The sequence below is a fragment of the Chlorocebus sabaeus genome, chromosome 7 (assembly GCF_047675955.1).
Source record: "Chlorocebus sabaeus isolate Y175 chromosome 7, mChlSab1.0.hap1, whole genome shotgun sequence".
NCBI classification, from domain to species: domain Eukaryota; kingdom Metazoa; phylum Chordata; class Mammalia; order Primates; family Cercopithecidae; genus Chlorocebus; species Chlorocebus sabaeus.
Genome location: NC_132910.1, coordinates 20,718,461 through 20,837,777, shown reverse-complemented (window position 1 = coordinate 20,837,777; position 119,317 = coordinate 20,718,461). Strand labels below are relative to the sequence as shown.

General features: G+C 35.0%; 1 protein-coding gene and 1 pseudogene across 3 annotated transcripts; both read left to right on the top strand.

Annotated features, from left to right (window-relative positions):
- The first annotated feature begins 51,496 nt into the window (after positions 1 to 51,496).
- Positions 51,497 to 113,473, top strand: LOC103235724 (UDP-glucuronosyltransferase 2A2). 3 transcript variants are annotated; one of them, XM_007998760.3, is made up of 8 exons: positions 55,502 to 55,574; positions 58,483 to 59,251; positions 67,446 to 68,075; positions 102,237 to 102,385; positions 105,696 to 105,827; positions 106,830 to 106,917; positions 107,377 to 107,596; positions 112,016 to 113,473. In XM_007998760.3, the coding sequence occupies exons 2-8, from the start codon at positions 58,537 to 58,539 to the stop codon at positions 112,293 to 112,295; spliced, it is 2,214 nt and encodes a 737-aa protein (XP_007996951.1). In that variant the 5' UTR covers positions 55,502 to 55,574; positions 58,483 to 58,536; the 3' UTR covers positions 112,296 to 113,473. The 3 variants fall into 3 exon arrangements, with proteins under 3 accessions (XP_007996947.1, XP_007996951.1, XP_072873910.1); XM_007998756.3 differs by lacking the exons at positions 55,502 to 55,574; positions 67,446 to 68,075 and adding an exon at positions 51,497 to 51,557; XM_073017809.1 differs by lacking the exon at positions 67,446 to 68,075.
- LOC103235723 (acetyl-CoA acetyltransferase, cytosolic pseudogene) lies at positions 52,084 to 53,349 on the top strand (annotated as a pseudogene).
- Positions 113,474 to 119,317: the final 5,844 nt, after the last annotated feature.

Below are 119,317 nucleotides of genomic sequence, written 5' to 3'. Positions count from 1 at the left end.
TGCTACCAGGATGTGTAACTACCTTCACCATAATGTGCAAGTTCAGTGAGTTAAAGGCTATTATTTTTGTCCCATGATGAATAAATGTCTTTCCTCAAAGTGCTAATAAGTAACTCCAATGTATATAATAATTTTATCACAAAACCCTCACAAACTTGAACGTCAGTATGTGCTGCACTAAATTATGTACTTAATTATCTCACACATACGTGGCTTTCATGGCTCACTATGCTCTGGAAAGCATGGGTTAGCAAATTTATCAAAAAAGAAGATGAGAAATAGGGACCTAAAAGTAAAACACAAAGTAGAGCAAGGAAAAATAGCAAAGAGGATGTGGAATGTTATTTTTTTAGAAGTATAGGAAAATATAGGAAGAGCCATGGGAGAATGGTCATACCATGAATATAAAACGAGACCAGTCATTACAGCAATGTATTTTCTTTAGCCATGTTTGAGTACAAAATGGGTGGAATGTTGAATTTAGACTTGGGATTTTGCAAAACAAATATGCTGAGGGCTGACAGAGGCAGCAAAGCTGAGTGAATATACAAGAAAGGAATTAGAATAATCTATCATGAAATGTATACTGAATATAATTTCCCAAATAAGATAATTAAAAATCATAAATATAACAGTAATAACTACCATTGAATAATTTATAAGTTCCAAGTACTGAGCTGATCTTGTACCATTGTATTTATTCTTAAAACATTCCTTTTACCACATTTTCTTTATTCAGTCCACTAATGATGAGTATCTACTTTGATTCCATGTCTTTGCTCTTGTGAATAGTGCTGTGGTGTACATATGAATACATATGTCTTTTTGGTGGAATGATTCATTTTCCTTTGCGTATGTATACACCCAGTAATGAAATTACTATGTCAAATAATAGTTCTGCTCTAAGTTATTTTTAAAAAAACTTCAACACCACTTTCAACATTGTCTGAGCTAATTTACATTCCTACCAACAGTGTATAAGTGTTCCCTTTTCTCCACATCCTCACCAGCATCTGTTATTTTTCTGTCTTTTTAATAATAACCATTCTGACTGGTGTGAGATGATATCTTGTTGTTTTGATTGCATTTGTCTAATAATTAGTGATATTCAACCCTGGCAACATAGTGAGACTTGATCTGCACACACAATTTTTTTTTTTTTTTTTTTTTTTAATAGCCAGGTGTGGTGGCACATGCCTGTAGTCCCAGCTACTCAGGAAGTTGAGATGAGGGGTGCACTTGAGCTCCAGAGTTAAAAGGCTGCAGTGAGCAATGATAATGCCACTGCACTTCCGCCTGGGCACCAAAGCAAGACTGTCTCAAAAAATAAAAAATAAAAATAATTAGGAATATTGAGCATTTTTAAATATATTTGTTGGCTTCATGTATGTCTTCTTTTGAGAAGTGTCTTTACGTCTTTTTCCTATTTTTTTAGTGAGTTATTTGTTTTTTGCTCATTGCATTGTTTAAGTTCCTTTTGGATTCTGGATATTAGACCTTTATAAAATGCATAGTTTGCATTTTTTCCCCATTCTGTAGGTTGTCTGTGTACTCTGTTGATAATTTCTTTTACTGTGCATAAGCTCTTTAGTTTAATTCATCCTATTTGTAAATTTTGGGGGGGTTTTGCAATTGCTTTAACAATGTAGTTATAAATTTGTTGTCAAGGCTGATTTCCAGAATTGTATTTCCTAGATTTTCTTCTAAGATTTTTATAGTTTTAGTTCTTACCTTTAAGTCTTTAATTCATTGAGTTAATTTTTGTATATGGTGAAAGATTGGGGTCCAGTTTTAATATTCTATATATGGCTAGCCAGTTATTCCAGCACCACTTATTGAATAGGGGGTCCTTTCTTGATTGCTTCTTATTATTGAGTTTGTCAAAGACCAGATGGTTGTATGTGTGTGACATTACTTCTGGGCTCTCTATTATGTTCCATTGTTCTATGTGTCTGTTTCTGTACTAGCATAATGCTGTTTTGGTTACTATAGCCTTATATTGTATTTTGACATCACGTAGTGTGATTATCTTGAGATTTGTTCTTTTTGTCTATGATTCCTTTCACTATTCAGGCCCCTTTTTGGTTCCATGTGAATTTTAGAATAGTTTTCTCCAATTCTGTGAAAAATCACGTGGAAGTTTCATAAAAATAGCATGAAATCTGCGGTATACTTTAATCATATTGATCTTCCAATTCTTAAGCGTAAAATGTTTTTATTTATTTGTGTCATCTTTTATTTATTTCAGCAGTGGAGTTCTTCTTGAAGAGTTCTTTTCACCTCCTTCATTAAGTGTATTCCAACGTACCATTATAGCTCTATGGTATATATAAGGGAGCTAATTAACTAAAGTACTCTAAATTAGATAGTACCTTTAATTACTAAGTATAATATAGTCATACAACTTATGGAAAATAGAACTAGGGTGAAATCAAGAATGTGTAAAATTTAAACATAAGCAAATATAACAATTATGTGTTTGAAAGACAGATTTTATTAAAGGTGCAGGAAATGAGAAAGGTGAAGATGACCTGAGGTCAGCAGTGCAGGACCAGCCTGACCAACGTAGTGGAACCCCATCTCTACTAAAAATACAAAAATTAGCCAGGCACGGTGGTGGGTGCCTATAATCCCAAGTACTCAGGAGGTGAGGCAGGAGAATCACTTGAATCTGGGAGAGGGGTTGCAGTGAGCCCAGATTGTGCCATTGCACTCCAGCCTGGGTGACAGAGTGAGACTCCATCTCAAAAATTAATTAATTAATTGATTAATTGATTTAAAAATAAAATACAAAATGTGAAGATGGCCAGTTAGATGCAGCCAGGAAGAGTCACTCCCACAGAGATAACAAAATTTTGAGTAAACAAACATAATTTGAAAAGATCTTCATAGAGAAAATGCTGAAAGTAGATGAAGACACATTGCAAACACTTAAGCTAAAGAAGAAAGCTGGTAACCCCATGTGGGATACCCAAATGCTAGAGCCACTTTCCAGTCCTGAACGGCTTCTGGCAAATGAGTAAGAGAAGGAAATATGAAACTACTGGGATTTTAGCTACAGAGAACCCTACTTTCCCCGTTGACTTTTGAGCTGACAAAATGCTCCCTAACTCCAAAGGACAGAGCCACACCCTGATCGGAAACCCAGCGATGTGGCATGAAGTTTGGAAATGCGGAGCTGAGATATGTGGCCATGATTTGAGCAGAAAGTAGCCCACACTCTTAAAGCACTGAGCAATGTGAGATGCTTGTGTCTGTGGGCTGGAGTAGGAGTTTGGTGTGCTTCCATTAAAAGAGCCAGCCTGGAAAGGGTGAGTGAGTCCTGTGACCTGGAGCACCTAGTAAAAAGAAGTATGGGTGCAATGCCAGTAATTGGAGGGGGCTCTTGTTAAGGCCTAGGAGCAGACCTGGTTGAAAGGTCCACTTTTCTCGTCACTGCACCACAGCACATGGCTACTAATGCAGGGAAATCCAAAGGAGCCATGTGGCTAAGTAAGAACTTATCTACTGCCTCTTACTCTTAAGTACCACTTACTGAATCACAACCCAAAGAAGAACACCAAATATATTTTACTAATATACTCCCCTGTGAAACCAAGGGCAATAATTCAACTACAGATAAAGACCCTGTACTTAGCCTTGACACTCTGAAAACATCTAGAAATGAAGTCAACTGACTATACTCAACTTATATCACAGTTAAAGGGACACCAACCCTCCCAACTGAGAAGTGATCAGCACAAAAATTTTGGCAATTCAATAAGCTAGAAGGTTCCCTTTCTTCCAAATGAGTCCAATAGCTTCCTAGCAGGGGTTCTTAAATATACTGAAATGACAGATATATAATGGCAAGGAAGTTCAAAAGATTCAGGAGAAAGTTGAAATCTAATCCAGGCAATCCAGGAAATCCAATAAAATAATCCAAAAGTTAAAGGCAAAAAGGTCATTTTATGAAAGAACCAAACTAAACTTCTAGAGCTGAAAAATTCATAGTAATTTCATAATACATTAGAAAGTATTAACAGAAGAATAAACCAAGCTAAGAAAATAATCTCAGAACTCAAAGGTGAGTTATTTGAATCAACTTAGTCAGACAAAGATAAATTTAAAAGAGTTTTAAAAATCAACAAAACATTAGAGAAATATGGGATTACGTAAAGAGACCAAATCTGTAACTCATTGGCATTCTTGATAGAAAAAAAGAAACGTAGAAAATTTGTTTGAGAATATAGTCATTGAAAAGTTGCCTAATTTCACTAGAGATTGACATGCAAATTCAAAAAAATATATGGAAAACCCTGCCTAGATACTAAACAATACAACCATCCCTGCAACATATAGCCATCAGATGCACCAAGGTAAACACAAGAGTGTCATGCTACATACAAAATGAGCCTCATCAGGCTAGTAGCTGACTTCTCAGCAGAAATTGTACAAGCCATAAGACATTGGGGGCATATTTTCTGTGTCCTTAAATAAAAGAAATTCCAACCAACCAAGAATGTCATATCCCAGCAAACAAAGCTTCATAAGTAAAAGAGTAATAAAATCATTTTCAGACAACCAAATACTGAGGGAATTCGTATCAACTAGACCAACATTACAAGAGTTCCTTAAGGGAGTGCTAAACAGGGAATCAAGAGACCAATACCTGCTACCACAAAAACACACATAAGCAAGTAGCCCCCAGGCAGTATAAAGCAACTACACAATCAAGTCTATTAACAACCAGTTAACAATATGATGACAAAATCAAAATCTCATATATCAACACTAGCCCTGAATGTAAATGAGCTAATCACCCCGCCAAAAGGACTTGGGTGTCAAGCTGGATAAAAAGGTAAGACCCAACTATATGCTGTCTTCAAGAAATCCATCTCATATGTAACAACAGCCACAGGCTCAAACTGAAAATGTGGAGAAAGATCTACTATGCAAATGGGAAACAAAAAGAGTAGGAACCGCTATTCTTACGTCAAATAAAACAGAGTTTAAAACGATAACAATTTAGAAGGACAAAGATGAACATTACATAATGATAAAGAGTACAATCTAAGGAAATTAACTATCTGATATATATGCACTTAACATCAGAGCACACCTCTTCCTAAAATAAGTTTTATTAGCCTATGAAAACACTGAGATAAGCACACAATAACAGAGGGAGACTTCAACACATCACTGACAGCATTAGAGTGATCGTCAAGGTGGAAAACTAACAAAGACACTGAACTTAAACTCAATACTTAAATAATTGGAACTGACATTCTGCACCACAATCACAGAATATACATTCTTCTCATATGCACATAGAATATATTCTGAGGTTGACTACATGTTTAGTCATTTATATGGTTTGGCTGTGTCCCCACCCAAATCTCATCTTGACTTGTAGCTCACATAATTCCCATATGTCATGGAAGGGACATGGTGGGAGTTAATTAAATCATAGAGGCGAGACTTTCTCATGCTATTCTCATGAAAGGGAATAAGTATCATAATATCTGATAGTTTTGTAATGGGGGAGTTCCCCTGCACACACTGTCTTGCCTGCTGCCATGTAAGATGTGACTTTGCTCCTCATTTGCTATCTGCCATCATTGTGAGGCCTCCCCAGCCATGTGGAACTGTGAGTCCATTAAGCCTCTTTCTGGTATAAATTACCCAGTCTCAGGTATATCTTTATTAACAGCATGAAAATGGAATAATACAGTCATAAAGCAAGTCTCAACACATTTAATAACATAGAAATCATAGAAAGCATACTCTCGAACCACAGTGTGATAAAAATAATACTTAATCTTATATTAGCCTGTTATCAAACTGCTATAAAGAACTATCTGAGACTGAGTAATTTGTAAAGAAAAGAGGTTTAATTGACTCACAGTTCCACATGGCTGGCAAGGCCTCAGGAAACTTACAATCATGGCAGAAGGTGAAGGAAAAGTACCTTTTTTCTCACAGGGCAGACAGCGAGAGAGAGAGAGGGTCGGGGACTGAAAAACACTTTTAAACCATCAGATCTTGTGAAAATTCACTCACTATCAAAAGAACAGCATGTGGGAAACTACCCCCATGATCCAATCACCTCCCAGCAGGTCCTGCCCTCAACAGGTGGGGTGTATGATTTGGGTGGGGGCACAGAGCCAAACTATATCAAATATCAATAATAACTCTTACGACTAAACAAATACATATAAATTAAACAACGTGCTCCTGAATGGCTCATGGATGAACAGTAAAATTAAGAAAAAAATAAAACAATTCTTTGAAATTAATGAAAATAGAGACACAACTGCCCACAAATCTCTCGGTTTTAGCAAAATCAGTGTTAAGAAGAAAGTTTATAGTGTGAAACACCTTCATCCAGAAATTAGAAAGATCTCAAATAGGCTGGGCACAGTGGCTCATGCCTGTCATCCCAGTACTTTGGGAGGCCAAGGTGGGTGGATCATCTGAGGTCAGAAGTTCAAGACCAGCCTGATCAACAGGGTGAAACCTCATCTCTACTAAATACACAAAAATTAGCTAGCGTGGTGGTGGGAGCCTGTAATCCCACCTACTCAAGAGGCTGAGGCAGGAGAATCTCTTGAACCAAGGAGGCGGAGGTTGCAGTGAGCCAAGATCATGCCATTGCACTCCAGCCTGGGCAACGAGAGTGAAACTTCATCTAAAAAAAAAAAAAAAAAAAAAAAAAAAGAAACCAAAAAATACCAAAAAAACAAACGAACAAAAAACTCAAATAAGCAATCTAATTTCACATCTAAATGAATAGGAAAAAAGAAAAAAAAAAAAAAAGAACAAACCCCAAAGCTAGCAGGAGAAAAGAAAAGACAAAAGTTAGAGAATAATGGAACAAAATTGAGACATAAAAGTCTATACAAAGGATCAATGAAATCAAGTGTTGGCTATTTGAAAAAATTAACAAGATTAATAGACTACTGGCTAGATTAATAAATAAAAAAAGAGAATATCCAAATAAACACATTGAGAAATGACACAGACGACATAGCAACTGATCCTACAGAAATAGAAGAGATACTCAGAAAATACTATGTACAACTTTATGCATGCAAATTAGAAAATCTACAGGAAAACGATAATTTCCTGGAAGCATACAGTCTTCCAGGGTCGAATCGGGAAGAGATTGAAACCCTGAATAGATGAATATCAAGCTCTCAAACTGGATCTGTAATAATAATAATAAAAAAATCAACCATAAATACCTTGGACCAGATGAATTCACAGCTAAATTCTACCAGATATACAAAGAAAAACTGGTACCAATCCTAGTAAAACTATTCCAAAAATATTGAGGAAGAGTGACACTTCCCTAAATCACTCTATGGAGCCACCATCACTATGATACTAGAATCTTGCAGAAAGACAATGAGAAAAGAAAACGTCAGGCCAATATCCCTGATGAACACAGAAGAAACAATACTCAACAAAATACTATCAAACTGAATCCAGCAGCACATCCAAAAGTTACTTCACCATGATCAAGTAGACTTTATTCCTGGGATGCAAAGTTGGTTCAACATATGCAAATCAATAAATGTGATTCACCCCATAAGCAGAATTAAATGCATAAGCCACATGATCATCTCAATAGACACAGAAAAAGTCTTTGATAAAACCCAACATACCTTTAGTGTAAAAACTTCAACTAATAGGCATTGAAGGAACATATATCAAAATAATAAGAGCCATTTATAACAAACTCACAGCCAACTTCAACTGAATGGTAAAAGCTGCAATCATTCCCCTTGAGAACTGGAATAAGACAAGAATGGCCACTCTCATCACTCCTATTCAACATAGTGCTGAAAGTCATAGTCAGGAAAATCAACCAGAGAAAATAATAAAAGGCATCAAAATAGGAAAAGAATAAATCAAACTATCTCTCTTTGCTTTGTTATTATTCTATACCTATAAAACCCTAAAGACTCCATAAAGATGCTTAAAACTGATAAATGACTTTCGTAAAGATTCAGGATACAAAACCAATGTAGAAATGTCAGCAATTTATATATACCAATAACCTCCAGGCTGAGAACCAAATAAAGAACACAATATCATTTACAATAACCAAAGGAAAATGAAATACCTGTAAATACAGCTAATCAAAAAAGGGGAAAAATGTCTACAAGAAGAATTACAAAACACTGCTGACAGATATCAGATATGACAGAGATAAATGGAAAACATTCCCTGCTCATGAATTGAAAGAATGAATATCAAAATGGCCATACTGCTCAGTGCAATTTACAGATTCAATGATATTCTTGTAAAACTCCCAAAATCATTCTTCACAGAATTAGAAGAAAAAAACCTATTCTATACTATAAGACTACAGTAACCAAAACAGCATGATACTGGTACCAAAACAGAGAAATAGACCAATGTAACAGAACAGAGCCCTCAGAAATAATACCACACATCTACAACCATCTGATCTTTGACAAACCCAACAAAAACAAGAAATGGGGAAAGGATTCCCTATTTAATAAATGGTGCTGGGAAAACTGGCTAGCCATATGTTGAAAGCTGAAACTGAATCCCTTTCTTACAGCTTACACAAAAATTAATTCAAGATGGATTAAAGACTTAAATGTCAGACCTAAAACCATAAAAACCCTAGATGAAAACCTAGGCAGTACCATTCAGGACAGAGGCATGGGCAAGGACTTCATGTCTAAAACACCAAAAGCAATGACAACATAAGCTAAAATTGGCAAATGGGATATAATTAAACTAAAGAGCTTCTGCACAGCAAAGGAAACTACCATTAGAGTGAACAGGCAACCTACAGAACGGGAGAAAATTTTTGCAGTCTACTTATCTGACAATAGGCTCATATCCAGAATCTGCAAATAACTCAAACAAATTTACAAGAAAAAAACAAATAATGCCATCAAAAAGTGGGCAAAGGATATGAACAGACACTTCTCAAAAGAAGACATCTATGCAGCCAACAGACATATGAAAAAAATGCTCATCATCACTGACCATCAGAGAAATGCAAATCGAAACCACAGCGAGACACCATCTCACACCAGTTAGAATGGTGATCATTAAAAAGTCAGGAAACAACAGAAGCTGGAGAGGATGTGGAGAAATAGGAATGCTTTTACACTGTTGGTGGGAGTGTAAACTAATTCAACCATTGTGGAAGACAGTGTGGCGATCCCTCAAGGATCTAGAACTAGAAATACCATTTGACCCCGCCATCTCATTACTGGTTATATACCCAAAGACTGTAAATCACGCTGCTATAAAGACACATGAATACATATGTTTATTGAAGCACTATTCACAATAGCAAAGACTTGAAACCAAGCCAAATGTCCATCAATGATGGACTGGATTAAGAAAATGTGGCACATATACAGCATGGAATACTATGTGGCCATAAAAAAGGCTGAGTTAATGTCCTTTGTAGGGACATGGGTGATGCTGGAAACCCTCATTCTAAGCAAACTATTGCAAGGACAGAAAACCAAACATCGCATGTTCTCACTCATAGGTGGGAATTGAACAACGGGAACACTTGGACACAGGAAGGGGAACATCACACACCGAGGCCTGTCATGGGATGGGGGGAAGGGGGAGGGATAGCATTAGGAGATATACCTAATGTAAATGACGAGTTAATGGGTGCAACACATCAACATGGCACATGTATACGTATGTAACAAACCTGCACGGTATGCACATGTACCCTACAACTTAAAGTGTAAAGAAAAAGAGAGAGGAAAAGACACATTATGGAGCACCTATTGTGTGCCAGATAATGCATTGGCATTTTAATAAATATTATTTAATTCTCACAGCCAAAAAAAAAAAAAAAAGTCATATGGAACCAAAAAAAGAGTTTGAATAGCCAAGGTAATTCTAAGCCAAAGAGCTAAGCCAGAGGCACCATACTCCCCAAATTCAAAGTATATTATGGACTACAGTAATCAGAACAGAATGGTACAATTACAAGAACAGACACATAGACCAATTGAGTAGAAAAGAAAACTCACTATTGAAGACACACACCTGCAAACATCTGATTTTTGACAAAGGTGAACAGGGAAAGAACTCCCTATTCTATAAATGGTGCTGGTATGACTGATTAGCCACATGCAGCGGAATGAAACTGTACCCTTATATTTCACCCTATACAAAAACTAACTCAAGATGGATTAAATATTTAAAGGGAAGACAAGACTTCAAACTATAAAAAATATTTAAATGGAAGATTTCGAACTATAAAAATATTTGAAGAAAACTTAGGATAGAATTTCCTGTCAAGAGCCTAGGTAAAATATTTTTGAATAGGTCTCCAAAAGCAATTGCAACAAAAACAAAAATTGGCATGTGGGGCACAATTAAATTAAAGAACTGCACAGTAAGAGAAGCTATGAAGAGATTACACAGACAATGTATACCAAATATATACATTGCTGAATTGACAGACTTTTCAATGAAATGAATGGTGCTTGGAAAACTGGATATTTATATGCAGATAAATGAAACTAGACCTCCTATCTCTCACCATATATAAAAATTAAATAAAGAAGCATTAAATATTTAAATGTAATACCTCAACTGAAAATACTATAAGAAAACATTGAGGAAGCACTCTAGAATAGGGTTATGGACAAAGATTTCTTGAGTAAGACCTCAAAAATACAGATAACCAAAGCAAATCAAATAACATCAACCTAAAAAGATTCTGCACAGTGAAGTAAACAAAGTGAAGAGACAGCCTACCGAATTGGAGAAAATATTTGCCAAGTACCCATCTGACAAAGGATTGATACGCAGAATCTATAAGGAGCTCAAACAACTCAGTAGGAGAAAAAACCCCCAAAAAACAAAAAACAAATTATTGATTGTAAAAATGGGTAAAAGCTTCGGGAGGCCAAGACGGGCGGATCACGAGGTCAGGAGATTGAGACCATCCTGGCTAACACGATGAAACCCCATCTCTACTAAAAATACAAAAATTAGCCCGGCGCCGTGGCGGGCACCTGTAGTCCCATCTACACGGGAAGTTGAAGCAGGAGAATGGCTTGAACCCGGGAGGCAGAGCCTGTAGTGAGTGGAGATCGCGCCACTGCACTCCAGCCTGGGCGACAGAGCCAGACTCCCTCCGTTTCAAAAAAAAAAAAAAAAAAAAAAAGGCCAACAAGTATATGAAAAAATGCTCAACATCACTGATCAGACAAGTGCAAATAAAATCTATAATGAGATATCTTATCCCAGTTTAAACGGCTTTTACTCAAAAAAGTAAATAAATGCTGATGAGGATGTGGATAAAGGGGAACCCTTGTACACTGTTGGTGAAAAGGTAAATTAGTACAGCCATTATGGAAAACAGTGTGGAGGTTCCTCAAAAAACTAAAACTATAACTACCATATGATTTAGCAATTAATACTGCTGGGTATATAGCCAAATAAAGGAAATCAATATACTGAAGAAATATGTGCACATGCATGTTTAATGCAGGACTATTTACAATAGCCAAGATATGAAATCGACATCCATTTCTACCAATAGACAAATGAATAAGGAAATCTTGGTACATAATACACAATGAATTAATATTCAACCATAAAATTAATGAAATTCTGTCATTTGCAGCAACATGGATAGATCTGGAGTTTCCTCCAGTTATGTTAAATTAAATAAGCCATGCACAGAAATAAAAATATTGCATGTTTTCACTCTTATGTTGGAGTTAAAAACAAAAATTAACTCACGGATGTATAGAGTAGAAGGATGGTCACCAGAGGCTGGAAAGGGTGGTGAGAATGGAGGGGTTAAAGAGGGCATGGTTAATGGCTGCAAAAAATCAAGTTAGAGTGAATCATATTCAGTACTTGGTAGCACAATATAGTGACCATAGTAAACAGTAAGTTATTGTATATTTTAAAAGAACTAAAAGAGTGGAATTGAAATTTTCCCAACACAAAAAACGATAAATGCTTGAGGTGATGGGATTCCCAGTTATCCTTATTTGATCATTACACACTTTATACTTGCATCCAAAACAACATGTACCCCATAAATATGTGCAATTATTATGTATCCATAATAATTAAAATTAATCTTTTTATCTTCTAACTAGAATATGCAACAGTTCATTAAGGGAAATAATAAATGGAGAAGTGCAAGCTGTAAATTCTCTGTTTAGCTAGGATTGTAGCTTGTCATTACTACACAAATCTAAACTAATGAAATTTGAAGTTTCTTTGCCAAAGATTTTTATTTTTTTGGAAGAGTCTTTAAGTTTCATTGTCCCACTTGAAAGTACCTCCGGTGTATGTGGCACCTCTAATTAATGATAGTGAAGTAAGAAACATATGCATAAGCTTTTGCCCATACTTTTCTTACTACTGTTTTACAGTTAAAATGTAAGTGAATAAGAAATATGTAATTGGTGAAAATGGAATATAATTCCAGTTTCCAATTGCCAGGGATTTCTCAACTTCTCTGATTTTGATTTCTTCATCAGTAAAATAAAATTAGGATCAGAGAACTTTTGCTAGGGTTCAACATGAAACGCTGTGTAAAAGCACTTTAATATAAAATTTGCATCCTTTAGGGTATGCTGCCCTCATGTGGATAATGGTTGATAGTGCTGAATAAGTATGAAGAGTCCAAATTACTAGGAATTTAATAATTTTGTTGATGGTAAAATAATAGTTCTCTCTCTCTCTCTCTCTCTCTCTCTCTCTCTCTCTCTCTCTGTCTCTCTCTCTTCCCCCACCCCCAAAACCGAGATGAACACACACAATGTATTTATTGGGAAATTCTGTGGTTATTCTCCAAACACTAGTTTGTTTGGTATTTATCAAGAAAGACTTTTTCAGGTTAGAGCTAGTGCTATTTATAAGTTAAAGTTAAAACAAAGATATAAGTACATTAAAGGTTTAAGCTGATTTCATTAGCACCATATAGACTCCATTAACAGGTTTAAAATAATTTTAAACAGTAAAATGACATAATTTTTACTCAATACTGTATATTAAAACTTCTAAATCTACTTCCACTAAAATGTAGTTAATATCCAGGATTGTCTGATACAATTTTCAAGATCATTGAATTAAGATAGAATTAAGTTTCAAAATAATACTAGAAAATAGTACTGTCTCATCTCAAAATGTTCAATACCTAGTTTCCTGAGGAAGTAACAAAGTTAACATAACAATAACAACAAAATGATAAACGAGACATTGTAATCTTAGCGTTATTGTGTTTTAATATGCCGTTTGGAAATCACTCACATTTGAGTTTAAATGCGAGATAATTTTCCAGGTCGTAAGAATTGATTTGTTCAAAGTCATTCAATTAGGGGTCTATATAAATTCAAATGACAGAAAAAGTTGATTGCAGATTTTTAAATAGAGAGTTTGTATCTATGTTGTATAATCATCATAATTTTATGAGAAAATATCATTTCACAGAGAAATAAGCCTGGGGGAAAATGTGTGTGTGTGTGTGTGTGTTTGCGTGTCTGTGTTGTGTATGTAGGTAGAGAGGGGGAGCATGCATTGAATTTGATAGAACTGGTTATATTTCACTTGAAAATATTTTGGGACATCAAATTAAATAGGGTCAGATACTCCAGGAACTCAAATTCATCAATATAGTTGAGGAGTTATACTAAAGTTTGGCAAAAAGTGTTGTCACATGAGAACAGATTTAAAAAGCACAAAAATATCTAGGCAAATTCTAATACATTTCTAATTGTATTGATTTAAATGATCTTTTGCTATTCCTGCTGCCAAAAATTAATTTATTTTAGCCTATGGTAGTTGCATGAACATTTAAATACAGCACAGATAACTGAACACTTTCAAATGTTTCCATTTGCACCCCGCAAAAAGCAAGTATGTAAAGACTAAAACATATTGTCCATTAATTCCTGAAGCCCTTAATATAATAAAATCTTCATGCTTTTCAGATTCAATTTTGATTAAAATTTTTAAATATGTACTTCTAACTTTAATTGACTATTCAGCAACACTTGTAGAAAAGTCTTAAATGTGACCCAACACCCTTACTGACTAAAAAAACAGCAGTGAAATTTCTTTTCATTTTTCTTTTTCTTTTTTTTTTTTTTTTTTTTTTTGAGACGGAGTCTTGCTCTGTAGCCCGGGCTGGACTGCAGTGGCCGGATCTCAGCTCACTGCAAGCTCCGCCTCCCGGGTTTACGCCATTCTCCTGCCTCAGCCTCCGGAGTAGCTGGGACTACAGGCGCCCGCCACCTCGTCCGGCTAGTTTTTTGTATTTTTAATAGAGACGGGGTTTCACCGTGTTAGCCAGGATGGTCTCGATCTCCTGACCTCGTGATCCGCCCGTCTTGGCCTCCCAAAGTGCTGGGATTACAGGCTTGAGCCACCGCGCCCGGCCCATTTTTCTTTTTTTTTTTTCATTATACTTTAAGTTCTAGGGTACATGTGCATACCGTGCAGGTTTATTACATATGTATACATGTGCCATGTTGGTGCATTGCACCCACTAACTCGTCATTTACATTAGGTATGTCTCCTAATGCTATCCCTCCTCCCTCCCACAACCCCATGAAAGGCCCTGGTGTGTGATGTTCCCCACTCTGTGTCCAAGTGTTCTCATTGTTCAATTCCCACATATGGGTGAGAACATGAGGTGTTTGGTTTTCTGTCCTTGCAATAGTTTGCTCAGAATGATGGTTTCCAGCTTCGTCCATGTCCCTACAAAGGCCAGGAACTCAATCTTTTTTATGGCTGCATAGTATTCCATGGTATGTATGTGCCACATTTTCTTAATCCAGACTATCATTGATGGACATTCAGGTTAGTTCCAAGTCTTTGCTATTGTGAATAGTGCCACGGTAAACATACATGTTCGTGTGTGCTTCACGTGTTCATAGCAGCATGATTTATAATCCTTTGGGTATATACCCAGTAATGGGATGGCTGGGTCAAATGGTATTTCTAGTTCTAGATCATTGAGGAATCACCACACTGTCTTCCACAATGGTTGAACTAGTTTACAGTCCCACCAACAGTGTAAACGTGTTCCTATTTCTCCACATCCTCTCCAGCACCTGTTGTTTCCTGACTTTTTAATGATCGCCATTCTAACTGGTGTGAGACGGTATCTCGTTGTGGTTTTGATTTGCATTTCTCTGATGGTCAGTGATGATGAGCATTTTTTCATATGTGTGTTGGCTGCATAGATGTCTTCTTTTGAGAAGTGTCTGTTCATATCCTTTGCCCACTTTTTGATGGCATTTTTTTTTCCTTGTAAATTTGTTTGAGTCATTTGCAGATTCTGGATATGAGCCCATTGTCAGATGAGTAGATTGCAAAAATTTTCTCCCATTCTGTAGGTTGCCTGTTCACTCTAATGGTAGTTTCCTTTGCTGTGCAGAAGTTCTTTAGTTTAACTAGATTCCATTGGCCAATTTTGGTTTATGTTGTCATTTCTTTTGGTGTTTTAGACATGAAGTCCTTGCCCATGCCTATGTCCTGAGTGATACTGCCTAGGTTTTCGTCTAGGGTTTTTATGGTTTTAGGTCTGACATTTAAGTCTTTAATCCATCTTGAATTAATTTTTGTGTGAGCTGTAAGGAAGAGATCTAGTTTCAGCTTTCAACATATGGCTAGCCAATTTTCCCAGCACCATTTATTAAATAGGGAATCCTTTCCCCATTTCTTGTTTTTGTTGGATTTGTCAAAGATCAGATGGTTGTAGATGTGTGGAATTATTTCTGAGGACTCTGTTCTGTTCCATTGGTCTATTTCTCTGTTTTGGTACCAGTACTATGCTGTTTTGGTTACTGTAGCCTTGTAGTATCATGTGAATTCAGGTAGCATGATGCCTCCAGCTTTTTTTTTTTTTTTTTTTTTTTTTTTTTTGGCTTAGGGCTGTCTTGGCATTGCAGGCTCTTTTTTGGTTCCATACGAACTTTAAAGTAGTTTTTCCCAATTCTGTGAAGAACGTCATTGGTAGCTTGATGGGGATGACATAGAATCTATAAATTACCTTGGGCAGTATGGCCATTTTCACGATGTTGATTCTTCCTATCCATGAGCATGGAATGTTCTTCCATTTGTTTGTCCTCTTTTATTTTGCTGAGCAGTGGTTTGTAGTTCTCCTTGAAGAGGTCCTTCACATCCCTTGTAAGTTGGATTCCGAAGTGTTTTATTATCTTTGAAGCAATTGTGAATGGGAATTCACTCATGATTTGGTTCTCTGTTTGTCTGTTATTGGTGTATAGGAATGCTTGTGATTTTTGCACATTGATTTTGTATCCTGAGACTGCTGAAGTTGCTTATCAGCTTAAGGAGATATTGGGCTGAGATGATGGGGTTTTCTAAATATACAATCATGTCATCTGCAAACAGTGACAATTTGACTTCTTCTTTTCCTAAATGAATATCCTTTATTTCTTTCTCTTGCCTGATTGCCCTGGCCAGATCTTCCCCTCAAGACAAACAACCCCAAGACACATAGTTGTCAGATTCAACAAAGTTGATAGCAAGAAAAAAATGTTAAGGGCAGCCAGAGAGAAAGGTCGGGTTACCCACAAAGGAAAGCCCATCAGACAACAGCAGATCTCTCAGCAGAAACTCTGCAAGACAGAAGAAACTGGGGGCAATATTCAACATTCTTAAAGAAAATAATTTTCAACCCAGAATCTCATGTCCAACCAAATTAAGCTTCATAAGTGAAGGAGAAATAAAATCCTTTACAGACAAACAAATGCTGAGAGATTTTGTCACCACCAGGCCTGCGTTACAAGAGCTACTGAAGGAAGCACTAACCATGGAAAGGAACAACTGGTACCAGCCACTGAAAAACCATGCCAATTATAAAGACCATCGATGCTAGGAAGAAACTGCATCAACTAACAAGCAAAATAATCAGCTAACGCCATAATGACAGGATCAAATTCACACATAACAATATTAACCTTAAATGTAAATGGGCTAAATGCTCCTATTAAAAGATACAGACTGGTAAGTTGGATAAAGAGTCAAGATCCATCTGTGTGCTGTATTCAGGAGTCCTATCTCATGTGCAGAGATACACATGAGCTCAAAATAAAGGGATGGAGGAAGATCTACCAAGCAAATGGAAAACAAACAAACAAAAAAGTAGGGGTTGCCATCCTAGTCTCTGATAAAACAGACTTCAAATCAACAAAGATCAAAAGAGACAAAGAAGGCCATTACATAATGGTAAAGGGATCAATTCAACAACAAGAGCTAACTATCGTAAATATATATACACCCAATACAGGAGCACCCAAATTCATAAAGCAAGTCCTTAGAGACCTACAAAGAGACTTAGACTCCCATACAATAACAATGGGAGACTTAAACACCCCACTGTCAACATTAAACAGATCAATGAGATGGAAAGTTGACAAGGATATCCAGGAATTGAACTCAGCTCTGCACCAAGTCGACCTAATAGATATCTACAGAACTCGCCACCCCAAAACAACAGAATATACCTTCTTCTTGGCACCACATCACACTTACTCCAATATTGACCACATAGTTGGAAGTAAAGCACTCCTCAGCCAATGTAAAAGAACAGAAATTATAACAAACTGTCTCTCGGACCACAGTGCAATCAAATTAGAACTCAGGATTAAGAAACTCACTCAAAACTGCTCAGCCACATGGAAACTGAACAACCTGCTCCTGAATGACTACTGGGTACATAATGAAATGAAAGCAGAAATAAAGGTGTTCTTTGAAACCAGTGAGAACAAAGACACAACATACCAGAATCTCTGGGACACATTTAAAGCAGTGTGTAGAGGGAAATTTATAGCACTAAATGCCCACAAGAGAAAGCAGGAAAGATCTAAAATTGACACCCTAACATCACAATTAAAAGAACTAGACAAGCAAGATCAAACACATTCAAAAACTAGCAGAAAGCAAGAAATAACTAAGATCGGTGTAGAACTGAAGGAGATAGAGAAACAAAAATCCTTCAAAAAATCGGTCAATTCAGGTGCTGGTTTTTTGAAAAGATCCACACAATTGATAAACAGTTAGCAAGACTAAGAAAGAAGAAAAGAGAGAAGAATAAAATATACACAATAAAAATGATAAAGGGGATATCACCCCCGATCCCATAGAAATACAAACTACCATCAGAGAATAACATAAACACCTCTATGCAAATAAACTAGAAAATCTAGAAGAAATGGATAAATTCCTGGACATATGCACCCTCTCAAGACTAAACCAGGAAGAAGTTGAATCCCTGAATAAACCAATAATAAGCTCGGAAATTGAGGCAATAATTAATAGCCTACCAACCAAAAAGACTACAGGACCACACGAATTCACAGCCAAATTCTACCAGAGGTACAAAGAGGATCTGGTACTATTCCTTCTGAAACTATTCCAATCAATAGAAAAAGAGGGAATCCTCCCTAACTCATTTTATGAGGCCAGCATCATCCTAATGCAAAAGCCTGGCAGAGACACACACAAAAAAGAGATTTTAGACCAATTTCCCTGATGAACATTGATGCAAAAATCTTCAATAAAATACCGGCAAACCCAATCCAGCATCACATCAAAAGGCTTATCCACCACGATCGAGTTGTCTTCATCCCTGGGATGCAAGGCTGGTTCAACATATGCAAATCAATAAACGTAATCCATCACATAAACAGAACCAAAGACAAAAACCACACGATTATCTCAATAGATGCAGAAAAGGCCTTTGACAAAATTCAACTGCCCTTCATGCTAAAAACTCTCAATAAACTCGGTCTTGATGGGATGTATCTCAAAATAATAAGAGCTATTTATGACAAACCCACAGCCAATATCATACTGAATGGGCACACACTGGAAGCATTTCATTTGAAAACTGGCACAAGACAGGGATGCCCTCTCTCACCATTCCTATTCAACATAGTGTTGAGAGTGATATTTCTTAATCAGATGAAAAATAAGAAACAATAGCTATTAAACAAATGAACAAAAACAACAAAATAAAACAAGAACTCTAACTTCAGAAAATTGTCTACTTAATAATGAATGATTAGAATAATTTTTAAAAATCAGGATCGAGACAAAGATGTTCTTTAACATCTCTTCAATTTAATGTTTAATTTGATGTTTTCATTAATTCAATATACGTATTTCATATTGTTTTCTAAAACAAAGAAATTGCTGAATTATTTAAAACAGAAAGTTTATCAGAATTGCTATATATTAAAATAATATACAAAAGTAAATTGCAATCTTATACACACATAACAATCAGAAATGAAATTTTAAAATTACTGAGACACTACAAATAATACAATATACCTAGTAATAGCTGTAACATAAAAAGATTATAGTCATTCTCAAATAAATTATCTCAATGGTTAATTCTGTGTTTGTATGAACTTGATTTCCAAAATCTGTGATATAAATAATGGGCTTGATATGGTTTGGCTGTGACCCCACACAAATCTCATCTTGATTATCCCCACATGTTGTGGGAGGGACCAGGTGGAGGTAATAGGATCATGGGGGCAGTTTTTGCCATGCTGCTCTCCTGAGAGTGAATGAGTTTCATGAGATCTCATGGTTTTATAAACATCTGGCATTTCCCCTGCTTGCACTCATTCTCTCTCCTGTCCCCGCTTTGAAGAGTTGCCTTCCACCATGATCGTAAGTTTCTTGAGGCATCTCAAGCCATGTGGAAACTGAGAGTCAATTAAAACTCTTTCTTTATAAATTACCCAGCCTCAGATATTTTTTCACAGTAGCATGATAATGGACTAATACTGGACTCAAAATAGCTAAAATACATTTGAAGGACAAAGTCATAAATACTCACTTGAACAGATATTAAGGTAAATAATAAATAATAATACTTAAGTAATAATATAGTGTGATAACAACACAGTGATGGAAAACTAGTATATGAAGACAGGTAGAGACCTAATCATATATGTGTAGCTAATATGTCACTGCATTTCATACCACTGGGAAATGGGAAAAATTATAGATTGCTTAATTAATGACCTGAAACAATTGTTTAACCACATAGAAACAAAAAGAGAACTGCATTTTTTTGTTTGCCTAACAAAACCAATTACAAATTTCTTAAAGAAACAGATTTTAGAAAAAATAATTTTTATTATATATTATCTGTCAAATAGATATATAGTACTTATATAATAGATACTATTGATGTATACATAATATAATGTTTATTACATATTAATATTATATATATTATATATCATGTTAACAACTCCTAGTCTAGAAGTTTGAAGGTGAGAGGGGCATATATTGAATATTTTGTATGTTATAAACTTTAATTCTATGCATTGTCTCCATGCAAGAGGATGCCTAATTGTCTAACAAAGAGAAGGGTGTCTTCAACTGACCTATAGAGATCAGGGGAATATGGAGGTTCAAGATTCTCAAATACATCAATCCATCTGTCCCAAACCTATGTCTTGGCTTTGGTGTAGGATATTTGCTGGCTAGAAAAAATAATTGTTATGAATTCAGCATCCTTTGTAATTCTGATAAGCCAAAGATTAGGTCCTGGTTATGATTTTCAAGACAGTTTGCCCATTTGCTATGGGATATAAGGGTCTCTTTAAAAACTATACTATAAGTACTGTACTCTAAATACAGTATAGTGTATATAAGGCTACAGTAACCAAAATAACTGGCACAAAAACAGCCACATAGATTAATGGAACAGAATAGAGAGCCAAGCTCTCCCACAACCACCTGATCTTTGAGAAAGTCAACAAAAGCAAGCAATGGGGAAATAATTCCCTATTCAATACAGGGTGGTGGAATAACTGGCTAGCCACATGCAGAAGATTGAAACAGGACCCCTTGTTTCTACCACATACAAAAAACAACTCAAGATAGATTCAAGACTTAATTGTAAAAAACTAAAACCATAAACACCTTGGGAGATAACCTAGAAAATACCATTCTGGATGTAGGAGTTGGCAAAGATTTCATTATGAAGGTAAGAAAAACAATCGCAACAGAAACAAAAATTGACAAATCGGACTTAATTATACTAAAGAGCTTCTATACTGCAAAAGAAACTATCAACACAATAAACAGCCTACAGAATGGGAGAAAATACTTGCAAACTATGTGTCTGACAAAAGTCTAGTATCCAGAACCTATAAGGAGTTTAAACTAACAAGCAAAACAACCCCATTAAGAAGTGAATAAAGAACATTAGCAGACAGCTTTCGAAAGCAGACATACATGTGTCTAATAAGCATATGAAAAACTACTCAAAATCAATAATCGTTAAAGAAATGCAAATCAAAACCACAACAAGATACCATCTCACACCAGTCAGAATTGCTATTATTTAAAAGCCAAAAGATAAACAGATGATGTCCAGGTTGCAAAGAAAAGGGAATACTTATATACTGCTGGTGGGAATGTAAATTAGTTCAGCTATTGTGAAGCAGTTTGGTGATTTCTCAAAGAACTCAAAGCAGAATTACCATTCAATCCAGCAATCTCATTATTGGGTATACGCTCAAAGGCATATAAATTCTTTTACCTTAAAGACATAGGCACACGTGTTCATTACAGCACTATTCACAATAGCGGAGACATGGATTCAACCTAAATGCTTATCAGTGGTAGACTCAATGAAAAAAATGTGGTATATATACACAATTGAATACTATGCAGCAGAAAAACAAACAAACAAAACAAAAAAACAAGATCATGTCCTTTGTAGCAACATGGATGGAGCTGGAGGTCATTATCCTATGCAAAGTAACACCGGAACAGAAAACCAAATACATATTCTCACTTATAAGTGGCAGCTATAACATTGAGTACATATGGACATGAAGAAGGAAACAACAGACATTGGGGCCCTCCTGAGAGTGGAGGGAGGAAGGAGGATGAGGATAAAAAAACTACCTATTGAGTCCTATGCTTATTACCAGGTTGATGAAATTATCTGTACATCAAACACCCATGACACAGAATTTACCTGTGTAACAAACCTTCACATGTACCCCTGAACCTAAAACAAAAGTTTGAGAAAATAATTACTATAAAAAAAGAAAACCTGTCATGGATGCCTTCTACTTTATATTGTTTCCTGAGATATACATGGCTGAATTGATTCTGTTATTTTCTTTCTATCTTACTTTGTTGAAGGTAATAAACACAGTTAACAGCTACATAATCTTATAATCGTTATTGGTCCCATATTTCTTAAGTGTAGATTTTGCACAAGAATAGTCCATCCTCTTCCATCTGTTCCTCACCACAATTCACCAATAATGAAAATAGTAGTAATTGTGATTGTACTGCATGCCAAGTGATATCTACATCACTTCTATCAGTAATGTAGTTTTTATAGCTATATGGCCTACCATCGCTACAATATTACTCTCTGTTTTGAGTTCCCAAAGAAATAGGCTCTCAGGAAAAAATTTGAGTGCAAATTATTTCTGTAATAAGCATTGTCAGGTAATTCCACAAGGGCAGTGGATAGCATTAAATAAAGAAAGGACAAGATCCAATATAAAGGTATTACTAAGTCACTTACCACTGTGGGAAACTGCACACATGTAACAAAAATCAACATAATATTTAACAGAATATTGTGTATTCTGTTCAATATTTAAAAATATATAAAATAATATATGTTACTTAAAAATAAATACAAAAAATCATTACAAAGAACATGAGAATCAAAGAATTGAAGTCACAGTCATAAGGAGCAAACGAGCAGACAAGATATATAGAATTGTATCATAATATTTAATTTTTTTAGATGGCTATCAAATAGATTAGTATTTGTTTTACCTCACTTTGTGTGTGAAATTATGTATGACAATGTATAAAAATAGTTCAAATAAAACCTTTGAGATGAAGGTAAAAAATTGAGCTTAAAACTTTTTATAACAGATTTATTTGAAAGTAAATTAAACGAAAGTACATAAGCAAAAGCGTTTCAGAAAATAAAAACAACAAGAAAGATGAAGATTTTACAAAATTAATGCAGGCCAAAATGCCCAGAAAAAGCGCCTTAAAAAGGCATGCTGTATATTGTAAAATATAACAAGAACATTTAATTTTTGTGAATTATGTTTTCATGAAGAATATGAACTTTATTATTTCTTATTTACTTCCTATATGCTTATTTTGTCAATTAGTAAAAGAAGGTCATAATAATCTCCAAGTATAAATGGGACTCTGTCTATTTCTCCTTTAATTTTCATCAATTTGCTTTCTTTACTTTGATGCTCTTAGGTACATATATATTTCTGATTTTTATGTCTTCTTGATGAAATGACAACTTTAATCATCAAATCACCATTTTTCCCCAATAATTTTCCCAAAAATCTACTTTATTTGATGTTATTGTAGCCACCTCTGTTTTATTATACTTGTATTGCTATAAAATGTGTATTCTCATTTTATTTTTAAACTGTTTCTTTATAAAATGAGTTTCTTCTAGACATCATATAGATGTCTAGAAAAGCCAATCTGACAATGTTTACCTTTTAGTGAGAGTAGTGAGACCATTTATATTTATTGTGATTATTCATATGTTTGAAGAGAAATTTATTATTTTGCTATTTGTTTTATAAATTCATCTTATCTCTTTTTTGTTCTTTTTTTTTTCTTTTCTACCTTCATTTGAATTAGAAGAATATATTTTATAATTCTATTTGACCTTTTTTTTTTTTTTTTTTTTTTTTGAGACGGAGTCTTGCTCTGTCACCCAGGCTGGAGTGCAGTGGCCAGATCTCGGCTCACTGAAAGCTCCGCCTCCTGGGTTTACGCCATTCTCCTGCCTCAGCCTCCTGAGTAACTGGGACTACAGGCTCTCGCCACCTCGCCTGGCTAGGTTTTTTTTTTTTTTTTTTTTTTTTTAGTTGCGACGTTAGCCAGGATGGTCTCGATCTCCTGACCTCATGATCCACCCGTCTTGGCCTCCCAAAGTGCTGGGATTACACTATTTGACATTTTTATTGGCCTTTTAGATATTTGTTTTGTTCCTTTTTTTGTGGTTGTACGTTCAGTTTGCAATTAATGTCATCTTTTGCATAACAACTTTACAACAGTATACTTCCTGTACCTCCTCCCAGATTTTCTGCTATTATTGCCATATATTTTACATCTATGTGCTATAACTTCACAATACAATAAATAATAGTAGTTATTATTTTGTTTTTAAGCAGTCATTTAACCTTTAGTGATATTAAATAAAATTTTTAAATGTCTTTTATATTCACACACATATTTATAATTTTAACACTCTCCATTCACTTGTCTACATCCAAATATCCATTAGATATTATTTTTCTTCTGCCTTTAACTTTTTGTAAAGGAGTGGTCTTCTAGAGAAGGTTAATTTTCTTGTTTCTCATAGCTATAAAAAACTTTAGTCTTTATTTTTAAAATTATATTTGCTGTATATTTAATTGTCTGGGCATACATATATTTATTACAAGGATTGTATTTTTTTCAGGACTTTTTGGATTTAATTTTATTGTTTTCTATCTTGTATTACTTTTAATGAGAAGTCTGTTTCTATATTTTCTTCATTCATTAGGTGATACAGTTTTTAAAACTTTTCTACAATTTTTGAGGTTTTTTTCTTTATAACTGGAGTTCAATACATTTTTATGATGTGCTCGGGATGACTTTTTTTTTTTTTCTTTTTACCTGGTTAATTGAATTTCTGGGATGTATGCATATATAGAATTCACCAAATTTGAAAATAATTATTATTTCTTTCAAAATTGGTTTCTGTTGATGCTTCTTCTTTCAGGGAATCTAATTACATGCATGTTGGGATGCTTTGTTTATTTTGTAGGGGGAGTGAAGAATGGTTTTGTTCATTTTGAGTAGTTTATATTACACTATTTTAAAGTTTATTATATTTTTCTATAGTATGTCTCATCTGTTAATACTATCCAAAGTATTCTTAATTTTAGATATTGTGTATTTCATCGCTGGTAGTTTAATATAGGCTCATGTTTAGATCTTTTATTTTCTTCCTCACATGCTCACTTTTATGTTTTTCTGGCCATAGCTACTTTTTTTTAGGTCTAAACTATATTACTCATGTGAATTTAAAATTCACACACAGAAATACAGAGCAACTGCTAAGTGTGGTAAAGATATATCCTTTCAAAAGCTCCAGGCAAGAAAACTTGCAAAATCAATAAACAAATATTAAAACTAACTAAAGAATCTAACAGGTTGTCTGATAAAATATTGAGTTGTAAAACTCAATAGCATTCTCTAAACCAGACACAATTAGAAAATACAGCAAAACCTATCCTTGGAGGATTATCTTAAAGAAAGCTCAATAGCCATAAGCTGTTTATAATCGCTGTTTTCAAGTCTACTAATTCCATCATCTGTGACATTACTGTGACTTGGTCTATTAAGTAATATGCCATATTTTATACCATATATGTCACATATTTATGATTTGTTGAATATTTCAGAACTTTTCACTACGATTTTACCTTGGTTACTGTACTTTATTTATTTGTTTGTTTATTTATTTATTTATATTCTTTTAAATGTTTGGTAATTTTGATCTGGTAGAGGTAAATTTTTAAATGATCCATTAGAAGCTAGTTTTTAAGTTTATTAAATCAAATTCTAACATTTTATATCAGAGTAAATTTTACACCACCAATGAGGTAATGCACTTTAAGGAATGTGCTTTGATGTATGGAGACCTTTTCACCATGGCAGGAACCAATATGGATTAACTATTCCTGGACCACCTACTGTTTGTAGTGGTTTTATGCCCTATTATAGTAGTCTCCTCACCTGCATGTGCAGTTCAGTATTCTGACAAAGACAATGATTATTGAAGGGGCTTTGAGGATTGCTAATTTAAATTTTAAGTGGTTCTTTACTGAAGCAAAATAGTTCACATTTCTGAGGAAAAAAATGAACTTAATTGTTTAGTTAGTTTCTAGTGATTATGTTTACTTCAAGTCATTTTATTTTTCTTAACTTCATGGGACACCCTTCTCTCTTAAGCATCTGTCACTCTTTTTATCACCCTCAAGTGTCTTTTGTTTATGTTTTTTAACAATTCAAAAAATTAATTTATTACTTTTTTTGGAAAAAAATATTTTATTTCTAGAGAGCAATTGAACTATTTTATAACAAGTCTCTACTTTAGAAAATTATAGTGTTCTATCAGGTTATGTTGTGGATCAAACTGCATCACCCTATCATATCATTTTGTCATTCCTGGCTGAGACTATAATTACAGATAAATTTTTACTTAAAGTTTAATTATTTTTAATCTTAATCAAATGTTCTTATAGAGAGCAGATAAATCATTTTAAAATATATTTACATAGAATATAATTGTCACAGGTATCGAGACTAAATAAATTTTTAAAATTAGGAAAAAAATTAGTCTCTTTCTTAAAACGTTTGGCAAACTGAATCTCTCCCCTTTTTAATGAAAAATATTCTATGTTACTTTAACGTAACAAGAAGCCATGAAGCTAGAAGGAATAACTTTGCTTATTTTGCATCTTTTCTTAGAGAATAATACGTTGTCACACCTGTAATTATAGTCAGAGAAGACTCGGGCAATATTTATTACACAATAAATGTGGCATAATTTTAGCAGAAAAGTATGTCTCTAAATGTATTACATCAAATTTTATTGTCTTTTAATTAAGATCCTATTTCAATATTCTAGTGCCATGATTTTTATCTCCTTATTATCCATATTTTTTCTGCCAATATTTATTTTATACTTTTAGAGATGTTTTTCTTGAGTGTGTTTTCTTTGTGTAATTACCTTAAAATCTGTATCATGGAGACTAGAGTGGTTCTGTATTTGTATACTATTCTGAACATAAATATGATCCCTATTATATTTTTAGCAATTGTTAAATTATTCTAGCAAAATATCCATATATTAAACTGATTCAGGTATGGGTTACAGAGATCTTATAATATTGTCTTTTCAGCACCTTTGAGTGCTCCGTTTGTCTCACTCTGGTGAAACATGCATTGACTGCTTAGTATCATGCATCCCAACACATTACCTTACCCCCATATTTAAGTGTGTCATTTCCAGAGATATATACTTTAAACACAATAAAACAAGAATTTAAAAAATTTTACAGGAGGTGTAGTTGAGGAAATAGATATATCTTTATGGCACAAAAAGAAAAAAAATAAATGTTATTGTACTGACAAACATATAAGCTTGGGCTTAAGAACAGATAAAAACAAGAAATGGGGAAAAGATTCCGTATTTAATAAATGGTGCTGGGAAAGCTGGCTAGCCATATGTAGGAAGTTGAAACTGAATCCCTTCCTTACACCTTATACAAAAATTAATTCAAGATGGATTAAAGACTTAAATGTTAGACCTAAAACCATAAAAACCCTAGAAGAAAACCTAGGCAATACCATTCAGGACATAGGCAAGGGCAAGGACTTCATGACTAAAACACCAAAAGCAATGGCAACAAAAGTCAAAATAGACAAATGGGATCTAATTAAACTAAAGAGCTTCTGCATGGCAAAAGAAATTATCATCAGAGTGAACAGGCAACCTACAGAATGGAAGAAATTTTTTGCAGTCTACTCATCTGACAAAGGGCTAATATCCAGAATCTACAAAGAACTTAAACCAATTTACAAGAAAAACAAGCAAGCAAACAAACAAACAAAACATCAAAAAGAGGGCAAAGGATATAAACAGACACTTCTCAAAAGAAAACATTTAGGCAGCCAACAGACAAAGGAAAAAGGTGTTCGTCATCACTGGTCATCAGAGAAATGCAAATCAAAACCACAATGAGATAAGAGCTCACACCAGTTAGAAAAGCGATCATTGAAAAGTCAGGAAACAACAGATGCTGGAGAGGATGTGGAGAAATCGGAACACTTTTACACTGTTGGTGGGACTGTAAACTAGTTCAACTATTGTGGAAGACAGTGTGGTGATTCCTCCAGGATCTAAAACTAGAAATACCATTTGACCCAGCCATCTCATTACTGGATATATACTCAAAGGATTATAAATCATGCTACTATAAAGATGCATGTATATGTATGTTTATTGTGGCATTATTTACAATAATAAAGACTTGGAACCAACCCAAATGTCCATTAATCATAGACTGGATTAGGAAAATGTGACACATAGACACCATGGAATAGTATGCAGCCATAAAAAAGGATGAGTTCATGTCCTTTGCAGGGCCATAAATGCAGCTGGAAGCCATCATTCTGAGCAAACTATCACAAGGACAGAAAACCAAACACCGCATGTTCTCACTCATATGTGGGAATTTAACAATGAGAACACTTTGACACAGGGAGGGGAACATCACACACTGGGGCTTGTCAGGGGGTCGGGGCTGGGGTAGGGATAGCATTAGGAGAAATACCTAATGTAAATGACGAGCTGATGGGTGCAGCAAACCACCATGGCACATGTATACCTATGTAACAAACCTGCACATTGTGCACATGTACCCTAGAACTTAAAGTATAATTATAATAATGAAAAGAATAGTGTCTTAAGACAATAAAATTGCAAGAGGGGCTGCTCATAAAACTAAACTAAAATTTTTAAGAAATGAATTTTGCTAGCTAGGCATTAACCCTTTCTACTATTTGTGGTTGAGATTTTAGAAACAGTAATATACATAAAATGTTCATTTCTATAAACAGATTATTAGGTATTATTACCAATCATTGTAACTAAAGATCAAAAAACTAGGGTACTTAATGAAATGTTAAGGTTTTGAAGACCCATAGACTTTGTGATATAAAGGTAATGTTAATATTATCTTTGGTTATACATACTGAATTTTGGCATGAATAATATATGTGAAGAAACAATATAAAATTTTTACAAGATAAATGTGTGCTTTCAGAAAAGTAATTGAGTTTCTCTGTGTCATATTTTTTACTCACTTGATACTAAAAAAATGCAAAATCAAAGAAATGCTTTCAAAATCAACAGAATATGGAAGATAGGCTCTAACGATCTCTAAAATATACTTAAATGTTTTTGCAATTTTAAAATTTCTTTTGAGTACATGGTAGATGTGTATATTTATGGGATACATGGTATGCCTTTCATAAAGGCATGCAATGTGAAATAACCAAAATAGCCACCTTATGGAGAATGGGGTATCTGTCTCTTCAAGCATTTATCCTTTGAGTTACAACTCAATTACATCTTTTAAGTTATTTTATAATGTAAAATTATTACTCACTATAATCACCCTATTCTGCTATCAACCATAGTAGGTCTTATTTATTCTTTCTATTTATTTTGTACACATTAACCATCTCCACCTCCTTTCTCCCTCCAACCCCTCACTACCATTCTCAACCTCTGGAAACCATCCTTCTTCTGTATGTCTAAGAGTTGAGTTGTTTTGACTTTTAGATTCCACAGACAAGTGAGAACATGTGATGTTTGTCTCTCTGTGCCTGTCTTATTTCACTTAAAATAATAATCTGCAGTCCCACCAATGTTGTTGCAAATGACAGAATCTCATTTAGTTTTCTGAGGAACCTCCAAACTGTTCTCCATAGTGGTTGTGTTAATTTACATTCTCATCAACAGTTCCCTTTTCTCCACATCCTCAGCATCATTATTACTGTCTGTCTTTTGGATATAAGACATTTCAACTGGGGAGAGATGATAGCTCATTGTAGTTTTGATTTACATTTTTCTGATGAACAGTGATGTTGAGCACGTTTTCATATGCTTGTTTGCCATCTGTATTTCTTCTTTTGAGAAATGCTTACTTTGACTATTTTTTTAATGGGTTATTAGATTTTTTTCCCCTATAGAATAGTTCAAGCTCCTTATATACTCTAGTTACTAAACCCTTGTCAGATGGATAGTTTACAAATGTTTTCTCCACTTCTTTTGGGCTTTCTCTTTACTTTGTTAATTGCATTTTTTTTTTCCTGTGCAGAAACTTTTTAACTTGTGATCCCATTCGTCCATCTTTGCTTTGTTTGCCTATGCTTGTAAGGAATTGTTCAATAAATTTTTCTGTAGAAGGATGTCCTGGAGATTTTCCCAAATGTTTTCTTGCAGTAGTTTCATAGATTGAGGTCTTAGATATAAGTCTTTAATTCATTTTAATTTGATTTTGGTAGATGGTGAGAGATAGGAGCTAGTTTCATTCTTCTGGGTATGGATATCCAGTGTTCCCGTGCTATTTATTGAAGAGCCTGTCTTTTTTTTCGATGTATATTCTTGGCACCTTTCTCAAAAATGGGTTCCCTGTAGGTGTGTCATTTTTGTTTCTGGGTTCTCTATTCTGTTCTGTTTGTTGATGTGTCTATTTTTATGTGAGTATCATGCTGCTTTGGTTACTGTAGCTCTGTCATATAATTTGAAATCAGGTAATGTGATTCCTCCAGTTGTGTCCTTTTTCCTTATGATAGCTATGGATATTTCAGGTCTTTTGTGGTTCCATACACATTTTAGGATTTTTTTTTTCTATTTCTGTGAAGAATGTCATTGGTATTTTGATAGGGATTGCATTGAATCTGTAGATTGCTTTGGTTAATATGGACATTTTAACAATATTGATTCTTCCAACCAATGAACATGGGATATCTTTCCATTTATTTTGGTGTCCTTTTCAACTTATTTCACCAGTTTTTTATGGTTTACATTATAGAGACCTTTCACTTCTTGGTTAATTCCTAGCTATTTAATTTTATGTGTGGCTATTGCAAATGGTATTACTTTTTTATTTCTTTTTCATATTGTATGCTGTTGGAATGTAGAAATGCTGTTGATTTTTGTATGTTGATTTTATATGCTGCATAGTTACTAAATTTGTTTATCAATTCTAATAGTTTTTCAGTGGTGCCCTTAGGTTTTTCCAAATATATGATCATATCATCTGCAAACAAGGATAAGTTGACTTCTTCCTTTCCAATTTCCATATCCTTTATCTTTCTCTTGTTGGATTTCCCCAGTTAGGACTTCAAGTACTTTATTGAATAAGAGTGGTGGCAGTGGGCATCCTTGTCATGTTCCAGATCTTAGAAGAAAGGCTTTCAGTTATTCCCCATTTAGTATGATACTCGATATTGGTCTGTTGATATCGTTTGGATTCATGTCCACGCCCAAATTTCATGCCTAATTGTGATTCCCGGTGTTGCAGGAGAGGCCTGTTGGAAGCTGACTGGATTATGGGAGTGGATTTCCTCCTTTCTGTTCTTAGGATAGTGAGTGAGTTCGCACTAGATACAGTTGTTTAAAAGTGCGGAGTACCTCCCCTTTTGCTCTCTCTTCCTCTTGCTCTTGCCATGTGGAAACATGCCTCCTTCCTCTTCACCTTCTGCCATGATTGTAAGTTTCTTGAGGCTTACCCACTGGTGCTTCCTATACAGCCTGAAGAACTATGAGCCAAATAAACCTCCTTTCTTTATAAATTACCCAGTCTCAGGTAGTTCTAAATAGCAACGGAAGAATATACTAATATATTTGTCATATATGGCCTTTATTATGTTGAGGGTTGTTTCAAGACAGTGTTGGAAGAATGAGCTGAGCACTCAAACGAGGGGGATGGGAAAACTAAAACTTTATTACTGTGAGCAAATATCACAACAAAAACAGCCTTGTAACAAGAGAAGAAAAAAATGTAACCAAAGCTCAACAAAATGTAACCAGAAGCTAATCAGACTAGAGGAAGAGTCATCACTGGAGTCAGAAGGCAGATGCCTAACATCCTGGAGTCAAAGTTGTAAGCAAATGTCACAGCAAAAGCAGCCTTAAGAGGTATAAAAGAACTAACAAAAGCAGACAACATTTAACCACAGCTCACCAGACCACAGGAAGAGTCATCACCAGAGTAGGAAGGCAGACACCTGGGATCCTACATTTGGAATTGGTGCTGTTCCCCAGCACACAACAACAGCCTTCAAACCTCCTTCGTGTAAGCTCCTTTTATTAAGTCCAGTTGTTACTTTGGGCACCCTCTTTTATTTACTCGGGAGGGCCCTTCCCGAGCAAGCAACATTGAAACAATCATTATGGGAGCAATGTTCTGGGACGCTCTCCGGGACTTTATCGTTCTGGGAGCAGTGTTCCAGGACATGCTCTGGGATTTAACAGTCATTCCAGGAGCAGTGTCCCAGGACATGTTCCAGGACTTGAGGTAATTTCTGGGCTTTAGCAAAATCTTACACAAGGTGTTTACGTTTTCTTCTTTGATGCCCCTGTCTCTTATAGATGGAGGCATATTTTAAAATGGAGTTAGTGTGGCCACTTTTTTTCTCTTCCTAAAAGGGTGTTTATCATGAGAAGATATTGAATTTAGCGAATGCTTTTTCAGCATCAATTGAAATGTTCATATGATTTTTATCCTTTATTCTGTCAATAAGATGTGTCACATTGTTTGATTTGCATATGTTGAACCATCCTTGCATCTCAGGGGTAAATCCCATTTGGTTACAATAAATGATATTTCTAATGTGTTGTCAAATTCAGTTTACCGGCATTTTTTTGAGGATTTTTGCATAAATATTCATCAGAGGTATTGGCCTGTAGTTTTCTTTTTTGATATGTTTGTTTCTGGTTTTGGTTATCAGAGTTATTCTGACCTCATAGAGTAAGTTTGGAAGTATTCTCTCCTCATTTTTCAAAATAATTTGAGTAACATTGGCATTAGTTCTTTTTTAAATATTTGGTAGAATTCAACGGCAAAGCCATCAGGTCCTGGGCTTTTCTTTACTGGGAGAAATTTTCTTACAGCTTTGATGTGATTACTTGTTATTGGTCTGTTCAGGTTTTGCATTTCCTATTGGTTCAGTCCTGGTAGGTTGCATTTCTTCTAGATTTTCCAGTTTATTTCTGTATAGTTGCTCACAGTAGCCATTAATGATGCTTCGAATTTCTGCAGTATCAGTTGTAATGTCTCTCCTTTCATTTCTGATTGTATTTATTTGGATCTTCTCTTTTTTTCTTAGTCTGACTAATGGTTTGTCAATTTTGTTTAACACTGCAAAAAACGAACTTTTCTTCAGTGATCCTTTTATTGTTTATTTGCTTCAATTTTATGCATTTCTGCTCTAATCTTTATTATTATATTTTTTCTTCTAATTTTGGGTTTGGTTTGCTTTTGCTTTTCTAGTTCTTTAAGATATATCATTAGATTGTTCATTTGACATTTCTTCTTTTTGATGTTAGACACGTACACAAATAAACTTCTCTCAGTATTGTTTTTGCTGTATTTCATAGGTATTGTAGTGTATTCTCATTATCATTTTTCTCAGGAATTTTTTCAATTCTCTTCTTCATTTATCCACTGATTCCTGGTCATTCAGGGACATATTGTTTAATTTTGATGTGTTTGTATAGTTTCCAAAACTCTTTTTGTTTTTAATTTCTAGTTTTATTCCACTGTGGTCAGAGAAGATGCTTGATATTACTTCAATCATTTGGCTGTTTTAATACTTGTTTTGTGACCTAACATATGGTCTATCTTTGAAAATGATTCATGTGCTGAAGAAAAGAAAGTGTATTTTTTAGCTCTTGGTTAATATTCTGTTAAGATCTATTAGACCTGTTTGATCTATAGTACAGATCAAATCATCTGGTCTAATAAATCTTTATAGAATGTTTCATTTTTGTTGATTTTCTCTTTGGAAAGATCTGTCCAATGCTGAAAGTGGGATTTTGAAGTCTCCAGATATTATTGTATTGGGGTCTATCTCTCTCTTTAGCTCTAGTAATATTTCTTTTGTATATCTGTGTGCCCAAGTGTTGAGTGCATATATATTTAACTTTGTTATATTATCTTGCAGAATTTGTGTCCGGAATTGGTGGGTTCTTGGTCTCGCTGACTTCAAGAATGAAGCCGCTGACCGTCACAGTGAGTGTTACAGTTCTTACGGATGGTGTGTCCAGAGTTTTTTCCTTCCAGTGTTCAGACATGTCTGGAGTTTCTTCCTTCCGGTGGGTTTGTGGTCTTGCTGACTTCAGGATTGAAGCTAGGTCTTGCTGACTTCAGGAGTGAAGCTGCAGACCTTCATGGTGAGTGTTACAGTTCATAAAGGCAGTGCGTCTGGAGTTGTTCATTCCTCCTGGTGGGTTCATAGTCTCACTGGCTTCAGGAGTGAAGCTGTCGACCTTCGCGGTGAGTGTTACAGCTCATAAATGCCGCACAGACCCAAAGAGTTAGCAGCAGCAAGGTTTATTGTGAAGAATGAAAGAACAAAGCTTCCACAGCTTGGAAGAGGACCCAAGAGAGTTGCTGCTCCTGGCTCCTGTGGCCTGCATTTATTCCCTTATTTGGACCAGCCCACATCCTGTTGATTGGTCCATTTTACAGAGTGCTGATTGGTCCATTTTGACAGAGTGCTGATTGATGTGTTTACAAAACTTTAGCTAGACAGAAAAGTTCTCCAAGTGCCCACCTGATTAGCTAGACATAGAGAGCTGACTGGTGCATTTACAAACCTTTAGCTAGACCCAGAGTGCTGATTGGTGTATTTACAATCCTTTAGCTAGACAAAAGTTCTCCAAGTCCCCACCCAACCCAGAAGCCCAGCTGGCTTCACCTCTCAAATTGACCCTTTAATCATTATATAGTGACTTTTTATGTCTATTTTTATAGTTTTTGTCTTGAAATCTATTTTGTCTGATAAAAGGTTAGTGACTCCTGCTCTCCTTTTGTTTCCATTAGCATAGAATATCTTTTTCAATCCCTTTATTTTCAGACTATGTGTATCTTTATAGGTGAATTGCGTTTCTTATACGCAACATTCAATGGATCTTGTTTTCTCATCCATTCAATCAGTCTATGATTTTGCCAGCTATGTCTTTTGATTGAAGAGTTTCATCCATTTACGTTCAATATGATTCTTAATTGACAAGTACATACTTGCTCCTGACTCTTTATTATTCATTTTCTAATTGTTTTATGGCCTTCTCTTCCTTCCTTCTTTTCTTCCTGTCTTCCTTTCATGAAGGTAATTTTCTCTGATAAGATTTATTGTCTTGTTTTTTAATTTTGGTGTATTTATTGTATACATTTTAGGTTGATTTTATCATGAGGCTTACAAATACTCTTACAACCCATTATTTTAACCTGATAACCACTTAACTCTATCTGCTTTAACAAACAAGCAAAAACAATAATAATAAAAAACTCTATACTTAAAATTTGTCCTCTCACATTTTTACTTTTTATTGTCTCTATTTACATCTTATTGTACTGAGTATGTCTTGAAATGTTGTTGTGGTTATTATTTTTTGTTGGTTTATTATTTAGTCTTTCTACTTAATATGAGTAGTTTATACACCACAGTTACAGTGTTATAATATTCTATATTTTTCAATGTACTGACTATTACAAGGGATTTTTGTACCTTTTGGTGATTATTGTTCATTATTGTCATTTTCTTTCTGATTGAATAACTCTCTTTAGCATTTCTTTTAGGACAGGTCTGGTGCTGAAATCCCTCAGCTTTTGTTTTTCTGGAGAGTCTTTATTTCTCTTTCATATTTGAAAATTATTTTCACTGGATATACTGTTCTAGGGTAAAGGTTATTTATTTGTTTATTTTTATTTTATTTGTTTTTTCCTTCAGCCCTTTAAATATGGCATGCTACTGTCTCCTGGCCTATAAGGTTTACACTGAATACTCCGATGTCAGGCATATTGGAACCATATTGCATGTTGTTTGTTTCTTTTCTCTTGGTGCTTTTAGGATCCTTGTGTTTTTTTAATCTTTGACCTTTGAAAGTTTTATTATTAAGTGCCTTGAGGTGGTCTTATTTGGGTTAAATCTACTTGGTGTTCAAAACCATCTCATACCTAGATAGAATTTCTTTGTTTAGCTTTGGGTGTTCTCTGTTATTATTCCTTTGAATAAACTTTCTACACATTTCTCTTTCTCTGCCACCACTTTAAGACCTATAACTCTTAGATGTGCCCATTTTAGACTACTGTTTAGATTCTGTAGGCATGCTTCATTGTGTTTTTTTTTTTTTTAAATCTTCTGACTGCATACTTTCAAGTAGTCTGTTTTCAAGCTTACTAATTCTTTCTTTTGTTAGATCAATTATGCTATTAAGGGACTCTGATGCCTTCAGTATGGCAATTGCATTTTTTCAACTCTAGTATTTTTTGAGAATTTTTAAAATTATTTCAATCTCTTCATTACATTTATCTGGTAAAATTCTGAATTCTTTGTCTGTCGTCTTGAATTTCTTTGATTTTCTTCAACACAGCTATTTTGAATTCTGTCTGAAAGGTCACCAATCTCTGTTTCTCCAAAAACAGAGATACCTGGTGCCCTATTTAGAGAAGTCCCTGGTGCCTTATTTAGTTCACTTCATGAAGCCATGTTTCCCTAAATGGTGTTGATGCTTATAGAGGTTCTTTGGTATTGAGGAGTTAACTATTTATTATAGTCTTCACTGTGTGTAGTTATTAATAGCTGTATTTTTTTGAAGGTCTTCCAGATACTTAAAATAACTTGGGTGTTGCGATCTCAGCTGTATCTTCTTCAGGGAGCACCATAAGCTCAGTAATACTGTAGTTCTTGCAGGCTCATAGAGGTAGTGCCTTAATGGTCTTGAACAAGATTTGGATGAATTCTCTGTTTTACCAAGCAGAGACTCTTATTCCCTTCCCTTTCTTTCTCTCAACATTCAGAGTCTCTCTCTCTCTCTCTCTCTCTCTCTCTCTCGTGTGAGCCACGTATATCTGGAAGTAGAGTGACACAAGACCTGTGTGGCCACCACCACTATGCATATGCTGGGTCACACATGAAGCCAACACAGCTCTGAGTCTCACCCAAGCCCTGCTGAAACAACTCCCTCACGACTATATATTTGCTCAAGAACTTGGGTGCCAAAATCAGCAGGTGAAAAAGCCAGCCAGGCCTGTGTTTTTCCCTTCAGGATGGTGAAGTCCTTCAGGCACTGGGTGGGTCCAGAAGTGCTTTCCAGGATTCAGAGATTAGAGCAAAAAGTCTTATAAGTGTATATGATTTTCTATTGTATTGTGACTGAGCTGGCACTCAAACCACAGGACTCAGTTCCTGTCACTCTTCCTTCTTCTTTCAAAGGCAAAGGAGCCTCATCCCATAGCCACCTCCACCCCAGCCCACATGGTGTATGACCACACTACCACTGATGTTCTCTTAAGGCCCAGGCTCTCTCTCTTTCTGTCTCTCTCTCTGTCTCTCTCTCTCTCTCTTTTTTTTTTTTTTTTTTTTTTTTTGACAAAGCCTTGCTCTGTCATCCAGGCTGAAGTACAATGGCATAGTCTTGGCTCACTGCCACCTCTGCCTCCCAGGATCAAGCAATCCTCCCATCTCAGCCTCCCAAGTAGCTGAACCTACAAGCACATGCCACTATACCAGGCTAATTTTTTGTAGTTTTAGTATAGATGGGGTTTTTTTCCATGTTGTCCAGGCTTGTCTGGAACTCCTGGGCTCAAGTAATCTGCCTGCCTCAGCCTCTTACAATGCTAAAATTATGGCATGAGCCACGGTGCCCAGCCAGCCCAAGGTCTCATAAGTTGGCTTGTGGTGAATGTTACTTTCCCTGGAACTCATCTGTTAAAGAAGTGCGTTCCTCTCTGGCCTAGGTTAGGTCCAAAAATGCCATCCAAGAGTCAAGTCCTTGAACTAGGGACCTTGAGAGCCCAAATGGTGCTCTACACCCTTATGGTCATGCTGATACCTAAAGTGCAAGACAAAGTCCCCTTTAAATTTTCTTCTGCTTTTCTCAAACAGAAGAAGTTTTAAAACATGTCCAACAGAGCTAATAATGTGCTGTGTCTTACCTGAAGCTAGCATGTCTCACACATGGCTCTGAATGTAGAACCTGAGTATCACTGCTTGTTATTCAGGGCCCAAGGGCTCTTCAGTTAGCAGGTGTTGAATATTATCAGGACTGGGTCCTTCCCTTCAAGGCAACAGGTTCCTTTTTGGCCCTGGGCGTGTCTAGAAACATCATCTGGGAGCTAGAGTCTGGATTAGGGACTTTAAGACTTTTACTAGTGCCCTATCCTGCTATGTCTGAGACAGTATCCTAGATTCAAGATAAAATTTTCCCCACTCTTCCTTCTCCTCTCAAGTGCAAGGAAGAGGTCTCTTTTGGAGCCATAAGCTGTACAGCCTGGGTTTAGAAAAGAGGTGATGCCAGAACTCCCTTGATTGTCCTATCTTATGTCTCAATATGTCACATGAGCCCCAGTCCACTCTCTCTGGGCCTGGTACAGCAGTAGAACTCACATAAGTGTTGCAATCCTTATGGCCTAGACTGCCTTTCAAGTTTACTTGGAGACACAGAGCACTGTAGTCCTCTGTGGTGAGGTTTGCAGGCTCTCAAGTTCTGACCACTGGACTTGGTGGTTCCCTTCTGACTAGGGCTGATTTAAATGCTCCCTCTGTGGGTGGGTGTTAGCTGAGTTCTGTCTGGGTTTATTTTCTTCTCTGAGTTCAATGCCTCCCTCTTGCTGTGTTCTCCTTGTCCAGTGCCTGGAAGTGCTCTCCACACCACACTGCTGCTGTGGAGTGAGGAAGGGTAGCATCTGCGATTCATGATTTTTTTTTTTTTTAACTCTTCAATGCCTCTTTCAGTTATATCAAGTTAAAAGCTGGTACTATGAGTGATCACCTGATTTCTCTTATAAAGATTTTTTTTTTCCGCATAGATATTTGTTAACTTGGTGTCCTTGTGGTGTGTAGAGGAATATCGATGGAGGTTTCTATTCCACCATCTTGCTCCATCTCTTGTGAAATATTCGTAAATGAATACAAAATTTAATGTCTTGAAAAAAAAATGGAGAACACAATACCAAGGTTATTTATTCATTTATTTATTTATTTTTATTATTATTTTTGTTTTTGTTGTTGTTGTTCTTATTGCATGGCTTGATATTTGCATGGTTGTTTCTGGAGGAGATAAGGATAGCAAAGATTAACTTACTAGCTATGAAATCAGCTAGAATTTCATAAGGAAAAAAGCAAAACATTTACTTGTTATTTTTCCAAATTAGAAGGCAGGTTAGCTGTCAAAGACCATTGTTCTGAACTTTAGCTTTTCTCTTATTTGATATTCTATGGGAACTGACAAAGTTTTAAAACCTCATATACTGGATAAGTAGAATACAAAAATGCCACCTGATAAGCACAGGGATTTTTTCTGACTATGCTAAAATAAGTACAGATGCAAATATTACCCTTAATTTTTATTTTTTCTTTACCATATTGCATTATCACATATCTCCAAATATCAGGTAGTATTGACAGATTATATTATAAGCAATACTCTTTGAGTGCTCTAAGTACAGAGAATGAAAATGGAAAAGAAAAGAAAATTAGAATTTATAGAAGATTGGAAGAAAATCAGTAATTTAATTTAATAAAAATTTTTGTGTATTTCTAAAGTGTTTAAAATTTTTCCTCATATAGATTTTGTATATGTTTTATTAAATTTATGGTTAATTATTTTATCTTTTTTATTGGATTGAGAACAATTTATCTTTCTTATTGTATAAAATTCTACACATATCTCAATTTAAATTTTATATCTTGTTTTCCTCTATATACTCTCTTGAACTTTATAATAGTTTTCCAAATATTCCTCCATATGAACTGCAACTAAAGATAAATTACCTCTCCCTCTCTATTTTTGACATAACAGATTGTCTTCTTTTGTCTAACTTTTCTCATCTATACCTCTAAACACATGTTTAATTGTAGTAAAGATAATGGCCTCCATATCTTAATTTGAATTTAGTATCAGTATGATGCTGGCCCCATAAAATGAGTTAGGGAGGATTCCCTGTTTTTCTATTGATTGGAATAGTTTCAGAAGGAATGGTACCAGCTCCTCTTTGTACATCTGGTAGAATTTAGCTGTGAATCCATCTGGTCCTGGAGTCTTTTTGGTTGGTAGGTGATTAATTATTGCTCTAATTTCAGAACCTGTTGTTGGTCTATTCAGGGATTCAACTTCTTCCTGGTTTAGTCTTGGGAGGGTGTATGTGTCCAGGAGTTTATCCATTTGTTGTAGATTTTCTAGTTTATTTGTGTAGAGGTGTTTATAGTGTTATCTGATAGTAGTTTATATTTCTGTGGGATCGGTGGTGATATCTCCTTTATCATTTGTTATTACGTCTATTTGATTCTTCTCTCTTTTCTTCTTTATTAGTCTGGCTAGTGGTCTATCTGTTTTGTTGATCTCTTCATAAAACCAGCTCCTGAATTCATTGTTTTTGAAGGGTTTTTTGTGTCTCTATCTCCTTCAGTTCTGCTCTGATCTTAGTTATTTCTTGTCTTCTGGTAGCTTCTGAATGTGTTTGCTCTTGCTTGTCTAGTTCTTTTAATTGCGACATTAGAGTGTCAATTTTAGATCTTTCCTGCTTTCTCTTGTGGGCATTTAGTGCTATAAATTTCCCTCTACACACTGCTTTCAATGTGTCCCAGAGATTCTGGTATGTTGTGTCTTCTTTCCCATTGGTTTCAAAGAACCTCTTTATTTCTGCCTTCATTTCATTATGTGCCCAGTTGTCATTCAGGAGCAGGTTGTTCAGTTTCCATGTAGTTGAGCCGTTTTGAGTGCTTTTATTAATCCTGAGTTCTAGTTTGATTGCACTGTGGTCTGAGAGACAGTTCGTTATAATTTCTGTTCTTTTACATTGGCTGAGGAGTGCTTTACTTCCAACTATGAGGTCAATATTGGAGTAAGTGTGTTGTGGTGCCAAGAAGAAGGTATATTCTGATTATTTGGGGTGGAGAGTTCTGTAGATGTCTATTAGGTCCACTTGGTGCAGAGCTGAGTTCAATTCCTGGATATCCCTGTCAACTTTCTGTCTCATTGATCTGTTTAATGTTGACAGTGGGGTGTTAAAGTCTCCCATTATTGTTGTGTGAAAGTCTAAGTCTCTTTGTAGATCTCTAAGGACTTGCTTTATGAATCTGGGTGCTCCTGTATTGGGTGCCTATATATTTACGATAGTTAGCCCTTCTTGTTGAATTGATCCCTTTACCATTATGTAATGACCTTCTTTGTCTCTTTTGATCTTTGTTGGTTTAAAGTCTGTTTTATCAGAGACTAGGATTGCAACCCCTACTTTTTTTTTTTTTTTTTCCATTTGCTTGATAGATCTTCCTCCATCCCTTTATTTTGAGCCTATATGTGTCTCTCCAGGTAAGATGGGTCTCCTGAATACAGCACAGTGATGGTCTTGACTCTATCCTACTTGCCAGTCTGTGTCTTTTAATTGTAGCATTTAGCCCATTTACATCTAAGGTTAATATTTTTACGTGTGAATTTGATCCAGTTATTTTGATGTTAGCTATTTTGCTCACTTTTTTTTTTTTTTTTCCATTTGCTTGATAGATCTTCCTCCATCCCTTTATTTTGAGCCTATATGTGTCTCTCCAGGTAAGATGGGTCTCCTGAATACAGCACAGTGACGGCCTTGACTCTATCCTACTTGCCAGTCTGTGTCTTTTAATTGTAGCATTTAGCCCATTTACATCTAAGGTTAATATTTTTATGTGTGAATTTGATCCAGTTATTTTGATGTTAGCTAGTTATTTTGCTCATTAGTTGATGCAGTTTCTTTCTAGCATTGATGGTTTTTACAATTTGGCATGTTTTTGCAGTAGCTGGTACTGGTTGTTCCTTTTCATGTTTAGTACTTCCTTCCGGAGCTCTTGTAATGCAGGCCTGGTGGTGACAAAATCTCTCAGCATTTGTTTGTCTGTAAAGGATTTTATTTCTCCTTCATTTGTGAAGCTTAGTTTGCCTGGATATGAAATTCTGGGTTGAAAATTCTTTCCTTTAACAATGTTGAATATTCGCCCTCACTCTCTTCTGGCTTATAGAGTTTCTGCCAAGAGACCCACTGTTAGTCTGATGGGCTTTCTTTTGTGGGTAACCCAACCTTTCTCTCTGGCTGCCCTTAACATTTTTTCCTTCATTTCAACTTTGGTGAATCTGACAATTATGTGTCTTGGAGTTGCGGCAATCTCTGTATTTCCTGAATTTGAATGTTGGCCTGCCTCGCTAGGTTGGGGAAGTTCTACTGGATAATATCCTGAAGAGTGTTTTCCAACTTTGTTCCATTCTCTCTGTCACTTTCAGGTACACCAATCAGATGTAGATTTGGTCTTTTCACGTGGTCCCATATTTCTTAGAGGCTTTGTTCATTTCTTTTTACTCTTTTGTTTCTCTAAACTTCTTTTCTCATGTCATTTCATTCATTTGATCTTCAATCATTGATACCCTTTCTTCCACTAGATCCAATCAGCTACTGAAGCTTGTGCATGTGTCAGGTAGTTCTTGTGCCATGGTTCTCAGCTCCATCAGGTCATTTAAGGACTTCTCTACACTGGTTATTCTGGTTAGCCATTCATTTAATCTTTTTTCAAAGTTTTTAGGTTCTTTGCAATGGGTTTGAACATCCTCCTTTAGCTTGGAGAATTTTATTATTACAGATCATCTGAAGCCTTCTTCTCTCAACTTGCAACTTGTCAAAGTCATTATCCATCCAGCTTTGTTCTGTTGCTGGTGAGAAGCTGCATTCTTTTGGAGGAGAAGAGGTGCTCTGATTTTTAGAATTTTCAGCTTTTCTGCTCTGGTTTCTCCCCATCTTTGTGGTTTTATCTACCTTTGGTCTTTGACAATGGTGACATACAGATGGGGTTTTGGTGTGGATGTGCTGTTTTTTAGTTTTCCTTCTAACAGTCAGGACCCTCAGCTCCAGTCTGCAGCTCCCAGCATGAGCAACACAGAAGATGGGTGATTTCTGCATTTCCAACTGAGGTACCAAGTTCAACTCACTGGGGCTTGTAAGACGGTGGGTGCAACCCACAGAGAAGGGCAGGACATCACCTCACCCAGCAAGCACAAGGGGTCAGGGAATTCCCTTTCCTAGCAAAGGGAAACTGTGACAGACAGTACCTGGAAAATTGTAACACTCCCACCTTAATACTGTGCTTTTCCAATGGCCTTAGCAAATAGCACACTAGGAGATTATATCCCACACCTGCCTTGGAGGGTCCCACACCCACAGAGCCTTGCTCACTGCTAGCACAGCAGTCTGAGATCAAAATGCAAGGCAGCAGTGAGGTTGGGGGAGGAGTGTCTGCCATTGCTGAGGCTTGAGTAGGTAAACAAAGCAGCCAGGAAGCTCAAACTGGGTGGAGCCCACCACAGCTCAAGGAAGTCTGCTTGCCTCTGTAGACTCCACCTCTGGGGGCAGGGCATAGATGAACAAAAGACAGCAGAAACTTCTGCAGACTTAAATGTCCCTCTCTGACAGCTTTGAAGAGAGTAGCGGTTCTCTCAGAATGGAGTTTGAGATCTGAGAATAGACAGACTGCCTCCTCAAGTGGTTCCCTGAGCCCTGAGTAGCCTAACTGGGAGACACCTCCCAGTAGGGGCTGACTGGCCCCTCATACAGCCAGGTGCCCCTCTGAGATGAAGCTTCCAGAGGAAGGATCAGACAGCAACATCTGCTGTTCTGCAATATTTTGCTATTCTGCAGCCTCCACTGCTGAAACCCAGGCAAACAGGGTCTGGAGTGGACCTCCAGCAAACTCCAATTTCAATTTTCTTAAATGTATTAAGACTTGTTTTGTGGCCTATCACATGGTTTAACTTGAAGAAAGTTCTATGCACTATTGAATAAAATGTGCATCCTGCAATTGTTGGATGAAATGTTCTATCTATCTATCTAACTATCTATCTATCTATCTATCTATCTATCTCTCTATCTATCTATCTATCTATCTATCTATCTATCTATCTATCTATCTAGTCCATTTGTTCCAAGGTGTAGTTTAAATCCATTGTTTCCTTTGTGACTGTCTGTATTGATGACCTGTCTAGTGCTGTCAGTGGAGTACTAAAGTCCCCCATTATGATTGTGTTGCTGTCTCGCTCATTTCTTAGGTCTATCGGTAATTGTTTTATAAATTTAGGAGCTCCAGTGTTAAGTGCATATGTGTTTAAAATTGTGATATTTTACTGTTGGTCAAGGCCTTTTGCCATTATATAATGATCCTCTTTGTCCCTTTTAAATTCTCTTACTTTAAAGTTTGTTTTATCTGATGAAAGAATAGATACTCCTGTTTGCTTTCGGTGTCCATTTGCATGAAATGTCTTTTTCTAGCCCTTTACTTGAAGTTTATGTGAGTCCTTATGTGTTAGGTGAGTGTCCTGAAGGCAGGAGATAGTTGGTTGGTGAGTTCTTATCCATTCTGAGGTTCTGTATCTTTTAATTGGAGCATTTAGGTCATTTACACTCAATGTTAGTTTTGAAATGTGAGGTACAATTGCATTCATCATGCTCTTTGTTGCCTATGTGCTTTGGTTACTTTTTTGGTGGTGTTGTTTTTGATTTTAAACTTGTACTTTTGTTTTATAGGTTCTGTGTGATTTATGCTTTAAAGATGTTCTGTTTGATGTGATTCCAGAATTTGTTTCAAGATTTAGAGCTCCTTTTAGCAGTTCTTGTACTGGCTTGGTAATGGTGAATTCTCAGCATTTGCTTGTCTGAAAATGGCTGAATCTTTCCTTCATATATGATGCTTAGTATTGCTGGATACAAAATTCTTGGCTGATACTTGTTTTGTTTGAGGAAGCTAAAGATAGGGCCTCATCCATTCTGGCTTGTATGGTTTCTGCTGAAAAATCTGTTGTTAACCTGATAGGTTTTCCTTTATAGGTTGCCTGGTGCTTCCGTTTCATAGCTCTTAAGATTCTTTCCTTCATCTTGACTTTAGATAACCTGATGGCAATGTGCATAGGTGAAAATCTTTTTGCAATGAATTTCCTGGGTGTTCTCTGTGCTTCTTGTATTTGCATGTCTAGGTCTGTAGCAATGCCTGGGAAGTTTTCCACAGTTATTCCCCCAAACATGTTTTTCAAGCTTTTAGAATTGTCTTCCTCCTCAGGAACACTGATTATTCTTAAGTTTGATTGTTTAACATAATCCCAGACTTCTTGGAGGCTTTGTTCATTTTTTCTTATTCTGTTTTTTTTTCTTTGTCTTTGTTAGATTGGGTTAATTCAAAGACCTTGTCTTTCAGCTCTGAATTTTTCTTCTGCTTGTTCAGTGCTATTGCTGAGACTCTATAGAGGATTTCACATTTCTAAAAATCTGCCAAAAGTTTCTGGAATTTTTGATTTTTTTTTTCTTTAAGCTGTCTATTTCCTTCAATATTTCTCTTTCAATTCTTGCACCATGTTTTTGGATTTCCTTGCATTGGGTTTCACTTTTCTCTGGTGCCTCCTTGATTAACTTCATAACTAATCACCTGAATTCTTTTTCAGGTAAGTCAGGAATTTCTTATTGTTTTGGAGCCATTGCTGGGGAGCTAGTATGATTTTGGGGGGTTGTTGAAGTGCCTTCTTTTGTCATATTACCAGGGTTGGTTTTCTGATTCCTTCTCATTTGTGTGCGCTATGTCACAGGGAAGGTCTAAGGCTGAAGGTTGTTGTTCAGATTTTTTTTGTCCTATGGGGTGATCTCATGATGCAGTACTCTTCCCCTTTTCCTGTAGATGTGACTTCATGTGAGCCCAATTGCAATGATTGTTGTCTCTCTTCTGGTCTTCTGGGTCTAGCCACCCAGTGAGTCTACCTAGCTCTGGGCTGGTACCGGGGGTTGTCTGCACAGAAACCTGTGATGTGAACCATCTATGAGTCTCTCAGCTGTGGATACCAGCGCCTGTTCCATTGGAGGTGGCAGAAGGTGCAATGAACTCTGTGAGGGTCCTAGCTTTGGTGGTTTAATGATCTATTTTTGTGCTGCCTGGCCTCCTGCCAGGAGATGGCACTTTCCAGAAAGCATCAGCTATAGTAGTGTGAAGAGATACCAACAGTGGATGGGACCCCAGAACTCCCAAGGTTAAATGTCCTTTGTTTTCTTCTACCAGGGTGAATAAGGAAGGCCCATCAGATGGGGGTGGTATAGGCCTGTGTGAGCTCAGAGTATCCTTGGGTGGGTCTTGCTATGACTGCTGTTGGAGATGGGAGTGAGACTTCCAGGTCACTGGAGTTGTGTACCTAGTAAAGAGGTGACAATGTGCTAGCAGCCCTTGCTTGCTCTTGGTGCCTCCTCGGCCTTGGTGTCTGCTCTGGCTGCCCTGGAAGAGCTCTTCAGCCCACCGCTGTGCTATGGGCACCCCTTTCTGGGGCTGGCAGAGGCTGAAGCTAGCTCCTTCTGCTTGCAGGGAGGTATGGAGGGAGAGGCATTGGCAGGAGCAGGACTGCGGGTGATCGCGGGCCAGTGCAGGGTCTGAGTGGGCACGGGCTTGGTGGGCCCCACACTCAGCACAGCAGTTGGGTGCCTATGGGGCTTGATTGGAGGGACAAGCTCTCTCTGGGCTGCTGGAGTGCCTGGGCTAGGTGCCACAAAGTCCTACAGTGAGTGCCATTGAGAGGTGAAGCTGGATGGTCTTTCAGGTCGGGTAGGGACCTGGAGAGCTTTTCTGTATAGCTAAAGGTTTGGAAACGCACCAATCAGTACTCTGTGCCTAGCTAAAGGTTTGGAAATGCACCAATCAGCACTCTGTGTCTAGCTAAAGGTTTGTAAATACACCAATCAGTGCTCTGTGTCTAGCTAATGAGGTAGGGGACTTGGAGAACTTTTGTGTCTAGCTAAAGGATTGTTAATGCACCAATCAGCGCTCTGTATCTAACTAAAGGTTTGTAAGTGCACCAATCAGCACTCTGTCAAAATGGACCAATCAGCTCTCTGTAAAACGGACCAATCAACCCTCTGTAAAATGGACCAATCAGCAGGAAGTGGGTGGGGCCAGATAAGGGAATGAAAGCAGGCCACTCGAGCCAGCAGTGGCAACCTGCTTTGGTTCCCTTCCACACAGTGGAAGCTTTGTTCTTTTGCACTTCACAATAAATCTTGCTGCTCCTCATTCTTTGGGTCCTCATGGCCTTTAAGAGCTGTAACACTCAATGAAAGGTCTGTAGGTTCACTCCTGAAGCCAGCAAAACCATGAACCCACTGTAAGGAATGAACAATTCCAGATGCACCGCCTTTAAGAGCTATAACACTCACCGTGAACCTCTGCAGCTTCACTCCTGAAGTCAGTGAGAACATGAACCCACCAGAAGGAAGAAACTCCAGACACATCTGAACATCAGAAGGAACAAACTCTGGACACACCATCTTTAAGAACTGTAACACCGCGAGGGTCCACGGCTTCATTCTGGAAGTCAGTGAGACCAAGAACCTACCAATTCCAGACACACTAGGAGGAGTAGGGCTGCCTCTGCTGAGTCATGTAGCTTGTCAGGTAAGTGGGGGAAAGCCAACAGTCACAGGCCTCACTCAGCTCTCATGCAAACTGAAGGGCCAGTCTAACTTCCACCATGTCCCCCTCAACAACCTGGAGTCTGTTTCCAGGTGGAGGGTGAGATCCACTTGAAAACTTGCCTGAGACTTTCCACCTCCCAGCTGCCAAAGAAAAAGGCTTTAGTTTTGCCCCCTGTCTGTGAAGTCTGCATGCTGGATTCATGCCCTCCTCCAAGTACTGGCCAGGAGGCTTCATGCCTCATTCAAATTGTTACAAAGTTCAGGTAGAGAATTCCTTCTGCCTGTGGTATTTACCCCCTACTTCTCTGGCCAACCTCCCAGTGGATCCCTGTGGTGCCAGGCAGGTATGGGCTGCTTGGGGGACCCAGCGAGCTCCCAGGGCCTTTCTGCTATTTCTCCTACCACTGTATTTCACTTGACTCAGCTCTCTAACTTGACTCAGCTCCAGGTAAAGTCAAAAACTCAAAAACTTCCCTGACAAGCAGACATTCAGATTCTCTAGTGGGGGTGTGTGTTGAGAAGAGAAGGGTCTCCCTTTACAATTTCTGCAGTTGGGACACCCACAGTATTTGTGGTGTCTCCTGGGTCCTGAAGAAACAGTCTGCTTCCATCATAGGATCTGTGGGTCCTCTCAGGATTACCGGTTTGCTCTTGCAGTGAATCTTGAGCTAAAATTCACAGTGCAAACCTCTGTCCCCTGCTATGTCTGGAACTGCAATCTAGTCCTGCTTCCCATCTGCCATGATGCCTCAGTCATCACAAATGATCTTTCAATAACATTGTGACTAAGCATGCATACTCTGTAGTCAGATCATATACATTTAAGTACTGCTTGTGATATTAAGTTTCTGAGTGATACTGGGCAAGTTACATAAGCTTTCTATGCTTTGGCATTTTCATCTGAAAATGGGAAAATATAATATTACCTACCTCAAAAGGTTGTTGTAAGAATTAATGTACATAAAATACTCAGAATAGCATATGGAATATTGTAAGTACACCACAAATGTGAAATTACAAAAAAAAAAAAAAAAATACTGAAAATGCAATGAGATAAAATTTACATTGAAGTAATGTGTATAAAATGAATCACAGGAAGAGAATCATTCACAAGAATGTAAAATTTGAGAAGCCATTTAAGAATGTATCGTGTGGTAGGGTGTTTGCCATATGGTCCTCAAAATTCTCCCACTATGACCCTAGGCTTGGCCAGGTCACTTGTTTGATCTAATAGAACTCTACAGAAGTAAAATATGACTTCAAGGCATAATCCTTAAGAAAGCTTGCAGGTATTATCTTCACTTTTTTGAGACAATGCCAGGGTGCAGCTAAATGGAGTTTCTTTTTCTTTTTTTCTTTTTCTTTTTTTGAGATGGCGTCTCGCTCTGTCACCCAGGCTGGAGTGCAGTGGCTGAATCTCGGCTCACTGCAAGCTCCACCTCCTAGGTTTATGCCATTCTCCTGGCTTAGCCTCCCAAGTAGCTGAGGCTACAGGTGCCCGCCACCACGCTGGGCTAGTTTTTTGTATTTTTTTAGTAGAGACGGGGTTAGCCAGGATGGTCTCCATCTTCTGACCTCTAAATGGAGTTTCTTTACATAGGAGTCTAAGAACATTGTTTCAAGAGAGTGAGGGCAAGGGTCGACATCCAAAACTTAAGTGAAGCCACCTTAGACAATCTGTCTAAGTGGACTGCATTATGGTTCTCCAGAGAAAGAGAACAAAGAGGATGTGTGTGTGTGTGTGTGTGTGTGTGTATGTGTATGTATGTAGAGAGAGAGATATGTAAATTTATTTTAAGGAAACCCTTCCTACAATTGTGGAAGCTTGATAAGTCCAAAATCTGTAAGGTAGAACAGCAGGCTTGAGACTCAGGGAAGAGTTGCAATTTGGGTCCAAAAGCAGTCTGCTGGCAGAATTTCTTCTTATTTAGGTGTGATGTTAATTACTATTAAGGCCTTCAACCAACTGGATGAGGCCCACCCACATTGTGAAGAATAATCTGGTAAAATATTATCTCATTCCCAAAACACCTAGACAGAAATATTTAGAATGATGTTTGACCAAATATCTGGGCACTATGATCCAGCCAAGTTGGTACAAAAATTAACCATCATATAGAGCCCCCAGGATGACTTTTGCTGCATGAGGTGTATACAGGGAAATCAGTAGAACTGTCCAACTGAGCCCAGCACAAACTTCTCACCCCCAAAATTGGTAGCAAATAAAATGATTGTTAGTTGAAGCTACTAAATCTGAAGGGACTTTTTTTTTGCAGCAATAAACAACTGATACACATAGGAAAAATAACTCAGAAATTAAAATGAAAAGAAAATATTTGACATGAATTTTTCAAAATGCTTTTTAAACCTTGATAAAAAAATAACATACATGGTATGAAATATTGTTGTTTTTCAAAGAAGTTTATTGGTTAACCTTGAAGTTGATGATAGTTTATCCACTATTTCTCATTAATTATAAGTGGTGAAAATTGTTGTCATTGAATTGGGTAAAATGAGTCATTTCCAAGAAAAGCTTCACCAATTTAAACTGTTTTCTTGTTACAGAGTTAGTCAGGTCTTTGCCTGTCAGTCTTCATGGGAGGATGAGTAGAATAACAGTGATCTTTTACACCTAGAAAAGTATTGGTATCATAGAAAGTCTTCAGGCCTACTGTGTCCAGTGTTCATTACCATTTTTTGTTATTTTGAGTCTCTCCTTTGTCAAGTTGAGAATCATGCTGTTCAATATTTTCAAAGTTACTGGCTTTTCTCATTCTGTCCTAGATAGAAATGTAACCACTTGTAGCAAGTAAAAATCTTGGACAAGCAAAAAAAAAAAAAACAAACAAAAAAATCTTTTATATTACAGTTAATACATTTGATATGAATTTTACAGTACAGAAAACCAAACAGAAATTTTTAAAAAATAGTTATCAATTATTTGGCTTCAAAGGAATGTGTGTGTGTGTGTGTCTGTGTGTGTGTTTGTGATTGGGATTATAAAAAGAAAATAAATAGAGTATGATCAAATAGATTTGAGTGAAAACTATGGTAATCAAAAAAATTAACACACATGCTGTGTTACAAGTGTGAAGGCAAAAGATATATTACTATAAGTGAAAAGACTCAGAAAAGTTTCCATTTGAGGGCTCATGTTGAAATATTTGCATGAAGACTCATTTTATTTAGCTGAGAAGTTAGTTATTTTAGCTATTCAAAATGGAGAAATCATGATATGAAGCACACACATTACTTCTCTTTTATCAAGATTGAACTTGCACCCCATAAACTGATGAGTATTTGTAGTCAGATGTATGCAATCCAAGCTGATGTGAACTTGAAGACTTGTGTGGGGCCTCCACTGTTCTCCTTTATTTCCTCTTTAATGTCATCACACAAAGTGTGTCTCTGTGGGACTATGCCATACCTATTAGCTGTATGAAATTTATTTCCACATTTCCATAAGTTTGTTTATCAGCAAAAACAACAAATGGTGATGTTCTATCTCAATACTTAGTTATTGCTAAATATGACATATTTAGGACACTATGCCAAAAAACATACTAAGTTTTTTTTGCTACTTCAAAATATTTACACAAAGAAACAGCAGTAATTTTCTTCCCCAAGGATGGTGCATAATGAAGGTGTGCAACTCTAAAAAAGTTATTTCATGATCTAAATTACTATCTTCTTTCTGGCAAAGATCAATTAAACCACCCACTTTCATCATCATGAATCAGGAAAATAAATATATAAATAAATAAAAATAAAGATATTTTAATTTTTTAAAATTTCTTTTCATAATAATAATAAAAATAACTGTTTCATGCATTTGAGGGACATTAAATGCTCATACTTATTCATAACAATCTCGAGATTACTAATTATTGTCTATCTTATTTTAGATATATCCTGACATACTTGGTTAGCGGGGGTAGGGGCAGAGATCATGAGAGTAAATGCAAAATTCAGGGCAAATAGTTGCTAGGGAACCAATAGAAGGTTACACCTTTGACAAAAGGTTAATCTGCTTCACAGTGTAGTGGGTGGAAAATGTTAAGTATAAACGACTTTACGTAATCTTTATTCCATTTAAGATCATATTACTGATTATATTATGCTTATTCACCTAGGATTTATTTACATTCAGCTTCTTCCTTAATGTCAAATGAGTGCTGTTAAAGTTCCTTCAGGAAACTTCAGGTAAGAAACTAGAAAACTTCATGATAATCAATATAAAATGTATGTTTAAATTTATTTTCCATTTTCTTCTTAAAGAAATATCAATCATCGAAAGGTTGGTTTAGCTTTTGGTTTGTTTAATTGCTTACCCATGAAAGCGTTATTAGTTCTAATTTATAATTTGAGGGATTTTTCTCCCAGATTTTATACTTCAAAATAATTTTACAGATATTGAGGGAACTATGTGGACAGAGCAGTAAGTTGAGAGTTTTGTCTAAGTGTGAATACACAGTCCTCTTTAGGGGTTCTTCTCATGCCTCTTGTTCCTACCAGTGGAGAGTTGTTTGTTCCTTCATTAGATGACACATAAATTAACAAATAAGAAACTTCATACTGACATATGGCGAAGGCAAGGATAATGTACACAAGTGACCACTGTGGTCTTTAAGACAACACATGAGGGGGCGACCTGTGGGCTGCGAGGAGGAGCCTTGCCTAACTTGCAGGCAGCGCAGGGCAGACAGGGGCAGGAGAAGCGTTCGTGGGCAGGATGAATGCAGGCTCAGATCCTGTGGTCATCGTCTCGGAGGTGCGGACCATCATAGGTTCCTTCAATGGTGCCTTAGCTACTGTTCCTGTCCAGGACCTGGGCTCCACTGTCATCAAAGAAGTCTTGAAGAGGGCCACTGTGGTTCCTGAAGATGTGTGTGAGGTCATCTTTGGACATGTTTTGGCAGCAGGCTGTGGGCAGAATCCTGTTAGACAAGCCAGTGTGGGTGCAGGAATTCCCTACTCTGTTCCAGTATGGAGCTGCCAGAAGATCTGTGGGTCAGGTCTAAAAGCTGGGTGCCTTGCAGCCCAGTCAATAGGGATAGGAGACTCCAGCATTGTGATTGCAGGAGACATGGAAAATATGAGCAAGCCTCCTCACTTGGCTCACTTGAGAACAGGAGTAAAGACAGGTGAGATGCCACTGACTGACAGTATACTCTGTGATGGTCTTACAAATGCATTTCACAACTGTCATATGGGTATCACAGCTGAAAACATAGCCAAAACATGGCAAGTGATTAGAGAAGATCAGGATGAGGTTGCAGTTCTGTCTCAGAATAGGACAGAGAATACACAGAAAGCTAGCCATTTTGACAAAAAGATTGTACCAGTTTTGGTGTCATCTAGAAAAGGTCTTATTGAAGTTAAAACAGATGAGTTTCCTCTCCATGGGAGCAACATAGAAGCCATGTCCATGCTAAAGCCTTACTTTCTTACCGATGGAACGGGAACTGTCACCCCAGCCAACGCTTCAGGAATAAATGATGGTGCTGCAGCTGTGGTTCATATGAAGAAGTCAGAAGCTGATAAACATGGGCTTACACCTTTAGCACAGATAGTTTCCTGGTCCCAAGTGGGTGTGGAGGCTTCCATTATGGGAATAGGACCAATTCCAGCCACAAAGCAAGCTGTTACAAAAGCAGGTTGGTCACTGGAGGATGTTGATATATTTGGAATCAATGAAGCCTTTGCAGCCCTCTCTGTTGTCATAGTTAAAGAACTTGGATTAAACCCAGAGAAGGTCAACATTGAAGGAGGGGCTATAGCCGTGGGCCACCCTCTTGGAGCATCTGGCTGTCGAATTCTTGTGACCCTGTTACACACACTGGAGAGAACGGGAGGAAGTTGTGGTGTTGCGGCCCTGTGCATTGGGGGTGGGATGGGAATAGCAATATGTGTTCAGAGAGGATGAATTGCTTAAACTTTGAACAACCTCAATTTCTTTTTAAACTAATAAAGTACTAAGTTGTTATATGTGAAATCAGAGGATCAAAACACAGATGGAAACCATTTCCTACATCACAAAAACCCAAGTTTGCAACTTCTTGTACTTTAATGCGTAATACTTAACTCAAGGTACAAGACAATTGCATTTAACATTGTTATAAATAAAAGAGACATCAGATCAATAAAAAAAAAAAGACAACACATGAATAATAGGATGTAAGATGTCATCCTCAGTGGGAATTTTATTTTCTTAATATTAATTAATAGATTTTTAAATATTTATTTTAAAATCTACTTTAAATATAAGTTTTATGCTATAATAAGTTTCATGCTATAAATCAAGTAAGTTTTATGCAAAATTAATTTTATTTATTAAAAAAAGAAAAACGATGGCCGGGCACGGTGGCTCATGCCTGTAATCTCAGCACTTTGGGAGGTGGATCACCTGCGGTCAGAAGTTCAAGACCAGGTGAAACCCGTCTCTGCTACATATACAAAAATTAGCCAGGCGTGATGATGGTCGCCTGTAATCCCAGCTACTCGGGAGGCTGAGGCAAGAGAATAGCTTGAACCCGGGAGGCGGAGGTTGCAGTGAGTCGAGGTCATGCCCTTGCACTCCAGCTTGAACAACAGGAGTGAAACTTTGTCTCAACAACAACAACAACAAAAAACAAAACAAAACAAAAAAAAGACATGAAGTTTTACTAAAGAAAATACTGCTGTAAAAGTAATAACCAAGTAATAACCAATTGTGTTAATATTAATGACATGCTTACTCCTTTTGGGTGCAACTGTTAACCAGTAGAAGGCATCTGAGTTATCAGTGGCGAATCCTTACACGTCTGCAGCAACTTCAATTCTTGCCTCCTCAGAAGAAAGAATTTGACTGAGGGGCATAAGGAAGAGAAGATGAGACTGACACGAGTTTCAGAGCAGGAGTGAAAGTTTATTTTAAAGGCTTTAGAACAAGAAAAAGAAAGGAAAACTCACTTAGAAGAGACTCAAGTGGGCACCTGAAGTGCCCCGTTTAACCTTGATCCTAGGACTTCATAGGCTCGCCTCTTTTCCATGATTTTTCCTTTAGGGTCGGCTGCCCACATGTACAGTGTCCTTCTTATCCTTGGGAAGTGAGCCTGCACGGTCTGTTTAGGAAGCTGTATGTATGCTCATCTGAGGCTTTCTTCCCTTTTTTGGTAAAGTGTCCCTGGGTGGTCACACTTCAACATTTTGCCTCTTAATGCACGTGCCCAGGAAGTTGCCCCTCTCTGGCATCTGCATTCACTTAATTCTTTAATGTTAACAGCTGTGGATCATAGAGACATTGTCTCTCCCAGGCACTGGCTGCAAAATTCTCATTTTTAGAGAGGCAGTGTGATAATCTTCGAACTGTCATTCCTAATGCCTATTTAATTACCTGTAACACAATTAAGCAAAGTATATATTTTATTATCATTGTCTAAGATGAAAATATTTGAGTATGCTAACTTTTGAAATATGTTAATTTTTTTCTCTGAACTCATCAGCTTTCACAAATATTGTAATCATATTACACTTAGGTTATTTTTATTTTTAATTTTTGTGTACATAGTATATATATGTATATTTTATGACATATTTGTGATGTTTTGATACAGGGATAAAATATATTTCTTTCAAAATTTTTCTGGCAAGGGCAGATTAGCTTTTCAGTGATTTTAAGATCAGAATAATTACAAACACAAATTCAGACCCACATTTTAGGCAAAATCTTTCTATTTAACAACCTCTTTAAGCCTTTTGTTGTCAATATAACTTCATTTAGTTTTCTATTAAATTTGAAAACACAAATCAATCTAAAATTTAACCTGACTAGTGTGAGAAATTTTTTAATAGTGATCATATTTCTGGCTATTTATGCTGTATCAGCACATCACATGTATCACATGAATTTATGCATCTATTATGTAGTCCACAAAAATTAAAATTGAAAACACTAAAATTCATCAGTGGCATAACACCTTTGTACACACTGCTTGTCATGTACATCCAGGTACCCTGTACTTCAACACGAGTATCAAATGTCATACCTTTCATGAAGACTTTCCTATCCTCCACTCTACCCTTAATCCCCCCAAAAAGCTGTAAGTAATCTGTACGGATCTCTGAAAACACTATACCTATGTCATTTCATATGAAGGCCCTTGTTAATTTCTCTAGGGAAGAGAAGAGAAGGGATTGCATGAAAAAGATAATACATTTTAAACATCACTTTTACTCCAGGTAATATACTTGTGGCTTAATAAATACAATTGTATCTATTTAAATATATAGTTTTCTTATATGTTGTATTATTACATAATTTATGGTATTTATTGTATATTCATTTTTAATATATTAACAAGTATGCTTATTTTATTTTATTACTTTATATTCTCAAACTCAAGTTGTTTTTAATTTTCATTTTATATATGAGAAAATTAGGTCTAATAAATGTTAAACAGCATAATGTTAAGCTAGGATTCTTTGGCCTAATTTATTCTAAAATCTAAATTATGTTTATAATATCTTGCTTACTATAATGTATTACAGTGATTTTTGTCACAGATATGTATGTATTTTTCTTATCTTCCACTGATAGACTATAAAAGTAATATGAGAAAGATCTCTTGGATTCCTCTTCTACCTAGTAGGTACTGCTGTGTGTGAATAATAGGTACCCAATAAACACATAGTGAAGCAGCTTAAGGTCACTGGAGCAGTCTCCCTGTCTGAGGTATTACCCAGAGGTCTTTGTCTTAGGACCAAGAAAATTAAGGTGCATGGACATCAAGGGTGGGGTTGGAGTGAAAGTCTAGTAAGTGAAAGGGGAAAGTTCTCCACAGCAGAGAGGGGGACTGAGAGGATTGCCATTTCTCAGTTGAATGCAAAGACTTTTATAAACAAGCCAATGGGATGGGGTGTTTTTTATTTGCAAAGGTGCGAATTTCTCACAACTCCACCCACTCCCTCTTGTGTGCATGCAGGCCCTGAGTTATTCCATATTATCCTGTTTCCTTACTGTGCATGTATCAGGAGATGGAATTTTCCATTGCAGACATGCCTGGTTCTGTGTAACTAATCTTATCTGTGCACGTGCAGGCATGTATTAGGCAAGCTTCCCTGTGTAAGTTCTCTTATCTGAAGAGGATAGGAACAAAAAAGAAAAGGAACATGCTCACTGAAGCCCACAGTGTGTATATGTATATGTCTTTTGCTGGTTACAAAAGACAAGGGTCTTTTATGGTTGACCTTGCCTCTAAGGTTGTGCAGCTTCAGGCTGCCTTTTTGTTAGAAAGAATTTTACCAAAGGACCTTGTTCTAACTATCTGCCTAACTGGTTTCTTGATTTCTCCTCTCTCAATAGTACTTGAATAAAATACCATATTTTAGTTATCTAAAACTGGATCTGATTCCCAGCCAATAAATAAAATGAAGAAAATAACATCAGTGAATCATGACATCCTAGTGAATCATGACAATTATTTTAAAGTTTCTTGCCAAGTCATTATGAACAAGGCTGACACCAGGAAGGCAAAAATTTTCTGCACACCATAACATCTTCTGCAGAGAGCCTAGAATGGAAATAAATTCAAGGAATTTTATGATCACTCTGTTAAACTTTGAACAGTACTTTATAAAAGTAATTGTTTGAATGAAACAGTTGATGTTTTCATAGAGATTATCTTTCGTAATGGGAGAGCTTAGAAGAGATGATTTTATGACAGCACTAAGAATATAGCATTTTTAATTTCAGAAGGTTTATTAACACAAAAAAGATCACTCTGCTTATTCACAGACACATACATACAAACATAATATTTTCACAGAGATCGCTTTACTTACTTGATCCGATATTATCCAATGTGTGTTACACAATTTTGTATTGTGTTATCTTGCTTTTGGAAGGCTGCTATTCATATAGATTCCTTAGTTGGTAAGGGGACATGATACATTTTGATGGGGCAATCTATCCCAGTGGTTAATACAATAGGCTGTGGGAGTTAGAGATCCTTAAGATTGCTACCATTAGTTCCCATCTTTTATTTATTCTTATTTTAGGGGTTCAAGTGCAGTTGTGCTGTCTGGGTACATTGTATAGTGGTGAAATCTGAGCTTTTAGTGTACCCATCACCCAAATAGTGTACACTATATTTCCATTGTACCCAATAAGTAGTATTTTCTTATTTTGCTGTAGGAACATGGCAAGTTATTTAATCTCTTTGGGCAGTGGTTTCTTTTTCTTTGATGTGGGAATAATTATAAAAGATCCATAATTGGATCTTTTTTAAAATAAGCAAGAAATGAAATTAACGTGTTAAAGAGTTTGCATAATGTCTGACATACAACGAGGACTTAATAAACGCTAGCAATCATTGAAAGGTGAGTCTAGATGTCAAGTAGCTGTTTTTCATGCAGGCTAGATAGCTTTTGAGCAGCACTTTTGGTAGATGTATGCTTGACTTAGTAATTCTCTTTAAATAGCTCCTATTCACTAGTAACATAACCTATAATCTCTTGCACATCTTTTATTTTATTCATTTATTTATAATATTTACTTGGTGATTAACATAAACTATTTTTGTAAACATGTTACTAAAGTAGTTATAAATATAGTATATGTGTTATACATATTATTTATAAGTATTTGAATTTATAAATATTTATAGTAATATATATTTATAAATATCATTTGACATAATGTTATATAACTATTATTATAATGTCTAATTGTGACAAATGAAATTATATTAATGCATTAAAAATTTTAAAACTTACAGTATCAACAACTTTAAATTTCTGAATGAGTTTTGGTCCTAAGGTTTCAATATCTAGACCTGAATGTAGAGTTGACATATACAGAAGCTTTATCTAATTTAATTGTAAAAATTTAACAATTATGAAACACACAAAAAGGGTTGGAGGATTAAGTTCAAAAGGAGGATTAGACAGCAGGAATCATACTAAAACATTAAAATTAAAGCAACAGGTTGAGAAGTAAGACACATTACCCATACATCTGTAAATACCCTAAAATATGGAGCTACTGTGACTAGTATCACTTTATAGAGAGAAGGATTTTAAGGGTATTAATGGTTTGCCTCAAAACTGAGAAATCCTTTTATCTTTCCTTTTCTTTTTACTTTAAAAGCAGAGAAAAACTTTTGCTTCACATCTCATCAAATCTTCTGCATCAAGCCACATCATGTTAAACAACCTTCTCCTGTTCTCCCTTCAGATAAGTCTCATAGGAACCACTCTTGGTGGAAATGTTTTGATTTGGCCAATGGAAGGTAGTCATTGGCTAAATGTTAAGATAATTATAGATGAGCTCATTAAAAAAGAGCATAATGTGACTGTCCTAGTTGCCTCGGGTGCACTTTTCATCACACCAACCTCTAACTCATCTCTGACATTTGAAATGTATAAGGTGCCCTTTGGCAAAGAAAGAATGGAAGGAGTGATCAACGACTTCGTTTTGACATGGCTGGAAAATAGACCATCTCCTTCAACCATTTGGAGATTCTATCAGAAGATGGCCAAAGTTATCAAGAACTTCCATATAGTGTCTCGGGAGATCTGTGATGGTGTTCTTAAAAACCAACAGCTGATGGAAAAGCTAAAGAAAAGCAAGTTTGAAGTCCTGGTGTCAGATCCAGTATTTCCTTGTGGCGATATAGTAGCTTTAAAACTTGGAATTCCATTTATGTACTCCTTGAGGTTTTCTCCAGCCTCAACAGTGGAAAAGCACTGTGGGAAGGTACCATATCCACCTTCCTATGTTCCTGCTGTTTTATCAGAACTCACCGACCAAATGTCTTTCACTGACAGAATAAGAAATTTCATCTCCTACCACCTACAGGACTACATGTTTGAAACTCTTTGGAAATCATGGGATTCATACTATAGTAAAGCTTTAGGTATGTAACAAATTTTGTTTCTATTACTTGAATTTGAGAAAACAGAACTTTGTGGAGCCCCTTCTTTATTTCTCTATGTCTACTCTTTTTTTAATTCCAAGCATTGATATACTATGTATTACTATCACTTGATAGCACAAAAGAAGATAAAAGACATTGTACTCCAGAAGTACAGTGTGTTGTTTTCTAATTGCATGGACTTAAAGATATCAATTTAGTTCTTTTAAGGATAAAATATAGTGACAAATACTTTAGTCTAAAAGTCAGGCTGTATCTTATGTAGATATTATGCTCAAAATAGAAATTGCCTAGAAACTACAGGGATGTGTGGAGAAAGCCAGAAAATGTTAAACTTTCCACAAGCCTATTATTAATACAGACATTATTATGCATGTTTAAGAGCATACATGTATGTTGATAATCTCTGATCATCATTTAATATTAAGGCTCATAAAGAAACAAAATACATTAAGGCTTTATCACCTTTAATTGTAAGGTGTGAACTAAAATCATTGATCTGGATGATTTATCCATGCTAAGCTTATTTAACTTGCTTAAGTGTGATATGGTGTTCACCTGATAAATAAAAATGTAATCAACGGTACTAACATCAAAAAGCCTATATTGATCATGTTGATATATTTATGAACATATTTGTCTAAAAATCAAACAGGCTTTGTCCATTTTTTTGCTTTTGAATTTTATCATTTATTCTTCATTAATTATAGATTTCTTACTCTTTACTAAACAGTCTTTTAGGTAGGAAGACTAAAATAAAGTCCATCGGTTCAAGGATTTCACAAACAGATAAATCAGACATTAAAAGGAATATTTATTATGTGAATTACGTAAATATGGAAATATGTACCAATTACAAAATGTAGAGGAGTTAGTATTATGTTGACAGACAGAATGTGTTATTTTGAAAAACTTCAGAGTTCAGGTGATGCATAAGGATACTTTAAAATACTGAATGTGAGTTTTCCTGCAAGGTAAGAATGGGGAAGGAAAAAGCATGCTCAAAGTTGAAGACAAAACAGCACAGGTGCGATGGATATTTCTGATAATTTAGTATTGCTGAAGGTTCAAGTGTAAGGTAGGGAGGCATGGGGGAAGATGCTAATGACGTTGAAACCACAAGAATGAGTGAATTAATTCAATGAATATTTCAAAGTCTCCTGTACATCATTCTAAAAACATCTTAATCTAATAAGCAATTGAGAACCATCTAAAGGGAAATATTATGACCTGATTTTCATTTTATATAACACACTTGGACAGATGTGGCAGTAGAGTTGAGAGGTGTGAGACTAGACTAAGTTATCACTCTAGGAAAGCTATGGTAAGAGCCTGCCCTACACAAGTGGCAGATAAATGGAGGAAAATAGTGCAGTATAAGACTACATAGCAACACAATTAGGAGAGCAGGAGCTTACAGACAACATCCACATAGCAGTCTGTAGCTTTCAAAAGTAATTCAGTCTCCTTGCACCTGAACCTCATTTATGTCATCTCTGACAGGGCTACTAAAAGGACTAAATTAGTTTACATCTGAAAGGATTTAGAATAGGGTGGCCCAATCAGCCATGACAGTGGATATGGGAGAATAAAAATTAATACTGTATTGAATTTTGGACATGTTGTGTATGTGATACTTTGGGGAATATTTAGCAAAATCCAATAAGCAGCTGGATATAAGGGGTGAGATCTCAGAGGTAATCTCATGGGTTAGAGATTTAAGTGTCATCTAAATAAAGATGACACATATATACTTTTATCTCTCTTATGGTAATCTAGTTTCCATGTTTTCTGCTATCTTATTACATGCAGGTCACCTGCTATTTTTCTGCTTTCATACATAACATATTTCTGAAATTGTCAACAATCAAAATATTTGAACTCAAGCAATGCATTTACATATTCTAAACATGATTTTCTTCCCAGGCAGGTAAAATTATTTCACAATACACAGTTGCAGCTGATACTTTGTATGTAGGGTTAAGTATTATATATTTAATGTTTACTTTGCTTTCTTGCTAAACCTTACAAATGCAGACATAAACCCAATGATAATCAGATAGAGGAGGAACGTTTTCCAAATTTGATAAGTTATATTTCTCTAAGATTTTTTATCTTATTGATACATGATAGATGTACATATTTTGGGGGTACATGTGCTATTTTGATACATATAATATGTAAAGATCAAATGAGGATAATTGGGATATCTGTCACCTTAAATATCCATCTTTTCTTGATAACAGGAACATTCAAATTATCATCTAGCAATTTTCAAATGTACAAAAGATTGCTAACTGTAGTCACCCTACTGGTTTATCAAAGACTGGGCTCAACTGTCTATTTGTACCCATTAATCAACCTCTCTTCATCCTCCCTCTCCTTACTCTTCCTAGCTGTTATTAAGTTCTGAGGCTGTAGCTTCTCATTAGTAACATTGGCACATTAATTTATGTGCATTCATTTATTGATAGCTAAGTAATAATGCACAGACTGCAGAGACTGTAATGTTTGCTAAGCAGGGCTTGTAAGGCCTAGAAATGGTTACTAGCTAATGAATGAACATCCTAAATGCTATTAAAAATAATTTAAAGATGACAAAGTGTACTAGGTAAAACAGTGGGTTACATGAATGTCGGCAAAAGAAGAAAGTGAGATTTCTGTGTAGTGATACTTACTGACACGTTAGCTTCTTTTCTACAGACCTCTGTTCTAAAATAAATGTAAAGTTGACCTATATCAATCAAAATAAATATGCATAGGTTGGTATGTGAATGAAGACGTGAGATACTACAGCCATGTGAATGATTATTATCAAAAGCTGGTAAGCCAGTTATAATTAACACCCATAGCAAAAGTCATAATCTCCTCTGGGTGTGTTAAGTAATTGGCCTAAAATTCAAAAACAGATCTTTGTCTCTTGGGAAGTAAAAGAAAAGCTAGTTATTCTATTATTCAGAGAATACAAACCTTGCTACAATGATTATAGATGAACCTTCAACTGTCCTATAGAGATAAAAGTGAATGGGAAACATCTTATGGCTGAAAGTAGATCTTAAAAGAGAGAGGAGGAAAAAATTGAAGTTTTATGAAGCAATGAAACTGTCAAGATGGCAAAATCTCCTTCATATCCTCATATATGTGGTAAACTAAAAGGGACATCGGAGTAAGTGCAGCATCTCAGTTCAGGTAAGAGCGGAATGTACATAGACAGTCTCTTGGTCACAATTTATGTTTATATTTTCAATCCTACCGCTTCAGTTTTGTCAACTCCTCATCATCAACCTTGGAATTCTAATTCTCATGATTGCTAATCTCTTTATTTGTAAAGTTATCTGACAGCTTACTTTACCTAGGCTGGCAGTCTCAGAATCACATGTTCCGTTTTATTTTGCCTGTAAGTCAATACTGGTAATAAAAGCACACTATTCTTTCAGTCTTAATACATGAGGCTAATCTTTCTTAACAATTTGTTCAGAGGAACATAATGCAGATTTCTAAAGATGTTCTCATCCTCTGATTTTGATATATCGTGTTTTTGATCAAATTACCCTCTTTTGACTCAGAATGACTACTTAAGTTTGTCTTTATTAAAACACAATATTCTTACTGATGCCAGGAACATGAACAGTCATATTTAAAAGACCAGGTAAGAAGTAAAGTATTGACATGATAGAGTAACTTATTTCTGTGCAAGACTTTGTGGATGTAGAGTGAGAAAGGAGAATGATAAATGGAACTGACTTGTAAAAATAACTCCTTTCCAATTTGTAATTTGAATTGATGTTCCACATTTACTTAAAATTCTTTAATCAAATCATTGTAACAAATTTTTATCCACTCAGACCTCGAACAGTCTCACCTGAGTAAATAAATAGAACAAGTCCCTAAGTTTACTTCTCTGCAGTGGAATGCAATAAGAAGCTCAGAGTGAGTCCTTAATCTCTGATAATTGGTAGAAATTGGATATTTATAATGTAAAATTACTCATTTTATTTCAGATCATGGGCATTTAGCTCAAACTGATGGATATCGTAATAGTGATAGCAGTATATATTAATACCTTTCTATGCACTAGCCACTGTGATAAGTGATTTACGTATATTTTCTCTCAATCCTTGAACTATTGCAGTTCATTGCAAGAAAAAAGTTGTAACACAGAAAAGAATATTGAGACTTGGAAATATCAAACATGTTAAATTATAAGAAAATAGTATTCAAATGAAAATCTTTCTCATATCAAAGCTTCGACGTCATATTTCCTAGTTCTAGAAATTGTTTTTTCTTCTTTTTAAATTTCAGGTGCAAATCTATGAACTGTTCAGAATATTTTAGGTTAAATTTTTCTTGGACATTTTTCTTCTTTTCAATGTGTTTAGCTTTTAAAATGTGCTATTCTATTTCTTGCCTATTTTTGATTTGTCGAATGAACACAATTGGGCCATTGTATCACTAGGTAACTTACTATTCATTAAGCGGTAGATCATCATGTGATTCTGTTGTCTGGGGAGGGTTGTCTAGGGATATATTTTTGGCGTTAAGAGAGCTTTATAAGCCACTTCTAACTGAAAGGAAGTAACGGGTTCCACAGTTTCTAATGTATACATTAAAATTTTTTTTGAATTTTTATGCATTTAAAAAAAATGGAACCAGGTAAATTTCATTTTCATTTTTATTAAAAAAACAAACAAAAAAAACCAAAAAAAACCCACCACCACCACCAACAACAAAAAAACCACCAAAACTGGGACACATTTAAGGGGAGAAAAACGTAACATTTTTTGTCACTAAAAATACTTATAATCCATAAGCATTGCATATTGTTACCAACAGCACTTTACCCTTTGACCACTGTAAAAACTAAGTTTTTTTTTGTGAATAATCTCTCTATATTGGAGGTGTATAACATGTAAAAATACTTAACATTATATATGAATAATTAGGTGAATAATCTCTAAGATGAATGTCATCTATAATAACAGACTTTTTCCAAGTCTATTAAATAAGAAATCTAGATTTTCAAAAAGAATGATCATAGTATCTAGATCTTTGCATGAACTCCGGACTCCCTGAGCAGGAGTAATTAATATAAAATAAAGTGCTAGAAATGAAACATGAAATGTGTATACTTCCAGGATTCTTGATTTTCAACAGTAATTTTAAAGAAGAAAAAATGCACTGGAATCTTTTCCTGTAGAATAATACATTTCTACTTAAGTCTTCCTTTTTTTTTTTCGTTTTCTGTTTCTTACTAATTATTCCTTTGCTTTCTTCTCTCCTTCCTTTTATTCCGTTATTCTTCTTCTGTTTTAATTTACATTAATCTTGATTGGTTAGAATCTTTGAAAAACCCTCTAGTATCATTGCATTTTCTGCAATGACCCATAATAAGCTGAATGATAGCCACAGGCATTACATTGGAGATGTAATTGATGTTGGGACATTGGAAATTCTTGGAGATAGTGATCACTCTATCTTTTTTGTTCCCACTAATGAAAGGGTATCAGAAGGAAAATAAATATGGAAGTTATAATTTGTGTGGATATAATCTTGAGTTTTATATGCCTATATTTCTTAAAATAAGTAATTTGTAAACTTTGGTACTCTTTGCATTGTTAATAACCTGTCACTTGTGGTCTGCTGAAAGACTGAGAAGGACTGCCTTGTGGGGAAACTGCCTTGTGCCTTGTTTGAGAAATTCTGCACCAAACCCTAGATTCTCCAGTCTGTCACTGTAGGAGGAGAGAAAGAGTAGAGAAGGGTCAAGTTAATGAGATTTGATTTACTTGATCATTTAAAAAATAAGATTCTCTCCCTAAAACATCATGGGTAGCTATCACTTATGGAGCCTAGGTGCTGTTCTGAATAATTTACCTGCATTGTGTCACACCATACCCAAAACTATAGGAAATAGGTGCCATTGTTCTCATCATTTGGTAAATGAGGAGGCTAAGTAACTTGCCTAGTTACAATTCAGAAAGTGGTGAATCATTTGATATTAGACTCCACTCTGAGGTAAAAAGCAAAGTGCTAGAATATACGCAGTTTCTGTTTAGCAAAACAAAGCAAAACTAAAAGTACATCTAAATTTAAGCTTTTAGAGAATTAGGTAAATAAAAATCAAGAAACTCAAATAAAACTGAATCACCAAAACAGTATGAAAGCTGGTTTCCTGGCTTTTCTGGCCTTGGGGAGACAATGAAAAAAGAGCCAGCAGAGTTGAATCCTAGCCATCAGGTGCAATGTTGTGGGAGCACTTAGGAAGAGAAGACTTTCAGGCAAGGGCACGTCTTTAGTGGAAAAATATTTTCATACCAGAATGTTGTTTTGAGGATTATCAATTCAGGCTAATGGCATTATATACATTTTACTAAATAAAATGCTGTTTTAAGGATAATCAATTCAAATTAAAAGGATTATATACATTTTATTGTTCTTCACTAAATTAGGTAAATATTTTATTGCCCTGCAGATATTACTTAAAAGTGGAAGTTGACTAAATCATCATTTTCCCCTTACTCTCAGTAATTTAGGGATATCTATATGTATTGAGATATTGAAGCATATTTTGATAAGCTTTTATGTACTATCATAGCTACATTTGTGAGTAATCACTAATTAATTATTATATTTTCCTTACATGTAACTCAACATTTGAACAAATTTAAGTATTTTATAGATAGACTTTCATGTTTTCTATAATGTTGTGTTTTCTTTACTTTTTATTGAAAGTTTGACAGCAACAGATTTATTTACGAAGATTTTTAATCCCCTTTTCCTGGGTTTATTTTGAAGATCATTAAGATTATTTACACTCTTCTCTGGCTGCCTGGTTTCAAAATCTAATTAATTTTTAAGGTACTGCCACTATATTCAAATTGAGGCTTACTCTTGAAAGGACATAAATGCAAAAATTCTAAAACCATCACTTCTCTCTCTTGTCTTTCCTGTTCTCTAACCTCCTAGTTCTTTTGTTATTCAAGGGCCTGAAATTACATAATTTAAGGGCAACTGAGTATAAATTTAAAATACATCACTTATTTTCTAATCTTAATTTTTGATTTTTATTCTTTTAATCACTTTATTTGTTCATATTTCTCTTTTTAATGGTGGCCTCTAACGATTTTAAGACAGCATGCTTATGTAATTGCTGCTATTCAGTTTGGAATTCACTAAGAATTGCAACACTATATCCATATCTGATATTGCTATATCTAAGTCTAGCCAGTCATTCTGCAGCTGGCCCCTGGCTTTCCTAATCAATCTTTAGACAAATTTATTAAACCTCTAACATTACTAAACCCTTGCTCTGTACCAAGAAGAAGGAACAGTAGCTTTACAGATACTATTGTGTAATCCACAAAGTAATACAACAAATTAATATCATTACCTCTCATTTTTCTTTGAGAAAACTTAGAATGGGAGGGTCTCGATAATTCCCTGAGGTCAGAATTCTTATAAAAGGACAATATTTGAATCTGAGTCTATTGAACTCCAGTATCTACCTAATTTCTCTGAATAACAAAGTCTGTGCTTCTTTGGAGTACCAGGCCATATCTTCTTCATTTGTGTCATATGGAAGAAACTGAAAAATTCCCTGTAACAAAGGCATAGGAGACAATGATCAATTGGCTTTATGGAGAAGAAAGCTATTCTATATCAAATGCATAGTATTTTGCTCTGTAATCCATATAATCTAAAACACCTTGAAATGTTTGAGCAAACTTCTTCTGAGAGAAAGTTGTTTAATCAATTTTGCGAAAAATGTATTATATTAAAGATGCATTTTATAAATCGTAGTCATTATCCCAGAATATACAGATTATAGGTTTATAACACCCCTGCCTCCTTTTCTTTAACCAAATTTTATTTCTGTTATTGAAATAATTATGTTAGTTCATATAGGAATTTGAATTATATTATATTTTAATCTAAAGATCAGTTGACCCATGACTGAGTGTAACCATCACATTAAGTATTATTTTATTTAGAAATTGACCTAGATGTACTTTGAAGTTTTTTTGTTTGTTTTGTTTTTTTACATCTTGAAGGACCTACAGTAGGATGGTTTCCATAATGGATTTCACCATGCCTAAGAAGTTTGTCCAGATGCTGGTTTTTAACTTGACTCTGACTGAAATTGCTCTAAGTGGGAATGTGTTAATTTGGCCTACAGATGGTAGCCATTGGTTAAATATTAAGATTATTCTAGAAGAGTTGATTCAAAGAAATCACAATGTGACTGTACTGGCTTCATCAGCAACTCTATTCATCAACTCCAATCCTGATTCTCCTGTGAATTTTGAAGTGATACCTGTTTCCTACAAGAAGAGTAATGTAGATTCCTTAATTGAGCATATGATAATGCTGTGGATTGACCATAGACCAACTCCTCTCACAATATGGGCTTTCTACAAAGAACTAGGAAACCTTCTAGACACTTTCTTTCAAATTAATATGCAAATCTGTGATGGTGTACTAAACAACCCCAAGTTAATGGAAAGACTTCAGAAAGGTAGTTTTGATGTGTTAGTAGCAGACCCAGTAACAATCTGTGGTGATCTCATTGCTCTGAAATTAGGAATTCCATTTGTGTACACATTGAGGTTCTCTCCAGCATCAACAGTGGAGAGACACTGCGGGAAAATCCCAGCACCGGTCTCCTATGTACCGGCAGCCTTGTCAGAGCTCACTGACCAGATGACTTTTGGTGAAAGGATTAAAAATATGATGTCTTATTATCTGCAAGACTATATATTTCAGTCCTACTGGGGAGAATGGAATTCATACTATAGCAAAATTTTAGGTAAGTCTAAAATTTTCTCTTTTTAATGACTCCACATCCCTTATTTGTGCTTATTGTTGTACGGCAAAAGATTTCCATTCCACTGCATATGCTGAGCTGAAGATAATGGACTTCTAATATCTCTGTACAAACAACTCCCTGATTATTCTCTTTGAACAAATCCTTAAAAATGAAATAGTGGATTTAATATGTATGCTATTGTCTCTTAATGCAAACAACTTTGTGTCTATTTAGGTAATAGTTTTTCAATGTATAAATCAATTTCAAAATATAAATGAAAGTGCCTGTATTAGGATACATTATAACACTACTCAAAAATACCCTGGCAAATATTTTCCAGAGTGAGGTTGCATATTTAAATAGATCAGGCAGAGAAAGTATCAAATGAAAATGAAATATGACATCAAATGAAAGAATGACATCAGGCCAAAGACCTGAGGGAAGTGAAAGTGAGAATTCATAAGATCCCTAGAGGAAAAGCCTTTTAGGAGTACGTAAGAACAAGTACAAAGACCTGTGGCAAGCCATACACACAAGAATGCTCATCAACTCACTTGATCTTACTCTCATCTTTCACAAGTGGTATTTGTGTGTATCTTTTTTCCCCTCTTGATATTGCAAAACTCTTGCAATAATTTTTTATCAAAAACTTTTCAACTTTTTCATAGAATTTGTCTGGAGGAAAGATATTAAATATACCACATAAAAAACATATGCAAGGTAAATAAAATTTGAGTTTATTTTTGAAGATGAGGTGATTAAATTTTATAATTCTGTGTTTTTAAAGTTCCTTTAAGGCATAATTTAACCAGATTTCCTTTTTTTTTTTCTGGCTTTCAAATTTTGTATGCCTTCAAACCACATTTTTCTTTTAATTTAGGTATATGATTCACATGAGTATGTTTTAAGACATTTGAAATGTGTTCTATGATAATTGTCACTAGCCAGGTACGTATTGGATAGTGATTATTATAGTTACTGAATGAGTTAACAATCTATACACCTTAAATAAGAGACATACAAAAAGTAAGAAGGTGAAGGGTCCTGAAAAATGCGTGTGGCTTCAGATTCCGATTCCACTTGCTAACTGTGATCTCAGACAAGTAGCTGAAACTTTTGAGTCACAGTGCTTTCTCTTCTTTAAAATAGGGTTAAAAATTTCAGTATACTCATTAGGAGGATCATATGACATCAAGTGTGACTATTCCATATCAATTATAAAGAATTATACTTATATTAAATATTATTTACACCAAACTACTTAGGAAGCCTGCAATGATAAAACCCTAGTTACATTACCATGGGGCTCTGTAAATGGAAAGTAGCCAAAAAATCTGCAAAAACTAAATGGTTTCTGGTATGTACTAAACCTTCCTTCTCAAAGGAAGCCATAAAAAATTAGATAAATGTGAAAAAGACTTTGTAAAACAACAAGTTCCCAACTTCTCACCTTTACAGAATAATAATCTAGGTTCAGAAATTCTATCGTTTCAGAAATTAAATATCCTATTTACTTAAATCCTTCATGCTTCTTATGTTACTAAACATATCTGAACAACAAATAACTGCCTTGAATATTTTATTTCAAATTGAGGTATACTGTGAAGAACTGGCAAAACCACATTTTGTGTTTTGTTTGCCATCACATTCTCAAAGCATTAAGAACACCTGCTAACTGTAAACTGATATTGGAAGAGGGCAGATACACAATTTTACATAATTCTGTTTGACCACAGGAAAGCTATCAACATGTCAAACTTTTGTGGCGTTTCCATTACAGTAGTTGTTCTTCAGTTCTGTGTAGGAAAAATAGACTAGAGAAATGGCATGTTAAATTGTGACAAAGAAAAACTCCAAATGTCTTGAAAGACGTCGGAATAAGTACAAGGATACATTTGATTGCACCAGTTAAGACACTTGTTTTCTATATCAGTGAGGAAGTCTTAACCGTGACAGATGAAATGAGTAAAACAATTAACATTTTAAAAATACCTTTAATAGCTAAGGGAACAGGGATATCAGGAATTATGAAAATCATTGCTACTCATATCCAGAAGCGAATCTATTAATAAATTTTGGGTAGGCCAAGTGTTCCGCATGGCACCATCAAATTTAACTGAACCTTATTTCTTTCTCCCTTTCTTTTTGTTTTTAAATTTTATTTTTTGAGATGGACTCTCTGTTGCCCAGGCTGGAGGGCAGTGGCGGATCTTGGCTCACTGCAACCTCCGCTTCCCAGGTTCAAGTGATTCTCCTGCCTCAGCCTCCAATGTAGTTGAGATTACAGGCATGCCACCAGGACAAGCTAATTTTTGTATTTTTAGGAGAGACGAGGTTTCACTGTGTTGACCAGGCTAGTCTCAAATTCCTGACCTCAAGTGATCCACCCCCTTTGGCCTCACAAATTGCTGGGATTACATGCTTGAGCCAACGCACCCGGCCTCTGAACCTTATTTCTTCCTCAACTTCTAAGAGATCTGCTGTACAGCACATAGATAGTTCTCACTGTAGAATTTGAGACTAGCCTTTGCTGCAGCAATAGAAGGGTTAAGCCCTTGAACACTGTAGTGAAAATGGTTAGACAGATAAGGCAACTGGAAACTGGATGACTCCATTTTGCATGGGTCTTTTGGGTTTCCAGTCTGTCTCCATCCATCCCAGCGCCCTGTAGATCGAGAGCGCAGAAAGCCCAGTAATAAGCTATATGACACTTGGCTGGTATAATTTCGTTTTCACTGTCAGTACCATGTTGGGCCCTTTTTCCCTGCTGATATATTTTATTTATTCGTTTTTATTTTTTGATTTTTAATATTTAATTTAAATCTGAACTTTAATCCTTGCTCCTCTTTTTAAATTTATTTTTATTTTTCAACTTTTTTGTGGGTACATAGTAGTATATATTTAGGGGGTACATGCGATGTTTTGGTATAGGCCTGCAATGTAAAATAAGCACATCCTGAAGTCTGGAGTATCCATCCCCTCAAGCATTTCCTGCTGATAAATTTCAGATGGATTCTTAGATCTAATGTTACCTTATCCCAGCCCATGAAGAAAACAAATCTAACAGTTAATGAGACACTCCCGCACAATATAAGACAAAAATGAGGGTAATGGGCCTTTTGTCTCATTCTAGATGTCAATGGAAAATCATTCATTGTTTACCATTAAGTGCGATGATTGAGCTAGGCTAATTTTAGATACCTCTTATTAGATTGAGGAATCTCCCTTTTTCTTTTTAATTCAAATACATTATCATCGTAAAAGGATGATGAATTTTATCAAATGTTTTTCTATGTCTGTTGAAATTATTATATTTTTCTTCTCTTTGTTCTGCCAATATGGTAAAATATATAAAGTGATTATCAATTGTTAAATCAACTTTTTATTTTTGGAATAAACCCCAATTAACTTAAGAAAATAATAGCCTCTTAACCTTCCCCCTCTATCCAACTTGTTTGGAACTGAACTAGATTAATCACAGTAATGTATTATTTATATTTCAACTATAGTTTTTTTTCTGGGCACAGTGTTTTATTTATTGGTTGTCTTCATTTCCTATCCCAACTCTAATTCTCATACCCTGCTTCCCACTCTTTCTCTGGAAAACTTGGAGCTTTCTGTTAATCTTTCCTCACATAAGTCTTCCAATTCCTTCTTATATGTAACTTTCCTGTGATCAGTGTTGTGGGTTGTTGTTGTTGTTTTGTTTTGTTTGTTTTTTGAGATGGAGTCTCGCTCTGTAGCCCGGGCTGGAGTGCAGTGGCGAGATCTCGGCTCACTGCAAGCGCCGGTTCCCGGATTCACGCCATTCTCCTGCCTCAGTCTCCCGCGTAGCTGGGACTACAAGCGCCCGCCACCTCTCCTGGCTAGTTTTTTGTATTTTTAGTGGAGACGGTGTTTTACCGTGTTAGACAGGATGGTCTGGATCTCCTGAACTCGTGATCCGCCCGCCTCGGCCTCCCAAAGTGCTGAGATTACAGGCGTGAGCCACTGCACACGGCCGGGTTTTTAAAATTTTGTGTAATGTTTCTGTAAAACATTTATCCTAAACTTTACAGCTCATTGAAGTTTCGCGAAATAACCCCACGCTTGCAACCAGCACTCAAATTAATTAAACAAAACATGAATGCAATCCCTAACTCCTCCTTCTTCTGCTTATCAGTCCCTACAACTCCTATCTAAGGGTAAACACTTTCTTAGCTTCTAATACCATATATCAATTTTCCTTGACTTTAAATGTTATATAGATGAATCACACATTATGTACTCCTTTGTATTTTTTCTTATTTTGATTAATATTATGTTTGCGAAATTCATATAAGTTGTTGCATGTAGATATGTTGTGTTCATTCTTATAGCTATATGGAGTCTATATTGAATTAATGTGTTGCATTTTATTTATCCATTCTACTGCTGATGGACATTTAGGCTATTTTGGTTTTGCTACTTTATGATGAACACTGCTTTGAACATTCTTGTACCTAATATTGGTGAATACATGTATGCTATACTGTTGGATATATTCGTGAGAGTGGAATTGACAGGTCATAGATACCATTAAAATTTAGTTTCCCAAACGGTTGTACACACTAGTAAACCTACTAGCCATATACTAGGGTTCCAGCTGTTCTCCATTGTCATCACACTTGATATTGTTCTTTTTGTTATTTATTTTCATTTGTAACCATTTTGTTGATCTGTCTTGTTTTTATTAAGGTATAGTTTTTATGTGATAAAAAGTACATAAAGTGTACAGTGTGATTTGTTTCATCAAATATGTTATGTGTGTAACTAACATATCAATCATTCTCTGGGATTACTTTCTAACGAGGCCACTACCCAGACCTTTTCAGATACTTAGGCTGAATAACTCCCACCTCTTAGTTCTAATTCTTCATTCTTACTCCCTTTTAGTTTTCTTTGGTGAACTTTTTACTACATCCTCTTATCATTTTGACTTTAACATCAAGATTAAATTGTCACCCATGTCCGGTTTGTAAGCCATCAAGAATCTCTAGTGCATAACATATTCCTTGATTAAAAATAAAAAGTTGTCTTAAATATAGTTAATTTTTTTTTTTTTTTTTTTTTTTTGACCGAGTCTTACACTGTTGCTCAGGCTAGAGTGCGATGGCATGATCTCGGCTCACTGCAACCCCTGCCTCCCGGGTTCAAGCGATTTTCCTGCCTCAGCCTCCTGAGTAGCTGGGATTACAGGCTCCTGCCACTGTGCCTCGCTAATTGTTGTATTTTTAGCAGAGACGGGGTTTCACTATGTTGGCCACGCTAGTCTCGAACTCCTGACCTCGTGATCTTCCTGCCTCTGCCTCCAAAAGTGCTGGGATTACAGGCATGAGTCACCACGCCCGGCCAGTTAATTTTTTTAAAAAATATATTCACTAAGGCTAATTTCCGTATTTACTGTTGTCATGCTTAAGAAGTTTGCCACCTGCCTGTTTTTAGTTGGTCATAAATAGAAATTGTTGTCAGTGAGATTGTGCTCTTCTGGCCTAAATGATGAAGCCACTGGATGTTTCAAAGAAATCATAATGTGGGTTTACTGGCATCATCAGCAACTCAGCTTCGACTCTGAAAGGTGCTGTATGTAAACTAAAAAAGAATTTCCCTAGTTGTGTAAAAAAAATTACCTTATCTTTAATGCAGGCCCCTTATTAACCCCCAAACCTAGTTCTTTTGAGCTTTGTAACATTACACGTTATGCCTTCCCTCTTCCTTCATGGTAACAAATCAAATTATTTTGTAATTTCTTTTATATTTATAGCAAAACAACTTGAACCTTTTAAAAATTTATTTTAACGTAATTATCTTTGAATTCATAGGCCATTTTGTTATTGCAAATAAACATATAGGAATAGATCTTTCATTTTTGTGAATCTCAAAAATACAGATAAAAATATACATCATATAAGTGAACAATCTTAGGAATAAAGAAAAACTAATAACTATAATGTGGTATTTATTGGATTCATACAAATTGTGGTGCTTTTATTGTCCTTTTAGTGACATTATTTTGGAATCCATGTTTCCAGATATTTTCTGTCTTTTCTTGACAGAAGTGCCAACTAAAGGTAGTGTGAAGTGGTAGCCTTGTGTTAAAATAGAAATTGAATTCAGCCAATCTTTGTTTTTAACTCAATTGTGACTTCATTAAAATTGGTATCCCAACATCAGTGGAACCTAGTAGTATGTCAGTAGTCTTCAAATTCCCAAAATATCCTGATGTAGTGACTACAGTTGTTCTCATTTTCAGGTTGTCAGCTGGGATAATTAGTGGACACATCCAGCAATGCCCATGTACACACTCCTCTCCTTGCTTGGCTGGTTTAGATACACAAATATCTGACTATATTGAAGTTATGGCCTCTCATCTCAAATAGTATTCTTCATTCTGTTATATTTTAGTATATTCTGTTATACACTTTGGAAAGATAACTAAACTATTTCTCAATATTGATGATTAGACAGTAAATCTGTGGACAATCTACTTGCTGGTGCTATAATCTTCAGTTTAGTATTAAAATTTATGATGACTAAACTCTCCATTGAAGCATTTTTCCAAATATTTGGATTATTATTACTAATTTTCACAATATATTTAAAAAATATTATGATAAAATAAAAGCAGAGAAAAATTAAGTAACTCTCTCATTGACAAACATCATTTTGAAAAAAATATGGGAAATAGATCTATTTACTTCCAAAGTCCACATAACTAATTTCCCTAAAATTGTATAGGTATCTTTGTGATTCTAGGATTCACTCAAGCCCTAGCTCTCTGCTTTTCCAAAGAAAAGGTGCCAATAGGAAGTGAAAAATAGAGCATTTGATATTGAGACAAGTATCACTAATTCTCTTTTTCAGGTGAGAAAGTAGTGTCATAGTTTAAGAAAGAGAACAATAGAAAGGTTATGTCAATGGTTCCATATCTAGAGAGCTAGGACATCCTATCACAGAGATCAGACTCAAGTTATTACTAACATGTAAATAGTATTGTTAACTCTGCCACTTAGTCATGTATTCTTTAGCACAGACCACAGTGTAATAATTCTTACATGTATGCATATATATAATATATGTATAATTGATATATAGTGTAATTGCGTGTTGTGTGAATGTGGGTGTGCTGGAGACTTGGTACATTAGGACTTCCTCCAGCAGTAGAATTGCATTCACGGTTTCATCTTTAGAGTCTGTACACCACTTCACTAACATAATAAAACATATATAATTTTCATACATCCTTGGCAACTTGGCTATAATAAATAGTTTTTATTTTGTGACCAGTTTGACTGTTGAAAATATGTGTCTCATTTGAATTTGCATTCCTTGGGGTTTTCTTAGAGGCCTATTTTATAATTCCCTGTTTATAACCCTTTTCTACTTGGAGAAATATTAATATTCACATTGATTTGTAGTAGCTCAGAGTAGAATGTGTAAATATCATTGATTCTGTAAAATTCAAATGAAGGTGGTTAAAAGGAGAGGGAATAGTAATGCTTGATAAAAACTATGGCTTGTGGTGCTGGGGAAATGACAAAGGTAGCTTTAACATAGTAAGGATAAGAGTGTAACCAGGAAGAGGTAGGAATGGAGAGTTATAGAGAATAAAGATACTGCATGGCAAATCTGAGAAGAGGGAAATTGCTTAAAGACCCTGTTGCCTGTTGTGGATTGGGGGGATGGGAGAGGGATAGCATTAGAAGGAATACCTAATGTAAATGATGAGTTGATGGGTGCAGCACATCAACATGGCACATGTATACCTATGTAATAAACCTGCACATTGTGCACATGTACCCTAGAATTTAAAGTCTAATAATAATAAAAAAAGAAAAAACCCTAAAAAAAAAAAAAAAAAAGACCCTGTTGCATATGGCCTCACTCCAACTATGTCAAAAATTACAGGAGAAAAAAATATATAGTGGCTAACTGCAGATAGAGCCATTACTATTAGTATATCCTCATTAAAACAAAGAGAAAGACAAATGCCTATAAGAATAGAGACTTAGAGCTCTGATCCATATGGCTGGATTTTAGTTATATATTTTTGATATAATCTTCAATATCTTTAATAGTGTAATTTAAAGTCACATTTAAATATGAGAAATGAATTCCAGTAAATTATTTTTCACATGGTGTTTTGGAATTTTAACTATACTTGCACATTCAAGATCAAGGAAAAAATATTTTACAAAGAAATTTCTATTGCAATGATAACATAAATTTTGTTTTACCAAATTATTCACAATGTCTTACTGATTGTTCTTATGCATCTACTCTGAGACTTGATGATTCACTAGAAGGACTCACAGGACTCAGAAGCTGCTAGACTCATGGTTGTGGTTTATTATAACAAAATAATACAGATTAAAATAAGGAGAGAGAAAAGACCTATGAAGGGTAGCCCAGAAAGGATCAGTTGCAAGCTTGCAGGGGTCCTCTTCCGGTAGAGTTGCACAAGATTTAATATTCCTAGCAAGGATATCTGGTGACAGGATGCAGTTTTATCAACCAGCTTACCTGAACCTTGATGTCTTGGGTTATTGTTAGGGCTCAATCACACAGATGTCTAGAGCCTGTTTGACTAACCTTAGCTACCCAGACTCCAGATCCTCAGAGCAAAAACTGGTGATCATGGTAAATCACATTGATAACATAAACTATCTGGTTAAACTACTGTGGACCAAGACCTCAGATATACAAAAACCCTCTTATTAGGCACTGTATTCCAAAAGGTTGGAACTCAGCTCTTAGGAGACGGGTATGAGCCCGTCTTGAATATAAGAACATGAGCCTTTTTTTGGGAATGTACAAGCTGAGAAATCAAACCTGCAAAGTAAACTCTTTGCAGTACACTTCCTGAATGAACGCTATTCAGAGTCCTAGGAAGCTACTTTTATTGACTGTATCACCTGGCTCCCTTTCTACTTGGAGGAGTATTAATATTCCCTTCATTTGTAGTGGCTCAGAGTATAATGTATGAATATCATTGAATCTGCAAAATTCAAATTAAGGTGGTTAAAAGGAGAGGGAATAGCAATGCTTGAAAAAAAACTATGGTTCGTGGTGCTGGGGAAATGACAAAGGTGGCTTTAACATAGTCAGGAGAAGAGTGTAACTGTGTATCACCTGGTATCACCTGGCTCCCTTTCTTTTTGCTATCAATTTGGGTTCAGTCAATGAATCCCCTTTGAGACTAATGCTAAGGTAAATTGAAAGATTGTCTCAGTGTAGACTATAACTTAATAGTGGCTATAGGTTCTTTTGAATTTCAATATAGACCATAATAGCATGTAAAAGTTATGGCAGTCTTTTTTCTTTTTTTCAGTTTTTAGGCATTTCACATGTATTTTATTTTGTAAGCTGAAACTTTACATTTAGTATTAAGTAGAAGTGGGCATTCTGGATCATTCATATATTTGCTTTTAAAGAAAACACTTTTTTTTCTCCCATTTTTTCCTCCCATTTTTTAGTCCCATTTAACATATATTACTAATGTATGTTAATAATAACATATATATTATGTTAAATATATAACCATTTGTATTAATTCAAAAAGTTCTCTTTTCTAAGTTTTAAGAATTGTTTTCATCAAATTTGAAGAGGTGTGGTTTAAGATAAGGCTCTAATTTCCTACTTTTGCTTGTGGATATTTAGTGTTCCCGACATCATTTATTGAAGAGACTACTCTTTGTTCATCGTGTATTCTTGACATCTTGTTGAAAGACCAGCTAACCATATATGGGTGGGTTTCTTTTAGGCTCTCCATTTTGTTCCTTTGGTCTATATGTGTGTTTTAATACTGTTTGGATTCTTGTCACTTTGTAGTGTATTTTGAAACTGGGAGTGTGATGTCTCCAGCTTTGCTCTTCTTTTTTTTTTTTTTTTTTTTTTTTTTTTTTTTGAGACGGAGTCTGGCTCTGTCGCCCAGGCTGGAGTGCAGTGGCCGGATCTCAGCTCACTGCAAGCTCCGCCTCCCGGGTTCACGCCATTCTCCTGCCTCAGCCTGCCGAGTAGCTGGGTCTACAGGCGCCCGCAACCTGGCCCGGCTAGTTTTTTGTATTTTTTAGTAGAGACGGGGTTTCACCGTGTTAGCCAGGATGGTCTCGATCTCCTGACCTCGTGATCCGCCCATCTCGGCCTCCCAAAGTGCTGGGATTACAGGCTTGAGCCACCGCGCCCGGCCAGCTTTGCTCTTCTTGCGTAAAGTTGCTTTGACTATTTTTTTTTTTTTTTTTTTTTTTTTGTGGCTCCATATACATTTTGTTTTTGTCTTTTCTATTTCTTTAAAAAATGCCAATAGGATTTTGATATGGATTCATTAATCTGGATTGTTTGGGATAATGTGGACATTTTGATGCTCTGAGACAAATTAAATATTCAACCTAAGACCTAAAACCACAAAAATCCTGGAAGAAAACATAGGGAAATGCTTCTTGACATTAACCTTGGTAATAATTTATTGGATATAACACCAAAAGCAAAAACAGACAAGTGGGATTATATCAATCTTAATAGATTCTGGCCAGCAAAAGAGACAATCAACAAACTTAAAAAGCAATCTGTGGAATGGAAGTAAATATTTGTAAAACATATATATGATAAAGGGTCAGTATGCAAAAATTAATAATACTTTAATATTTTTTCTCTCCATTCTCTTTTAACCTGCTAATATTGTCTGTGACATTTACAAATTTTCTATTTATCTCTCCCTCCATCTTGAGTTAATTTCAATGTGATACTAATATTTCATATTTTCTTGCTCATCATTAATTACAGTTTGCTTATAATTTGATATAGGAACATTTGCCTTTGTATTCATGAGTGATTATGAACCTTAAATGTATTTGTTCTTCAGTCCTTTTCTGAACAGTTTGAATTGGCCTTCGGAGACTTACTTTCTCTCTCTTTCTTTCTTTCTTTCTCTCTCTCTCTCTCTCTCTCTCTCTCTCTCTCTCTCTCTCTCTCTCTCTTTCTTTCTTTCTTTCTTTCTTTCCTTCCTTCCTTCCTTCCTTCCTTCCTTCCTTCCTTCCTTCCTTTTCTTTCCTTCCTTCCTTCCTTCCTTCCTTCCTTCCTTCCTTCCTTCCTTCCTTCCTTCCTTCCTTCCTTCCTTCCTTCCTTCTTTCTTCGGAAGAAAAAATATTTATTATTTGGAATTTTGTTAAAATATATGCATAAAATAAAATACGAGTCTAGTATGTACTAGTATAGTATGTAGTATGAGTCTAGTAGTACTGCTTCAATGCTGTTAAGAGACTCATTTATCAGACAAGTATTTTTCCATAAGCAGTAAATTTGATTTTTTTACAAATCTCTGTGTAGTAGACAAGTATTCTAAAACAGCTGTTATAAATAGCTTGTGGTTATTGAGTAACTTTAAGATAACTCTTTGATGATAGTTTTTGTTGCAATTCTAAACATCTCATTTTGTAACATTTTGTAGTTGTATCTGGTTTAGAGAATGCTATTGAATTTTGTAATTTGATATTATTTTGGACAACTTGCAAGACTCTTTAATTAATTTTAATATTTGTTTATTGATTTTTTAAGTCTTCCTACCTGGGACTTTTGAAAAGATATATCTTTACACCATTTAGCAGTTGCTCTGTATTTCTGTAAGTAAATTTTAAATTTACGTAAGTGATATAGTGTAGACCTAAAAAAAAAAAAATAGTGTATGGCCAAAAGAACATAAAAGTAAGCATATAAAGAGAAAAATAAAATATCTAAAAACAAGCCTATATTAAACTACCAGAGATGAAATGCACAATATCTAAAATTAAAAATATATTGGATAGTATTTATAGATTGGACACAGCATAGAAAAAAATAATTTAAAGATATAGTAATAGAAACTATACAAAATGGAAAACAAAGAAAAATAATCACTTCTCCCTTCCCCACAAAATAAACAGAGCATCCTAACATATAGTATTTCAATATCCTAAAGGAAGGAACATCAGCAGAAAAAAAAAATTACAATAAATAATGCCCCCAAATTTTTCAAATTTGGTGAATTCCGTATATGAATAGATCAAAAAAGCTCAATTAACCAAGTGAAAAGAAAAATAAAATGCCTCTATCACATTATAATCAATATATTGAACAGTGATAAAGAGAAAATCTGAAAAATGGAAGAAAAATTTAAAAAATACTTCATCTAACAAAGAAAAAAAGAAAAGAATGAAAACAGACTTCTCATTAAAATCAATGCAAGCTACAAAACAGCGGTTACACCTAAAAAGTACTAAAATAAATTAAAATTATCATAATTAATATAGGTATTTCCAGCAAATTTAATACCCAGCCAATATAATTTTAAAAATAAAGGCTGATTTTTTTATTATTGCTACAAGAACCAAGAAAATTAATCTTCTATAGACCACCACTTCTTGAAAAAATGTTGAAGGCAGAAGAGAAATGATCTCTAGTAAAAATCTGGATCTAGATAAATGAATGGAAAGACAAAAATTGTAAATAAGTCAATGAATAAAAAAGGCATTAAAATTTTTATTTCATATTACTAAAGGTTAAAAGACGGTTTAGAACCAAAATAGTAACTACTGTTTTTTATTGTATTTTGAAGGTATAATACATAGAAGTAAACTTTATGGCAACAGTAGCACAAACTCCGGGAAGAAATACAGGATGTATACTGTTGTAAAGTTGTTATGCTAAAAATGATACTAATTGCAAATTTTACATACAACCCCCAAAAAGTAGAGCAAAAAAAGAATATTTAATAAGCTAATAAAAATATCAACTAAGATCATAAAATGTGTTCAACTAATACAAATAAAGGTAGGAAAGAAAAAAAAAGAGATGAGATAAATAAAAAAAAAATAGCAAAATGATAAATTCCAACTCAAACATGTAGATAATCACATTAAATGTAAAGTGTTCACAACCCTCACCATTAGTTAGACATTGTCAAATTGGATTATTATTATTATTTTTTTAAAGCAAGACTAAACTCTGTTCTATCTTAAGAAACTCATAAAGAAAAAGGTTAAAAATAAAATGAGAATGTACCTATGATGCTAACAGTAAAGCAAAGGTGGAGTGACTGCATCAATATTAGATAAAGTAGATCTTCAGAGAAATGATTATTATGAGAATAAAGGTCATTTTATAAGTAAAGGTGTTAATTCATCAAGAAGACATAATAATCACAAATATGTATGTACTTAAGAGGATCAAAGTAAAGAAAGCAAATTGATGAAGATTAAAGGAGAAATAGACAGATTTCCATTTACACTTGTAGATTATGATGGTCCTCTCTCAGTAATTGATAATACAAGTACACAGAAAATAAATGAGAAAATAATAGAGTTCATACTGTTTATGGAAAAATAATTTGTGAAAATTACATGTTTTTGTTATATTTCACAATATATAAGATGCTTCTTTGAGGTGCTTGTTCTGGGCATTTTGACCAGTATTAATTTTGTAAAATCTTTATTTTTCTGATTTGTATTTTCTGAAATGCGTTTGCTCAAGTCTTTATTTTTATTTAATTTACTTTCAAATGAATCTGTTTTAAAAAGCATTAAGCTCAATTGTCTACCTTCATCTCAAAGGTTTTATTTGAATTATTTTAATAATGTATCATATATAATTTTACACATAACATGAGATAAATCCTAATCTATTTGATAGCCATCTGAAGAAATTAAACATTACAATACAATTTTTTATACCCTGGCTGCTCATTTGCTCTTAAAACTGTGACTTCAGTTCTTTGCATCTGTTATATTTCTTTGTACATTTTGTATCTATCATTAAATAACATAAAATATTATTTTATGTTTTAAAAAATATTTATATAAACTACTCTGTTAAATATTGTGCTATTTTTTTACATGTACGCACAGTTTCCTGCAGTAGCAAGTGACTTGGTAATGCATTCATATTGGCTTTTGTCTTTTCCCTACTCCATTTTATCCACTGCCTTTGTGATGTTACTTTGGGATGATTCTCCAAGAAATTATTTGTATTCGAATTCTTTTTTCAGTGCCTCTTTCTTGGGGAACTCAAAACAGAGTGTTACATTGTAGTAATCCTAGGCTAGATAGCTGTAAAGACCACATTACTAGTAGAAATGGAGTAGTGGTATCACTTGGTATGCAGTATAATCACAATTACTGCGATTTTCATTTTTGGTGAATTGTCATGAGGAACAGGTGGAAGACGATGAATTACCTTGTGCCAAATCAACAGCTGAAAAGTGTGAAAGCAATAATAATTTTAAGAATTATGTAGCTGTTAGCTGTGTTTATTGCCTTCAGTAACAGAAGGTAGAAAATTTCAATTAATTCAGACACGTAAAACTCAGGACACAATATAAAGCAGAACACATCCATGACAACTTTTAAAAGACCTTTATGACCCATAGCAAGTGGGTATACTGTGTTGAAAATTATAGCCAAGACTTAATTGTTGGCTTAGCGGAATTATAAATTATGCTGAATTTTTAGCAATTTTTTTTGGTCAGGAAATCTCCTACACCGAAGCCAAGACATAGGATGTGGACTGCTGGATTAATGTGTTTGAGGACCTTGAACCTCTATATTCCTGTTGGCCCTATGGGTCATGTGAAGTTTTCCTTCTCTTTGCTAGACAATAGCAGCATCCCATTGTCTGGATGCCATATATAGAATTGAGGCTCATAACACATGAAATCTTCAATACATGCCCCCCTCACCTTTGAACCTCTAGACCAAGAATTGGCAGTACCATCTGCAATGCATATATAATATTAAGATATATTATTCATTCAGTATATTGTATCCATTATATGGATTCCCTGTGTCTATTATATAGATAACACATAATAACAATTTTTTAAAAAATCTATTTAGTGAGTTTGTAATTGGTTTTGTTACACATAAAAATACAGTTCTCTTTTACATTCTATGTAGTTAAGAATTGTTTCAGATCATTAATTCAATAATTCATATTTTCCCCATTTCTCAATTGTATGCAATACACTGGCATATTAGCTATAAATACATTTTGATCTCTAACTTTTTGTATGCCAATTTCACATCTTTGTGTTGTTATACATTATATTATTACTTTGTTATGTAACTTGATACACGTTTAGGTAAGTATTCATAACTTTTTTCTTACAATTTCTCTTGGCTATTTTAAACTCAGATGTTAATTATTTTTATTTTTATTTTTAGAAAGAACCTTTTTGTTCAGGAGTACCTGTGCAGGTTTGTTCTACATGTCATGTGGTACACAGGAGTTTGTTGTACTGATTATTACAAGACCCAGGTATTAAGCCTACAACTCAATGGTTATATTTTCTGTTCGCCTTCCTCCTCCCACCATCCACCCTCAAGTAGGCCTTAGTGTCTCTTGTTCCCCTCTTTGTGTCCATGAGTTCTCATTGTTTAGCTCCAACTTATAAGTGAGAGAAAATGGTATTTGATGTTCTGTGTCTGCATTAGTTTGCTAAGAATAATGACTCTCCCCCCAGCTCCATCTATGTTCCTGCAAAAAAATTTCTCATTCCTTTTTTTTGGCCGTATAGTTTTCCATGATGAATATATACCACACATTCTTTATCCAATCTGTCATCGATAGACATTTAGGTTGACTTTATGTTTTTGCTATTGTGAATCATGCTGCAATGAACATTCGCATGCATGTGTGTTTATAATCGAATGATTTATATTCCTTTAGGGATATACCCATAATGTGATTGCTGAGTTTAACGGTAGTTCTGTTTCTAAGTCTTTGAGGAATCACCACACTGCTTTCTACAATGGGTGAACTGATTTACACTTCTACCAACAGTATATAAGTGTTTCCTTTTCTCTGCAACCTCGCCAGCATCTGTTATTTTTTGATTTTTTAATAAAAGCTATTCTGACTGACATAAAATGGTATCTCACTGTGGTTTTAATCTTCATTTCTCTAATAATCAGTGGTATTTAGGTTTTAACTTTTTAATATACTTGATGGTTGCATGTATGTCTTCTTTTGCAAAGTGTCTGTTAATGTCCTTTGCCCACTTTTTAATGATGTTGTTTCTTTCTTGTAAGTTTGTTTAAGTTTCTTATAAATGCTGGATATTAGACCTTTGTCAGGTGCCTACTTTGAAAAATATTGTCTCTCATTCTGTAGATTGTCTATTTACTGTTGATAGTTTCTTTTGCTGTGCAGAAGCTCTTAAGTATAATTAGATACGTTTGTCAAATTTTGCTTTTGTTGTGATTGCTTTTGACATCTTTGTCATAAAGTATTTCCTCTTTCTATGTCCAGAATAGTATTGACTAAGTTGTCTTCTAGGTTTGTATAGTTTTAGGTTTTACACTTATGTTTTTAATACATCTTGAGTTGATATTTGTATGTGTTGTAAGTTAGGGGTCCAGCTTCGATCTTCTGTATATGGCTAGCCATTTATCCCAGCACTGTTTATTGAATAGGGAATCCTTTTCTTATTGCTTGGTTTTGTTAGTTTTGTAGAAGATCAGATGGTTATTAGTTGTGTAGCCTTATTTCTGAGCTGTCTATTCTGTTTCCTTGGTCTATGTTTCTGTTTTTTTACCTGTGCCATACTGTTCTGGTTACTGTAGCCCTGTAGTATAAAGTTGGATAACGTGATAACTCCATCTTTGTTCTTTTTGTATAGCATTGCCTTGATTTTTGGGGCTCTTTATTGTTTTCATATATATTTTAAAATAGTTTTTTTTTTATTTCTAATTCTGTGAAGAGTGGTATTAATAGTTTAATATGAATAGCCTTGAATCGCTAAATTGCTTTAGACAGTATGGCCATTTTAATGAGATTGATTCTTCCTATCTATGAGCATGAAATGTTTTTTCATTTGTTTGTGTCATCTCTGATTTCTTAGAGCAGTGTTTTGTAATTTTCATTGCAGAGAGCTTTCACCTCCATGGCTAGATTTATTCCCAGGTATTTTATTCTTTTTTAGAAATTGTGAATGGGATTGCCTTCCTGATTTGTCTCTCAGCTTTGCTGTTGATGTATAGGAATGACAGTGATTTTGTAGATAGATTTTGTTTCCTGAAACTTTGCTGAAGTTTTTTATTATTCTCAAGCAACTTTGGGGCTGAGACTCTCGGGTTTTCTAGGAAAGTTTGACTTTCTCTCTTCCTATTCAGATGCCTCTTATTTCTTTCTCTTGCCTGATTGCTCTGGAAGGCCTTCCAGTACTTTGTTGAATAGGAGTGGTGAGAGAAGGCATACTTGTCTTTATCAGTTTATAAGGATAATGCTTACAGATTTTCCCCATTCAGTATGATGTTGGCTGGGGGTTTGTCATATATGGTTCTTATTATTTTGAGGTATGTTTCTTCAATACTTAGTTTATTGAGTTTTTGTATAAAGTTATCAAAGGCTTTTTGTGTACCTATTGAGGTAATCTTGTGGTTTTTGTCTTTCTGTTTACATGATGAACCACATGTATTGATTTGTGTATGCTGAGCCAATCTTGCCTTCTGCAGATAAGGCCTATTTGACTGTCATGGATTAGGTTTTAGATATGCTGCTGCATTTGGTTTGGAAGTATTTTGTTGAGGATTTTTGCATCAATACTTATCAAGGTTATTGACCTGAATTTGTGTGTGTGTGTGTGTTTCTGCCAGGTTTTGGTAACAGGATGATTCTGAGTTCATTATTTTTTATCACAGATTTTAGAATGTGTTTAAGTTTCACACAAACAAGTGGAATAATTTACCTGAAAAAGATTATATTCCTTTTATGTTAGATTTATTTTTGGGTATGTAATTATTTTTAGAGTCTTCTTAAATGTTATTTTAAAATTTCACTTTTGTTTTTGTTGGGTATGTAAGACTGCAATTTACTTTTGTACGTTGGTTTTATTTATTTTATTTTATTTTATGTATTTATATATGCATGCATTAAGACAAGATTTTGGTCTGTCACCCAGGCTGAAGTACAGTGCTGCTGATGGTGGCTCACTGTAGTCTCAACCTCCCAGGCTCAAGCAATTCTCCAACTTCAGTCTCCAAAGTAGCTGGACTACAGGCTTGCACCACCACACCTGGCTAACTTTTTATTTTTATTTTTGTAGAGACATGCCTTTCTGTGTTTCGCAGGCTGATCTCAAACTCCTGGGCTCAAGCAATCCTTCTGTGTTGGCTTCCCAAAGTGCTGGGATTGTAGGCATGAAGCACAGCAGGTGGCCTGTATATTAAAATTATATCTATCAATATTGATAAACTTTTTTCTGACATAAATAATGTTAATTCCTACATTTACAAATGTATATACATATATTGTATATTATAATACATAACTTTTTCCATATATTATTTTATAATTAAATTATAAAAGTCAACATTAATTTAAACTATGTTAAGCAACATCTTTGTCTTGATTCTGAGTTTTAAAAAAATTTCTTCTTCTAACCTTTCAATGTTGAGTACAAAGTTTTCCGAAGTTTGATTTCTTGCTGGTCTTATTTTGTTTGTTTTATGTCCTTTAATAGTTGTTTCATAATTTTCATCTGTCTAAGAAAGTTCACTTCTATTTTTTAATCAATAAGGGTATTGGATTATACTTAAGGCTTTTCTACATTTATTGATATAATTATATAATTAATTGAACTTAGAATTACACTTTTAAAGAAATTTCAACCAAAGTTGAATCTGAAAAGCATGGAGATTTCACTGTATCGAGGGTTTCAGGGATTAATGGTCAATATAGTCTTTGTGTACTTGCACATGAAAATATTGTTAATATGGTCTATTTAAATTCTCATTCAATGGCCACATGGTTAAAATAAATTTATTTTTGGCAGCAGAAATAGACAAAGAACCTTTCAATCAATAAAGTTAGAAATGTGTTAGAATTCACCAAGATATTTTTGTGCTTTTTAAATCTCTTCTCTTGTGAAGAAGTCTTTTGCCAACCTTTAGTGGAATCTCCCAATTAGATTGATTAGCTACGAGTTCCTGGGGTTACTGGTTTTATTTAATTTAACACCCCAAAAATATTTTTAAGAGAACTATAACCAGTCTTACCAAATTTAATACATTCTTCCCACTTCAACACACATGCACACAAACATACACACACACACACATGCTTACTCATTGGCCTATTTCTCTGTGAAATAATATTTTCTCATAGAATTAAGATGATTACATACACGGATGCTAAATCTCTGTATGAAAACATGTAGTCCAATTTTTCTTTAATTTGAATCTATTTAGACCCCTAATTAAATGATGTCAAACCAACAGATTCTTAAGAACTGGAAAATTTTCTCTCATTAAATCCCAAATGTGAATGATTTCTGAAAAACATATTTAAACACAATAATGCTAGGAATGTAAAGTCTTGTTTATCATTTTTTTTGTTGTTGTTACTGTGTTGGTTTTGTTTTTTCCTCAGGAAGCTAAGTATTGAAGATTTTTAGATAAGAATTATTGTTCTGTTCTATTTTGAAACCTAGTTATATTTTATTTCAATTACCTTGAAAATTACATCAGAAAATCTTAGATAGTAAGTGGATTATAATGGAAATATTTTTAGAAATGTTATTTCCCCATAAAGAATAATAATTTATGTTATTTTGGCGTTTAAAATTATTTTAAAGAACGTATTAATGGATCCTGTATGTTGCTAATGAAATCTCCTTAAACTTTTAATGTTAATGTTAATATTTTATAATACTATAAAATAATATCACTATTTTAACTTATAAATAGCACTAGCCCTAATTTGAAACAGTCTTTCTTCCTGAATCTGAAGGAAACTAGTGCTTAGAGAGTGGCTACAATATTTAATATTAAATACGTTGTGTGTGTTCATCTTGGTTTTGTACATCTACTTATATATGCACACATATTGTGTTTTATAATATGCATTTCTTATATGTTATAAACACATATATTATATATTTGTATAAACATAAATAGATCTAAATGAACTTTATTTTTACACCATCAACAAAACTACTAAACTCCTAATAATCTGGACTCGTCATACTTATTCAGCACTATCAAGCATCATCCACTCATTGATGCACATATAGATTTGTTCCATATCTTGGCTATTGGGAACAGTACTGCAATAAACATGGGCGTGCAGATATTTCTTTGAGGGCAGCACATCCTAAAGCTTGGTAAACTGCTTGACGAAAAAGGAAGTCTCAAGTGAGATTTAGCTTTAACCTAAGGCCTAACATTCAGCAACTGCCAAAGCATGCACGTTTTTGTTTTATAGTTATGAAAGTGTTTTTACACATAGTTTATTGTTGAACACTTGCAAAAGTTCTGTGATTCTAATTTTATTTTACAGATGAAGAAATCAAGATCAGAGAAGTTGAGAATTTTCTGGCAATTGGAAACTGAAATTATATCCCGTTTCCACCAGCTATATATTTCTTATTCACCTACATTTTAACTACAAAACAGTAGTGAAAAAAGCATGGGCAGAAACTTATGGAGATGTTTCTTTACTCCATTGTCATTGATTATAGATGTCACATACTCAGAAGGCAATTTCAAGTGGGAAAATGAAACTTAGAAACCTCTACTCAAAAAAATAAAATAAAAAATGGCAGAGAAATTTAGGAAGTGTCATTAGCTTTTGATTTTTATTATAATGAGAAGCTACAGTTCCAACTAAATGGAAGATTTATAGCTTACACTTTTCTATTTCTTATCTGCCTAAATGAACTATTGCATATCCTAGTTAGAAGACAAAAATATCATTTTTTTCTGTCTTCATTTCTCTCAAATTAATTGAATGAGTAAGCCAGTGGCTTTCCAGGAAATGGTAAACTGTAAGTTTCAAATGCTTCAGTTCCTTTTTGTTGGTGGGATACATGTTATAATTGTTTAAGTTTTCATTTTCAATTATCATATATACATAATAGTTGTACCTATTTACAGGAAACGTTGATATTTTAATGCAAGCATAAAATGTGTAATGATCAAATCAGGATAATTGAGATACTCATAACCTCAAGCATTTATCTTTTCTATGTTAGGAAAATTCCAATTCCACTCTTAGTTATTTTTAAAAACATAATAAATTATTATTAACTATAGTCACCCTATTGTGCTACCAAATACTAGATTTTTTCATTCTAACTGTATTTTTGTAACTATTAATCATGCCTTCTTTATACTGTCCTCACCCCTGCAAGACCTTTCCCAGTTTCTGGTAACCATCCTTCTACTCTGTATCTTCTCTATATCTTCATTCGTTAATTATTGTTTTTAGCTTCCACATGTGAGTAAAAACACGGCATATTTGTCTTTCTGTGCCTGGCTTATTTCACCTGACTTAACTGGAGGAAACTCTAGTTTCATCCAAGTTATTGCAAATGACAGGATTTTCACTTGTCCATTGATTCACTCACTCATTGATGCACATATAGATTTGTTCCATATCTTGGCTATTGGGAACAGTACTGCAATAAACATGGGCGTGCAGATATTTCTTTGATACACTGATTCCTTTATTTGGATATATACCCAGCAGTGGGATTGTAGGATCATATGGTAGTTTTATTTTTAGTTTTTTGAGAAACATCCACACTCTTCTCCACAGTGGCTGTACTAATTTTATATTCCCACCAACAGTGCACAAGGGTTCCCTTTTTCCACATCCTCACCAGTATTTGTTATTGCCTGTTTTTGGGGCGGGGGAGGGGCGACGGGTAAAAACCATTTGAACTGGGCTGAGATGATATGTCATTACAGTTTTTACTTGCATTTCTTTCATGATTAGTGATGGTGACCATTTCTTCATTTGCCTGTTGTCTGTTCTTTTGAGAAATGTCTATTCAGATCTTTTACCCATTGTTTTTTTTTTTCAGGATTACTTGTTCTTTCCTTATTGAATTGTTTGAGCTCCTAATATATTCTATTTATCAATCCCTTATCAGATTGGTACATGGAAAATATTTTCCCCCATTTTGTATACTCTTTCTTCGGTTTGTTGATTGTTTTCCTTAATGTGCAGAAACTTTTTAGGTTGAGGTTGATGTGATCCCATCTGTCCATTTTTGCTTTGAATCCCTATGCTTCTGAGATCTTATTAACCAAGTCTGCCCAAAACACTGTCTTAGTGTTTCCTCAGAGTTTTGGGTTTTAAATCAGTGAGGTTTAACTGAAAGATTAGAAAGATTAGATTTAAATTAGAGTGATTTAATTTTTCAATGTGATTTGATGTGTGTATATGGTGAGAGATAGAGACTGATGTGGTTTGGCTCCTTTGTCCCCACCCAAATCTCATGTTGAATTGTAATTACCAATGTTGGGGGAGGGACCTGTTGAAAGGTGAGCGGATCATGAGGTCGGGTTTTCCACTTGCTCTTCTAGTGATAGTGAGCTCTCATGAGATATAGTTGTTTAAAAGTGTATAACACTTTCCCCTTATCTCTTTCTCTCTCCTGCCACCATGTGCTTGCTTCCCCATTGCCCTTCCACTACAATTGTAAGTTGCCTGAGGCCTCCCAACCCTGCCTCTTGTACAGCCTGTAGAGCTGTGAGTCAATTAAACCTCTTTTCTTTATAAACTACAGAATCTCAGGTAGTTCTTTATAGTAATGTGAGAACAGACTACTCAGAGGTCCAGTTTCATTCTTCTACATATGCATACCCACCTTCCCAGCACCATTAAGAGTCCATTCCTTTCCCAATGTATGTATTTGGCAGCTTCGTTGAAAGACAGTTTACCATAGATGTACAGATTTATTTCTGTTTTTATGATAGTGCCATGCTGTTATGGCTACTAGCTTTGAAGTATAATTTGAAGTCAAGTAACATAATTCCTCCAACTTTGTTCTTTTTGCTCAGAATAGCTTTAGTTATTCTTGTCTTTTGTGGTTCCATACAAAGTTTAGATATATACTTTTTTCAATTTGTGAAGAATTTTATTGATATTTTCATATGGATTGCATTGAATCTGTAGATTGTTTTGGGTGCTATAGACGTTTGAATACTTTTTATTCCTCTATTCTATGAACAGAAAACATATTTTCATTTTTTTGTGTCCTGTTCAATTTTTCCATCTGTATTTTATAGTTTACATTGTAGATATATTTCTTTTATTTGATTCAGTTTAACAGGTATTTTATTTTATTTGTAGCTGTGGCAAATGGGATTACTTCCTTTTTAATGTATGGTTCACTGTTGGCATATAGAAATCCTACTGATATTTGTATGTTGATTTTGTGTCCTGGAACTACTGAATGGGTTTATCAGCTTAAAACAGTTTGTGGTAGGGTTGTTAGATTTTTCTAGATATATGATCATATTTTTTGTAAATAAGAATAATTGATTTTATTTTCTTTGCAATTCGAATGCCCTTTACTTCTTTCACTCGTCTAATTGCTCTGGCTAGGACTACTACTATGATGTTAAGTAAAAGTTGTGAAAATGCATATCCTACTCTTCTTCTAGATCTTAGAAGAAACTTTTTCAATTTATACTCATTCGATATCATGTTTCCTGTAGGTTTGTGGTTTATGACTTTTATCATGTTGAGCTATGTTCCTTCTATAATCAGTTGTTTTGAGAGTTTTTAATCATGAAGGGATGTTAATGTTCTCAAATATTTTTTTCATCATAAAATAAAATAATCATATGGGTTTTGTCCTGGTACTGTTGATATGATGTATCACATTTATTGATTTGCATATGTTGAAACATTCTCGCATCCATGAGATGAATCACATGTAATAATGATGAATGATCTTTTGATATGTTGTTGAATTCAGACTGCTAACATTTTGGTAAGATGTTCGTGTCTATGCTCATCACAGATATTGGTCTGCTGTTGTTGTTGTTGTGTCTTTAGTTTCGATATTCTAAACATAGTTGGAATACTATGTTTTGGAACATATTTCAATGATGTTTGGAATAGTTTAAGTAGAATTGACATTAGTTATTCAAATGGTTGATAGAATTCAGCAGTGAAAGTTTTCAGGTCCTGGGCTTTACTTTGATGGGAGAATTTTTATTACTGCTTTACCCCATTATTTAATAATGGTTTGTTCAGGTTTTGAATTTCTTCACAGTTCAATCTAATGGGTTGTATTTGTCTAGGTAACTGTTTATTTCTAGGTTTTCCAATTTATTTGCATATAATTGCTCGTAGTGGCCTGTATTTGAATTTCTGTGGCACCAGTCATAATGTCTACTTTTTTTTGCCTCTGATTTTATTCATTTGAATCTTTCCTTCTTTTCATTAGTCTGGCTAAAGTTTTGTTCATTTTGTTTATCTTCAAATAAATAACTGTTTATCTTTTGTATTATTTTGTTAGACACAATTTTATTTATTATGTTCTAATCTTTATTGTTTTTTCTTTCTACTAATTTTTGATTTTGTTTTCTCTTTCTTTTCTAGTTTGCATTTCCTATTTTATTTTTTTTTTTGTTTTAAATTTCAACTTTTATTTTAGATGTAGGGATAGGTGTTTAGGTTTGTTACAAGGATACATTGTGTAATGCTAACGTTTGTGGTATGCATTCTGTCACCCTGGTAGTAAACACAGTACCTAAAAGTTAGTATTTTAGCCCACACCCCCCTTCTTCTGTCTCCACTCTAGAAGTCCACAGTGTCTATTGTTCCCATATTTAAGTGCATATGTGCTCAGTGTTTAGCTCCCACTGATAAGTGAGAACTCAGGATATTTTGGTTTTTGTTCCTGTCTTAATTCACTTAGGAAAATGGATTCCAGCTGCATCCATGTTGCTGTAAAATACATGATTTTGTTCTCTTTATGGCTGCATAGTATTCCATGGTGTATATGTACCATATTTTATTTACCCAATCCACCATTCTTGGCAGATCATTTCTTGTCTTTGGTATTGTGACAAGCTCAATGATGAGCGTATTAGTACATGTATCCTTTTATGGAATGATTTATTTTCCTTTGGGTATATACCCAGTAATGGGATGGCTGGGTGAAATGGTAGATCTGTTTCAAGTTTCTGAGAAACTTTCAAACTGTTACATATGTTGGCTTAACTAATTTACATTCCGACCAACAGTTTCTAAGACCTTTTCTTCAGAACCTAGTCAGCTTCTGTTGTTTATTAACTTTTTAATAAGAGTCATTGTGACTGGTGTGGGATAATATATCATTGTGATTTTGATTCACATTTCTCTGATGATTAGTAATAATGCACAATTTTTCATATGCAGGTTGATTCTATGTCTTCTCTTGTGGAGTGTCTGTTCATGTCTTTTGCCTGTTATTTTTTAGTGGGGTTATTTGTTTTTTGCTTGTTAAGTTGTTTACATTCTTTGTATAATCTGGATATTAGACCCTTATCAAATGCATAATTTTTAAATATTTTCTCCTGTTTTGTAGGTTGTCTGTGTACTCTCTAGTTTTTGTTTGTTTGTTTGTTTTGTTTTGTTTTGTTTTCTGCAGAAGTTCTTTATTTAATTATGTCCCATATGTCAATTTTTTTGTTGCAGTTGCTTTTGAGGATTGAGTCAAAAATTCTTTGCCAAGGCTGATGTCAATAAATAATATCCTGAGTTTTCTTCAGAGATTTTTGTACTCTGAGGTCTTCAATTTAAATCTTTGATCCACATTGCATTAATGTTTGTATATGGTAAATTGTGACAATCCAGTTTCTTTTTTCTGCATATGGCTAGCCACTTATCCCAGCGCCAGTTACTGAATAGGGAGTGCTTTCCCTATTTCTTGTTTTTGTCCATATCGTGAAAAATCAAATGGTTGTATGTGGCTTTATTAATGAGTTTTGTTTTCTGCTCCATTCTTTTATGTGACTCTTTTCAAACTAGTACCATGCTTTTTAAATTACTGTAGTCTTATAGTTTGAGGTTGGGTAGTATGGTGCTTCTGGCTTAGCTCTTTCATTTGGCTATTCTCACTATTTTGGTTCCATATGCATTTTAGAATAGTTTTTATCTAATTATGTGATGATTTTGGTAGTTTAACATCAATATCATTGAATGTGTAAATTGCTTTGGGCAATTTAGTCATTTTAATGATACTGATTCTTCCAACTCAGAGCTATCTTCCAACTCACGCTAGTATATGGAGTAATTTTATATTTTATTTAAAACAATTCTAATATTTGAAATAATTATGCTAATATTTCTACTCTCTGTTACTTTTGCTGATTTTCAGACATGAAGTCTTGCTTCTTGGTAAACAGGAGCTGCCTATTAACCTTGGAATTTAATCTTTGGGAAGTGTTTGAGGCTAGGGTCAGTTTCTTCCAAAATGCTTTTCTAGCTTGAATTTTAACTGGAACCTCACATGAGTGCTGACTATGTTAATTCTCAGAGAAGATATTTTTCTTCCACACAGGGACAAGTCAACACAGGAAATTTTTCTTGCTGTACACTTGCATGTAATGGAATTTATTTGTAAGAGTGAGGGTAGATTTGGGGAGTTGAACTTACGTGAAGGCATATGTGTAGTGAGGAACACTACGGCAACCCATTAGGCTTTCCTACTTTCCCACCCTAAAACATACTGTGTATTTTCAGAAGGAACCATTCAAGTTTTACTAAATTGTGTATTTCACATTTCCTGTTTTTCCTTTTTTTGGCAGTGTGCTGATTTTCATTTTCTTGCTAACTCAAAAGTGACTTGCAAAGGGAACAATTTTACATTTCACCCAGCCTAATGAAAAATATTCCCATACTTTTAAATTTATGCAATTAAGTTCTACTGCTTAACGTGAGCTAGACCTTAGTTTTCTCAGATAAAATAATTTAGAGGTATTTCTATGCTAACACAAAGATTTGGAGAAAAAAAACTCTGAGCTATATTATGTAGCATTGCTCTTCATTTAAAGTACTTCATAATATATGATGAACCTTGTCATAGTGTGTGCGTATGTTTATCAGTTTTTTTCTTATCATTTTGGGTTTATCTTGTAGAAAAGGACTTCCATTCTCTAAAGTTATAATGTTACCTCTATTTTCTTAGAGTACTTTTATGACCCTGCTCTATTTTGTTGTTTCTGACCTTTTTTAAAATTTGGTACAATTAATAGCAATTAAGAATAGTCAGACTCGGCGGTGAACACCTGTGGTTGTAGCTACTGGGAGATTGAGGTAGGAGGATTGCTTGAAGCCAGGAGGTCGAGACTGCAGTGAGCTGTGTTGGTGCCACTGCACTCCAGCTTGAGTGACAGAGCAAGATTCTGTCTCAAAAAAATAAAACACACACACACAAAACAAAAAAAAACAGTGGTTTTGTTTTTTAACTTCACTGATAACATTTATTCTACCAATTTTAAAATTATTTGCCAATTCCGCTAAATAATGGCTTTGCTTTCTAATTTTTATATACACAGCTCTCATCTAAATACATCAACTGAGGTAGGCTTCCACTCCAACTATTATTTTTGAGAATCATAAAGAAATGTGAACTAAGAAACCAAAGATGATGCTGGGTATGAAAAATATTACCTAATTTAACTTCCTAACCAGTGGTGTGTAGCTATAGAAGTGCTAGCAAACTAATACAAGAACAAATAATAACAAAAGTTTATTTTCTTACAGTTCTGATGGTTAGATGTCCAAAATCAGGGTTTGCCAGGTCTGTTTTTTCTTGAAGCTTTTATGGTCACCATCTTATGTTCTCATATAGCTTTTTCTCTGCATATGGGCGTTCCTGGTGTCACTTCCTCTTCTTGGAGGGACACTAGTCATAATGGATTTGAAACCCACCCTTGAACCATTTTAAGCTTAATTATCTCTAAAGGCCCTATCTTCAAATACAGTCAGGCTTCACATACAAATTTTAGTGGAACACAATTCAATTCATAACACTGACTTATAAGATAGATTATTTAAAGATTATGTTTAAAGTTTTAAAGGGTGCATAATGTTAATCAGTTCATAAGTCAACTGAAAAAAATATTTGTAATAGATATCACAGGAAAAAGGCTTAAATTACCTAAAATGCCACAGCAGTTACAAGTCAAGAGGATAAGTGGCCAAATAGAAAATGAAATGATTTGTACCCTGCCCCTGAAAATGTCTGAGGGTAAAAACTAAATGATTAAACAATTTTAGGGTGCTTCATGCTAGAGACATAAGGACAATGAATTAAATGCAACTTATTTTTGGTAATAGCAGAATTGGAACAATGCAAGATTAACCCATGAACATTAATTTGTGCACATTTAAAAATATTTTATATATATTTTAAAATATGCATGTATTTTCAGCTTTTAGAAACTATATCAACTTTGATAATATATGAGTGTAAAGTTTTACCTTCAGTATTAGAAACATGGTGCTTCCAATGGAAACCAGAAGCCTGACTGGTTTTAACGTTTTCTCTAAAAATTTTATAGGTCTGCTAATTATGTGTTATTTCCTCAATATTCTATTATTTAGTTTTTTGAAATGTATACAAACACATGGGTAAAATTTCTACTTATGTTCAACATTAGTGTAGAGATACAGTCGTGCATTTCCTTTTTATTTTTCCCCAAGTTCTATAGACAGTTTTCCATCAGGTGACTATATCATGACATTCTGTCAAATGACAATTGACTATAGATTTTTTTTTTTTTTTTTTGGAATGCAGTGAACATTTGATGTGTGTCTCCTGTTCCATAAGAGCAATTGTATTTACAGGATATAAGCCATTTATTTTCATCCAATAAGTATAGGTATAGGTATAAGTGTAGGTATAGGTATAGGTATCGGTATCGGTATGGGTATAGGTATCGGTATTGGTATGGGTATAGGTATCGGTATCGGTATCGGTATGGGTATCGGTATCGGTATGGGTATAGGTATAAGTGTAGGTATAGGTATCGGTATCGGTATCGGTATGGCTATGGGTGTGGGTATGGGTATAGGTATAGGAATATGTATAGGTATAAATAATCTCATCTCAGAGAGATTATACTAGTTTATACTTTCACGAGTAGGGTGCTATATTTCCCATTGTTCTGCAAACTATTCATTTAATGACTTTTATTAACAGTTGTATTGAGATATAATATACCCGCTTTAAAATTCACAGTTTAAGTCTGTAATTCAATGATTGCTGCACCTGTAATCCCAGCTCTTTAGGAGGCCAAGGTGTATCACTTGAACCCAGGAGTTTGAGACCAGCTGGGAAACAGAGAGAGACATCATCTCTACATAAATAAATAAATAAATAAATAAAATATTTAAAAAAAAAAAAGAAAAGAAAAAAAAAATAGCTAGGTTTGTGGTGTGCATCTCTGGTCCCAGCTACTGAGAGGCTGAGGTAGGAGGATTGCTTGAGACCATAAGGTCAAGGCTGCAGTGAGCTGTGTTGGCACCACTGCATTCCAGCCTAGAAGACAGAGAAAAACCCTGTGTCAAAAAAAAAAAAAAAAAAAAAAAAAAAAATTCTTGTATATTCTGTATAAGCCTGGGTCAGTTTTATATATTGCAGATATCTTCCTATAGTTTATGATTGTTTTCTCATTGTCTTTTAATATCAGATAATGAATTGTAGATTTAAAATTTAATGGAAGTGAATATAATAATCATTTTCTTTATAATTTTTCTTTATGCTCCTGAGGAAATCCTTTTCTACTATGAAATTAAAAATAATATTTTTTATGCTGTCTTCATGGAAGCTATGGTTTTGCTTTTACTTTAAATATCTGAATTTATTTTCAATTACTCATTTTTTACAAAAATTACCGGACATGGTGGCATGTGCCTGTGGTCCCAGCTACTCAGGAGGCTGAGGCGGGAGAATGGCTTGAACCTGGGAGGCGCAGGCTGCAGTGAGCTTAGATCATGCCACTGCACTCCAGCCTGGGCAACAAGAGTGAAATCCTGTCTCAAAAATAATAATAATAAAATAAATTATTTTTTGTATGTATTTTGTAGAGTTGAGTTCATTTCTTTGCATATTTTTCATTTTTTCCTGCTTTCCTTCTTCCCTGACTCCCTCTCAGCCTACCTATTTTATTTTTTTCACCTTTGCACAAGCGTAAGGAGTTGTCCCATCACGATTTATTGAAAACATTTTTTCCTGCATGTCTGCATCTTTGTCATTCATGAATTTCATTACTTAAGTGTTTTTTTTTTCACTATCTTACCTGCTTTCCTTTATATTAATTCTTGATATCTGATAAAATAATATTCTTTTCCATTGTATCTCTTCATCTGGAGTACCTTATTTTTGGCTCTTTGCTTTTCCATATGGATTTTAGAATCACATATAAAGTTCTACAAAAATTGTAAAGGTTTATGAAACTTGTAATTTTGAAATTTTAATAAGTTTTTAAATTTTTAATTTTAAAAGTTTTTTAGACAGAGTCTCACTCTGTCACCGAGGCTGGAGTGCAGTGGTGTGATCTCAGCTCACTGCAACCTCCGCCTCCCGGGTTCAAGCAATTCTCTGCCTCAGCCTCTGGAGTAGCTGGGATTACAGGCACTCGCCACCACGCCCGACTAATTTTTTTGTATTTTTAGTAGGACTAGATTTCACCATCTTGGCCACGCTGGTCTTGAACTCCTGACCCTTAATAAGATTCATAATTAATCTATAAGTTGATTTTAGAGAATGGACATCTTTATGAATTTTGATCTTACCTGTGAAGATGTTAGCTCTATTTACTTTTCTATTGTGGGTTTTAATACAATTTTGTAATTCTAAGCATGAATAGAGGATGTAACTTTTATAAAAATTATTCCAACTTTTCAAGTGGAAATTTAGATTTTAAATTAAATTTTCATCTACTTGTGAGCAGAAATTTCAGTCGCTATGTTACAGTTTTGCATTGAGCAAAACTAAAACTTCTCTTGCTCATTCTGAAGACTTATCTGTATATTATTTTGGATTTGTTACATAACATGATATCAGATAGATAGATAGATAGAACTCCTAAATCTTTTTTATTCTAAAAATTGTTTTTCTTGTTTAACTGCAGTAGTGTAAAATATTGCTGAATTAAAGTTGTCATTAGTATATACCACTGACTTTTTCTCATCTTGATAAGAATGTTCTTACTATTTTAACATAAAGGTTACATTTGATGAAATTTTTTTGTTTGGAGTGCCGTTGTTGGTGTAAAGAAATTATTTTCTATTTGTAGTTTACTAATAGGATTTGAATATTATGCACAACTATTGAGTTTTTATTGTTTGAGATGATAAGATTTTTCTCTTTTTACCTTTTAATAAAGTGAACTTATTTATTTTTCAATTTTAAGCTATCGTTTCATTGCTATAATGCGTCTAACTTTTTCATATCTTTTGTTAAAATATTACTAGATTTAGTCAGATAATCATTTTAGGTGTAACAGCATCTATTTTTGAGTATGATTGACTTTTAATTTTATTTCTATTTCAATAATATACTTTTTATTGATTATATTAATTATTCAAGTTTTCTCAGTTTTACTCTACTTTTAAATTCTTAAGTTGCATGGGTGTGGTGCAGTTCTCCTTGGCCTGAGTAGGAGTCTCTGAGCGCCAGACTACTATGAATGCTGTTGCTTCTCTGGACCTGGCCACCCAGTGGGGCTGTCAGCCTACAGACTGGTGCTAGGGAATATCTGCAAGGGATGTGACTTGTCCTCTAGTCTCCCATCAGTGGATACCAACACCAGCTCTGACAGGGGTGGCAGAGGAATTACATAGACTTTGTGATTGCATGGGATGTGACCTGTCCTCTAGTCTCCCATCAGTGGATACCAGCACCAACTCTGACAGGGGTGGCAGGGGAATTACATAGACTTTGTGAGATTCCTTGGTTATTGGCCTTAGCAATGCTGACTTTCTCAAATTACTGTGGTAGTAAGGTACTGGCATGTGGACAAACTCAGGAACTCCTGGTTACCCAAAGTGATGCAGGCAATAGTGATAGCGGAGGTCATGCACAAGTTTTTTCCTTCCTGGCGTTGTGTTATTCTGCCTGCAGATGCTGTAATGGACTATCAGTTGGCCTCTAGCCAGGAGGAGACACTTGAAAAAGAGCTCCAACTGTAGTGGTAGAAGTGAGTTTTGTGTTTGCCTTGTGTTACCCAGGATAAGTACTCTTGGTTGGGGGCAGGCCATGGAGCTCCCCACATTCTCTGTCCTTTCTGTTAAAAAAAAAAAAAAAAAGCTACCAGGGCAGGTGCAGGAGCAAGGACAGGTGGAGGCTGGGTCAGTCAAGTCTGTGCTCTGGCTCCCCCTATGTAGGCATGATCAGTGGTCACAATGAGGATCAGAGCAAAGCTCTCTGTCTGCTGGGGTAACGCTCGAGGGAGAAGTGCAGCTGCCTCTACTGCACAGAAGAATCCACATGGGGAGTATGTGTAGCAGCAAGAAGTAAACCTCACCTGGCTCTTACACACTTGGCAAGGCAGGTCTCACATTTGCAGTGTTCCACTAGCATGAGGTAACTGGATTCTAGGCACACTACTCTCAAAACTCAAAAATGCCCCAGGTCATAAGCCTTCCCCACTGATATGGTTTGGATCTATGTCTCTGCCCAAATCTTATGTCAAATTGTAATCCCTAATGTTGGAAGTGGGGCCTGGTTGGAGAGGATTGGATCATGGGGGTAGAGTATTCATGAATGGTTTAGCACCATCCTCCCTTAGTACTGTTCTTGTGATAGTGAGTGAGTTATCATGAGGTCTGTTTTTTTTTTTTTTTTTTTTAAGTGTATATCACCTTTGCCCTCACTCTCTCTCTTGCTCCTGCTCCCATCATGCAAAACAACCTGCTGCTCCATTGCCTTCTCCCATGATTAGAAGCTTCCTGAGGCCTCTCCAGAAGCAGAAACCACTATGCTTCCTATACAGCCTATGGGACCATAAGCCAATTAAACCTCTTTTTTTAAAAAATAAATTACTCAGTTTCAAGTATTTCTTTATAGGAATAAGAGAATGGCCTAACACAGCCACTGAGATATAAACTGTTGCTTTCAGGCCATGCTCCTCTGAAGCAGGGGTGTCCATCCCCTGTGGCTGTGGCCATAGCACACTTCCTACTCAATCCTCAATTCTGACCAAAGGGAGTTTGTCCTCACTCAAGACTGTATTGTGATTCTCACTTGGGAGTTTCTCTCAACCTGTGACCACAACCTGAGTTAGTTGGCAGACTTCCACAAGGTCCCTTGTGATGTAGGATTAGGAGTGACTTTTCTCTGTTCCTGCCGGAGTCTGGGGGTGCACACAAGCCATGTCCAGATGCCGCTCTTTCTTATCTATTTCCCACTGCTCACTGAAGCAGCTCCAGTACTGGGTATAGTTAAGGCATTTCCCCGTGTTCTGGATGGCCACGTTTCCCAGTGGGAGTATATATCCCATAGGCAGTTTCTCCCCACTCACACTCTTGGGACTCATAATTTTTCACGTGAGTCACAGGATAGGCTGCTGCCCACCACTTTTTTCAAAGGGTTTATGGTTACTTTTGTTTTTTTTGTTAAGTTTCTGTGTTGCTTTTTGTAAAAAATTCACGGTGTGAAACTCTACTCATTATATTGTCTTTTCAAGTGGGAGAGGCATGCTAACAGTGTCTCCAGTATGCTGTCCTGGGGAAAAACGTTATCTGGCATTTAATTGAAGAGAGAATATGAATGTTAAATTTATCAGTATTTGTAGTTATAGTTTAATTTTAGTTGATTTATTATTGTGAAATGACACTTACACATTACTTCTTTTTCACTAACTAAAAATCCTCCCTCCTTCCTTACTTTCTCAGGCCCCACTCTACTCCCTCTCTTCTTCCCTGTCTCCATTTCTCCCTCTCTCTCTCTTCCTCTGTCTCTTTAGTTCTACCTCTTCCTTTTTTCTCCCTTTTTCTTGCTTTCGTTTCTCTCTCCCTCCTTGCTTGCCTGCCTGCCTGCCTTCCTTCCTTCCTCCCTTCTTTTCCCCTTCCTTCCTTCTTTCCTTCCTTCCTCCTTTCTTTTTTGCTTCCTTCCTTCCTTCCTTCCTTCCATCCTTCCTTCCTTCTTTTCTCTCTCCTTCCTTTCTTCCTTCCTTCCTCCCTTTCGTTCTTCTTTTCTTCCTCCCTCCTTCCTTTCTTCCATCCCCTTTAATTTTTCCTTCTCCTTAATATATAAACATTATATGTATTCTAGAAGACCTAACTGAATTTTTTCTTAATAGCTTTCAGGAAATTACTGATAGTTTTTTTCCCCTCAGCAAGCATACAAGCTAATTTTGTCCATCCAACTTCTTTCTCCAGGAAGACCCACTACCTTGTGTGAGACTATGGGGAAAGCTGAAATTTGGTTAATCCGAACTTATTGGGATTTTGAATTTCCTCGTCCATACTTACCTAATTTTGAGTTTGTTGGAGGATTACACTGCAAACCTGCCAAACCTTTACCTAAGGTAGGTCTACAACAGTGGAGGACTTTATGCTCCTCATAATAAAATACCTAATTTTCTTTTAAAGTTTATAGCCTCAATAACAAATAAATTTTGCTGGACATTTCAGTTCGCTACTCCACATCTATTTTCCTCATGATAGAGGTCTCCTATAAGTAATATTAGGTGTTTTGGACTTTACATTGATAATTTAAACTGAAGAATAAAATGATTCAAGTTGTGTGTTACAAATATCAGTGTGTCTATACCTTGATGCTGGACCTGGGGAGATAGCAAACCAGATCATAGAAATTACTAAGGAGACTGCCCTAGTCTTCTTAACAAGACACATAGCATTATGAACAGGAATATTTACCAAATTTCTTTTTTTTTTCACTTTTTTATTATACTTTATGTTCTTAGGTACATGTACACAATATGCAAGTTTGTTACATATGTACACATGTGCCATGTTGGTGTGCTGCACCCATTAACTCGTCATTTACATTAGGTATACCTCGTAATGCTATCCCTCCCCCTTCCCTCCACCCCACGACAGGCCCCAGTGTGTGATGTTCCCTTCCTGTGTCCAAGTGTTCTCATTGTTCAATTCCCACCTATGAGTGAGAACATGCGGTGTTTGGTTTTCTGTTCTTGCGATAGTTTGCTGAAAATGATGGTTTCCAACTTCATCCACGTCCCCACAAGGACATGAACTCATTCTTTTTTATGGCTGCATAGTATTCCATGGTGTATATGTGCCAAATTTCTTAAGAGATAAAGATGTCTTCATGAAAACTCTTGGGTGATTTCCATATAACTTGGTGAGTAAGAAGTCATTATTGAAGAAAGACAATGAAATGAGGCAGGGCTCTTAGGTTTCAATCTTGAGAATTTATTAGATAGTTATGACTTCTACTGTCAGGAAACAATTGGTTAAAAAAAACCCCAAAAAACTCTTTTGCATTAACAATGGTGAGTTAGTTTTTGATCTATTTACTTTAAGGAACCAAAAGGATTTTCGGTAATTTCTAGAAATCATTTAAGTAGTACAAAGTGTAAATCCAAGCAGAAAGCATTTAGAAATAGATTCAGATTGATTGGCATAAAGTAACTATTATAAAACTGAGAGACTCAAATATTGTATTGGTTCTTTATAAATATAGTGTCAGGTTTTATGGCATGAAAAATAAATTCTATACTACAATATGAAGTTTTCAGAGAAGAAATGTGGAATATAAGAAACGTTATACAGAAAAAGTTATACAGAAAAAGAAGCAAAATAGACTACAGGTACACATGGTAGGAACAATGTATTTAACTATCAATAGGGAGTGAGGAAACAGGCTGTTATTTATTTGGTTCATACACAAACAAAAGCAATCTTTTTAGAAAGTTCCTGGTTCCCATAAGAGTACTAAATTTCTGTTTATGGTAAAAGACATATTTAAGTTTAAAATTTTATTTCAGGATTCTAAAAATTTTATTTAAGGAATTTCTTGCCAGTCAAGTTATGACTGCAGGCAAGCTCTAGTGAATGTTTACTCTAGGAGATAATGTACCAATATCTAAATAAAGACACAGAAATATACATGACATATCCGTAGGTCACTGGATAATAACCCATGCCACACTATTATGTTTTTCCTCCCAAACCCACTTTTTACACAAACACACACAAATACATATGCTCTCACAATTTCACAAAGACAAATCAGTCATGTTTTACAACAGCAGACATTATGCCATTACGTATTCAATCAATTTAAATATTGATATAGGCTTTGGGAAATATCAATACCAATCATTGATTATATTGATGATAATTACGCCAATCACTGGATACACAGAATACAAAAGTAACAAGAGACTGTCAAGTGAAAAATCCATATCAGTATGGCAGGTTTGAATGTGTGTGTATATGTATGTTGCGTGTGTGCGTGTGTGTATGTGTGTGTGTATTATTTTAATTAATGAATACCTGTTTGGAAACTAAATCAATATGGCAAAACACCAATTCCTGGGACTTCAGAAATATTCTCCTGACATTAAGCCAAAAATTGCAGTCTATTTTCACTTAAGATATTGCCCTCCCCTAATAATTTGGCTAGTCAGAAACTGATCCATCAGTGATTCCAGTGTGATCATGACAAATATTTGCACAAGGTATGCAGAATACATCTCTAGAAAGTAGCATTCAGATAGATTATGATGTGAAAGGCCTTAATCTCAGATTTTGCAGTATCAAATTTGCAAAACTATAAGTAACGACTTGGGGAATTTTATTGGCAGAGAAATTTATATTTTACTTTTGCTTTAAGGCTCAAATTAAGGGCACATAACTAACATCACACTCATGGCAGCTTATACATCAGGAAGAAGAGATACACTGTCTCATAAGCATCATTGTGATTATAGTTGGAGTTGCACTTTGTTGTCTCGTTCTAAAATATGTTACTATTAGATGACATTTTACACAAATTTTTTCTTAGACCTATTAAACAAGGAAGGCATAAACTTGACAAAATGATCTTGAATGCTTAACAGAAACCAGTAAATTTATTAATAATTTATTAGATATAACTGGCATGCTAATAATTTTAAAAGCCTAACTCAGTACCCTTTATTGGGCTTCCTTCCAAAAACTGTTTTTATGAGTTTGCAAACAACCCTGTTGGTTGGTTAAATTAAGCCTTGGGGGTAGCAATTTCAGTTACCATAAGAAAGGTTGTCTCTTATTTAGTGTTCATTTCTGTCATGGTTTTGGTTCCATGCTTGGACTTGTAATCACTGATTTTATATTTAAGTTACACATTTCAGAGACACGTTTCCTCTTAAGGAGACTAGATCTGACTGGGTACAGTGGCTCATGCCTATAATTCCAGCACTTTGGGAGGCCGAGGCAGGTGGATCACTAGAGGTCAGGAGCCCGAGACTAGCCTGGCCAACATGGTGAAACCCTATCTGTACTAAAAATACAAAACTTAGCCAGGCACGGTGGCATGTGACTATAATTCCAGTTACTCAGGAGGCTGAGGTGTGAAAATCACTTGAACTGGGGAGGTAAGTTTGCAGTGAGTGGAGATCACGCCACTGCTCTCCAGCCTGGGTGACAGAGCGAGACTCTGTCAAAACAAAACAAAACAAAACAAAACAAAACAAAACAAAACAAAACAAAAAAACTAGAAACTAGATCTTTCTACATGTCAAAAGACAGACCAGGTTAATAATTTCTCTGACATATATCTTAATTTAACCTACTTAAATGTGTAAGTAAACTTATTTTTTCTTATGATACTACACCTTTGTAATAGAAAATATATTATGTATGCAGGAAATGGAAGAATTTATCCAGAGCTCAGGTAAAGATGGTGTTGTGGTGTTTTCTCTGGGATCAATGGTCAAAAACCTTACAGAAGAAAAGGCCAATCTTATTGCCTCAGCCCTTGCCCAGATTCCACAGAAGGTCAGTACAGCCTGGGATCCTGGTACACAGCTTTTTACTAAGGGGAGATACAGTGCTTCTAGTAATGTTCTTTCCATATGAAAATTGAAACTCATTATACACTGAGTACCATTAGTAACAGTTGTAAGTAAAATTGTGTAATATATTAAAATTATGTACATTAGCACATTGAATCATTTCTCTAGTGAGTCTTGGCATTATTTTGGGAACACATGCTTTTTTGAAGTCATTTATTTTTAATGGAATAGAAATAAATCTTTTAGCTCCCACTGAACTTTTACTATTTGAAATTTTTTTGTTCTCCACTGACTACTTTCAAAACTTCTGAAGTTTGTTAGCTCCATGGCCCAGGAAAAGAGAGTGTGTATACACAAAGCAGGGAGAAATTATGCTAAAAATGTAATTCAAATGTCTAGGTTTTATTACAACTCTTATCAAAATGTAATTGGTTTAGAAGTAGAAGTCTGGATTCAATTAGTCTTTCTGAGTTGAATAATCTCTAGCCAAAAACAATTAAAATTCAAATATTATAGTCCAACAACATGCATCTTCTGATTTATGTTATTCAATTAACTTTAATTTTTATCTCTACAATTTTTCATTACTATTCTTTTTATATTTCTATTCATGAAACATCCTAGGACTCTTTATATTTATGTATTGGTTAAAGCACATAACACACTTCATGATTTTTCTCCTCCATGTTGTGATTGATTAAACTGGTCCTGTTTACGTTCTATTTCTTCACTTAAAATATAACTTCCAAAAGCTTTTAAATGATAAATATCAAAACAATAATACTATACTTAATAGATTATTAGTACAAGACTTTACAAAAAGGTAGATATAAACAGTCCTACTATATACCTCAACGTTTGTAAACTCGTGCTTACATAATTGCCATCTTCCATGTAGCTGGCTAAATGATTTCTAAATAATTCTACCAACTTAAAATGTCCCCATTGTGTTTTTCTTGCAAAATTAAAGCACAATTTTCCACAGGTTTTATGGAGATACGTAGGAAAGAAACCAGCCACATTAGGGAACAATACTCAGCTCTATGATTGGATACCCCAGAATGATCTTCTTGGTAAGACTGTTGGGAAAGAAAAGCTGTACAGTGGGACAATAGACAAGTAACGTAACTGTTTAATAGCAAATAAATTCCATAAATTTTTAATAATTTAAAATTTTAACACCCAATTTTAAAGCAGATGTAATTACATAATTGGCAGTTAATTTTATAGATTCATACTTTCTGTTTCACAAAAGAGCATTTTCAGTTAAGATTAATTACACTTCAAGTTTCATTTTCCGTTCAGATACCATCTCCTCAGTAATACATTCCCAGAAAATGCAAATGCTGTTAATTATTGCTTTTCCTGGGATCACAGTTTTCTGAGAGGGCAATGCCCTCTGTCATCTGCTTTTGTAGGAAATGTATCCTTCTTTAGAGAGTTATGTTATAGCTTTTGGACCGCTTCTGTCTCTCAAATTCTGCTAATGTGTTATTATTACACACCTACTTCTCACTCCATCCTCAAATCAGGTCATCCCAAAACCAAAGCTTTTATCACTCATGGAGGAACTAATGGGATCTATGAAGCTATTTACCACGGAGTCCCTATGGTGGGAGTTCCCATGTTTGCTGATCAGCCTGATAACATTGCTCACATGAAGGCCAAAGGAGCAGCTGTGGAAGTGAACCTGAACACAATGACAAGTGTGGATTTGCTTAGCGCTTTGAGAACAGTCATTAATGAACCTTCGTAAGTACTAAGCCTCCTAAAGACTTGTTTAACATTAATTACATTTTTTATAATACCAGAAAATGTACATTCTTTAATACTTTTGTAATTATTTTCCAATAACAACCATAACCTGTGCAATATAAAAACTAATTTATTTGCCAAACTGCTGAAGTGATTTCCTGAAATCGGAAAAAAAAGAAAATCCTAAGACTTCAAATATTCTTTCAATATTTTTCAAAATAAAGAATGCTATGATTATATACATTCTCATTTTTTTCTGGGTAGTCTGCTTAATTTTATAAACTAATTAGTAAATATGTACATTTTATAAACTAATCAGTAAATACAAAATTGAAATGATAATATGCCCACTAATAATCATTCAGAAATAACTATTAACACTGAGTATTTACCATTCTATGCCTTTCATTAGTGTATGTATACACACAGAGAGAAAATATATAGGGTAGTGAATAATTGTTTAAATATTGATTGGTACTATCTGTGATATTTTAAACAAAATTTAAGTATAATTTTATCTGATTTAGCTTTTAGATTGAAATGAATCTATAAAATATATTGAGCTACATATAGACACATAGCTTAGTATATAATATGTATGCCCATATAGCTTAGTAGATTGTGTGTGTGTGTGTGTGTGTGCCTATATATATATAGACACACACACACGTGTCTTATTTTTTTTCTCTGAAAGATTTCACCAAAGCTAGGAAATAGTATGATATATGTATATGTAATTTTGAGTCTTTATTTTTGATGATATGTTTTAATTTTAGCCACGTATAGTTCAACTCCTGCTTTGAAATTTATCTCTATTTCATTCCAAATTTGTATTACTTATACTGTAATTTTACTTTACCAATATTTGTCATTTTTCCTCACATTTATTTAGTCTTTTTCCTATATTTTAAGTGACTCAGTGTTCACCACTGAATTACAGATTACTTATTCTAAAATATTTACGATTTATTTATTGACTGATTATCTCACATGGAATTTTATTCCAATAAACACTTGGATATTGAATTCTCCGAGATAATGTTTAGCAATATTCTCTCACTGCTTTGTTATGAGAATGACTTCTCTCTGAATATAATCTATTTAGCTCTTGCTTTCTTTCCTTCAGACCTGTGGAAATATCACTCATGGCCTTCCAGTTTAAATTGTGCTATAGGATTTCTGAGTCCTGCCTGACCGTTTTATCATTTTGCTTTCTTTTCAATTTGGAAAAAGAAATTGTTACTTTTTAAAACTCAGAAACTCAATTATGGTGTATTCTTACAAATTATTTTATATATTTTTCTTCAGTTATACTGTGTCCTTACAGCACTGTTAATCTAGCGTAAAAAAATCCAGTTTTTCTTTTCAGAAATTAATTAATTTGTGTATTATTTCTTAGAATACCTTTTATTTCCATTTTTTATCTTTACTTCTGGTGCACCAGTTTAGTCTTCCCTATGGTAAAATATTTTGGTATGTTTTCCTCTATTATTTCCTAATCTAATCAATTTTTACTATTCTTAATTCATTGAGATTGTCTCAAATAATTCACAAATTAGTAAATTTATTATTTTTACCATGAGCACTGCTTGCTATTTCTAATTTCTTTATTAATTCTTTAAACTGCCATTTTTAACAACTTATTTCATCAGCTCACCTATCTCCTTATCACTTCCTCTTGCTTTATAAATCAATTTTGATAGTGTATTCATTACTCTCTCGCTGTTATTATATTTTGAATCTCCTCTTCTTTGGACTATATGCCATGCCTAAATGCATTTTTAGTTTCTCATTTATTTTTCAATATATGTAAGTGGTTATCAGGCTGTTATTTTTTCTTGGTCTTGGTGTTTGCTCTGAATTTGGGTAGGTGCCTTAAACTTATTCTATGTTGTATTGGACTTAATTGTTTTCATGCAGAGTCAAAGCTTGAAGAATAGATGTAACATTTCATTCAGTTTTCCTGAAGGCTGAGATTCAGGAAGTAGAGGAGAAGGTAAACTCGGATGGAATTTAGTGCTTTTCCTTAATGGAACTAACCTGCTAAAAACATCTATTCAGTGTCCTTTGCCGGGCATTTTAGACATGGGGGCAAGTGTACTCATTTCAGAAAAGAAAGACACTTAATACTTGGTTGAGATTCATACCAAGACTCAGCCCTGGTTGTCCACTTTTGTTTCCCATCCACATTCAAATTAATTGACTTTTATTAATACATACATGTTGTATAAGTCATAATTTTAGAAATCATAATTCAGGGGCTAAATGGTGGGTTAGGAGCTTCTGCAAGACTCAGTATGAACTTTTTTTGACTTCAGTGTCTAGTCAATTAGACTATTACAAAATTGTTAGTGGCTGACGATTTCGTTCATTTTATTAATTATCAGCATAGGTACGGTCTGTGATTCTCTTTAACTCTAATGCTTAAAATGATCATTAAATATTATTATTGACTTGAAAACTGTAAACCAAAAATAAAATTCTAAGCCTCCCACCCAACCGTCTGAATGGACTTCCTCCTCAGCCAGGCCTCCTTTAAATTTAATCTTAGAGTCTGTTTTAGGCCATGATGGGAAGTGAGGGTAAACATGCCTCAGTATACCTCTCTGGCATTAGCATCAACACAGACTTTAAGTCTGATAAGAAACATTCCACAACCTATTCTCTCTGAAGCCTACTACCTGAAGGCTCCCTCTGCAAATAAGGACTTGGGTCTTTGCAATCCTTTATCTTAACCAAGGCATTCCTTCCCTTTGATCGCAGGTCTTTAGACAAACTCAACCAATTGTCAACCAGAAAATGTTTAAATATACCTGTAGCCTGGATGCACCTCCACTTCAAGTTGTCCCACTTTTCTAAACCAAACCGATGTATTTCTTAAATGTATTTGACTAATGTTTATGCCTTCCTAAAATGTAAAAACCAAGTTGCATCCCCAAAACCTTGGGCACATATGCTAAGGACCTCCTGAGGGCTGTGTCATGGGCCATGAACACTCATATTATGCTATAAGTAAATATCTTCAAATATTTTAGATTTTGACTCATTTCATTGACAAAAATATTGATGCAATAAACAAGAACTATAAATACTGTGAGAAATTTCTAAATAAATGCCTGAAAATTATTTAATTTAAAATACCGTCACTTTAACCCTAAACCAAATACTACCTCTGGGAACACAGGGTACAGTTTAGAGTATACATATGGATGTGTTTATACTCCATTCTGTTATTCATTAAAGCAATTAATAAACATTAACAATTACATTTGAATAGATAGACCATCATAAGCTAATTATTCAGAATATTTTAACATATCAGTCATAAAACATTAGTGTATAATAAAACATGAAATAATGAATTTTTGAGTATGGTCTTTGTCTCACATCATTTATAGGAAAACATGTTTTCTTCTTATTATTATTTTTTGATTCACATGTAGAAATTTATTTATTGTCTAAAGTATATTAGGATGATCCATGTGAAATTACTGTCTTGACCCTACCTAAGGTTCAATGCAGTTGCAAGTATGAATATTCTTTTTCACTAGATAGACACACACACACACACACACACTCAACACATGTAAACTACTTCTGCTGCTTAATCTAGTGTACACGTTCTCTTGTAAATGATCACCATATTCCCCATTCCCCAGTCCTAACAATGTCCTGCCAATACCAGGACATCTCTACACAGACCCTTTACCTTCTCTCATCTTCAAGACTCCAGGCTGGAACTTTTATTCCAGACACAAACCAAAATGAAATCTACTAACTTTGGTTTAACAACTGGGGAAACTGCAAGTGAAGACATAATTTGCTTTTTAAATATGTAGATATCCATCCAATATTGTTTGAGAAGCTATTAGAACTGTTATCTCTGTGACTATTGCTATTGTGATGGCAAGTTGATTAAGAGCTCTAATTCTAGGGAGATGTTTCAATTGAAACATCAAAGTTCAGGTACTTGAATATGCCACTTCTTAAATCACCAGGGTAGTTTTGTTCAGTCTTCATGTTACAGATACAGACACTGTCCTTTTCATCACAAACATACAAATGTGTGCCACAGAGTAATTATCACAGTGTCAACATCTTAGAACTGTCAAATGACTCACTAATGCTGACTGCCAATGTCCTTTGTCTGTCATATGAACTAGTGTTTACAACTGGCTTACTCTACTTTTTTATGTCTACATTTGATCATACTTGTGTTAAGAATATATTTCATCCACATCTTCCCTTTCATAACTCTTAAAATCCTATGCACTAGCAAAGTTCATGCAAAAATTATATTCTTGCTCAACATAATTATGGTGTTTAACTTGTATAGCAAATATGTATCACATGTTTATCTTCAATGAAAATGAAAACAAAAGTTATCTAATTTCTGCCTATTTATTTGTCTTCTAGTTATAAAGAGAATGCTATGAGGTTATCAAGAATTCACCATGACCAACTTGTAAAGCCCCTGGATCGAGCAGTCTTCTGGATCGAGTTTGTCATGCGCCACAAAGGAGCCAAGCACCTGCGCCCAGCTGCCCACAACCTCACCTGGTTCCAGTACCACTCTTTGGATGTAATCGGGTTCTTGCTGGTCTGTGTGACAATGGCTATATTTTTGGTCATACAATGTTGTTTGTTTTCCTGTCAAAAATTTGGTAAGATAGGAAAGAAGAAAAAAAGAGAATAGGTCAAGAGAAAGAGGAAATTTTATATATATATAAAATTTATATATATATATAAGTTTGGCAAAATCCTGAATGTTATAGTCCTATTAATTCCAGCCAAAAGGAGTTTAACAAAAACATATCTCCCATCCTGTTTCCAAATTTTCTATTTCTCTACCTGCAATAAGCCTACTGATAAACACTAGATTTTGGCATGATTATCATTAACTTGTGAGTTGTAGTCTTCTATTTCTCCTTTGTCTCTCCCTGCTGACTATACCCTCTTCCTTTCACTCTTCTGACACAAGGATACTACATAATTTTAAATATGTTCTATTCATAGTATCAAATTATTTTATAGTTCACCTTAATTAATGATTAACATTATGCTGAATCCTGGTAATGCATACAGTGTAGACAGAATTTGATAGGTGTAAGGAAGAGTCAAATTCACAAGTTTTCATATACCAAATAATTCAGGGAGCCACCATAGGACAGTAGTGTGTTATGAGAAAGGTAATGATTTCCTTGTTTTAATAAAAATAAACTATTCTGTGTGCTCAATTTTGCAGGAGTTAGAGAATGAATTTTAAGTGTGATGTGCATCCCTATTTAATGTCTACAAAATTTTTATTGAACATATCCAGAAAATCACAGTGTAACTTGCCTGCCTTTCTTCAACATATATTCTTATATAAGCTGTAATGGAAGATTTGGGTACTGTCTTTAATAAATGAATCAATTGACTCTTTGATTTCAAGGAGAAAGTTCTATGTTATATATTGAAGGTGAACAGATCATATATAGAGGATATAATAAAGAAAAATCTAGAAAATAATAAGTAATTTTATAAAATTTTTAGTTGTGTTCAAATAATTACATTAAATATCAATTAATTATGTTTAAAAATCACTAATGTTCATAATATATAATCACCATTTGTAATCAAAAGTTTAATTTTATGCCAAAAAATAAAAAATGCTTACTTGGAATTTGAGGTCATTGCATTATTTTTGTCTTTATCTTCCACAAATTTAAATGTATCAATTAATTGTTATGCTGTGTATATAAAAGACTAAGAGCTTGACCAAGGATATGGTATAATAAATTTTTACCAATGGAAAGCACTAGTTGGAGGCAAATGCTTTTACTTGATTCAGTTTTGCATTAATTTAATAAATATATTAAAGATTTTGCTTTATTTATCCTTTATAAATTTAATGACATTTCTAACTAAAGTGTTAATTTCAATATTTGAAATTGAGAAGATAAATTACATTCACTGGCTTAGTAAAATTTTTGAAATTCTTTCTTTCATTCTTTCTTTTTTCAATTTTACATTATTTTAAGTTCCAGGATGCATGTGCAGGTTTGTTACATAGTAAACGTGTGCCATGGTGGTTTGCTGCACCTATCAGCCCATCACCTAGGTATTAAACCTAGCATGCATTATCTACAGGCATATAGCTAGGCATACGCTCACTTTTAATAGTTTGTAAAATCTGGAAATATAGCCAAATATAGAGTCAACTGATATTTGACAAGAATGCAAAACTATACAACGAAGAAAAAAATAGTCTAACAAATACCAGTGGGCAAACAGATTTATCAATATTCAAAAGAATAAAATTGAACCCCTTACCTCAAGCCATATATAAAAATGGACTCAAAATAGATGATTAAAAAAAAATCCAAATGTAAAAGCAAGAACTATAAAACTCTTAGCAGGAAGAATATGGGTATAACTTTCTAACCCTGAATTTTGCAAGGTTTTTAGATATGACACCAAAAGCAGAAGCAATCAAATTAAAATTGATAAATTGGACTTCACTGAAATTAAATTTTTTGTACATCCAAGAACACCATCACTAAAGTCTGAAGAGAAACCAGACTTTGGAGGGTATAGTTGCAAATTACATACATGGTAAATGACTTGTGTAAGAAATTTATAAAGAAAGGTCACAGCTCAATGATTAAAAAAAACAAAAACAAAAACAAAAAAATCCACAAATGACCCAATTCAAAAATGTGCATAAGATCTGAACAGGCATTTCTCTAAGGAATATGTAAATGTCCAATAAGGACAAATGAACAAATGTAATGTCCAATAAGAACAAATGAGAAAAATGCTCTGCATCATTAGGTTCAACATTATTACAGGAAAATGTTAGTAAAAATCACAATGAGATACCACTTCACCCTTACTAACACGGCTATTATCAAAAAGATAAATAATTAAAAGTGTTGGCAAGGAAGTGGAGAATTTGGAATCTTCATACTTTGCTTGTGTGAATCAAAAATTATTCAGGCATTTTGAAACAATCTGCCAGTTTATCAAAAGTTTACACATAGAGTTACAATATGACCCAGCAATTCTACTTCTAGTAGTATACCAGAGACAAATGACAATAAGTCTATACAAAATTAATACATGCATGTTGATAAACAACATCTTAACCAAAACTGGAAGGAAAACTACAGTCATCATTGATAAGTGAATAAACAATATGATGTAGAATATTATTTGGCAATAAAAATAATGAAGTCTTGATGCATGCTATACCATTAATGAAACTTTTAAAAACATTATACTAAGTATAGATGTCAAACAACAAAGATCACATACTGTGTAAGTCCCTTCATATGAAATGCTCTTAATAGGAAAATCGGTAGAGATAAAAAGTAGGGGAACCGGGCGCAGTGGCTCACGCCTGTAATCCCAGCACTTTGGGAGGCAGGAGCTCAGGAGATCGAGACCACGGTGAAACTGCGTCACTACTAAAAATTCAAAAAACTAGCCGGGAGCGGTGGCGGGCTCCTGTAGTCCCAGCTACTGGGCGGGGAGAATGGCATGAACCCGGAAGGCGGAGCTTGCAGTGAGCCGAGATGGCACCACTACACTCCAGTCTGGGCGACAGAGTGAGATTCCGTCTCAAAAAAAAAAAAAAAAAAAAAAAAAAATAAGGAGGATAAGGAAAGGCTGAGGGTACAGTGTTTCTTTTGGTGGGTGATAAAATACTCTAAATCTTGTTCTAGTTGTTGAGAAATTCCATGAATATACGATTAACCATTGAATTGTATATTAAAAACTTTGTTTTGGAAGACAGGGTTCACTTGTCACCAAGGCTGGAGTGCAGTATTGCAATCTCCACTCACTGCAGCCTCAACCTCCTGGGCTCATGGCGTCCTCCCACCTCAGCCTCCCAAGTAGCTGGGACTGCAGGTGCACACCACCACAGCCAGCTAATTGTTCGTTTTTTTTTTTTTTTTTTTTTTTTTTGGTAGAGATGAGGATTCACTGTGTTACCCTTGTTGATATCAAATCCCTGGGTTTAAGCAACCCACCTTCCTGGGTTTCACAAAGTCCTGTGGTTACAGACGTGAGTCATTGCACCCGGCCATTGAGTTGTACACTTTAAACTGATAAATATATGATATGTGTTTTGTATGTGTACAAACTTTTTACACAAAAAAGTATCTTGAACGGTGACATCCAAGAAATGGTAATTCAGCTGTATAATTACTTTATCTTCAGTTCTGTGTCAAGGAGACTGCAGACAAAGAAGTCTCATTTGTCACTGTACTTGACACTTCACAAACCTCTTACATGACTTAGGTGTCTAGAAAACACAAGTTCAACTCTTACTGGGGGGTAAAACACTTGTAATTTTAAAAGACACATTAACACACACTTGTAAGCATGAAATCATCTGCCTTTTCTTGATCCATTTGCTATCCAGAAACTGTGATCGTTCATATAATGTATTTACTTTGACATTGCTATGGTTTGAATGTGTCCCTTCCAAAATTCAGGTGTTACCAATGTGACAGACTATGAGAAGGGCCTCTTAGAAGTGATATTGCCTTCTGCGTGAATGGGATGAAGGTCTTTATAAAAGAGGATTCAAGTAGTATTCGGCAGGCTTGCTTTTCCACTACATGAAGATACAGAATTGGTCCCTTTTGCCATTCCACTTTCATCATGTGAGGATGCAGCAAGAAAGCTTTCCCTAGATACCAGCATCTTGCTCTTTAACTTGCCAGCCTCCAGAACTGTGAGAAAACAATTTCTGTTCTTGGTAAAATATCCAGTCTCATGTATCTTGTTATAATAGCAAAGCTGTGTAAGCCAGATGTGTTGGAGTTTTCTTTTAAATTCTTGATGATTTCTCCTTAGTTAGAAGCAACAGTAATAGCATAGAGAAATAAGCATTGTAGTTAACTAGGATGCCTGTGAAATGAACTTCAGTTTTGCTCCCCCTACAGTTGAGTTGTTACTTTAGGTAGAGGAGCTGTGGAAAGGTGCTGGTAAAATATAGACATTGGATCAATATGAAGTGAATTGAGAACTGTAATGAAGTGAATTGAGAACTCATATGAAGTGAGTATTGAATAAACTTGTACAGAGAGGTCATACAGTGACTGTTCTAGACCTTTGTTTTCCATTTTCCTTGATCTCAATAGACTATCTAGTATTAAATTTGAACTTTTTAATACATGTTGCACTATAGATGGATCGTAGAATTTTTTGACAGAATAGATCAATGCATAAAAGATGTGCCCAAAGGTACATTTTGGACAGATATGGCACTACTATGAAACAATTATGGGGATATTCTGAATGTCATGAAAATCTTTGTAAAAATTTTATTTTGAACAAGAAACTTTAAAAAAAGAGGCCGGGCACGGTGGCTCAAGCCTGTAATCCCAGCACTTTGGGAGGCCGAGACGGGCGGATCTAAATTACACTTTTATAGACACAAGGGAAAGTGTAGCTTGTGAAGGCACTCAGGAGCCATAAAATGTGGTCAATCACAATAAATAACATAAACTGAACAAAGTATTCACACTTTCATTTTTTAATACGGAATTTAAGATCCATAGTAAAAGTTTAATGCTTGGAAGAGACACTAATTCAAGGTGATTAAAATATTAATTAGAAAACGCGCAACATACCTCAAGTATGTCAACACTTGACTCCACAAAGAAGACATAACCATGAAAAAAACACTCCCTTTATTTTGGGCTCCCAAAATCAAAAGTAAGATTAGAACTAATATATTTAATCTATAACAGATATTTAGTACACTTCATGCACTCAAATTTTCTTTTAAAAAAACGCTAATATTGTACAATGTTTCTGTGTTTTACATTATTTTTCCCCACGGCTGTTGAAAATTTTAGCCTCAATTTGAAACATGACCTGCATGATAGGCTATAAGTTGTCAATAATTCTGTTTCTTTGGAAAAGTACAGTTGTGCCATTTACTCATTTTCGCAGATAGCTAAAAGGGAAAAACAAGGAAAAATATACACTGGATCTGCAGTTAAGTTTTTCACAATGCCAAAGATCAAAAACAGACGAAGCAACATTTGTTGAAGATGAAAAGGTATTGCATTAGTCTTAATAGGGATGTTGCCATCTCTGGGTAAGGATGCTGACTGAGTCTGTTCTGTTTCTTCAGTTCAATGTGTTTTCTCTTCTACGACACACCTCCTAGAGACAAGATCCATGCAGTCAGCCACACAAGGTCCATTTGACCTTTCTCATTCTTCTCTAGTCTTTTCTCTGTGACTTTTGAGAAAAATTCTCAGTTCACAATATTAGCTGCCTGCTTCTGATGGGTAGCAGGTATGTAATCAAAATACTCCCACCAAAGCACACTGTGGTCTAGACTTGATACTTAAAATTTAGTTTTCATCATTTCTCATCACGGATACCTTGAGGTAATAGGAGATATTTTGGTAAGTGAAAATAATTCCTGCTTGGAACACAGCTTACTGAACTCAGGATTTCATTTATTTGAGTATTAGCCAGTTCTCAATAAATTGATGTATTTACTGAGGAATGAGTCTAAAGAGGTTAGTGATATACTGTTTGGGAATAGATTTAGAAAACTGAAGGTACTCTCCAGCTCTACAATTCTGTATTAGGAACAACAGGGAAATGAGAAAGTGCCTCCGTATTGCAACCTAGTGAGTCTCTGGGGGATGACTGTCTACCTGCATAGCAGTTGAGGAACAAGACAAGCTCCCAAACACACGAGAATCAACTTGAAATAACATCAAATTCAGTCTGGGCAATATATTGAGACCCCATATCTACAATAAAATGAGCCGGGACTGGTGGCACATGCCTGTAGTCCCAGCTACTTGGCAGGTTGAGGCAGGAGGATCGCTTGAGCCCAAGAGACCAAGGCTGCAGTGAGGTGTGGTCATGCCACTGCACTCCAGTCTGGGAGACAGAGCGAGACCCTGTCTCAACAAAATGAAACAAAAACATCGACTGCATTCCATATTCAGGTTCTGTAACAGTGACATGTCTACTGAATTACTTTTATTTCTTTTAGGAATGTCTATATCTATGGATTGTCACTATTAAAAAAAAAACAAAAACAAAAACAAAAAAAAAGTGTAAGCTTAACAAAGAGAATAAAATCATACTTTTTTTTTTTTTTTTTTTTTTTTTTTTAAAGGAAATGGGATTCGTTTTACAATGAAGAACTAAGTAAGTTTTTAATTGGTAGTATGAAGCCCTACCTTTCCTTGTGCCTTTTAAGGTAAGTTTTTATAAATATAAAATAAAAAAACTGTGTGTTTTACAGTTGAAATGATAAAATGCAAAGATAAAATGATCAATAATCTTACAAATATGGGGGAAAGTCTGCTGTTACCAGATCAGACAGAAGCCTGCGGCCAGCACTCATACAGGACACTGTAGGAAGTCACACGACCATGAATTAGTGAATTTCAGATTTATTGAAGCAATGAGATATACATTTTCCACATATTCATTTTTATCTTATAAAAACTCAGCAGGCGTCTTCCTAATATCTTGATAAACAAAGACATAGATTGATGAGGCACACACATATTTCTAGCACAGTTGTGTAGCACTGAGGAAATTGCATGTCCTTGTACAGATCAGTTTTCTTATTTAAAATGAAAATACTTATTTTGTATTACTTAAAGGACTCTTCACAGGTGAGAAATACATTATCTTTATCTCCAGGTGCAAAAAAAAAAAAAAAAAAAAAACTGTACT

Coding starts and splice junctions, on each gene's coding strand:
- LOC103235724 (XM_007998760.3), top strand. CDS start 58,537: ATGTTAAACAACCTTCTCCTGTTCTCCCTTCAGATAAGTCTCATAGGA. Junction 102,386..105,695: donor CTGCCAAACCTTTACCTAAG/GTAGGTCTACAA, acceptor TTATGTATGCAG/GAAATGGAAGAATTTATCCA. Junction 106,918..107,376: donor ACCCCAGAATGATCTTCTTG/GTAAGACTGTTG, acceptor TCCTCAAATCAG/GTCATCCCAAAACCAAAGCT.